Source organism: Nematostella vectensis, chromosome 10 (assembly GCF_932526225.1).
Source record: "Nematostella vectensis chromosome 10, jaNemVect1.1, whole genome shotgun sequence".
In the NCBI taxonomy this organism is placed as follows: Eukaryota; Metazoa; Cnidaria; class Anthozoa; order Actiniaria; family Edwardsiidae; genus Nematostella; species Nematostella vectensis.
In genome coordinates, this window is record NC_064043.1 from 7,478,942 (window position 1) to 7,614,954 (window position 136,013).

The following is a 136,013-nucleotide window of genomic DNA, read 5'->3' on the forward strand; positions in this document are numbered from 1 at the left end:
CACCGCTAGACCCTCTGCTGGTCCCTCTCCTCGCCACCACCTCCCTAGCGTTCAGGAACTCCCTCCTCCATACACCTACGTCGCAATGTTGTCTACCCCGTAGGCACCTCCGCAACACCTCCCACACCACCATCTTGATGAAGTGCTTGGTGATCTGCAACGCAACACTAGAAGGGGTGTCATCCTCAGCCAGATGTTGCTCCCTCTCGGCATCCTCCATATACGCTTGCTCAAAAGCGTCGTCATCGCCACCACTGCTCTCCTCATCAAAGCAAGAATTCTCATCAACGGTCTCGTAGTCGCTCTCCTCTGACCCCCTAGTCGCATCCCCGCTGTCTACCTCCGTCGCTGTGACTTTTTTCAACTTCTTCCCCGGTGGTGCTACTGCAGCCAGAATCGACTTCTCCTCCTCCTCCTCCTCCTCCTCCGTGGAGTTGGTAGACACGCCAGCCACCCCCTCCTCCTCGTCTTCGCTCACGATTAGAGGCTGGGTGTCCGTGAGCTCCCCCATCGGCACAACCTTCCTCTTTTTCACTACCGGTGTCACACGCTTCTTCCGTGGAGCCGCAACCACCCCCGACGTGGTGGGAGTGGCTACCCCCGGCTTCCACACTGGGATCGTCTTCTTCTCCTTGTCCTGAGAGTCGCCGATCCACATAAACAGCGTGCACTTCGGGTTGGGGGCTTTGAGTGGACATATCCAATAAGGGCGGTTCAAAGAAAACTGGCCGGAACTCACTCCAGCAGCGCAGATAAGCTCGTGGTCGCACCTAGGGATGCCGTCGAGGTCAATCTCCCCCACAGCCTTCTTAATGATCTTAGCCTCTTCCGGACTGAAATAAAAACCACACCCAATCGCTCCGCTCTTATAGTCAATAGTAGCACCACACTTGAGGTAAGCGTTGGGCTCTTTGCTTGCAGGCTTGACGTTAAACCCACAGAAGCACTTCATAGGTTTCATAGCTACGGCGCGAGATGATTTAACCCTGTAGCACGCATCGCCTATATACCTTTTGCGGAGATTGACGTCACCAAACGCCCCAGCCAATCCCGAACCTCACCATGCCCCACGCTTGACCACGCTCCACCAGGGTGCCGCATTCCAACGTCTGCCATTGGCTTACGCCCGACTGCGCATAGCGTCTGCCCTGGGGCTGTTATGTCAACTGGTTCTTGTAACTCCCTGATTGGTTCGCCGCCTTTGCTGACGTCATGCTCTTGCACATGCGCAGTAGGGCCCATATGTCAACCCGCACGGCCCATGTTACTACTAAGAGAATACAATATAATGTACATATCGATACGTGTTTCATAAGTTTCAATAATAAATCAAAATATATTTATCAGTTATTGAGATTTATAAAGAAAGGTCACAAGAGAACACAATATAAGGTACATATCGATACGTGTTTCATAAGTTTCAATAATAAATTAAAATATATTTATCAGTTATTGAGATTTTTGAAAAAAAAATTATGAATCCCACATAGTGGGGCTGTTAACTGACGTAGGAGCATCTAAATCTTCGTCTGCGCGTTTCCTGTTCACACTTAAAATTCATTTAATTTATATAACGTTACACAAGTACAACGTAAATAAGGGATGGCTTATAGATTTGAGGTCGCGAGAAGCTCCCCTGTACACTGTCAAATATGGCACTAAATTAAAACACGAAAACTAAAAGCTGCTGGACAGAACGCAATATCTAAAAGAACACTTACTATCCTCTGGCTCTGCCGAAATCGTTGGTACTGTTGACACGGTATTCTTTCTTATCCAGTAAGAGGGATAAAAAATTCCCATTAGGGAGATAATTTCTAGTCTTCTACCTGCTGCCTACCACATTTCAATATTTCAAAAAACGCCTTTCTATACTGAGAACACCTGGCGCCATAAACAAGAGGGTTCATCATAGCATTGGAGTAGAATGTGAAGAAACCACAGAGTATTATCTCTCTCGGCACCTTTATGCCCTGGGATGCTAGTGTGCTAAGCAAAGTGTTGGGACCCCAACACACACAGAACAGAACAACGACTAAAGACACAGTCTTAGCAGCATTGATTTCCCTACCACCTAGCCCCCCTGTTCTACCCCTTTCACGGATGCTCCTACTACTCCTCGCCCCCCAATCCCACCCCCGACATGCACAGCTCTACCCGAATGGCTTCCTGTGCCAGCCGCGGGACCGATACCCCTTTCTAACGGGACGTCTGGGCTTGCACTGGTATGGACGATACTAACCCTCGTCCTTCCTACCTCATCCCCAATATTGATGGCTTTTATACCCGAATGCCTTCCTTTGCCAGCCGTGGGACTGATATCTCTTCCTAACGGGACCTCTGTGCTGGCACTGGTATGGAGACCAGAAGCTACTTGGCCCCCTATACCAACTCCCCGAGAAGGTGGAGACACTCGGTCATCCCTAGAAGAGACTCGATTTTCATGACTTCGAATCGCTAGAAGCATCTTGACATTACAAACAATTATTATAGAAATAGAGAGAGTCACAATGGTGCCACTGACGGCAATGAAGGAGAGACTGTTGCGCTCATCGATTATGCAGGTAGCTCGGTTCGCATCGAAGGTGTTGACTCCCCATCCAAATGTTGGCCCACAGCTCGTGACCACTGAAAACACCCAGATTGCGGTGATCATGATGGTCACAGACTTCCGGTTGAAATACTTCTGGTACTTTAGCCGATGCATGATCAGAACAAACCGGTTGATGCTGATCGCAGTGAGCGTGTACAAATTAACCCCGAAGACAATCATGGACAGAGATGATTGGAAATCGCAAAATGCAGTACCAAATATCCATTCGCCTACGATCAGCGTACTGATATTTACTGGGAGAACAAATAGAGCAAGTACCAGATCTGCTAATGCAAGGTTTACCACGAATACAGCGTAAATGTTTCGTAAATTCCGCTTCTTGTAAATTGCGGCCAGAACAAGTAGATTCCCAAGCCCAGCGAATGAAGCGATAACTGTGGCAATGAGAGCCTCTTGTTACCATCTGAGCTAGCGTCCGTGGAGAAAGTCGCGTTTCGAACAACACCGGTATTGTCCCATTCATCCTCTTATGTTTCACGAGAACTTTTCTTGGGTAAAAAAGCGGTATGAATTAGTGTTTTATACCTTCGACCTATTCGTTTCCTCAAATCCGAAAGAGTGCAAAGTTGTCGTTGATCCAGAAGAATAGTTAGTGAAAAAGGACAGTTGAAGAAATCTTCTAATTCGCTAGTGAGCTGTTACTTTTTAAGTTTCTCGTTAGCAATCAAGCATTTCCGCTACTTTACTTCGACAATATATCGTTTAGTAAACTTAAGCACTTAAAAGCTTTTAGCGACGATTCAAATTAACCTGCCAATGACGCCCTCATATGTTCGACAAATGTGTGATTGTTTTAATTTTCTCTCTTATTCCAGAAAGCATGCACAAATTCAATTATCAGTTAAAAAACTTGAAGGATTTCTTAAGATTTTTTTAGCTCAAGAAATTGGAACCAACCTTCATTGTTCTTATTTTTTGCGGTTTCTTATGCGCAATGTAGATAAGTGTACATAGATGTAAAATCAAAAAGTAATCTTTTTATAAAGTAGCCATCGATTCCATCCGATTCCTTGCGGCTTCCCTACAACTATATAAACACACAAAGGATAGCAAGCAATAAACTCGACCTCCAGCGAATGTTGATAAAAGCGCGATTATTTTGCTGGCCTAGCTTCTGTGTACCTCAGTTTAACCCCTTATTGTTGCTAACCTAAATGCTAGCTAACCTAAATGCCCAGGTTTTGATAAGCGCCCGGTTCAAATCAGTCCTCCATCGAAAAAATAAAAATAGAGATGAATAAATAATAAGCGTCCCACTCAAGGCATGTCCAGTTACAGCCCTGGGGCCGGTTCCTAGAAAGCAGGATAGCGCTAACCCAGGGATAACTGCGGCAAAACTCGACATCCGATTGGGTTAAAGGGGCATTCATCTCTGGGATAGCGTTAGCTTTCTTTCTAGGAAGCCGGCTCTGGAAAAGTACACCAACGCAGCAGGGATCGGCTAGTCGATGTACTATCCCTAATCCTTGCCTTAATAGGTTTCACCTGTTCAAGTACTTACGCAAGGGATCAGCTATTTTCGGGCAACGTGAACCCGTAACGAGGAAGAAAGGGGAGGGGGGTTCGGGAGGGGGCGTTATGTTCGGGAAAATAGAGTACTAATTACTAGCTTTTTTAAAAAAAATGTTCCACTAAATTGATAAAACAGGCGTTTGTCATAAAACATTTGAATGTAGTGGCAAGAAAGATGAAGTGTTTTTTGTCATAGTACCTAAAGGATGTCAAGCAATCTTAGGACTAGAGACATGTGAAAAGTTTAAACTAATAACAAGGGTTAATACTGTTATCAAGGACAGTACCATGGGAGATAACAACTATAGTGACAACAACAATCCCACATTCAAAGATGAAATAATGAATGAATTTGCTGATGTATTTGAAGGTATAGGATGTCTTCCAGTTACTTACAAGATTATGCTAACCCTGTTATACATCCTGCAAGGAAAGTTCCTGTGAGTCTGAGAGAAAGGCTAGATAAGGAGCTCAATCGGTTGACCAAGCTGGGAATTGTAAAGAAGACCGAAGAACCAACCGAGTGGGTTTAATTCCCTTGTTATTGTAGAAAAGCCAAATGGTGACCTAAGGCTTTGCTTGGATCCAAAAGATCTAAACCAGTTCATCATGAGAGAGCACTATCACATTCCAACAAGAAGTGAAATCACAAATAACATGTCTGGAGCCAAATATTTTTCAAAACTTAATTGATACGTCATCAGGATTCTGGCAAATTCCCTTAGATGAAGAAAGTTCTAAGCTCTCCTTGCGGTAACCTGATACGTACGCGACAAACAGACCCCCCCCCCCCCCCCCCCCCCACACACACACACACACACTTTCTCAATCCTAAAACATAGTAGTCGGCTCCTAAATATTATACGGACCCCATCATTTCATTCCCGGCGGGGATTGGATTTTCTGTTTCTGTCCGTAATAGCGAGGGGCTGTTATACCGTGGTCCACCTCGTTTGGGATAACTTCTCTAACGCGGTGAGCCAAAAACGGAAGGTTGCACCCGGGCTGACGAGGTTATTAGTGCACCCGAAACACCATGAACATAAGGAATGTGCACACACTGTAAAGAACTGGAAATCTCGCTCAAGTGGCAAAGGAGAGAGATAACCATCATGAAGACGCAGATGAAGAAACTAAAGAGGATTTTTACTAAAAGCTAGATGTACTGCATAAGAGAAATGTCCATAATATGTATATTGAATATAAGAGACATGAACGCCAAGGTTGGATATGTGTGCCAATGAACTCGTGATTGACAAACATCATTAAGAACGGAGTCAAACAAGGCTGCATTATGTCTGGATTCCTGTTCTTGATTGTCATGGACTGGTTAATGAGGAGGGCAGTTGGTAAAGAAGAAAATGGTATGGAATCTGATATCTAAACTCGATAACCTAGATTTTGCTGATGATGTTGCATTACTATCCTCTACACGGCAACATATTCAAGACAACACCATCAGGGACAAAGCGTCCTAACGAGTTGGACTCAGCTAGTTAACTTGGAAAAGACAGGAATCTCCATCGATGAGCAGAACATAGAACATAGGTTGAAGAATTCACATATCTTGGAGCAGAAGTCAGAAAGGAAGGAGGCGGGACGAACGAATTACAGAACAGGCTTTAATGGAGAGGGGAGCATTTGTCAGACTAAAAAATTCGAACCTCTGCCTCGATTTAAAAAAGCGAGACATGGACAATAAAAATAGGAGACGACAAATTAATTGACGTATTCCAGGTGCCTCCGCAGAATACTTCGTGTCCGATGGTAAGACCATACAATCGGACCTAGGAACTGCTGCAACGAGCTGAGATGAAAACATTGAATTATGAGGTTAAGAACAGAAATATGGAAGATGACTGGCCATATTTGAGGCAAGACCGTGGCATTACGTGGGCGCCAGAAGAACAAAGAAACAAAGGAAGACCAAAGACCACATATGGGAGGACTGTAGAAAGGAGAGATAGTGGCTGGGGTTCATGGGAAAAGGTACGACGAGCCGCTGTGGATAGAGAGAAATGGAAAATGTGCCACAATCTACTTGGAGGACAGGTAACAGGTTATAGCGGGTTGTCCGTAATAACGATGTGCCGTTATAGCGGAGTATCCTTAAGCCTGATGCACACTGGCAATATAATGACATAACAAGATAGGCGCGCGCATTCTTATGTCCTTATTTTCAAGTGTGAAGGGTGCGACTTATGGCAATAACGTCGACATAATAACGTGGAGATAACGACATAAAAGAAAAAACATGTTTTTTTCCCTTATGCCATTATGTCAAATTCTTATGTTGTTATGTCGTTATATCGCCAGTGTGCATCAGGCCTTAATAACGTTGTGCCGTTATATACTGGGTTTGTTGTCCGTAATAACGATGTGCCGTTATAGCGGGCTATCCGTAATAACAATGTGCCGTTATAGTGGGGTGTTCGTAGTAACGATGCGCCCTTATAGCGGGCTGTCCGTAATAATGAGGTGCTGTTATAGCGGGGTGTCCGTAATAACGATGCGCTTATAGTGGGCTGTTCGTAATAATGAGGTGCTGTTATAGCGGGATGTCCGTAATAACGATGTGCCGTTATAGCGGGCTGTCCGTAATAACGATGTGCCGTTTTAGCGGGCTGTCCACAAAAATGAGGTGCCGTTATAGTGGAGCTCCCACCGAAGCGCCGCGTGAGCGGAGCCCCATACCTAAAAAAAAGTAATATACAAATATGGTAACAAATATTGGTAACCCATTGACTCGAGTTTTCGTGACGCGATGTCCGTCCGTCCGTCCCTTAAAAGCATCGTATAGCGAGGTCTCCGTAATAACGAGGGCTGTCCGTATTAGCAGGGTTCAGTTATATCGGGTTTTCCGTAATAACGAGGTGCTGATATAATGAAATGTCCGTAATAGTGAGGTGCCGTAAAAGCGCGCTGTCCGTAATGACAGGTGCTCGTAATGACGAGGTGCAGTTTTTTTAGGTGTCCGTAATAACGAGGTGTTGTAATAATGGAGTGTCCGTAATAACGAGGTGCTGTTATAATGGGGTGTCAGTAATAAAGGTGGACTTTAAAAGCGCACTAGCATACACACATTGGCACGCTACGCTACGCTAGCACAGTCTGCAGGGCGACTTTAATTAATTGGCATTGATGACCTCTTAGTTGGCTCACGGGGGTTTACAGCAACCTAGCATACGGTTGATGTAGCAAAGGCTGTCTGATTTGCAACCATAGCTAAAAATGGGTCTTTTAACTTTTTTTTTCACTAACCTTTTTGGAGCACTGCAACATGCACTGCGTGGTTTAAAGTAGATTTTAAACAAGGACTATCTCGATTTTAACCGCTTTAACCTGACAAATTAGGGACTATGGGTCACATGACAGTTTGGTGACTCTTGTCATAGAGAACCTATTTTGCAAGTATTTCTTTTTTTTTTTGGACTTTAAAAGCACACTAGCATACACACATTGGCACCTGTCGGGCCAAGACGGGACGCTAGCACAGTCTATTACCCGTGCAGTTCGGCAACCATGGTCGACTCGAACGAAGTGCTTTAAACCACAGCTTAGATCCATGTGGGATCTAGAGCTGCGACCGGGCTAGCGTGATGCCAATTGTGCGGATCACGCATGCGACCTTTGCTAGTCTAAAACTCCGTCGGCTATGCCATGCTGACGTCGGCTATGCCATGGCATAGCCGGTTTGCCTCATTAACTGAACCGGCTATGCCATGCTGACGAATCCTAATAAGGACGAAACAGCTGTCCATGGTTGCCGAACTGCATGGGTAATAGACTGTGCTAGAGTCCCGTCTTGGCCCGACTGCTGCCAATGTGTGTATGCTAGTGTGCTTCTAAAGTCCAGTAATAAAGGGGTACCGTTATAGCGCGCTGTCCGTAATAGCGAGTGTTTTAGCAGGGTGCCGTTAAGTGGGGTCTTCGTAATAACGAGGTGCTGTTATAGCGAGGTGTTCGTAGTAACGAGGTGCCGTTTAGTGGGGTCTTCGTAATAACGAGGTGCTGTTATAGCGAGGTGTTCGTAATAACGAGGTGCCGTTTAGCGCGCTTTCCGTAATAACGAAGTGCTGTAATAACGCTGTCCGTAATACCGAGGTGCCGTTATGGCGGGTTGCTCGTTATAACGAGGTGCCGTTTAGCGGGGTGTCGTAATACCGAGGTGCCGTTATTCGTTATAGCGGGCTGTCCGGTATAACGAAGTTCCGTTTAGCGGTGTGTTCGTAAGGCGAAACTTTTTCCCTTGTTCTATGCGGCTTACCGCACTAGAAACCTGGTGTACTCTGTTCCTGTTGCCCTGTATGTCCCTGTTGTCTCTATTTTCGAAATTGGTAATCACATCGTAGCGAGGGTGGATATCTCAGCGGGCCTTCAATTTTTTTAGAGAGATCCCCTGGATTAGTACTTATTGTTAAGTGATAGTGTTTAATTTCAAGCCCACGTTCCAATATGGAAAACCCCGAGATGGGTCATTTTAAATTTTAAACATAACTAAAATCTGTTCAATCCGAAGGTTTTTTCACTAGAGCTAAAACAAACATTATACAGAGATAAAATTATATCCAGCTCCATTAACTTGTGTATGTGTTATCATTTCTGGTTTCTTATGATCTGTTTAATTATTCATAAAAACATGTTTGTCACAAATAATAGGGATACTTTTATAGTATAGGTAACTTGAGGAATTGATGGCTGTTACTATAGAATGGCTAATCAAAGGTTCGGATTTAGTGGCCAGAAATGACATCAATATATGATGCACGAATTCTGGTACCAACTTGTTTTCCCACGTGGTTATCTATCATTTGTCGATGGAGATAACTTATTTATCCTAACTCAGAGGTAAAGACGTTTGGTTGTCAAGTCAGTCCCTCAGTCGTGGATATTTTTAAGGAAGGTAAGAGTAGTAGTATAGTTAGAAAAAAAGATAAATATACGATAAACAATTATTAGTTTAGCAACTTCTTTCAAGAGATATATTTTTAGGCAATCGAGACCGGCAATTACTAGTTATAGTCTAAATAACCGAATACAATCATAGGGGATTTATCTGAAAGTAGGAGTAATAACCCGAATAACCGATTTTGTTTTGAGTTACCTCAAAGTAAGGCGAAAACTATATTGATTCTGCAACCGCCCACTCTTGTCAAATCAGCAACTACCGTTATACACAAGATCAAACCAATGCTACCGATCGCACCTATGTCAATAATAGACGTTATGTGTACACTGCCTCTCAGTATACTCAACGCTTATTATGTATCAGACACTCCGTCTATGACTTCCACAAGTTTTATAATGTCTATACTATAAATACAACAGTACTTCAGTTCTATTATTTTTATATAAGGCAAAACATGTTGCAATTGTCATTAAAATAGGAGTAATTTTTAGAATTTTTAACTCTGTTATATTTCTCTGTTATATGGTAATCTATTGAACATGGGGGGTAATCATGAGACACTTCTTTTTTGGCAATCACAAATCTTTCTATGTTTCCGTTGTAGAGGGCATGCTCAATTATTGGAATAAAAAATGGATTAAAAAATTTTTAAAAGCCAAAATATTAGAACAAATGATGCCCGTTGTAGCGTTGTAGAATTTGCGTTTTTAATGTTGTTACAGGTAAAAATTAGATTTTGTGGTTTGTTTTTAGTATTGAAATAACAACCCAACCATTCACAGTCCCTCTTAAAGCCTGGTTATACACTAATATAAGATATTTTCTCTTCTACCATTGATATTTTTGTCAAGAAGGAAATCAGTGAAACTTATACGACAATGTACCTGTTAGCTAGTTTATATAACTCGACGACAATTTTGAATCTAAAACCCTTCTGTTGAAGCGTTGTTTATACCAGCTAGTTTGATGGGATTGCCAAAATAAAATGAAAAACTAATCAAAACGCACAAAAGACATAGAGTTTTTAAGTCAATGACAAATTGGGACTGAATATTTTTGTTTTGCGAATTACATATTTATTTGGTTATGCTAAAAACTAAACTCGATGCTCCATGTCGAAATATGTGGAGCTTTCCTCCCTGCTCCGATAGAAATGAAAATGATTTTTTTACAGACATCCCCATTGCTGATAGTTTGATATAAGTCATGCTACAATACTAAGCTATAGGCCATTTATTGGCGCTATCTCTAAATATTAAACTATAAGACATTTATAAAGGCTACCCCTCAATACTAAACTTTAAGCTATTTATAAAGGCCACCACTCAATGCTTATAAGCTATTTATAAAGGCTGCCACTCAATACTTAAACATAAGCCATTTATAAAGGCTTACCACTTTATACTAAACTATATAAGCCATTTATAAAGGCTTCCACATAATACTAAACTAGGCTACCACATAAAATTAAACTATGGGCCATATATAAAGCCTACTTAAATATAAGCTATTTATAAAGGCTTACCACCTTATACTAAACTATAAGCCATTTATAAAGGCTACCACATTACTAAACTATAAGCCATTTATAAACACCAACACATAATACTAAACTATATAAGCCATTTAAAAAGGCTACCACATAATACTAAACTATGAGCCATTTATAAAGGCTACCACATAAAATTAAACTATGGGCCATATATAAAGCCTACCCCGAAACTGCAGCTTTATATATGATACATCTTACATGATTATCTCTGCATTACTTTCTGCAATAAGAATACTAAGACTACCAAAAGAATAATAATATAAACTTGTCGCAAAGTGTTATATCATGATATGTACCCAAGCAAAGTTCAAAGTTAAATTCATCCAACATTCTATCATGGCATGACCCTTTGAGTGCTGTGGCAACGTATGCGAAGCGAGTCTGCAGATTGTTTTCGTATTTCGTATGTGTAGCAAAACAGGGCATAAATGTCATTATGTGTAACAAAGCTGGGTATAGATGCCACATATATATACGTCCCCCAGGAGCGGACCTAGCCTTTCGCTTAAGGGGGGTTTGGCTCAGTGACAAAGGGGGAAGGGTTTTTTTTTGTTACGTATGGCTTTCTGGCCGCCCAAAGGGGGGGGGGGGGGGGGTTAAACCCCCTAAAACCTCCCCTTAGATCTGCTACTTGTCCCCGAATAAGCAACGCAGCTAAAATATGCAGCTACAATATCGTAACTGTGATAAAGCTGAAAACAGTTTTAGATGTTAGTCGAAGTGTCATGGGATTTCCTATGTAAATGGTGCGTGAAATTAAAATGTCATCCAAGTTCAAGAATCAACAAACCTTAACCACCCTTCACAATCCGGAGAATTTAATGGATGAGATTTATCAACGGCTAGACAGTCTTATGTAAAACGCAAATAACTGATTTTGAAAGAGCCTGATGTTTTAAAAAAAGAGATTCTGAGATTACTTTAGCAATATAGTTCACTGTCTCCTTGGCTATATGCAATCAGAATAGAGAAATGAGAAAAAAAAAGCACATTTTCTCGTCCATCAACAGCGACAAGATTAATAGCATCATTAGCTGTTACATCTGAACATAATATATTGAAATAACTATCCAATCGATAAAGATTTTAGGGTTAAAATGAATACATTCCTCTAGCAGAAATCTTTGAATGGACTGTGAGTGGGTCTCACGAGGGTTAAGATACGAAAAATAATATCGTGGGTGGACGTGGTTCCGAGAGTCACGTGATAATTCGAGATCCCTGGTTTTGCAAGCATTATTTACTACGAGAGGTTAGTGGGCATTGGTCTGCGAGTTGTCAAGGGATAGAGTTTGAAAATCCCGATGGGGAGGTAGTGGGTATTGAGACTGCTATGTTATTTACATGTTGAACAAGTTAAGCGGCTTAGCATAAGCTTTCAAAGACTGGAAGAGCCCTAATTAGAGGGAATAACCGCAAGCTTACAGACAACGTAGTAGTTGTTTGATGTGCCTTTATCTTTCTTACACGTCACATTAGTTATAGAATAGTTGTATAATCGGACTGTGCATCCAGGAATACTCTACCGGTAAGAACCTGATACCATGTTGAATCAACTTCAGAGGGCGAAGAAGAAGTATTTGTTTTTTCATTCTTGGTGGGCTTCACCGTTGCCGAGGCCGCGAACATTTTGTGCAGACAACTGCAATCATCTAGGACTGCCTTAGTCAAAACCCTGATAGGATTTTCAATTTGCGTATACTTAAATTTGAAATTATATTTTTATTTAATGGAAAATTCTGAAAAAGGCATTGAAGATACGAAGTTTTCAGGAAATATCTTTGGTGGATGTTGTGGCTCATTGTTTCAATTGAATATCTTGAAAAGTGTATGGCCAGAGCTCTCTGCTGAATTCTCGTTCTCTGGAGAAGTGGCCAGAGGCAAATTGACAAAAAAAATGTACCACCCACTGAAAAATACAAATTTATTAATTAAATTTTTATTCATGAATCTTTGGCTACAAGCCGAGATAGATCAATTGTCTTTTTGTTTTAGAACTCCAGTATAACATGTACATGTGTTTTTAGAATGTTTTTACTACTGACGCCTGTCTCCAAGAAGCAGGAGCAAGCCGGAATACAAATATAAGCATCATTCTCATTTTCAAGGGCGATAATACTCTTTCCGCTAAAAATAAATGTTAAATTTTCTTGTACATTAAGTTTGAGGTAAAAGCTTTTTTTAGGAGATATAGATCAGATTTGTTATGAAATTAAAATTTTATATTTTGCATTATGTTTTCTATCATTTTCCACCTTGCAATAAAAACCTAGTTTGATAAGCAGTACTAATTGGATTTCAAAAAATATTATTTTACAACAACTGAATGAAAACAAAACTTACAAAGCATTTTTGTAGATAAAACTTTTTTTCAGGGAAATAGACAATGTTTGTAAAATAAATGTTGTGTGTGTTGACAGTGGTCTATTTTGTGTCTTGCTAAATCTTTAATTAATACTAGTGATTTGGCCTTCTATTGAACATAGTAATGACAATTATTTATGTCCGGTACACAGAACCGATGCTATTTGCCCTTGTGAATAATAACTATCGCAGGTAATCACAGTTTCATGCAGAGATTTATTTCTTTTTAAGATTTAAATGAAGGATCAAAAGCAAACGTGACAAAATCAGAAAAGACAGGTTTAATCATGTTCTTCCTCAAGACCTGTATCTATTTGCTCTAGGGTGTAGAATTTGATATTAAATATGGTAAAAAAAATGAGTTTTTATTTAACCAATTCAGAATATATTGACAAGAAGACGGCATTAATTACGCCACAGGTGGCGAAAAATCGCGGGTTCAATTTTAGTATCAATCGCCTGAAGAGTGTAATAACTTCTTTCGCGGTGGTTTCAACTGTTTTGCGTATAACGACCCTACCGAACTCGCGTCATAGATTTTCAGTGACCGTGCTGCTAATCCTAACGCCTACCACGTCTTATCTAATGCTATTAAAAGGAAGGGAACAAAGACTTCGACGCAAAATGTGGAAAATCGGATTACGTGTATGTTATACTTCTAAGATTATGACTTTTGTAGCCGTAATGTTATGATAAAGTCGCTTGTGAAAATCCTTTAGATAAGGAAACTAAACTATTACTGTTTAGGTTTAAAGGATTTTTCTAAGTTTATCACATGGTAATTGTCGTAAAGCTGCACCATCTATAGGGCGAGAAAGCTTAAGTAACCTTGGACCGTAGGCTGACCTCATAGCTGCGCTGTGGCCTTGTGGTTAGACGTGCTTGGAATCGCAGCCAATCATCGATAAACCCCAAGATTGAAGAACATTAGTACAGCGAAACGACATAAAGATTTTATAAACCAGGATGCAGTGGCAACGAAAAAAAGTTTTCGAATTCGTTTTGGCGTTCTGATTTTTATTGAGTATCTCTAACCCGCAGTTCTTAACGCTTTTCGCTCTTATCACCCAACAGCTAACCACCTCGGCTTTCTTTGTCGTTAACATTAAAGTCCTCTTTAAGTAAAGAATTAATACTTGCAAAGTCACCGATTTCGTCATTAAGCATAATTATCTAAGAGCGTTATTTATAAATAAACCTTTTTTCTATTCATCGAAAATCATGGACGCAGCTAAGTCGGTACTATAATTACCAATTGTAAGTTTGGCACGAACAAGTTACTATCTGAATTCCCTAAGACGTCGGTTGACTTCTAACCTTATCTATGTTTCTTCGGCAGTTCAAAAACAGAAACCATGGACCGCAAAAGTAACTTCAGTCGCACGTAGGGTTTTGTAAGTCGCCTCGCAAAGAGGTAAGTTTAATCGTTACTTCAAGAAAACAAAATTTGAGGTATGTCAAAACTGGGAAACAGACTGCTCTATGGGAGGTATTGAATAGGTTGAATAGACTGAAATGGGAATGTTAGAAGACGCATCTTGCACTAGTTAAGAAGGTACTCAGTGGATTGCATGCATTACCTCGAAACCAATCAAGAAAATAATTTGCTTCTGGCGTTTGTTATGATGATAAAGAAGACGTTTTAGGAGCTTCAAATATAATTTCGGTACCTCAGGATTTATTGCAGACACTCACAGCATAATAAAATCCCGAAATATTGTAAAAGCAAAAAAAGATATTGCCCAATAATTATAAGAATGAATAAAAGTAGTAGCTTTTATTACTTGAAGGAAAGGGTATACTTTTGAAGATTTTATTTTTATATTTATGTGGGTTTAGTATTCAACCTCCAAATCAAATTACCATAATTTGAAATTGTTAACATATGAAGGAAGTTTTTAAGCATATACCTCCATTACCCAAATGAAGTATATATTTCGTGTATACCGTAGTTTTCTTATCAGATGCACATGGTCTGAAATTTAAAATTTAATCATAAATTTGTCTTATCGCCTTTCAAAAAGTGTTTAAATAAGTTCTAGAATTAGGAATTGTTTTTTGGCTTCTGGCGCAGACGTTTCATTTTTACTTAAATTTTAAATTATTAGAAAGTGCTACTGTTTGTTTTAAAATTTGATGATAGAATTACTTGAAACAATAAACTCCGATAAGCATAACATTGTGCTAACTATTATTGACTATTGACTATATATGAAAAAGCACGGATCAGTTACTCATAAAATCCTGGCGATATCGCGAACAGCGCGTTACATATAGTCTCACAGCAATTTGACCCCTGCGATGAACATTATAACTTATCAGTGCTTTAATTCTTATATATTTGTTTATATATATAGTCACTTACATCACCACACACAGTGGAAATATTGTTTATTAATGCTTGATATATATTAAGCCCGTATAGCACGAGGAAGGGGAGGGGGCCTTCGGGTTTGAACCTCGAAAAAAACCCCGCTTGACTGGTCCGTTCAAAATAACGAAATTTGGTAAACAAGGAGATATCCAGGAGAAGATGGACAAACGAGGCAGTTAAAAAAATACTGCGTACGGGCCTGCATAAAGTAACTGTCTTCGCCATACATAGTGGAGATCAAAATTCAAATAAAATTTTTGTTGTAGATCTAAATCTACACAATTATAAATTTATCATTTGGCGCCGCTATGGGGACACCTGGGTTGTACAGAGAATTTAAACATTAATTAAATGCCTTCTTTTGAGGAAGAAAATGCTCGGGGCATCAGTATTATGTTTAATTCCTGTATTTTCTGAGTATACTGTTTTCGAAGAAGCATCATGAAGTATATGATTAGTTCAATTGAAACAAGTATCGTACAATTTGAGAAAAATAATTCGGCATAATAAAAGAGTTAATCATGTGTATTTGGGTATTCCCTGTCATATCATCAAAAGTGTTATCCTTGCTCATATCATTCCATCAAAGTGTCGCCCTTCCCATGAGAGAACGAAGTCACGTGTATGTTCGAATCGTGTGATTCTTCTTCCAAAACAGAGAGAGTGGTACAGTATGTTCGAATCGTGTCATTCTTGTTGGTTTTGTTCCCAAACAGAAAGAGTGGTACACGTATGTTCGAATCGTGTCATTCTTGTTGGTTTTGCCTTCCCAAACAGAGAGAGACGTATATTCGAATAGTGTCATTCTTGTTGGTTTTGCCTCTCCAAACAGAGAGAGTGGTACACGTATGCTCGAATAGTGTCATTTTGTTGGTTTTGCCTTACCAAACAGAGATAGTAGTTTGTACAGGGTTTCGAGATCCCCATAGCGTCCACTTAGTCCGATCTGAGGAAAGCGGAAGAAATTTATTTGGCTAAGCGAGGCTAAAATTCAAGGTTGGGTAAATATTTTGGATTTGGATTTTATCTTGTTATAATCTTATATCTAAACAATCAATATCTAAACAATTAATCAGAGCGTTCTTAAAATAAACAACTAATCACAGCATTTTTTTTATTGTCTAAGAAATATGTATTCAAAACTCTTCATTCATATTGGGCTTGTGGATCAGGATTATTTTTTTTATTGAAGAAAACAACGCAATGCATCTTGGGAAAAGTGAAAAGGGGTTAGGATCCTGTCTTGGATATTTGTCTAGTGAAACTAAAATGCTATTTTAGAATGCTATTTTAGAATGCTATTTTAGAATGCTATTACACTCTAAAAATCGCAGAGACTTCAGTCCACTCAAGCATAGGGCTTAGATATGAATCCCTCTCTTTCTTGGTGCTAGACCTGGCAATTAACATGTAACCCAGGGAGTTTTGAGTGACCCTACAATACACGCAGCACGTTTAAGAAGAAGTTCCGCCATCCACTTCTTATCAGTTCCTTATTGTTGGCTTTGTGTTTGGGAATGACCTTCATTCGTAATGTGTATAAGGCAACACAAATGACCATCACCACATATATGTCGGCCCTTCTTTGAACAATTGCTCTGTGGTATTCGCACTTTACCAAATAGAAACGTTCTTTGCGCTTACTACGCGCTCCGTGATACTAGGAGTGGATTACAGTTGCGTCGAACACGCCCTCTCCTACCTTTTATTATTTGGGGCAAAACCTATCAAAAAGCAAAAGTGCTTTTTCTGCCTTTGCAACGTTTTTGTTAGATTTTCTCCTCTGTAGAGGGGGAGGGGGGAGGGGCAAAACAATGCGTACAATCGACTACATTAGCTAGAGATAAGGTGGATAATTAGATCCAAGAAAATATGGTTGGTGTCAAATCTAGAGAATGCTAGAATGCTACTGGGACCAGACGCGTACCCAGGATTGGCTGAGGGGGGGGGGGGGGGGGGGGTGGGGAGTGCGCAGTCAGTCCGAAATGAACCAATTTTTGGCCGCCAAGGGGGGTGCGCGCGCACCCTGCGCACCCCCCTGTGTACGCGCCTGGGGACCCAACTGGCCAAAATGAATGCAGAACTAGAAAGTAGTCGTAAAATGCCAGTAAGGAACCTTAGCTTAGATAGTTTAAAGCCGGAAGACGGACGACAAAACCGGAAGTTCAAACGTCTACCTTTTTTTTCTCCATCCCAATGAAAGCCATCACACTCACTAATAAGAAACCTGATATCGTTGCGATAGCAACGTCTTTGCTTAAAGTTCCCTTGTGATTTTACACTTTCATTTGGTCAATATACTTGGGTAATAGAAGATGAAGATTCTACAGTAAGTTGTAGGCAATCATATGTCTGTTATCATGAAAGTGTCAAAAAACTTTGTGAAGTCACAATGACGAGGCAACCCACGATTCCCGTCCTCAAAAAGTTCGGAATAGGATTTCGCACCTCATTCTTTATAGAACAAGGACGACGCAAATAATGTTAGGAAATATTGAAGTTCTAAGAAAAAAGTTAAATTTTTGCTCAATTTAATTTAAGAGTCTTTTTCAATAAGCAAGCGTGCGGGGATTTACCCTGCAAGTCACCACAACCAGTGGTACCACCCGCTTAAGGGCCGTTTACACTAACACGGATTCGTTTGGATCCGTATACTTTTCGATACGTATAGGCTTTTCGTCCACACTAACCCGCGCGCTAGATCCAGCTAATCCGGATACTTTTTGGCCCGTAGTGTGGACGGTGGAATGGCCGTATCAAAATGAAAACGATGGTGAAATGTCGCAGGCGCGTCTGCTGCTTTGAGCATGCGCATATCATAAAAATGAAGTCACCCCGTACCTTTCAGCGTTTTCAAACGTTTGAATCCGTGTAGACGGCTGGATTCAGGCGAACACGCTGCGAAAACGATAGTGTGGACGCGAATCAAGTTATGCGTTTTCGGCGAAACGAATCCGGATACTTTTGAATCCGTGTTAGTGTGGACGACCCCTTAGTTTACAGCAAATGTAATCCTTGGCATTTCTGTCGCGTGAGGTAACACACAGCGTACGGACGTTGTTCTAAACGTTGCTATTAAGAAGTGAATATTAATCAAAATGCTGAGTAGTCAAGACCTTGAGACAAAAGATGATTCAGTAAATACTACTATTGCGTGGCGAATGACAGAAATATCAGAATATATAAAAAATAAAAATCTCTTTCCAGAATTTAATTTATCAATCATTTACCCCCAACTTACATTAAATGTTGATGTTCTATACCCTGAAGGCTTTTCAACATCCCTTAGTTTATAACATTTTTTTATTTAAATGGTAATAATCTGAAATGTATTTTTCTACGGTTTCTGGAATTTTCTGACTTTGCTTCTCTTTTTTACGTTGTGTGAGCTGAGATGAATTAAGTCCGGTGTCAAATGGACCAAGTACGTCGACGGGCTGTACATTTTTAAAAGAACAACGAGAACTATGCTATTTATTATATACCGAGTTGTTTTAATTCCTTCACTTCCATCAAATTTATATTGGCCCGCGATAATAAAACGAATACGCTAACAATAATATATTACGGAAAAGGAATCGGGTTAATTAAGTTTTTCATTAAGACTCTTAGAGATAAGACTGTAAATGATCCAGTCGTCATATGATCGTGGTGAAAATTCATTGTTAGACGGGGTAATCTTAAGCTCAGTGGTATAAGGATCGTCAAACCTTTCTGTGTTCACTGGGAGTAATGCGACAGGGAGAAAGAGGGCATAAGTCACATCAGGGGGCGGGAATCGTCATATAAATAAAGGGACGGAAGTAATAAATAGCCAATGGCATGTGGGATATCGCGAGCATCAGACAGAAGTAGCTCAACAGAGGTTGATAAAAATGTTGGTTTCTGTATAGTAAACGCGGACTTGTATAGATTGCAGGTAGAAAACAGGGTCGTGGTGATGGTAGAGTTTACATCGAGGTACAGAATGACAATGTAATTTGGCTGTTAAAGAGGAAAACATCACTGATAGCAAGGTAAGGAGAACAGGAACAAACAAAACGTTTCCAAAACTAGGGCCAAAATTTTCTTGACGCTATTGGTATTGATGTAGGCCTTAAGACAAGGTTCATCAAGTAATGGAAAAAGTTATTGTCAAACGTACAAGTACAATAATAACGATAACCTACGGTATACTTACAAACGGTTCCCATTATCGAAAAGTTAAAAGCTGTTAGGACGAAGGTTTGAATTTTAAAGGTTTGAATAGCTCAAGGGACACCTTAAAACGCCCACAAAACCGACGTAGTTAAACGAAGAACTTATCGAATCTTGTCATAAAGTAAGCGAGCCCATCTCGCTAAGCGACAAGTCCTAATTATTTATCGGTAGACTACAGGTTATGTTCCCTGCATTTTAGAGAACGTTTGTATTGCGTGCGAATCGGCTTGTCACAGCAGGTAAAACATTGGCTGTTTAAATTTTAAACATTTTTTTAACAATCGATAGACTCCTTGTTATTTTGCGTATTGTTGTAATAATGAACGTTCGATTGTCGTCGTTGAATAGAAATACTTTCAGGTGATTAACGTTAACATTTTGCGATGATATCAATTGTACCGGATCTAATTGTGTGTCGGCAAACTCTATGTTTAGTTCATATAAAGAAGGCAAAGTGTTAGAAATCATACCACAGAGAATAACATAAACTTGGACACAAGACTCGTAAGGCCTTGCGAAGCTGGAACATTTTATCATTCAACGGTATTCAAATAGTGAATTATTGCTTTTTTATCAATTATTTATAATTGCTTGTAATTATCATTAAGAAAATGCGACATAAAACTCAAGCTGGGTAATATCTTGAAACTCACCGCATCACAGGGCTAATCCATTCCCGCGTTACGAGCTAATATCTAGTTGCAAGTAGTATAAAGGGTGCTGTTAGAACTGATTTTGATGCGCTTTGCAGGACGAAGCAAGATGTTTTGGTGTTTAGCATGGATGGGAATGGCGCTGTTAACTTTAGAAGGCGTATCAGGTAAGTTGAACCGTTCTTTTTCGATAACCTGTGATAGACCACTGTTTCATTCCCACTTATAGATTTGTCTCGGACTGGAATATAAAAGGTATCATATTTGAACCGTTCGCTGCTCAAGAGGGAAACGTACACCGATAAAATCGATAACGGAAAAATAGATAGAACAATATGGGGATGAAAATGAACAATCTGCGAAAAAAATGGATTTGATAGAATCATATAGAGGATATGAGGCAACAAAAAGAATTCTAGAAATTAGGCAAAGCAAAAGACTGGCAAAATTCTATGTGATCATTAAAACTAAATCTACCTAAGAAATTATGACTATCATACAATACAAAATCGATTTATGTTTGAACCCTAGCGAGACCACAAAATTTGTCTGTCGCGACAATAGAAACCACCACTTACAAAACAAACTAACCTAAACAACCATAAAAAATAAAAGCACACAAAAACGTTTGTAACAAAGATGGAGCATTTTGTTTAATGAGCTCTAATGATATTGGCGCAGTGTTGTTGAGAGAACAGTTGATCTCTAAGCACACCTAGGTGGAAAAATAATGAAAGTCCCATCAATAGGCGCATTAAACCTCTTAGCGCTGTCTTCTTGTGCCGAGTATACGGAGAAAGGACATCACTATCGCTGACAGATTTCACACTATTTGACGTTGACAATTGACAAGACGAAACTAATGGTACTTTTCTGAAGTTATCAGACTTCCTATCTAAGCCAGATCTAGCCAAGCTTTAATCGTGTTTTTGATCGTTTATGCTTTTATTTTTTTTTTCACAGACATGAGTATTGTAACAACATGGTTATTTAGCCTTCATGCATTAACGATACAATACATTAGACTTGCTGTTTATTTGGTTTTGGTAAAAAGACAAATTGGAAGCTTCTAGATAGGTGTTTCAACATTATGTTAAAAATACTATAATATCAAGGCATATAATGTTGTGATGTGAGGAATAATACCACAATCTGACAAACCGCAGGAAACCGCATGATCCCATAACATAAGCGTTTTATTTTGCTAAAATCTTGAGTTTCTGTAAATAGCTCTGACATCTAAAAAAAACGAAAAGGACTAAAAACATCTGCTTTCAGATTAATTAACGAGAAAATAATCACAATGAATTCTTACTGTACCCACTTCAACTAATTGAATATCATTTAATTTTCTCCAATGGAAACCTGAGCGATGAACAATAAAACTTATCTGCTTTGACTTAATATATTTGAATGCGATTAGTTCCAAAAAAAACAGCCCCCAAAAAATAGATCATAAATGAATTTCTCAAGAAGGAAACGAAAATAATGTTTCTTTTCTGATTTTCAGCCTGGAGGGCGTAATCACATTACATAGCATATCTTACAAACCTATTAGTCATCTTTCCTATTATTATCTACTATTATATAGGTTAATTTTATAACCTGAAGAAGGCTTTATAACCTGAATAAGGCAGGTATTGCCTGCCGGAATCTCGTTCTAAAAACATAAATCTGCGTTGTTATCGAATTTTTCTTTTAAAGGTTTTATTAATTAATCAACTGTCGAGGCAGACCACAAGGTCCGACGCACACCAGCAGATAGAGGCTGTCCGGTGTTTTTTTCCTACGTTTTTGTAAAATCTATTCCCGTTGTATTAATCGAAGTGACGTGTGTCTAGGTTCGCAATCGAGCGCCAAAAAACATGACAGCCCTCAGCAACGACTCATATCAGATTTATTCAAGAACTACGACAGAGACGCGAAACCGATGGTTAGAGGAAACAGCAGTTCTGTTATGGTAACCTTTGCAGCCAAGCTGATCAGGATCATCGCAGTGGTACGTGTAATCTAACTTCCGTAACGCAACGATCAAACCCTGTCACGTGACAACCAGGGGGCGTGACATTCAGCTCCAGTCACGTGACATCGAATGACCTTTACGTTGCCATCAGCTCCAGTCATCAGCAATTTTATTTGGCTGTTATAGATATAGTCATTTTATTTTAATTCACGCATTTGCTGTACTTTTTTGCCCACAGAAAGAAAGAGAGAACACGTTTAGAACACAGTGGTGGATGCAGCAGGTAAACGCAGAGTTTTTAAAGCAAAACTTTTTTACTGCTAAGGGTGTAAACAGTTAGTCTCTCATCAAAGTTCTCTGCGCAATTTGTGAAAAGTCTTACCACCGTACTTAGCTGTGTAAAATGTATTAAATCTATCCCCCTTGACATTACAACATTAGCTTTAGTATCCGCTTAACATTCTTTTCGTAAAATTGCATTATATTATCCTAAAAGGGGGGGAGGGGTGAATAGGGGTATGTAAATCCGCCGATCCGCAACATTTTCGGGCCCAAATCCATGGATCCGCAGATATTTTTAGATCCGCATGGTTTGACAGATAAACAATAGCATCGATTGAAATTCATTTAAAATCCGAAATTCGACCGTCAAAGCAGTCAAAATCCGAAATCCGTGCCGAAATTGTCAACAGATCCGTGGATCCGCCGTATTTCCAAAATCCGTCAATCCGCTGAAAAAATCATCAAAATCCGTAATCCGTAAACATTTCGGGGCTGAATCCGCCGATCCGCGAACCTATTCACGAACCTATTCACACAAATGTCGTCAAGATCACAGTGAAGGTGGATCATTTATTCAGGGTCTGGATGGGTTTGTCGGAAAACTAGTAGTCGGTAAGAAGTATCGGTCTCTAAGCTAGTTGAATCTAAGCTAGTATTCGCTCTTGGACCAGATTTAATGGATAAGTAATTAATAACTTATTGATAATAATATAATTATGGATTAATAATTGACTGAAAAAATGATGCAACAGGAAAAACAAAGTGAAGATTTTCAAATGGCCGAATTTAAGTAGATTGACGATGTTAGTAAAAAGTAAAAATACCGGAAAAAATAAAATGTCGGTAGTCAGCAAATATTGTTTTTGTCGCTAGTTAATAGATTTTTCATGTTTTGTCGGTAGTCAGTTACTTTTAAACAATCCGTTTGTCGCTAGTCGGTTAACCCCATCCAGACCCTGTTTATTCCCTTGGGTTCTCTTTTTTCGTTCGGCTATTTCACTATTTGTAATAATATGCTCACCTAAATCGTGAGTATACTCGGCTGAAGGTCATATACCGGGGTGAAGATCATCGAAATTATGTTCTATGTGGGAAGGATATCTGCTTCGAATTTTTCGTTGCCACGTAATCAGTTCGTTTCCTGTCTTAGAGATGGACAAATCCCGACTTGTCGTGGAATGCTAGCGAGTACGGTGGCGTGAGTCAGATTTACGTCAGTCCCAAACGCCCATGGACTCCTGACATCTTACTCTACAACAGGTGAGATGTCTGCTTGAATGTAAATGAAACTGTTGCGGGAGAGTAGCACAGTGAATGTCCCTTAATAACTCCTTAACATTTTACATTAATTAGACCAACTTTTAGAGGCTCTTATAATGACCCTCATGTTCAGAAAAAAATACACTGGAGGAGGGCTCTGAATTTTAAGGTGTTCCGAGTCACATCCCCCTTAGGGTATTTAATGAACATTCCCTAAAAGGACGAATTTGATCATTCAAACATGAAATTTTGCTCTTTGATGATTATTGGAAATATATATCTACAAATAATGCATGTGTAAAGTCAAAAATGTCCATTAATAATATTGTATTAAAGCATGGATTAAAGGTGGTTCTGGCAAAAAACTCACTGTTAACCAAATAAAACGCTTTCTTGTAAAACTCTTTAAGCTCACTGAAACAGCTACTTCTTCGCTGTTGCATGTCACAAAGCCCTAACAAGTGCTAAATTAAAAACCATCACGGACATAAACGATCATACAAACGAAATATTATAGACTAATAGGAAAATAGTCTCGTCAGTGATTCTTGATAAAAAAACCGTTATTTCAGGGTAATGTGTTAAAGATGTCAAGAGGGAATGAGTTTTATGTGTACAAAATGAGGATGGCGAGAGAGGCTTTGTTGATGAAGAGAAGCAGGGGTTTGGGGGGCAATTGTACTCTCAAGAATCACGTCTTACAAGTTAGAATATAGCCTTTAAACGGGAAAACTTAATGAAGGTATTGCTTTAGAAACTCAAATTGGATTCTGAATTGGAGTCAAACAAAATCGGCAAATACCTTAGGCCCCCAATCCCTTGTAAACCAATTTCAACCGTCACTTAATTTGCTCGCTCTCCTGTGACATGCAACTCTTGCCTGCCAGATTAGCGACAAGGCTTTGCTCCTGCTCTCCTGACATGCAACTCTTGCCTGCCAGATTAGCGACAAGGCTTTGCTCCTCATAACCCGCTAACACTTCCATCTGACTCGCCAGTAACGACGCGCACCGTTCATTGCCTTATACAGCGTTCGTTTCGTTGATAGCGCGGAGGAGGACGATCGCCTTGGTGGTGGAACAGAGAAGTACAAAACACAGATAGAGATCCGTTCTAACGGGTACAACTCCTGGCTTTCTCCTGCGATGTTTAAGAGCACGTGTGATGTTAACACTAGGTAAAAACCCCTCATTTAAATAAACCTAAATAGGAGGGTCGTGAGCTTCTCGAGGGTAATATAGTATTCAACAACCCCTTATCCAAATCACCCTGGATGGGCGTTATTGGCATTCCGAGGGTCAAAGTTTCCAAACTAAAAAGGCCACGCCGTGTTGATTGTTTTTTTAAAGGACATAAGGAGTAGCTGGGCTAAGTTAATTGTCTCAAACGATAATAAGCACAAATCTTACAAGTGTCCTCGCTACCTTAGGTATTTCCCATTTGACGACCAGCACTGTACGTTGGAGTTCGGCTCCTGGGCTTTTGATGCCTCTCAGCTTGACCTCCAGATCGACGATGGCGAGACGGGCTCGCAGAAATTCGAGAAGAACACAGAATGGCTGTTAATCAAGTTTGAAGCAAAACGGAAGTCGGTAGGTAAACTCAAAGCCATGCGGAATTGGGTTGAGTTGAAAAAAAAACAACCTACGGCCAGACAATCCACAATAACCAACATATTTGTTCACAAGGCGCGCGAGTATTCATTCGGGAACTGAAGGCGGGGAACCGCGCACGCAAGACAAATAAATTTGCATTGTTGTTTACCTTCGCGAGTTGTTTGAAACAGCCTCATCACGTTTAAAACTCCATAATATACAGTATATTAGCTAAGTAGAGATGGACCCGCAAAAGTCAATCATCCCATTGCGCGTCTTCGCCAATTCTTTTCAATACCTAGGACCATACTTCTTTTTGTCTCTGGTCAAGCCATGTTTCTCTCGTCTCTAGGTCAAGTACACGTGTTGCCCCTACCCCTTTCCCAGTGTGGTTCTCCATGTCCATATAAGGCGCCGTTACTACTATTACCTGGTCAATCTGGTAGTGCCATGCTCGCTAATTGGAGTGATGGTGCTGTTGATCTTTGTGCTCCCGCCCGAGAGTGGAGAGAGGATAGGTCTGGGTATCACTGTGCTCATGGCAATGGCGATCTTCCAAGAACTGACTTCCGAGAAATTACCAGTGGAGTCTGATCACACGCCGTTATTGGGTAAGTATTTAAGATCATGATTGAGTCAGAGCAGCTACTGTCATTGTCAGGGGTGGTTCATACAGATGTATAAGGTGAGGAAAACATAAACCTCTCGTGGAGCTTCAGGGGCAGTTGAATGTGGGAGAGGGTCACACCTTGATTTTGGATTGGAAGAGGGTTGTTTGGGGCGGCTCTTGATAGTTTTCTGGCTAGAAAAAGCAACAGCCATGATTGATTCTGAGCATTCATTGTGATTATCAGTGGTACATCTAGCAAAACAATAATATAGGGGTTACACCACTTGTTTGTCTTCGTTTGAAAAGAATGTCCGATATCTTGTTTCTTTTCTCTTTCAGCACAATACTACTCCGGTGCAATCGCCGAGATTGGCCTCGCCCTTTTCGCGACATCAATTATCATAAACTGCCATTACAGGAAAACAAGAATGCCCTTTTGGATACAAAAGATAGTATTCAACATTTTAGGACCAATAGCGCGTATAAGGCACCAGCCTAAATCCGCTCAAACCGACGATTCACTCTTGGGGAAGGGCGCAAACTACGAGGAAAACTCCAAAGACGGCGTCGCGTTTATCAAGGGGAACTGTGAATTGAAGGCGCTGAGCTTACTCAGGAATGATTCCAACGTGTCTAACGAAGTGCCCAACTCAGGGGAGTGTCAGGTCTGTAAACATTTAAGCAATTTAAGAGAGACTCAGGTGTTGGATGATAAAGAAGATGGAGGTCACACCGGGTTTCATTACGGCGACGACGACGAGAACGATGGACAGCACATTTACGGCAAAGACTGGCAAATGGCAGCCAAGATTCTGGACCGATGTACCCTCATTGTTGCTGTCATTGTCAGTGTGTGTACCTTCGGCGCAATTTTCCTGCAAGCTCCGAGGATCCAGGCGATGTTTTTGGGGGAGGGTATCGAGAGCTGAAGATAGTTGTTGATAGTTGATTGTGGTAGAAAAGGTGCTTTTGGAGTCGCATCGAAGTGACAGAGATGATACCTGAATGCGCCGTGAATATACTCGCTTTTTAGCAAAAGATCAGATTCGAGAACTTGATGTCTTTACCAAACGAGGAGGGATAGTGTGATCTTGCGATGTTTAACTTATCTCTTGTCTTTGTGGTCTAGCAAGTGCCGTATCAGAAAAAAAGTTCAGAATCAAAACGGTTAGGGTAAAGAACTGCAGGTGTGATGCTTGCATAAGCTCAATATAACAATGTAGGCAGAACTGTTGAGACTCGCTCAAAAGATCGTTTCCATATAATCGAGGCAGTCTTCTGGAACGCTTTATACGACAGTCGGAATGTTATCATATGGAGACAGTCTTTATTGCAATGAAAAATGAAACACAAAGCATTCATAACTAGGAAGTGGCAGAAGTGGTCAATGTTTACATATAGCAGACATAGTACATATTAAACACGAGGTTCCTCTATAAAAGGGAAAGCTCCTCCCAGCCCTGGGCTCAAGAACAATCAGTTATCAATCAGCAGTCAATGAGTCAACATGTCAGGACAATTATTCTGAGCGCTAAATTCAAATTTCATATTCTATACCTTGTCCACCTAAAATGTTTCTATTTATAGTAAAAGAATGCTGTACCAAGCTGTGTGCGCTCTGAAATACGAGCATTTTAACACATCGCGAGAATAATTTATGCTCACGCGTTAGATTATGGATAGCGCAAAATTTAACATTTTGCACCGAAAACAAGAGTGGACAGCAGTTAACTAAGTTATCATTCTCTTAAAATAACTGTCTTGTTACCTGTGCAGTGTTCTAATTATAATTGCAAAGTCGAGCCCGGGGGCAGGAGGAGCTTTCCATTTTATAGCGAAACCCTCGTGTTTAAGAAGTACTCGTGAATGCATGGGAACCAGTGCACACATTTCGTCCCGTTAATATCTCAATTGCCGGTTGCAGGGCATGCAATGGGTGGAGAACTTCTAATTGTACTTGGAAGAAATCATTCTTTTACCCAGGCATATAGCGCCCCACTTTGCCTACGATAAGGCAGGAATGACGATCGAGGTTTCCCGATCGATGTCTGCTCCACATCACTTTGGGTAGACTCTCCACCTATTTCGCATTTGTTACTAGTATACGGGCGATTTCTTTAATCAGCTGGCTAGTCCAATCTATCTAACTTGATTTGATCAACGTGAAGCAAACCAACATAAATATCTTCCTGTAGTTGTCATTTTAGTCAAAGGCTCTTTCGGGTCTCTCTCAAGAGCTCTTAACTCAAAAATTGTAACATTATAGACGGAAGTAGGTTTTTAGTAAAAAAAAAAAGGATAATATTTAAAGAGAATGTTTAAAAGGAAACGTTTTCTTTCCGTTGGTTTGGTCCACGTTTAAAGGCTGGAGGTGATCTCAGTTTCCATGGACACGTCATTTCATATGCGACAAGCTCGATAAGATGTTACGGATGTTCGCAAGAACAGATTTAATACATATTGATACACAATCTTATTATTATGATAATGTTACAAGCTTGAAAAAACATTATCATAAGCCCTTGCGACATTGATATTTTCTCTTCTCTTGAGTCAGAAGGTTGTGTTGCGATGTTACAGTAAATAATTAGCATGGGATTAGCACAGGATTCACATTCACGAAATCGAGAGAAACACCTTGATCAGTGGTTACCCATATAAGTGACGAATTTTGTAACATGTTAACTTCATCCTAGCGTTTGATTATTGGGGGTGATTGCAAATAAAGTGATACAGTTTCTAACCCAATTGTTTCATTTTAGTGTTCAATTTGACTGGGCTTGCATTGATTGGTTAAACCAATCGCTTCCAAGACATTTAGTGATGAGGAAGAGGCCATAAAATAAGCCTAGATAACCCTTAGCACCAAGTTGAGACTTGGTGACCGAAAGAATTACATAAAATCCATACCAAAGAACTAACCCCCCCCCCCCCTATAAAGCCCTCCACCAATGATCACCGAAGCGAAAGGGTGATATAGCTCAAAGATGGGTCCTTTGCGCGATAGGGTAAAGCTTTTAATTGCAACGGCACCCATTCTCGCGGTGATGATCTACATTCAACAAAGATGAGCGGCCAAATGCAAGTTATCTAGTAAGCTAAGCAGTTCGGGAAAATGTGCGTGAACTCTATACAAAAACATGACAAGCTTTTATTCTAAAATAAAATAAAAACACACAAAAATCTCTAGCCTATCGAGTTGTGCGAATGGTGTAGGATTGAAAATTAAGGCATATTATTTTTATACCCAGCAAGTGATTGTGTTTAAAGTATGTATGCAGAATACAAAGTCATTAAATAAATTGCATGATAATAAATGCGACACTCTAAGAGTAGGAAAAAACATTTAAGAACAGACGTCGGTGACCATAAAAAAAATAATTACGACACATGATTTGGGCCGCAATTTGCTATATCAACAAGGTTTTATTGAAAAGTGACATTTCAGCGCCACATTAACGCTACCAATATAATTAGCATTGAAAAGTTAAGAAGTAAAAATAATCTAGAGTGCTTTCCGACCCCTTTCTCAATAATTCATTATGAGCCTTTATATTAAAATTCGGGAGGCAAAGCATTTCGTGATCTAAGGCAATTGCCCTTTCAAGTCTGGCTTGGTTTCTTAATGCAAATGTACATATGCAATGAGGTATAATGGGGCAGCTATCGGCTTCACTCATCACCGCATCAAATAAAACAGGTTCCTCTTATGGATAAGTGCGGACGATAAAACCATCAACCTATGTTTATACCTCAAGTATGCAATAAGGCAAGATCTAAACACTGGAGCAGCAAGGTAAGGTTGATGGTGCCGATGAATAACAAAATAATGAAAAAAAGTGAATTAAATATTCTATGATATAAATGAGTACAATAACCAAGGAAAAACATTTATATCTGTCTCGGTCGCGCATTGGTTGATGCAGTACACTTTCCCTGCTTGTGACTTTAACTCACTGATTGCAGTTGGATAAAAAATAATTAGAAATCCTTATTACGGATATCTCATATAAAACGAATTTTAAACAGAGCCGTGACCACAACAGGCTTTGCCGCATTTTCCGTTCAATGAAAAACAACGAAGATCGAATTTTTGCAGAGGCGGATATAATATATTTCGTACCTCACGATCATGGAGTCGTGTACCCATTAGGTAAGCTTATATGGTTACTATAATAAGGGTACTATTATTAGAAAATAGAAATTTACGAGTGAAACGAGTTGAGTTACACAAAGATAACATGAATACTAAATATTAGACATTTAGCGAAAAGTGCGAAATGCCTTTTGTTTCAGGTGTTAAGAAAACACACGACAAAAACCAATTAACAGATGTTTGCTAACCAAGAAAAACGCTTAGAGGTCTTTTTCACACAATTCAACATAGCATGAAAATAGAAGTGGAAAAAATGTTCGGTATAATTTCACTTTTCACTTGGAAAGAGAGTCATTTACTCATTAGTAGTACGATACTTAAAGAGAAGTTAAGCATCTAAGGCTAATATACCTAGGAGACTTTGTTAATAAGTGTGTATAGTATTATTTAGAAATCTAGAAACAAATTATGTGGTGCATGAAAAACCAAATACATTAAGGAAAACCGAGTTTTTTTTGAATGATTATAAAATCTTTTTAAAGAGTCGCTAAAGGTACAGCCAATTTCTTTAATTGGAACAATAGTTTGAACAAACAATACGAACATTTCAAAAACGATATCACCCTTCATGTATATTTTAGGATAAAAAAAACCTTATCTTAATTCAAATTGGGTGAATGATTTTATAAAATCAACGTGGAGCTGTAAAATCGAACATATGGCATCCGGAACCTGATCTCCAGAAAGAAGCCCCAAGTGAAAGACTCAGCGTGTGAGTCGAGTTTTAATTTGTTTATTTTATATGAAATTCGAAGAAAAAAGGAATCAGTTAAAAAAGGTTTCTAAAACCAAAAAAGCAATGTTCTGTTTTGATCTGTTTCAACTTCGTCCTCCAAAGGCTACTAAGCCAGCTATGCCACATTTCAATATACAGAGAACACTTCCTACCACGGGTTAGGATTCTCGTAATCTCGAGGGTATTGCAAAATTGGCTTCGCTTATCAAGGTCAAATATTTAAATGAGATTTTTAATCATCCGGAAAAATAAAAAAAACTATTTATAAGAAAGAAATGAAATTGCTTTTTGATTGTGCTCTCTAAGAGTAAGTAACCAGGGGAGACAAAACAATAAACAACTGCCAAATGCCTCGCAAAATAAAACTCGGGGGACCCTCCTTATAATGGACTTTTAATAAGAGGGCATCCTTTGTAAAACGGACACTTCTGAACCGATTTGAAATTTGTCGAAAATATATTATATATATTTCTTAATGAAAATAAGATATCTAAAAATGGATAACTTTAAAAAAATCAGAATAGGTGTATACGACCTTCAATTTGATATAAACTGATAAACAAATAATAATTGTGCGAATAGGGAACGCTCGGGTATACCCGTACTAATGGTGTATCATATCTTCCATATAAGGGGCACATTAATTACAATAATGAATGTTCGATCAATGGTGTCCGGTGAATGGAGGTTTTATTTTTATACTGAATGTTCGGTCCGGAGGCTGTCCATTAAATTAATGTTCCACTTTATTTTAGAACGGAGTGTTCGGTCCTGAAGGTGTTCGTTATAATGAGGTTGCACTGTATTATAATATCGACTCTTCGGTCCCTAGGGTGTCCGAAAAAGAGGTTCCACAATATAATTGAACTGAGTGTTCAGTCCCGAAGGTGTCCGTTATATTGAGGTAACACTGTATTATAATGTCGACTGTTCGGTCCCGAGGGTGTCCTTAAAGAAGGTTTAACTATAATGGGCCCGTACCCAGGATTGGCAAAGCGGAGTTCGCAGTCGTGGTTTGAAAAGTGTTATTTGAAAGAAGCATGGTATTTGAAGATTCCTTTGGCCGCCAAGGGGGGGGGGGGGGGGTGCGCGCGCACCCTGCGCACCCCCCTGTGTACGCGCCGGTGTCCATCATATTCAAGCTGTTCTGTACTATAATAATAAGGCTTTGTCCCTAAGGTGTTCGTCATATTGTATGTGTATTGAATTTTTTCAGGGGCCAGTTGCCGTAATGCCAAGTGAAGAAGAGACACAGACACGACAGAATGCATAACTGTTGGCGATGGAAGGTGTTCGTAGCGCTATTACTTGTCGCGTCTGTAGTAGGCAAAGTGTTCGGAGAAAGCGGTAAGTCATCAACTTGTGTTAAAACGCCTAGATTGAGATCAAGAGAATCGTACAATCGGAAAATTTCGGTTCATATACATATAGACTGTACATCACAGCGTAAGCATTGCCACTATTTAACAATTAGACCTCGAGGACGATTGAAATATGATTCAATAGACCATGAGGCCGAAGGCCGAAGTTATTGTAAACAAACACCATTAAAATGTTACTTACATCTCTCTCATCCCTCGGGGATTTCCCGCTGAAAGTTGAACAACTTGAAAATATTCATGAATTTATCCGTGATTTCGGTTGTTTTTTTTTTTTCTACCGTTGAAAATCCTCATTCCATATCTGGTTGCCTTTGTTTTGTTTTTTTCTTTTTCTGGGATAGCACAAAGTCCGTTAAGAGTCGTCGCTAACTTAGGCAAATCGCGATTCAGCCGCCATTTTCCCGCTACTCTCCGTATTTGAAAGAAGGATTTGTGATAGACCCCCAGTTGGTGAATTCTAAAAGGGCGTAGCCGGGTAGCCTATAGCCCGAGAACTAAGTAACATTTGTTGGCACAGCTACGGGCATTTTGTACACACCTATCTCATATACGGTGGCACTCACTAATCCATCTGTCGTATCCCGCATAGGTTCATGGGTAACTTACAATGAATAATAACAAAAGGCTGAATCCTGGTCTGTCAAAAACATGGGGATGTTTTTAGGCATATGAACGAGAATGCTAAATTTTTTAATTCCTATCCGCTCATTAATTTGATACCCCTATTGCACAGCCACGGCACATAGGATCCCCCGAGTGTAACCTTATTTCAAATAGGTTGTACAGTTCCATGGGAAACCGCGTCAGTTCACAACCTCTTCCCCCTTTCCGTCGTTTCTTATTTTTTTCCAAGAGGCTGAAAGCTGAGAATTAGGGTCAGTGCCAGAATACATTAGCAAAGGCGAATTTTATTAGCAGCTTATGGCTATAAGACTTCCTAGAAAAGGCACGGTACGAATACGTCGCTGTTTTCTACCCATAGGCACAGAAAGCGCCGTTCGCATGGAGCAAAGTTATCAACAGATACTCCTACGCTACCTTTTCACCAACTACGACAGAGACATCCATCCAGGAGGCAACAATCCCGTGGTGGTAACATTTGGCGCTAAGCTCGGACGCATAGCGGCGGTGGTGAGTGTGGCACCTTGGGTGAGATCGTCTGTTCGAGTCACTCGAACCAATTAGGGGCCGGATGTTTTCTAGTTTTGAGTACTATATTGTCAGTGGATACTAGTGCGCCATTTGTGTGTAGCAGCGCTTTTGTCGTAAATTTCTACACAGTATGGATACATTTCGTTTGCGCGGAATGTTTTAGGGTTCCTTTTCCCGCCCCTCACCGTCTCCGCCTTACCGCTCCCCCTAAAATATCTATAGAGTTCCGTAACTAATAACGTTGTAATTCTTGTCAGGACGAGAAAAATAACGTGGTTCTGGCACATTGGTATCTGAAACAGGTGAGTAATGCGATAATCAACAGAATAATAAAAAATACAGTAGTTGAACCCTGTTAATAAGGACACTGTTGGTACCCTCAACAGTGTTTTCATACAGTATCACCCTGTTGATCATTGGATCCCACAAAACTGTTCTCATCAGAGAGTTGTTAATATGGCAACGTTCGGACCCAAATAACTGTCATCATACAAAACCCATGTGAAAAGGACATTGTTCTGACCCACTAAAGTGTCATCACACATTTAGAACCCTGTTAATAAGGACCCGTTTGGACACACAATATCCTCATAAAGTGAAAACCCATTTAATAAGGACAGCGTTGGGATCCTTAAAACTCTATTAAGAGGATCTTATGACCACAACGCCAGACGTCGACTGATGTCTCTATCAAGTGGCTAAAAGTTTACTAAAACCATTTGAATATGTTTTTATCGGGACCTTGGAAACCGTTCTTTATAAATGAGGTGTTCTTCTTAGGCAAGGGACCTTAGGAAACAGTTCATTTTAAGCAGTGTCCTTACCGTCCTTTGTCCTTTGAAATATTTATCGGGACCTTTAAAACAGTTCTTTATAATGAGATGTCCTTCTTAGGCAAGGGACCTTTGGAAACAGTTCTTTTTAAGCAGTGTCCTTCGTGTCCTTTGTCCTTTAAAATATTTATCGGGACCTTTAAAACAGTTCTTTATAATGAGGTGTCCTTCTTAGGCAAGGGACCTTGGAGACAGTTCATTTTAAGCAAAGTGTCCCTAGCTGGGCTCTACTGTATTTATCCCAAAGATACGTTTGTTTTGGACTACTTGCCTTACTGTTAGAAGGCAGTCTCGAGGAGGTTAACATGACTTTCTTTTATACTCTAGAAGTGGGTGAACCCAAGCCTTTCGTGGAACGCGTCCGAGTTCGGCGGGGTGAATACTCTACACGTGGAGCCCGACAGACTGTGGGTCCCGGATATCGTGCTCTATAACAAGTACGCTAAGTTGAAACAGGGCCTATATAAGTTTAACAGAGATTAGCAGCATCACTGCCGACAAAACATGGAATTAACTACCGAAAATTTTATTAACCGACTAACGATATTTCATTGTTACCCAACAGACAGCATAAGCCCGGCTAGCGACAAACTACTTAATCTACCATGACAGGGGCGGATCCAGAAGTTTAAAAAAGTGGGGGCGGAAGCAAAAGTTTCAAAAGGGGGTGGGGGTGGATTGTTCTTCCGTATAATTTCCTTATATTTGTTTTTTTTTAAGCCAAATGTCTGAAAATGGTGGGTGGGGGGGCGCGGGGGGGTGGGGGGGGGGGGGGGGTGCTAGATCTGGCCCTGCATGACTACCGAAATGCGAACTTTAAGCGGACCTCCCATATTTTCATTGTCGCACCATAAACCATTTGACAACAAACTATAAGAAAGTAAGGTTTATCAAGGCATTTTGATTGATTACACGCTAAATGCTTAAGAAGAAATTATTTGTTTAATTTTGGGCGAACGCACTATTTTATTTCAATATGGATATGTAAATGGCCAGTAAATAACATTTCTCCTGAGTGTGCTTTTTTAACTTCGTGCATATATTGGACACCTTTATTACACACTTACTTTCTTCACAATGTATTCTCATTCAACAGCGCTGATCCTAAGAATGACTTGGCGGGGGGCTTCCAGTACAAGACGAAGATTGAGATGCAGGCGGATGGCACAATGATATGGCTTGCTCCCGCCATGTTCCACAGCGCATGCCCCATGGATATCCGGTATTTCCCGTTTGACGAGCAGTCATGTGACCTGCAGTTCGCCTCGTGGATGTACGACACGAGTAAACTGGAAATGAAAATAGACGCCAATGAGACGAAAGTCATGGATACCTTCACCAACAAGGAATGGGAGATCCCTAAACTCACCATAAAAAAGAAACGGGTAAACATGCTTACAGTATGTTTTGAATCAATAGATAGTAAAGCTAAGGGAGAAGATCTCCAAACTACACAGAACAAAGTGACCGCTAAGAATGGTGTTTTTTTATTAATTCAGTAAAAAAGATGACAATAAAAGTAACGTTAAATCAACCTGGAATAAACCCTAAGCAAATTCCCTAGTCATACGCAAACCAGTTAAACCGGTCTTAACAGGTACGCCTTCACCTTCGCATTTACTCTGTATTTACTGTAATCGGGCGACTGTTGTACTACGTCATGGATAAGACCTTCCCTTGTTCCCTCTCTTAGATCAAATATACGTGTTGCCCGAACCCATACGAGGATGTCACCATTACCATGTCGCTTGTGAGGCGACCGTACTACTACATTATGAACATGATCTTCCCGTGTTCCCTCATCGCCTGCATGACTTACCTTACCTTCATCCTACCGGCGGAGTCTGGGGAGAGGATCTCGCTATGCATTACGGTCCTGATGGCCATGTCAATTTTCCAAGAGCTCACGTCAAACAAATTGCCACCGTCTTCGGAAACATTCTTTCTGTTAGGTGAGAGGAGGGAAAGGGTTAACATTGTTCCTGCCCCTACGGGTCATTACCTTATATTCTTCCTGTTAGGTAAGAGGTGGGAAAGGGTTAATATTCTTCCTGTTAGGTGAGAGGAGGGAAAGGGTTAACATTTCTCCTGTTAGTTGAGAGGAGGGAAAGGGTTACATTTTTCCTACCCCTACTGGTCATTTCCTTATATTCTTCCTGTTAGTTGAGAGGTGGGAAAGGGTTATATTCTTCCTGTTTAGGTGAGAGGTGGGAAGAGTTAGCATTGTTCCTGCCGCCCCTACTGGTCATTTCCTTATATTCTTCCTGTTTGTTGAGAGGTGGGAAAGGGTTACATTCTTCCTGTTAGGTGAGAGGTGGGAAAGAGTTAACATTGTTCCTGCCCCTCCTGGCAGTTTCCTTATATTTTTTTATTATTGGGGGCACGCGGCCCAGTGCCCCTCCCCCCCGCTACGGCCCTGTACCGGGCTAACCTATTAGTTCGATTTCTCTCCAGGGGTGTACTACACAGTAACCATATCCGCTATCGGACTGGGCCTCGCAGCCACCTGCATCGTCATCAACTTTTACTACAAGAAGACAGAGATGCCGCAATGGATGAAAGTCTTGATGCTCGGGGCTCTAGCAGACATCCTTCGTGTAGAACGCACATACCTCTATTACGCACAAAAACAAAAGATATCAAGCCAAATAAACATGGACTCTTCCTTTCTTGACAAAATCATGGACGGCACCGAGAACTCCTGTCCTGATGAGCTACTGAGTAATGTAGACGACCAAGAGGATATCTCGGATGAACGAGAAAGCATACAACTGGAAAACGGCGTGAAGCATAGACGGTCTCCGATTGTCAGACTCAAGTTCAAAAAGAAGGCAGTCAAGAAGCAAGTTGTATCTTCTGAGGCGGAGGACACAACACAGGCGAAGATGTGGGAAGAGGAGTGGAAGACCGCGTCTCGGGTTGTGGACAGACTTTCGCTTTGTATTGGCCTTCTATTGGGCCTATGCGCAACCGCGTCGATATTTCTTCAAGCGCCGCGCATCCGCGCATATTTTACCTGGTGACACGATGAACAGTTGTTGTTTTAACCACATAAAATTCGATTAAGCTCAAAAGTACACGGAAACGGTAGAATAAACTTCGGTTCAGTAGACTCCTCTTCAAGGACTTTTGAAAAATGTTAATGCGAAAGAAAAATGCAGGAATCTATTATGGTAACATCTAGCTAGTCTCAGGCGTTCTTTTCGGGTTTGCTGTGTTCAGCCTAGTCCCTGGCGTTCTTATCGGGTTTCCTGTGTTCAGTCTAGTCTCAGGCGTTCTTATCGGATTTCCTGTGTTCAGCCTAGTCCCAGGCGTTCTTATCGGATTTCCTGTGGTTGGGTTTCCTGTGGATGGTAAGAGTGGTGACGTCACAGGAAACTAAAGCTCGTACCAGCCTACCCGTACAAGGCTACCTCACGATTCATCTCCGAGCACAGGAAACCCGGTAAGAACGCCTAGGACTAGGCTAAACACAGGAAACCCGGTATGAACGCCTGGGACTAGGCTAAACACAGGAAACCCGATAAGAACGCCTGGGACTAGGCTGAACACAGGAAACCCGATAAGAACGCCTGGGACTAGGCTGGGTGACATCCAACTTCTCCCTGGTGGGAGGGTGAGTTTCAAGAGTTTTTTTTGTTTGTTTTTTTGTTTGTTTGTTTCTGTAGTTTCCCCATCTACCTTCCCTTTTAGCACTCGTGGCTTCGTCTTTTAACAAACTAGAGGTGGATGGGTTATGCAAAAAGCCTTAGATCTGGTAAGACGTGAAAAGTACTATGCAAGGAAAATCCAAATAGCATGTGGGACGTGGTGCGCCCCAAAGCTCAGAAGCGCTGGATACTCGAGCATGCTGCAAATGGAATAAAATTCGTTGAAAAATTGTTGTTATGGCTATCAGGGGCGGCGGATTGGTCCCATAAGTGGGGAGCGAAAGTTTGGGGAGAGAGGTGGGTAGTAGTATCGGGGGGAGGGGGGTGAGAGGGGGGCTGGTGATTTCAGGGGGAGGGGGAAGGGGTGGATATTGTTCAAATTCTTTAGCGCTATTTATAAGAACGCGGGGGATAACCTAGGTTTCCAGCACGGGATTTTAAACTGTTCAACAAATTTGTTGTCGGTTGCATACACCTATTTCAAAAAAGGTTGTCATTGCAAACGGCAAATGGCGATTGTGAAATGGCAGTTCTACGACCGAAAGGATCCATGGATCCCAAAATATTTGTTCCGAAAAATAATTCAGAAAAATATAAATAAAACATACGACTGTCCATTTAATGTAATTAATATATGGTTCTGACATCGCTTGAGATTATTTATCACCTTTATTTTTACAAATAATTACTACCCATAAACACCTCTCGGTCGTAGAACTGACATTTGGCAATTACCATTCGCCATCACCATCACCATCACCATCACCATCACCATCACCATCACCATCACCATCACCATCACCATCACCATCACCATCACCATCACCATCACCATCACCATCACCATCACCATCACCATCACCATCACCATCACCATCACCATCACCATCACCATCACCATCACCATCACCATCACCATCACCATCACCATCACCATCACCATCACCATCACCATCACCATCACCATCACCATCACCATCATCACCATCACCATCATCACCATCACCATCACCACCACCACCACCACCATCACCATCACCATCACCACCACCACCACCACCACCACCACCATCATCATCAACATCATCATTATCATCATTTAGCTAGTAATGCTTTCATCGCAATAAGAAACTTGGCAATAATATCAGGCAAAGAAAAACCTTGTTAAAGTAAAAGATTGTTTTAGTGCGAATGCATAGCATTACTGGTTTTCTGCATTAGTCAATATTTGACTACAAGAAGCCTTGGCTACCCAGACACATTCCTGCTGGTTACAGCAAATCAAATAAGTATAAGAAAAGAAAAGCTGTCCCACCGAGTAGATCGAAATAAAACTAGCGAACGTAGAAAACGGTTAAATCTTAGTTATTACTTTATAATTTTAGTCTCATCCTTCAAGAAGAAAAACGTGGGTTTTACCATCCCGATTAACGCTGGAAGTGTTCGGCTTAAGGGACACTAAACGGTTTAATTGATGTATCACGTCGCCATTTTATGCTCCCGCTAAATGGCGAGTCACACAAATCATCCATTTCAATCTGCTAATTCAGTAACCAAAATATTTTCTATCAAATATAGTCAATGACGTATCAGACTTCATTCGTAGATTGTTATTTTGACGCTTCCTTGCGAATAAACCGCTGTATTTTCAATGATAAACAAAAACAAAGGAGTGGGTGATCGATTATTCTTTAAAGAGTTTGAAAATAACTAAGAACACAAATGTTTAAATCTGCTGAAATTATATGATGTATTTCAGTATCATGTACGTGTTTTAAAAAAAATCTTATCTGTTTCTTCTAAACCGACTTATAAATTGCATGCTATAAAAGTGTCGGCATCGGAAGCAATATGATAGCTTTGACTTCAACTGTTCTATCTGTATGTCTAAGTAAATTTTTCCTTACAAAGCCGAAGTCTATGATATATCGCGCTGTCGCCTCCATTTAGCATAAACACTTGTGGTCAACCGCTAAGCGGTATCACGTCCTCGGTGAAGTATATCGGTTGAGAAACGTAACGAGGGATAAACGTACACATCAAGCAAAAACATCACGGAAGTTCGGAAATTTTTTTTAAAACACGGCGTTAAGTTACTCATTATCATTTTTAACAAGAATCTGCTTTACGATTAAATATTGAAAACCTTAAAGCAAAAATGAGAGAACTTCCCAAGGCACGCGCTTCTAAGGGGGCGGTCATTACTGGGGAGGAGCTATGTTTTGTGGGCGCCAATTAAGGGGGGTCACATTTTTTGGGGCTGTGATTGCTTCCAATTAAGAAACGAAAAATAGAAGCGGAATTTTGCTGGAGTCTTTGAATTTATAATTCACTTTCAGACAAGCCTATATACTAAATCTTTATGCAGCGAAGTGAATAAATTGTATTGTATTATAAGTCTGGTTTTAATACAATACTGAGCAAGATAGTCGTTGTTCAAATGTAACTTTTATTCAGTTCACAATGTTTCCTAGTATTGTATATCTAGTTCCATATTGTTCAGTTAGAACTTTATATAAATAAATTTTAAGAATCCCTCTCGTGATTGACAGACAAAGCTGCCCGTTCTAATCAGTTTCAACAAAACGAATACTTTAAAATGTTGCGAAAACTAGAATGTCTTTGTTAATGTCGTCGACGATTTAGTCGTTACCTAGCGACACCGGTATTTGTTGTTTATCTCTGTGCCAACTCTTAAACTAGGGAAAGTGAAGATTCTAAACTAGAGAGAGTGAAGAATTAAATAGGACAAAATTGCGATGCAAGCAGATCTATATTTTAGGGGGAGGGGAGGGGGGGTGAATAGGTTCGCGGATCGGCGGATTCGGCCCCAAAATGCTCACGGATCACGGATTTCAATGATTATTTCAGCGGATTGGCGGATTTTGGAAATACGGCGGATCACGGATCTGTTGACAATTTGGGCACGGATTTCGGATTTTGACTGCTTTGACGGTCGAATTTCGGATTTTAAATGAATTTCAATCGGTGCTATTGTTTATCTGTCAAACCATGCGGATCTAAAAATATCTGCGGATCCACGGATTTGCCCCGAAAATGTTGCGGATCGGCGGATTTACATTACATTTTCTTTATTTATTCTTCTTTAGGGCAGACTAAGCAAAGAGGTCTAAAAAACGAAAATTCAGATAAATACGGCGTTGCCTAACTTGGCATTTTAAGCATAAAAGCGAGTAAACTACTTTTTGACAACCTGTCTCTATACAATATTGCTGCAGGTTCACGTCCAGATTGTATCACGTTAATTTGTAACTTCCCTATTACCCTTCAAATTGACACACCAGGCCATATATACTTTTTTCAAACATAGTCATTCTCTTTCTTCCTTTTTTGAAGTTCTTTCATATCTTACACATGTTTTTTATCATTCAAAATTCCGAGCCATCCAATTCTACTTCTACTGCCGCACCTATGCAACAAACAATTCCAAACAATACAGACAAACAGTTTTCAAAACGTTTTGTTCTTATTAGAAAAAAAAAAAAACATGCAAAAAAGTGGACAAGGCTAGGAATACGGGACAACTGGCTGATGAAAAGGGAAAACAATTTTAATAAGAAATTCTTTTTTGGATTAAAATATATTTTAACCGTGTCTAAGAAAAAACGTTTTAATTTAAGAATCAAAATAGACGCGCAGGTTCATTTACCTCATGACAAAGCAGACCGCCCCTAATCACAGGATGTTCCTGTGCATACTGTCTACGTTGGTTTGCTTCATAGTGCAAAGTCGGAAGCCTTTGAAAATATCAACTACAAAAAACACTCATCTCAATACTACAACAAGTTAAAAGGATCCCTGTTTAACTCGTAAATACGTAAGAAACGTTGCATGTCATTGGCTGCAGCGATCACGTCCTATCTACCATCTAAAACAGCTATCAGTCAATCATAAACCGCCTAGGATAAAAGTGATGGGAGTATTTTTAATTCTTGGAACGATTTGCGATTAGATAAATAAATTATCTTGATAATCTGTGTTTATAATGGTAAAAACAGTTTGAATTCACACACAAAGTTCCTATTTTGGTTTTAACGCTATCATTTACTTTTATTATCAGCGACACAAGCAAAAACGTTTGAAATGACTCTCGCAGTTATAAAATAGGAATAGGATAGAACGGAACTATCTATTGATCGTTGGCTACAAAGTGATCAAATCGATTCTTGGGAGCTCGATTGTTTTTCAGATAGAGTCTCTACTCGCACTGCTACTCGCATCATTCATCAGTGCATTTGCTGTGCGCACGCGCTACCGTGGCCACCAAGAACCAAACTTTTTTTAATTTTATTTATTTATTTATTTATTTTTTTTTTGGGGGGGGGGGTATGCCTATCAGCGTATCAGCGGTTTCTTCTGATATGCACTAAAACGCTATTTTTCCCACGCTTGTTGGTAAGCGAGGTTCATACCAGTCAGATAGTACCTTTTTCACATCCTATTGGCCAATTTTATAATAGCCTACCTGTAGGCTTTGGATTTTCCGGCACGAAAACCCCGAAAACACGGAGCACGCATAACCCGGCCGCCATCTTGGATAATGCGCTCCGCATCCAAAATGGCGGCCGGGTTATGCGAACTTTTCGGGGTTTTCGTGCCGGAAAACTATCAAAGCCTAAAGAAAGGCTAACTTTACATCACTTTCAAGGTGGCCACGGTAGCGCAGGTCGCGCTGTTAAGAGGCCGACACGCCGCTATTTTGTTCTCACGCACATTACTATTTCCATTTGATAATTCAAGAAAGTAACTGAAATAATTCTTAACCACTAAAACATACAATAGATGAAAAATAAAGGCATTGAGCAAGGTCAGTACAACAGGAAGGCTCCGAAAAGATACCCAAAAAAATCGGAGGGAAATTCCTCAATACAAATAATTGCTAATTGAGCATGTTTCTCATTAATTATGGCTCAAAGTCAGACATCGAAATGTCACTATCCCTGGAATCCCCAGTATCCCCGGATAATACCATTATTATTACTACGCTGAGCTATTGAATAGAATAACTATATTTTTTTAAGAGTAAGGTTACATAATTCATTCTGTTTAATGGTGCTTTTAATAGCTGAGCTAACAAAAAAGGGAGAGTTGAAAAACAAAAACACTGCCTGATAGACTTTAAATTATATGGCTTTGCAAAACTATTGCGGGGGACACGTTGCCCCTAGTGTCTCCTCCCTTGTTGAAGCCCTGTTAAAAAACAACTTGCCAAGTATTAATTATGTGTTTATTAAGCCACTTTGGAGAGTGAAAACTTCCTACTTTTTCATATGCTAGGTTTTTGTTCCTCACTTCTTCGTAAAAGCTTTTTATGACAATTTTGATAAAAGGTATTTTGTGATACTCGCATCTGACGGAAGCGTTCCCCCATATCCGTACACTTGTCTAAAAGGTCTCAATTCAAACCATACAAACCTTTTAGGAGATTTTCTCAACAGGCTGCAACTACAATAATACATAAACGTCTTTGCCCTTTTTCTCTAATAACTGATTTTCACCACGAGCCTGTGCTCATAACGAACTTGGCGTTGGACGTGGCATGAATATCAATTATAAGCAAGGGTCCCTATACTTTTGTAAGTAGAACACACCATAAAACCATGGTTATGTGCGAGCATCTTTATTTAAATAGCGAATTCCTATTTAACGTTGAGGCTTGTCACTTCCATTTAGTACATTTCCTTCTTGAAATGTCACATTGTTGGTTACGAAGGTGTCCGTTACTAGGCAGCGGTTACCACGTGGATCCATTGCTAGGGCAAGCCCTCGGATACCTATGTTGCTATGATACTACCATTTTACGCGTCCCCGTTACTACGGCAAACCATTTGAGACTTCTCTTGCTAAAGGTTCGCACCATAGACCTTCCCGTTGCCGGGGAAAGATATTTGACGCGTCTGTTGCTAAGGCATACCTCGTTGATGTGTTATAATTAGAGAAAACTCTATGTCGCCCTATTGTTGAGGTAGGCCTCAAAGACGTGTCTTCGTTACTAGGGCGATCTATTTGTTGTACAAAAGTGTCTGAAGTGTTTCCGTTACACAGGACAAGCACTCTGATGCCTTTGTTGCTAAGGTCGTTTATTTGATATGGCTTCGAACCAAAGCCAGGCTGTTAGAAGCCATTGCTGCTAAGGCAAATTTATTCATGTTCCCACCTCGGTTCTCGAGGCACGCCTTCTAACGTATATTTGCCAACATAGCACAACCACGCGTTTTTTCTTTTATCGATTCAAACTCATTTACGCTCCATTATTCGAGATAATCCGGCCTTAAGCCATTGAAAAAAAATACTCTTCTTTTCAATAAGTAAACCTCAGAAGGTATTTCATCACTAAAATTGTATCTTTCACCGCACATTTGATACAGTGCATCGTGTTTTGTTTACGGCGGTAAAGGAAATGGGAAAACTTGTCAGATCCGTGCGCAAGCCTTGACCTAGTCTGGGAAGTTAAAAGGAAAAAATATGGCGTTACTGAACACATCGCCTGACAGCGAGTGATGGGAATCAACAGGAGTGAGAAAGATAATAAAAAGAACGAAAGGTAAAAACGCTACCTGTACTAAATTGATTTAACTCGGGTGTACTTTGCTCTAATAGGGAAAGGGAAGTCGAGATCAGTACATTTATGAATACATAATAAGTCATTTGCATTCCTATCGCAAGGCCGGTACGGTAATCGCACTGGGATGAGAAAGCGACGACTTTACCTGACATAAGCATTTGGAAAACATTTCAGTGACTCGAGGAACCGTTTGGGAAAAATAGTGCATCTAGCGGCAACGGGTCTCTGATTATTTTATGGCGAATGGGAAATAAGGATCCACACAGATGACACAAGTGAAAATACAAACAGGTAAAGCAAGCAAGGTTTGTATAATATATGTTTTTTTAATTCCCGTTTTTTCTTCTTCGAAGCTATCTAACCATTGGCTTTGAAATACAAGGTAGTATTTGTTCTTCTTCAACTGGAATTTTGTCCGAGCACCTGGCCTCACTAGAATTTCATAGCTTCATATCAAAACAATTCAACTTTTTCCGTGTTTTCTCACAAATGAACTGCAGAGTTCATAAGAGTCTTAGAGCAAACTCATAGAGCAAAAATGTCAGTTGGAATGGAAGAACCCAGATGAAAGTTAACCCGTGAAATGTACACTTGATATATTGGATTTACACGCACTTCTCTCTAAAAATTATAGATTGAATAATTCATTTGTCGTCGAGTATGCTTTTAAATTTTCCCGTGTTTTTTTTTTTTGTATTAACAAAATATTACAAAATACCAAAATAAAACAGCACGATGTGCTTTGAATTTTTTTTAACATTTTTAATCACGCACTTCATCGGCAAATGGGCGTTTTTAGCATATAATAGTTTGAAACGTGGGAGCAAGAATAATGATAGCCCAGCACCTTTTTTGTCGAATAAAGGAACTTCCTCTCCTAGCTATTTGGATTTCCGACTATTTATGTACTAATGATCAACATCAAGACATTAGTAAGCAGCTAGAATCTTCGGAATCTAACCTTTGCAATAAAAAAAGAGCAGATATAGCTTCAGACAATGTCGTAAAGTGCTAAAAACATATGATATTTGTTTCGTGAATCCTTTACGGGAGCTGCTTACCTAACTAATGCCTTGCCTTGTAAACTCAAAGCCTTCCGATTTTAACCATAATTACAGAAAATATAAGGAATAAGAACAGGTCAGAAAAGAGTAAGCATGATGGAGCAGTTATGAAGACCCCTGTCGTGGCGGCGCCGAGGAATTTATTGTAAACAGTTTGATGTTCACAGGAGGTGCTCGTTTGATTAATTATAACAGAGAAAGATATAATGGCTTCATGCTTAATTTTTTTCGCAATCGGTTGCTCTTATCAATACAGTCATTTAAGGCATTTTGCAGTGTTATCATTTGTTAGTATATAAAACTCGGGAACCTCGCAAGAACAAATGATTTGATTGGTTGAGAAACTCGGGATAAAACGTAATATACACCTCCTAGGAGTTGGATATTTTCCTGCGCCCCGAAATCAAGCAAAATGGCGGGTGTAACAGCCAATTTTGCAAGTGCTTCCGAAAAGAAAATTGCTCTAAAGCACGTTTTATATCCTAAAACAATTATACCATTTCCAATTCGGAGGATAGTGGCATTAAAAATATCTACCTCAAGCCCTCCGCTCTCGGTAGATATTTCGCCACTTCATCCACCTCAATGGAAATGGTATAATTGTTAAAAATACGCCACACCGTCTAGCTTGCCAACCACACGTTTAATAAAATGGCTAAGTCATTCAGCGTGAAAATTCTTTTTCTTATCACATGACGGGGGGGAAGCTTTTTTGGACGATTTTTGTCTTGTTTCAATAAAAATGCTAGTCAAAATAAAAGTAAGCCAACGGGGATGTTGAGAAAAAAAATCCCTTTACCAAAGTACTTTGTTATTTCTTGAGATAAAAACGTGAAATATGTGAATAGCAAAGGCCATTAAAGGCTATTTTCTATTTAGCAGAAATACAAAACACTGCTTAGTGAATAATACTATTAGTAGTAATATTGTAAATGCTGTAAATAATGAGGCCTTTTTTCTATTTCAATCACACGAAATTGTTGATTATTTTGAAAATAAGCCCACGCGGGTTGTCATGGGTTGTATGTTTTACGACATTAACCGACGGTTAAAGCACACTAAGTAAAAAGGTGCGAGAATGAAATATGGAAATTCGAGAACAAACACCTAAAACAACATCTAGAACTGATAGCCCGAACGGTGTTGTGGGTAACAAAAGCCAGAATAAACTTTATAATGCCTAAAACAATTTAAAAAAAACAATAACGAAAGGTGGTAAAATACCGGTGATATCAAACAATGTTCGATTTGTAAGCTGGGCTTTAATCCCTTAATCGCTCGCATGACATCGACACTTAAAGTTTGTAGCGCATCAAAAAAGGTGCAATTTGTTAATAGTGTAACTTACGTATACACCATTAGAGCTTTTGAAAGGAAAGCTATACTGCGATTAAAAGAGATGGTTATTGTTATGGGTGCTTGGAACAGCTTTACTAGTTTAAAAACTAGATATCAAATGCTAATGTGATACGATTATTGTGTACGATTCTTTGGTAGCAAAGCAAAGCGTCTAGAATGGAGGCGCTTGGTAAGGGTAAGAACATACAGTAGAATGACATTTTAGTTTGAACAAATGCAGTCTTATACTATTTGAATATTTTTAAAAATCCTCACTGTGATCTTTAGAAAACTTTTTGCTCATCATAATATAAAACATATAAAACCTATGTACTTTGAAAAGTGAGTGTACAAGGAAAAAAATTCCCTTCTAACAATTTAAGTAGATGTAAAGAAGCATACAAACCAAAAATCCCAATTAGTGTTGAGAAAACAAGAACACTAGTCTAAAATTGAGGTCAACATCTTTGGCTGAGTACTATCAATGTGATATGATTGACACTCACAAGAAGTCTGGTAGCTAAGACACTGAGTCCATACACCTGCCATTCACTAAGCAACATTATGACGATTGGGGAGGGATGAGGTAGTTTTATCAGGGATGGCATAGCCACTATCATAACACATTGACTTCCATTTCTCATAAGAATTTACAAAACAAAAACAAATACCAAGCCCCTACCCCCCCTCCCCCCCCCACACACAATCCCAGCAGTTTTTTTATAGACCTAAGTTCCCAAGTAGAAGGGGGGGGGGGGGGGGGGGGGGGGGGAAGTAGGGGCTTGTTAGGTAGTGGAAGTTAGTTTGTACCTTGTCAGTGGAATCCAAGCTATCAAACAGCCCCTGATGTTCCATCTATCAAAACATGGTAATTACTACATTGCATATCAGTCAATCTTGTTCTAGAAACTGTCGTTTTTCTAGCTCGCACGGTCATTTCCTTATTTGGCATTACATACCATATTTGGGAGTCTGCTTCAATTTTTTTTTCGCTTTTTTGTCGCTCTATAACTTTGTAAGTCGAGAATTTCCACACAAACTTGCAGGAATTTGTGCTTACTACGATTTTGCTGGTAGACATCTTGGAAATGGAGCCTAGACTCTAACGTTTTAAAATATCACAGGTCTCCCGCGCGCTCGCCCCAGGCTCTTTTAGATCATTTAGAAAAACGACAGCCATTGATTGATATGGAAGAGAACTCTAGGACTCTGTTGGGGTATAATGAGTAATGTGCTTACGAATGTCTGCAATCAAGGGGGAATTTATGGGGATTTATTTTTGTTTGACTTTGACAATAATTTTCTAATAAAATAAACTTCCTACCTTCCTCATCTTTCGCCTTCAATTTGGCTTTTTCTAAATCAAATATTTAAAACTATTTAGAAATCAATTTTCCTATTTCAACCTATTTCAAGTTATATGCTAAATAGATGCTTATAAAAAGGATTCTAATTTGATAATTTTAGGTTAACAGGTTCATTCTAGGTTCTTATATGTGGTTCTTTACTGTATAATAAAATAATGTACTCATAATTTTTTCAAATATGTTGTGCTTTTAATCCACCCTTAGCAAAGTTACATTTTAAAGCACAGGAGAGAGGGTTAATAAAGATATTTTTCCAATATTTGAATTGCTTATTTTAAAACTTACACAAGAGAAAGAAAATGATAAAGCCCCATCTTTGCAAGATAAGTAAAGTAATTTAAAGAAGTAAAAGGAATTGGGACAGTACAGGTAGGGAATGAGTACTTTTACCTCAAATCCACTATGATAGTGTGATTTGATGATCTACTTATGAATGTATAGGAATTTGATATGTATTTGTTTATTGTTTTTAATTTGAAGAGAATAAAATAGCACCCAGTTTTTTGTGAGGAACTTTAATTGATCCTCATTTTAAAATAAATATGACCTCCCTTCACACCTGAAAGCCTTCCCTGTTAATCAAAGCATAAATTTATTTTGCTAATTTTGCTGTATCAGTTGTCTATCAAGTATAGTTTAGTTAATAATATCCCTAGTAATGTCAATAAATACTTTTTTACCTAGAACAAAAAACATATTTGTTCTAGGTATTCCCCAGGAGGATTGGGAGGACACCTTTTAATAATAGTTGCAGTATTTATAGAACATGCAATCTTTATATGTTTTACATATGGTGCCGTTTTTGTGGGTTGGTGGAACATGATGCATAATGAAAGTGCATGGAAGGGGGGTTCTACACAAGTTTATGCTGAAAAAAATCATGCTGGCTCCGCTTTTAGGCAGTGCCTAAATCTATATATTAGCGTTCATTGCCAATTTTCTTACCTGACCTTCGACTCTGCGAATTCCAATCGACTTCAACTTTCCCTCACAGTGAGCGGCTGCGTAGCACATGAAGACTTGGGGCTGAATGTTGCATTCTGGGGCGGTAAATTCAAAATGGGGGGCGAAGACGACGTGGAAATGGGCAACATAGCGAATTTCATGTTTGTTTTGTCAGAATGATAACCAGAAAGCCACATAGATTGACAGAATGTTATTGGTAAGTTGATTAAGCGATATCCTATTAACATTTTTTTTCTGCCGAAAAAAGAAAAGATTGGGGATTTTCCTTGTTTCTTACGAGTGATTCTATGTTATTTGCTGATACTGATTTTTAAGTCGATGTTATCTAGTTATAACTTAAATTAGGTTACTAAATACCAATATCTGTAACCAGAATCAGCACAAGTCTCAATTACGGGCTCCCTGCACCAGCAAGGGATTTTGGCAACCAGGCTAAGATCGCTTAAAAATCAATCTTTTTTTTTTTTTTTTTTTTTAAACGTCTAATTTTCAGTTGAGGCTGGGCCGTTCTTATTTTTGGAGCATTTCAAGGCTGAAGATGTTCTTAGCGATGTTCTTAAATTTTAGTGCTTATAAAATATAGTACCCAATGAACTATTAGGAGGAGAATTACTCAAATGATCTATAGCAATATAATATTTAAGGTTGTTATAAATAAAAATGCATTTTAGAACCCATAAGACTAAAGAAGCAATATGTTGCTGCTATCTGAGCATCGGCGACATGACTGAAAAACATGACGTGACGCGTCAAATAAGCCCATTTCACATCGAATAAGGCAAAGAATTTTTCTGAGTACTTAGTGACTTATAGACGCCAAAATATTAAGTGCGACTTTTTTTAAATTGATGCGACTTTTTGTAAAGTGTCATTGAAATTTGAGCTTTTCGTCCCTGTCCTGATACACAGGGCATGACGGTTTTTCCGTCATGTCACCCTCGGCATGTTCTTTGCTTGTTCTTAAAATTTGTTGAAATCTCGGCCCGGACGTTCTTATAAAAAAGGTTCTTATTAAAAAAGGAGTGTATTTGTGCTCGATTGTTGTTGTCTGATATCTCTGAACTGTTATCAGTGGATTAAAAGTCATTATAATACTGATCCCACTCTCCTTCCCAGCGGTTCTTTGTGGTGGTCACACAACATTTCCCTCGTTGCGTGACCGACACAAAGAGGGCTGGGACAAAGGTGACTGATGACCCCCATAACCTCTGAAATTCTGGAATTTTCCAAGAGAATACAGTTTGCAGTCAGCAAATACCCTACCCGTGGTACCCCTCCCCTGTTTTCCCAAATTTGATTAAAAAAATGGAGAAATTGATAATTTTTAACTTACAATGAGCACCCGCTCAGAAATATATCGACTTTCAATTGGTTAGATCAAGATCGACCAGAATTTTTTAGTCAACCATACATATAAAGCTTCTAAAGACGATTCCCTGGAAATTAGCGCTTAAGGCTTATAAAGATTATTTTAAAAGTTAGTCACGGGTTTTATTATACCTCAATGAGTATTCCCATAAATTATAAAAAAGTACTGTTTCTTTTTTGTGTTTGAACAAGCACTCCAATTATGACATCTAGGTTTTTTTACTGTGTCTAAAATAAGCATAGCGTTTCCATGTTTAAGAAAAGGAGATCCAGGTTTAATCTAGATTTGTGGGTCATAGAAAATAAGTAAAAATATAAAAAATTTCCAGTTTATAATCATATCAATATCAAACATGCAATATGCAGGTATGGTTATTAACTGTTATAGTGACTAACTGATGTCTTCTGAAAAAGTGAAGTGTGGTAAAGAAATTGTGAGAATACAAAACGAAATAATATTTAATTTTTGAATGAATAAAAACTTTAATTGACTTGTCTTGTTGAGGAAAATTCCATTTAATATTTCTGAGCCTAAGTTCAAACGTCGTATTATCCATGAGCCGTATCCAATGCAAATGCATGCAAATAAATCAAGTCGATTGTTTCATCTTCATTTGCATGCATTTGCATTAATACGACGTTTGAACTTAGCTCAAGACTGTCAAAACGATGTTTTTTCTTCTTTTATACAAAATACGCTACCATTTTTATAATTGATGATCACGAAAAACAGCTAGATGATTTCCTCAAATACATCCTAAATTTTAAACACTGAATTTAATTGACTGTTTTCCACACGCTTAAATCTACGTTGCTTGCATTGTCGATAACTTTAGTGCAAATGCAAACATAAATCAGATATGTTGCGATAATCCCCATTTTAAAACATACCAGCGAGTGAGAAAAACGCGCCAGTAGAAGTAGGAATACGTGCTTATTAAACACTAACAAGACATAAGACTTCGTTTCGGAGTCGAATTATCCTATAGCCCGAAAAAGGCGAAAACGTTTTCGAGTGGAAGATCGAGTTATGTAAGAAAATCTGTAAAATGACTAAAAATGTTCGCAGTGGCTAAATGAGGGGTAGCCGCTTAAGGTCTTGCGTGAACCAAATGAGAGGTAGCTTTTAGCTTTTTTTTAATAACGCGAGAAAATGTAACCTTGACAAACAAATGACCATTTATCTTTATTTAGATAGAGGAAACATTTATTGATGTAATGATGTCTTTGAAATAAAAAAAAATTCCCTTGCCTGTGTACAGTAGGACAACGCTACTTTCGGTGGCACTTAAAGAAATGTGTTATGCATATTCGAGTAAGCCAGTGATACAAATTTTGATTGCACTTCATAACTGTCGACTTCATAAAACAATGCTTTGTCTTTATTTTCTTCGCTCGAATACAGCTTTTTAATCAAATAACAAGAAAAAACTTACGTGTGGGGCCCTTGTGTTCCCGGCCTCTTCACGGTCCACCCCATATCTCGTCTTCTAGCTTCAAGTGTCGAGCAAGATGGCTCTAAATTTGGACGGAAAAGACGAAAATCCTCCACTACAAACAGGTAATATTCGATCGGAAGCCGCCTCGGCACTTCCCTCTTCAATTTTACAAGCGGATTTTGTAGAATTGCTGAAAGACTCGCTTCTCACGTCACTGGTAGACACGGTTAAAAGGAGTCTCATTGACGATGCCAATCGACAAAACTCTGCCACCGGTCAAGCCCCCAGTTCAAAAAAAGGCGAAACTGTCTTACCCAGTACAGCCACTGGTTCACCAAATGGCGATATTTTACCCAGACAAGCCACTGGGTCACAAAAAGGCATGCAAAGTGGTCCAACGTCAGCCAAATGGCCTCGGCTGACCAAAAACATTAACAGTCCCGCAGTCATTCAAATCGGAGACGAGGGCGAGATGAACGATGCTCAAAGCCAGCCTGAGCGTTGGCAAGCTTCTGAGAGACTTGCTTCACTTCTAAATGTCTTCTTTGCTAAGCAACTTTCAGGCTTTGACAAGCGTAAATTGACACGGAGTTGTCCACGACAAGATGTCGACCGTGTGTACACACCACAGCTCGACAGATTCCTCCCAGATCTCGTGCCGAAATGCAAGCAGGAGGATAAGACCCTGCGTAAAACTCAAGTTTTACTGCTGGATGTGTCAGGGCCAATCTCAGCAGCCTATAAACATATCTGCCAAGCAAAGGACAATCCTCAGGAAGCTAATTTGTCTGAAGTACTAAGCCTCCTCACAAAGTCCCTGCAGTTACTGGGTAATGTCAACAACCACTTGTCTGCCAAGCGTAGGACACAGGTGTTGTCCAAGATTGGGCCAAAGTATACTTCTCTATCCAATGAAACATGGAAAAATAATGGCAAAGAGCTATTTGGCCAAGAGTTTGAGCAACGCCTCAAGCAGCGTGCAGAAACAGCGAAGGCCATTTCCTCAGCTTCATTTGTCCCTAGAGGAAGGCCCTTTTTTCGGAGAGTGCCTCCTTCTCAGGAACATGGCAGCGGGGGGGGGGGGGGGGGGGGGGGCACAGCGTACGGCCAGTACAGCACCAGAGGTCGGGGTCAGTTCAGATCAACCAGACCAATCAGGGGAAGGGGCAGAGGATTTATGCCCAGCTCAACCCAGTCAACACCCCAACAATAAACAGTGAAGGTATGTTTATCACACCTCCCAGGGAAAAGCTAGTCATAGGGGGGCAAACAGCTCACTTTTATTCCAATTATTCAAAAAAGGGGCAATTCTCAGGGTTCTCCGCCACAGTTACCCTTTCGAAAACCAGTCCGTAAGCCCCTTATTCACTGTACCCAAAAAAGGAGGAGGTTTGAGACCTGTGATAAACCTCAAGGGTCTGAATCATTTCCTAGAATACCAACATTTCAAGATGGAAGGGGTGACAATGTTAAAAGATCTCCTGCGAATGGGGCGATCTTTTGACCAAAATAGACCTAAAAGATGCCTATTTGACAATTCCAATTTCGAAGGTGGAAAAACCAACTCTGGCAGTTTCTTTCCTCCCATTTGGCTTAGCAAGTGCTCCTCGGGTCTTGAGGAAAAGGGGTATCCGACTAATCATTTTCTTGGACGACATCCTAATTATGTCTGCGTCCAAAAAACTGGCTCTAGAACACTCGAATACCGCCGCCTCACGGCTAAAGCAATCTAGGTTTTGTTATCAACAGAAAAAAATCAATTTTAAGCCCTACCCAGGAGCTAGAGTTTCTAGGTTTCTTGGTGAACTCGGAAACAATGTCCATGTCCCTCCAAAGGGACAAGATCAGAGGCATAAAAAGGGAATGCCAAAATGTGCTAGAAAATCCAAGGGTGTCAGTTCGGGATTTGTCACGACTTGTCGGAAAATTGTCGGCATCCATTCAGGCAGTTTTCCCAGCCCTTCCCCCCCCCCCCCCCCCCCCCTTCCCCACACTACCAGTTTACGAGACCTTGTTGACCCTTGACCATGCAGCTCAAGAGGAGTTGAAATGGTGGAGGGACCATTTGGCAGCCTGGAACGGAAAGTCCCTGTTAAAAGGTCAAAACTATTTTGTCATAGAGACCGATGCGTCAACCTCAGGATGGGGGCCTCCTGCAATGGCGTCCGAACAGGGACTGTGGTGGAAACCAAGAACGTTTCCACCACATCTGTCCAAATAAAACTGCTAATGGACAATACCACAGCCATTGCATGCATAAACAAGATGGGGGGCCACTCCCCTGTCCTGGCCAGTCTAGTTTACGACATATGGCAGTGGTGTCTCGAAAGACAAATCAGTATAAGTGCTCAACACATTCCAGGCGTTCACAATGTGGCCGAAGACACAGAGTCTAGGGACTCTTCCGATTGGAAACTAGACCCAGAAATCTTTTCACTCCTAAGCTTGTTATGGGGACCGCTTCAGGTCAACCTCTTTGCAGCCCGTCTCACAAACCAACTCCCAAGGTGAGCTGGAGACCAGACCCAGAAGCGAAAGCAGCGGATGCCTTCACTCTAGATTGGTCCCATATGAGAGGTTATGGATTCCCACCATTCAATCTAGTGCCTGGCACAAGTATTGGAACAGAGAGTCCAGTGTCTGTGCTTGCTGACACCAGTATGGGAAACCCAGCCGTGGTATCCCATTTTATTAGAACTCAGCACAGACTTCCCTTGCCTGCTCCCAGTCAGCCCACAACTACTGTACAGAGAGGGGAACCCACATCCCCTTCCTCACCTTCAACTAGCAGGCTGGCTTGTCTCAGGGAACGATATGCTTCGAGCGGGGTTTCAGGCTCTTGTCCGCCTGGAGCAGCCAAACCTAAAAATCCTATGACTCAGCCTGGCGCAAATGTGATAGCTGATGTGTTAAACAACAAATTAATCCCCTTTCTGCCTCTATCCAAGACATTGTGAATTTTTTTGCTGCACAATATGACAATGGGAGAGAGTATCGCACTATTAACGTTTCTAGATCAGCTATTTTAGGGATCCTTCCTAAGGTGGATGGCTTATGTGTTGGCCAACACCCCTTAGTGTGCCAAGTGATGAGAGGTATATTTCAAAGGAAACCACCCCTTCCGAAATATACCCCCTCCTGGGACGTCTCTTAGGCACTCATGTATGTAAAATCTTTAGGATACAATGCATCTCATTGTCCCTTAAACAACTGTATGCTATGCTAGTATTACTGCTAGCTCTCACCTCTGCAGAGAGTGGATCAAAATTTGCAACAAATGATCTCCGATTCAGGAAACACCATCCGGAAGGAGTCTTCTTTAACCTCCCCGAACTTACTAAGTCATTTCGTGTGAGTAACAGTTTAACGGTCTCTTTTTCACTGCAGTTTCTCACAGGATAAGCACCTTTGCCCCTGTGAATGTCTAAGAGACTATGAGCGTCGAACAACTGAGTTCAGACCAGTTGATCCCGCTCTCCCAAACAAGCTGTTTTTAGCCAACATTAGACCTCACAAACCGTTGACCCTCTGCAACCCTAGCCACTGGTTGAAAGGCATCCTTTCCTATGCTGGCATCGACTCAAACACATTTAAGGCTCACTCTACAAGAGGCGCTGCTTCATCTACGACAGCCAGAGCAGGCCTGTCTGTTACTGACATTATAAAAATGGCTGACCGGTCCACCGATACTATGTTTCGTAAGTTTTATTACAAGCCGGTACACAATGCGTCATTTGGCAGGACCGTGCTTTGCCAAGTTTAGGCTTTGAACAAGCATTGTTATATGAAGTCGACAGTTATGAAGTGCAATTCTAGATTACGCAAGACCCGAAGGGTCGCAGTGTAGAATGAATTGCACGAATAAATGGAGACGCAATATAACAATACTCCCACCCTCCCAACCCTATAATCATTGTTATTCTGTTCTTTCACAGGTTGTTCCGCTCATCAAAAAGACAAGATATGGGGTGGACCGTAAAGAGTTAAGGGGTCCGGAACACAGGCCCACACGTTAGTTTTTTCTTGTTATTAGATTAAAAAGCAGTATTTGAGCGAAGAAAATAAAGACAAAGCATTGTTATGAGAAGATTAAAGAGAAGAAAAACCTACCTATCATTTAGTATTTCCAAGACCTTGAGCGGGAGGCCGAGGCCCTCGCAATGCGAGACTTCTCGAGTCCGTAGTGTAACAAAATGCTCGAAATAGACTGTACACAAAACGGAAGACGTCGGAATAATAAAACCAAATAAAAAACAATCGCTTCTTGTTGCTAAACAAGAAAATAATTTTGCTTATTTACTTTTATTTATAAGGTCTTATTTGGTTAGATGATTCAAGAGAATAACAAACTACGGATCATTTTCAAGACCTTGAGTGAGAGCGGGCCTCACACGAAACTTCTTTTTATGGGAATGCTGAGGTTTTAGCTGTGTATAGAGAATGAAGAGGGTAAATAAAAAGGCACATTAGAATTTGTAATTTGCTACTTTGTTTTCATACGAAGATTAAAAACTTTTGGACTATAATGCGAGAATTTGTGTCACCGAAAGTGGCACCAATACATCGATAAATGTTTCCTCTATCTGAATAAAAATTGGCCATTTGTTCGTCAAGGCTACATTTTCTCGCAATATTAAAAAAAATTTAAAGCTACCGCGCATTTATCTCACTCAAGACCTTGAGCGGCTACCCCTTATTTAGCCACTGCGAAATGCGTTATCTATGGAACTCAAAAGCTTGTTCGAGTTTTTTTTTTTTCTAAAAAATGAAAACAAATTCGTGGCATTCATTCTTCTTCACCATCTTAGCGGCTTTAAACATCATAATTTTCCATACGAAAACTATCATCTTTTTTGCATTAATAGTATAATATACTGCAATCAACAAACCTCACGAGTAATTGTCTCTAGGATAGCTGTAAAAGTGAACCATGAATACCAGTTGTTTCGGTAAATTGTCATAGGAGGTTAGTAGCTGTGTATATGCATCGGACTATGATAATATAGGGACCTGTCCAAGGTGTGAGGTACAATAGTACTTTTCCAAATTGACCGTAAATTGACGGATCTTATAATTTTGGACAATTTTACCGGATACGGCGCGTAGCTATGGTTACCCATATCTCGTTAAGACGCTTTTTAGATGAATTGACAGCTCTAAAAGAAAAACCTAATTACACATACTTACAAACCGATCTTTCGATTCTTCTCTGGGGGATACACACATCAAAATATTTTCAATAACAGCCTTTGAGTTTTGCAAAATATAGTCCTGCCGGAGGAAATAAATTTGTGTAAGCCCTTCAAGGTGGAGGTAAGACTCTCTGTGAAAGAGATTTTCGCTGTGTTGTTTTATCTCAAAAGCGGCGGTTTAAGACACCGGAAGACGCTCAATTTCAGAGAGTATTCGATTTAACAAGATTATAGAATGTTCCGGCTTTGACAAAGTGTAGAGTCTCCCGCGCATCGATGGTTGTAGACTTCAGCTCTTTATCATCGATTGTAAATGGGCATTTATGCCATTATGCTGCGTGAAGAGATCCAATCAATACAAGTAAAGGAACGCAGCCGATAAACTCGTAATGGCATTAGCTGTTATGAACCTTACACCGTGAATTCTATTTTGAGACATCGCTCTTTTTTGATTAATTTGTTGTCTTGTTATATTTGGCTATGTGACGCACGTAGGAAGGCAACCAGGAATAAAAATAGCTCTGATCATAACAAAGTCCTGCTTTAGTCTTTGGATGTTTATCATGTCTCTATGATTCCTTACTTGTCTTTATAGCACCTTTGACTCAGTATTGTACGCAATGCCTCCCTTACTATTTTTCCGATCGCAGTCGGGAGGGAGATCTGTAAGGGGGAGCTCTAGATGTCGGGTTAGAGTCTCTTCCCATCGTCACTAGCGATATGCTGAATTAAACACGTCTTTTGAAGTTCCTGCGATAAAAGCGCGTACAGTCTGAGGCCATTTCAACGATGTTCACAATCAGCACTAAATACGTCATACTTTTCGGTGCATTTCTGACTTTCCGTACCAAAATCTACCCCTAACTGGAGTATCCAATAACGGCTTGTGACGTAAGCAAGTTGATTCAAAATTACAATCCTGCTGATGATTTAATTGCTATGTGTAGTGACAGTAGTGTCGTACTATCGGCAAGTATTCTTATAACAAATGCCTTGCTTTTACAGCCGAGGTGCTGCTGAGTCAAACGATGCGAGCCATACTGGTTTTTGTGGTACTGGTGGTTGGCCCTTCTCTTGCTCAACACTCCAACATGCCGAGCTACACACGAGGTAAAACGCTCTCCATGTTTTCGAGGAGAAACCCTCTCTTTTTCACCCTCGATAAAAACCCGATGATGACAACGGAAAACTTAAAACAAAACATATAGAACTGAATATAAAAAAAACTGCGAAAGGGTCTACGAGTGTGAAATCTTTTCAAGTTGCTGAGAAAAATACATTTCGGCATTTTAATATACTCTTTTGGGGAAGCATATAATCATCTGGAAGACAAGCCGCAAATTTTCGCATGGTAGGAATATATAAATAAGTGAGTTTTCAGATGTGTTCATTTTCTTATGTAGGCGGATAAACACGATATATTTTTTAAAGAAATGTTTGATGGTGATACGGTGTTTTTACCTTCTCAGAGTTAGAATATTCTATGAGTCAGAAGATATCGAAGAGTTTTAATTTGCAGTTCGCCATACTGTAAGATTTTCTTCTGATAGGACAATAAAATTAGCGGGAATTATACTAGTTATAGATACACTGAGCATTGTCTCTACATGGTTTTTTTTAAATTTTAATAAATTGTACATTTTTAAGTACAAATACCGTATATATTTTTTTCTAGGATTTTCCTCTTATGAAAACACTTTCCCGGCTTTTGACGCTATCTTGAGTCGCATTCTAGAGCTGTTAATATTGATAGCTAAATAACGAAATAGATCCTTCACTAAATTTGATTCCCTTTCGCCAACTATGCATAAATAATGTATCTAAGCAAGCTATTCCCGCTGGTTTGAGGATCAATTTTCACCAAAAAGAGGACTGGCTTTTAGTTATTGTGGTATATCTCCTTCAAAGTCCTCTCCATCTTTGGGCTTTCTTGTGAATTATACGTTGCTTGTAGCATGTCACAATTTACTCATATGTTTTCTTTTTCACGTCTTAAAAATGCAATTATCTCCGCGTCTTTTCTTTGCCTATTAAAGTACCCTCTTGGGATGGTAATGAATTTGCTGGAGCGAATTTTAATCTACTTTTTATCAAAACATAACGCACCGACTGCGCGAAAGAATCACCGTCTCCACAAACCGAATACGGAAAGAATAGATTAACAACGCATTTCAGTCGCGATGTTAGGAATACATCTAGCAAATTAATACTTCGTCTGTCAATTTGAATTCATCTCCACAATGGTAGAGTTGCGAAATTATCAGAATAAACGACGCTTTATACTTTTTTATATCGTGTCGCTTTAGATTTATAATGATCTTTTCTAGATACAATAGCTTAGTTGAGGTAAAGCATTTTAAAAAAAAGGATAAGCATTTTTGACGAAAAAATAGCCAGGATGTTTATTACGGAAACCTTAAGTGTTCAAAGTATGTTGTAGCAATAAAATTTACAAAAATGTGAAAAGCAACGAATAGCCCCAAAGGACAAACTAGAGATGCGTTTCAATTTTGTAGTATAAGCATTGTTATATTGATTCTAGATCATATTACGCTACGCACTGTTTTTCAAAACGCCTTAAATTTATTTTACTCTATTTGTCTGACCGGTCTTTATCGGCGTCCTAATCAAACAACACATAATAAAATATAATGAAACAGAGTTCAATATTTGAAATATTAAATGTACACGCGTTTTCCTGTATGTCATACAGTTGTTCTATGTTCAATGGAAATTTTAGCGATATAAGAATGGTGTCGCACTAATACTTTTGCTCCCTTTTAAAATATTTCTGTGTGTCATAGGAATCAACAACTTCAGTTGTTATCATAACGAATAATTCTTACAAATAGCCTTTTTTTCAAAACTTGCGATTTTGCCATTAACTCACATGCTGTTTTTTGATTTAAGTGTTTTTCAACCTCTTTTCAAGTGTTTCCCGCCAATTTAAACCCACGTGACTGTACCGAACCTATGGCGGATGCCCAACACAGGTTAACCTTTAAGACGATAATTTCGTCTTTTAGTTTACTAAAATCGTAACCGAACTGTGAAAAAGTAGCATTTTTTGTACGTGTTCAATTGTGAAACGCTTCTTGCACGTGTGCTTGAATCAAAACCACCAATGAATATATTACTCCATCACTGTATATTACTCCATCAATGTATATTACTCGGTCAATGTATATTACTCCGTCAATGTATATTACTCCGTCGATGTATATTACTCCGTCAATGTATATTACTCCGTCAATGTATATTACTCCGTCAATGTATATTACTCCGTCAATGTATATTACCCCGTCAATGTATATTACTCCGTCACTGTATATTACTCCGTCACTGTATATTACTCCACCGATGTATATTACCCCGTCAATGTATATTACTCCGTCAATGTATATTACTCCGTCAACGTATATTACTCCGTCAACGTATATTACTCCGTCAATGTATATTACTCCGTCAACGTATATTACTCCGTCAACGTATATTACTCCATCACTGTATATTACTCCATCACTGTATATTACTCCATCAATGTATATTACTCCGTCAATGTATATTACTCCGTCAATGTATATTACTCCGTCAATGTATATTACTCCATCAATGTATATTACTCCGTCAATGTATATTACTCCATCAATGTATATTACTCCATCAATGTATATTACTCTATCAAATGTAGGTTATTTCGTCAATGTATATTACTCCGTCAATGTATATTACTCCGTTAATGTATATTACTCCGTCAATGTATATTACTCCGTCAATGTATATTACTCCGTCAATGTACATTACTCCGTCAATGTATATTACTCCGTCAATGTATATTACTCTATCAATGTATATTACTCCATCAATGTATATTACTCTATCAAATGTATATTATTCCGTCAATGTATATTACTCCGTCAATGTAAATTACTCCGTTAATGTATATTATTCCGTCAATGTATATTACTCCGTCAATGTATATTACTCCGTTAATGTATATTACTCCGTCAATGTATATTACTCCATCAATGTATATTACTCCATCAATGTATATTACTCTATCAAATGTATATTATTCCGTCAATGTATATTACTCCGTCGATGTATATTACTCCGTCAATGTATATTACTCCATCGATGTATATTACTCCATCAATGTATATTACTCCATCAATGTATATTACCCCGTCACTGTATATTACTCCGTCAATGTATATTACTCCGTCACTGTATATTACTCCGTCAATGTATATTACTCCATCGATGTATATTACTCCGTCAATGTATATTACTCCATCAATGTATATTACTCCGTCAATGTATATTACTCCATCGATGTATATTACTCCATCGATGTATATTACTCCGTCACTGTATATTACTCCATCAATGTATATTACTCCGTCAATGTATATTACTCCATCAATGTATATTACTCCATCAATGTATATTACTCCGTCAATGTATATTACTCCGTCAATGTATATTACTCGGTCAATGTATATTACTCCGTCAATGTATATTACTCCATCAATGTATATTACTCCGTCAATGTATATTACTCCGTCAATGTATATTACTCGGTCAATGTATATTACTCCGTCAATGTATATTACTCCGTCAATGTATATTACTCCGTCACTGTATATTACTCCATCAATGTATATTACTCCGTCGGTCAATGTATATTACTCGGTCAATGTATATTACTCCGTCACTGTATATTACTCCGTCAACGTATATTACTCCGTCAATGTATATTACTCCGTCGATGTATATTACTCCACCGATGTATATTACTCCATCAATGTATATTACTCCGTCACTGTATATTACTCCATCAATGTATATTACTCCGTCGGTCAATGTATATTACTCGGTCAATGTATATTACTCCGTCACTGTATATTACTTCGTCAACGTATATTACTCGGTCAATTTATATTACTCCGTCACTGTATATTACTCCGTCGATGTATATTACTCCATCACTGTATATTACCCCGTCACTGTATATTACTCCGTCAACGTATATTACTCCGTCAATGTATATTACTTCGTCAATATATATAACTCCGTCAATGTATATTATGTACAAAAGGCAGCGAGCAACACGAACTATAGATAAGGGGGGGCAGGAACTCGAGGACCATAAGGCCTCATATAGTCGACAACCCACAAAATCTATGTTGGTCCTCGTCACGGCGCTTACAAGAAGTATCTGGAGAATCCGCATTCTCCTATTTCTTACTCTTACAGAAGATCATATTGTGAATTTCAAGGAAAAAAAAACACATTCCGCCCTCCCCTCCCCTTCATTTCCTCCCTTCGCGGAGTACACCGGAGATTCCGGGGTAGTGCAGTCTCGAACGTCAAACGAAAGAAAATACCTGATATCGTATTTCGTAAATCAGAAAAGGCTATAGACGAAAATATCTTTAAACCGTCATATCGTGTTGGCTTCCGCCAGACAGGTCGCACAGGCGCCAGGCAATCCTAAGAAGATAGTTTGTCACCTAATCGACACAAACGGGCATTACTTTTTAATTATTTATGCTCACCGCGCGCATATTCGAAGAAGTACAGACATTTCAAAAGTAACCGTTGATGGGGAAAATTGGATACTTCACTGTTCCAATGCTACTTTTACCCCCTCCCCCCTTGAAAATTGGTGAAGAAAAACCCATATTATTTATTTATTTAATTAATTGTTCATTTACGCCGATATAAATGTTTTATAAGGTGCCATGAATAAAATATCTATCTATCCAGCGGAATTTCCTATTCCTTACTTAGAGGATATTTGGATTATTTTTTTTTTTTAAATATACTTGGCAAAACGTATTTTTATAGAAAGACTTATCAAAGCTAACCCAAAATCACTAGGTATAAGACAATAAAAAAGTCAAAATTCAGGCCGGTATTCAATTAATGGGAAATAGCATTTGGATCTGCAATGCTTTTTCAGCGTTTTAATTTTAATCTTAATCTTTATTTTAATTTTCTCTTGGCATTTCTAGTCAACGGTTGTATCTTCTGAATTCAAAATTTATATTGATTTAAATATCCTTAGCAAAACCCTAATTTAAACAACTGGTAAAATTTAAGAAATGCACAAAAAGTCTACTCTTTTAGGAAATATCATTCTAATTATATAATTTTTTGTTGTCTATTTGATTCGGATGGAAAGCATTGCGACTCTTTATTTGTCAATTATGCCCAAAATATCTGCATACAATGCAAAAGTTTGCTTTTATCTATTTAGTTAGTGTCGACCAGTCCATTAAGAATATTTCCTTTTTGCATTTTTTTTCACAGAACTCTATTCCATTTAAAGCCATGATTAAACAACAGATTTCCTAACTTTCGGGCTCTGTTGTCTTTCCTAGGACTCATCAGAGCTCATTAGAATTTGTCTAGAATTTGGGTTTTGAGTTTAATTTTCAGCTTTTCTTTGACTTGTTATCATAAACATATATTATTATAACGCGATTTTTTGTTAAACTTTATTGCTATTCTATATCATCTCCCTATCCTATATCATCAACACTAAGATGGTCCGGCTTAGCATCTATATGAAAAGTCAACACAAAACCCACTAGATGATGGCTTGTAAACCCATATCATCCACAGTTGATCGGCCTAGCCTAGACTTACTATAGAGGCCTTAGTGTCATTCTATATATCACTTATTTATTACTTGAACAGCCTAGCTTAGGGTCTATATAAAAAGTCAACAAAAAACCTGAGATATAAAAAAAACCCCAGCAGACGTTTGTTTTGTCTATCGTATAATGTACACAAATTAAAAGTTTCCAGTACGTGTTAGAAAGCTCCTCGAAAAGCATGAACTTGATTGGATCTTAACTCATTAGTCGAGTTTTACTATCACTTTCATATGCAATATTAAATAACATAGGAACAAAGGGTAGTGTGAATTGTGTAATAGTTTGTGATGCTTAGTTTTTGCCGTTTTTTGCGGTTATCTATTTTCTACTTTATTGTTTGGAATCCTGCGTGCTACCAAAACGACTTTGGTCATGGACGAAAGTAATGGTGCATGCTTGGTATTACCGCCATTTTAAGCTCCCGCTTAATGCCGTGACTCAAAGCACCATTTCCATCGGCTTATTCAAACGAGTAACCTAGATATCAAATTAGTCAATAACGTATCAGACTTTATTCGTAGATTATTATTTTGAAGTTTTCTTGCGATTTAACCGCAGTCTTTTCAATGATAAACAATAACAAAGGAGTGGTTGATCGACATTATCTCGGACTTTTTCTCTACCTCCCCCTTCCGCATACACACTCTCTCAGACTACAGTTACACGGGGTCTGTATCACCGCTTCATGTAATAACTGCCACTTTCATTTCTGACGTAAATGCCACTATCATTTCAGACCTAAATTTTCACGATAAATACGTTCGTACACCGCAATATGTTTCCCCTTTTTCCAGTCTTGCACGTCTCGCTATGTGTGTAACACTGTCGAAGTTTGCACGGTATGCAAATGTTTCATGATAAAAGTATTTCTAATGTCCAGAAATCTATCTGTCAGGTATCTTAGTTTGCAACAAAGAAAAGTTGTATCGCTTTACTTTTTTGTAGAGATTCAAATCTAATCCCTATGATCTGAATTTCGGTCTTATTTTTGTCTACGTTGTTCTTTATGGTTACGTCACAGAGCTGACATGTAGCTATGGTTGCGTTACAGAGTTGACGGGTAACGAGACGGACGAGGAGCGGCTGTTTCGATTCCTGTTCCAGGGTTACAAGGAGCGCCGGCTTGTGACGCCCCTGCGTAACCGTTCAGAGCCAATCACAGTCGTGTTCAGTGCGCACCTGCTTGGCCTTGCTAAAGTAGTGAGTACTCTCAATATCTAGTCCTTAAAACACATCAATATTCAGTATTATTATGTGGCTGAGATAGTAGTGCGCTGTGATTGGCTAATTGGTAGTCGTGACATTCCCGTATTGCCCGTCTGAGTACTTTAAATATCTATTCCTTAAAACACTCATGAATATTCAGTATTATTATATGGCTGAGATAGTACGCGCGCTGTGATTGGCTAATTGGTAGTCGTGACATTCCCGTATTGCCCGTCTCTGAGTACTCTCGATATCTATTCCTTAAAACACATCAATATTCAGTATTATTATATGGCTACGATAGTACGCGCGCTGTGATTGGCTAATTGGTAGTCGTGACATTCCCGTATTGCCCGTCTCTGGGTAATCTCAATATCTATTCCTTGAAACACACTCATCAATAATCAGTAGGCATGTTGATCAATCTGATGTCCTTCTTTGGGGTCAGTACGTAGCTCTTACAAACTGCAATTTGATTGTGCAAATGAACAATATCCGCACCTCGACACAAAGAACGAGCAGACGAGAAGAATAGAGACAAAAGAACTCCTTTGTAGAACGAAAATAATAGGAGACAAAGCAGCTGCGAACTCCTTCTTCGCACCGAACAAATCTAAAGCGTGGTGAGGGAATTGAAATCGTCTCCAGGGAAATATTGGGGTACAATAAAAGAAAAATAGCAAACTAACGAACATGCAACATTAAATAAAGCTACATTACGTCATGAACGACAATATAAAACCCCCATGACGTCATGAATGACAATATAAAACCCCCATGACGTCATGAGTGACAATATAAAACCCCCATGACGTCATGAATGACAATATAAAACCCCCATGACGTCATGAATGACAATATAAGGCCCCCATGACGTCATGAATGACAATATAAAACCCCCATGACGTCATGAATGACAATATAAAACCCCCATGACGTCATGAATGACAATATAAAACCCCCATGACGTCATGAAGGTCATATAATGTTGCATGTTGCTTTCCATTTAAGATTGGACCTCTATCTTACACCAATATTTTAAACAGTTTTGACAAATAAACAATAACGTACAACAAATCACAAAAGATATATTACTTTATTTCCCTAGTATAACTAAATTACTTATACTTACTTTGTATCCAGGTTCTGAGCTTTTGAGAAATCAACCCCAAAAGAGAAATAGTATTTTGAAGGGTCTTTAATAGCAAGACCTAACTGCCATTAGCGAAACAACGTTGAATGCCCATTTTGTCGAGTTTCTGGTAGCACCAGGAACGCTTACCTCTAAGGTTTTCTTCTCTTTCTCCTGAGTTTTAGGGTCCCGGAACTTTCGTTTAGAAGGCATGCTTACCCAAACGCTTGACTACTACGTTGATGATTTCAGTTTTATGTAAAAATGCCGTGTTGTTTGTCCTTGATCTAATAAAGCTGGTCGTGTTCATTGTTTTTGCCAAGATCATCAAACGCAAATGTGATGTTTCTTTTAATCGTTTATTGTCCGAAATTCCAATGGTCCATAGTTTTTCCAATAATTCAAAAGCTATTGTTTTTGATGAGAAGCCCCGTGCTACAATGCCAGCATTACTGGAGAGAATTGCTTGACCCCATGTATAAGAAAAGCCCCTCAAACATGAATTCAGCTTTATCATCTGGGTATTATCTTGTTATTTAGGTTGGTTTTAAATACTTTTCTTTTTCAGGTTTTTTTTTTCTTATCACCAAATCGAGCCCTCTGACACTTTAGGGCAATAGGCGTGATTTTTTTCTTTATAAGACATTGTCTAAATGCACCTTTCAAAAACCTATGCTAGCGAATAAAAAATGTAAAACATATTACAAGATCTGAGAAGAAAATCCTTGCTATTGTATTTTCTTTAAATCACCCCTAGCTTTTCAAGTCTCGAGGGCATACAATAAAAAGCCCTGTCACGTGACACAAATCATGATTCTAGCCTAAGTTACATATCCACCCCCGTTCCCCACACCCCCATCTTCCAGATTTGTCTCAGTGACCTTTTTTTACTAATTTTATATAACTCGTCAAATACTCCTCATATAATAAGCACGTCTCACTACAAATAAACGTTCGTTAACCGCGAGGAAGCGGCAGCGCCAACGAGCCGCTAGAGATGAATCACTTTATCACGAATTACTAGCACTAACACTTCCTGTCGGGGTTGTTATCGCAGAACGAAAAGGAGCAGAGCATTAAGACGCATCTATGGATCAAAGAGGTAAGTAAAATACACAGTTGAGAATTAATGGGTTCGCTTTCGGCGTTTAGTCCTGAGATAACAAAACCTAAGATCTTAGCATTTTAAGCCAATTCACGGTGGTTTCTGCGGCCTGTGGATGCGACATTTGGTGGTTTCCCTTGATAAGTACACCTAAAGAACCTAAGTAGACCTAATTCCTAGATAAAAGGTTCACAAAGTCTCCGTTATTGACATTGACATAATTTAAAGGTTAAATGTGTTGCTACATTAACCTGAACCAACCGAAGGGACGTAAAAAAAAACCACTGGGGACGCAATAAACCCTCTGGCAGTGACCACCCCCAGTGACAGTGCTTACTAACCGAGGGCCATGTGTTTGAAAACTGTAAATTCGGTTAAATATGCTACCCTCGATAACAAAGATTACAAAGACTAAAGTGAATATCCCGAATAAACTAAAGCTGTTCAATATTATTGCTTGAGTAAAGGCTAGTGAAAGCGAGATACATCGTTCTCATCTGTCAGACGAATGATCATCGTTGAGCATCCCTAGTGTTCAACCTGTATGCCTTAAATGCTACACTGGAAAAATCGTGTCCTATCCAGTGTATGGAAATAGTCTGTAAATACACTGGAAATAGACTGGAAATCCGATTTACAGACTAAACAGTGTCGTACATTACCTTTTGGGTAATATCGATTTACCTACTTATTATGCAAATATTCAAAATGGCCGCGCGGAGTTTGAAACTTGAATTTGTTTTGTTAGCGAGACGTCGCATCGCAAAAAGTGACCAAAACAGCAAAATATCCTGCTCTATACCAAGTTTGATATTTGATTGATGAGTTCCTGTGTTCGAAAGTAAAATATCGTTTGGGAAACCTTTTCAAATTGAGCGCTTTTATTGGAGACTGCCGTAAAATCGAACTCTTTTCGTAATGTTTACGTTTAGAAAAAGAGAAATATGAGTGTGATGGACCAAATTCTACGGCTTAGAACTTTGACAGGACTAAACTAGGATAAATGAGGATAATGGAATACTAGAACAATCTCCACCACAAGCCGAAATGAGTGCCCACAAGGTATGGTGAAAGTTGAGGAGAGCGGAGGTTGAATTGTGAGAACGAAAGTGCGAGTCAAGTCCTAACCGTCTATACTTCAACAGCGAAAAATATTAAGCCAAAAAGCATTTTACCCTTGTCTCTGGGGGTTCGCTTCTTATCATTCTTTGCCAAAATGTCTTGCCCTGCGACCACCACAACAACATGGGAGGGGGGGGGCACTCTAGCTGTAAACATGACTGTTGGTTCCGACAGATACGAGCATTTTATGCCCCCAAAAGAATGGAACCGCGCCACCCCTAAGAATATACCCGCATCTGAATTCTATACCCAAAACTCCACCAAGAATATATAGCCCCCCCCCTTCCCCCCCCCCCCAAAAAGTAACCCAAACCTGAGTTCTATTCGTAAAACATATTAAAGCTTGAAACTTGCCAGTCCCGTAAAAAAGTTTTAGAAGGAAAATTTGCTTATCAAATTTAATTTATTTTTATTCCCTTTTATAAAAAAAACTCTATCCTCCTCACCTCCAAGGCCCTAGTCATCAAACCTGGTACAATTTTACTTCCTTGTCTTCACACCCTGTGTGAGCACACCACATGTGAAATGCCCTCAGTCATCACAACCTCACTCCCCTTACCATGCATTTCTCAACCTTTAATTTTACACCCTATGCCTTTTCCTATTTGTCCTCACACACCATAAAATAGCCCTCATTGAGTAAGCGCATTACAAAGCCACTCGCACCAGTGCCCCCCTCTAAAATCTAATGCTAGAGGGGCATAATATGTTAAAATAAGCATTTGCAATTAGAGTTTTTTTTTAAATTAGCCCCCCCCCCCCCTACTCACCCTCACAAATACCCAAACCTGAGTATTATACATAAAATATACCAAGCATAGAAACTTACCTCCCAAACAAATACCCAAACCTTAATTCTATAGCCCAAGCATACAAAATCTTGCTATAAGGGAGCTTCAACTCTCAGATTTGCTTATTAAATCAAATCAATTTTATTCCATTTTTATAAAAAAAGACAACAATCAAACTCTGTGCAATAGGCACTGAGAAAAAAAATGGGCCTGAAGTATCACCAAAATATAAATATTTATTTTCCATACAGTATGATATCTATGACTGCACGATCATACTCCTAGAATCTCCAAGGCCTTGTAATCAAACCTGGTACGAGGGGTAAAAAGAAGGGCATAATGTGCTAAAATAAGCATTTGCGATAAGGACTTTTTGTCAAATTAGCCCCACCCCCCAACAAAAAATACCCAAACCAGAGTTCTATACATAAAATATACCAAGCATAGAAACTTACCTATCAAACAAATACCCAAACCTAATTCTATACCCCAAACATATAAACTCTTACTATCACTATAGTTTCAGAAGGGGGTTTCAACACTCAGACTTACCTATCAAATCAAATTAATTCCTTTTTTATAAAAAAAAACCTCTTTGCACATATAATAGAGACTGATGAGAAAAAAATTGGGCCCAAAGTATTACCGAATATGAATATATATTTGCCATATGATATCTGCTCTAGTGAAGCTTGGAGCCTCTGTTACCCAGGGTATGACTACAGCCCCATTCCTATAATCTCCCTCATTGAGTAAGCGCATTACAAAACCACTCAAACTAATGCCCCCCTCTAGAATCTAATAAAAGAGGGGCATAATATATTAAAATAAGCATTTGCGATAAGAACGTTTTGATAAATTAGCCCCCCCTGCTCATCCTAAAAAATACCCAAACCTGAGTTCTATACATAAAATATGCCAAGCATAGAAACTTACCTCCCAAACAAATACCCAAACCTAAATTCTATAGCCCAAGCATACAAAATCTTGCTATAAGGGAGCTTCAACTCTCTGATTTTCTTATTTAATCAGATCAATTTTATTCCATTTTTATAAAAAAAAAACTCTGCGCAATAGGCACTGAGAGAAAAAATGGGCCTGAAGTATCACCAAATATAAATATTTATTTTCCATACAGTATGATATCTATGACTGCACGATCATACTCCTAGAATCTCCAAGGCCTAGTAATCAAACCTGGTACGAGGGGTAAAAAGAAGGGCGTAATGTGCTAAAATGAGCATTTGCGATAAGGACTTTTTGTCAAATTAGCCCCCCCCCCCCAAAAAAAAAATACCCAAACCTGAGTTCTATACATAAAATATACCAAGCATAGAAACTTACCTCCCAAACAAATACTCAAACCTATATACCCCAAACATATAAAATCTTACTATCACTATAGTTTTAAAAGGGAGCTTCAACACTCAGACTTGCCTATCAAATCAAATTAATTTAATTCCTTTTTTATAAAAAAGACTCTTTGCACATATAATAGAGACTGATGAGAAAAAAAAAATGGGCCTGAAATATCACTAAATATGAATATATATTTTCCATATGATATCTGCTCTAGTGAAGCTTGGAGCCTCTAATACCCAGGGTATGACTACACTCCCATTCTCCTATTATCTCCAAGGCCTAAATCAAACATGGTACAAGTTTACTTGATCTTCACAACCTGTGTCAGCACCCCCAATTAGACATATCCTTAGTCACCACCCCTTTGCCCTTACCATGCCTTTTCCTCACCCTAGTTTACACTCTATGCCTTTTTCCATTTGTCTGCACACATGATGAAATACACCCTCAATGGCTCTAACTTGGTGTTAGAACCTGTGTATTAAGCACGATTTGTGTCACAAAACTTCATTTGTTTGTTAAAAAGAATCATGATGAAAACAGAGCAGAATACAATGAAGTCCTTTTGGAATGGTTATGACACCGAGGTATACATACAACCCTCATTGAATAAGCAAATTACATAGCCCCTCAAACAAGTGCCCCCTCTAGAATCCATTTATAAAAAGCCATATTGTGAGCATTTGTGGTAAGGACTTTTTTTTACAACGACTAATAGCAAACTAATGCAGCAATGTATTATGACTGCCATCCCTGAGATTTACTGATCATAGCAAATCTATTTATTCCAGGATCAAATATTAACATTTAAACAATACTTTCATGTAGTGTCTTTTAATTGCATACAATAAACAGTGACTCGCGGCCATTCTGTATACGATTTAGCTTCATTTTTTTAATGAGACTCGCTGCCATTCTGTATAAGATTCATTTTAGTTTCAATATCCCAGCTTAAATTTTTTCTTGGAGTGTCTTCATTCCGAGTGTGAAAGCAAGATCAATACAGGGAAATTTTGTGCATTTGTATGACTTGATGAAACGTACAACTAGATAATTGGTGATCATTACAGTTCATTACAGTTTATTACAGTACGATTCGGTGAAGTCGTAAAAATAACCCTGCAAATGAGGTCTGTTGCCGATGAGAAACAAAACAAATAGGATATATCTGACGCACGGAGTCAGTGAAATCCCTGCTTAAACAGATAAGAAGAAATCACTGCTAGCAGAGAGTTAAAAAGCGGCGTTCAACATGATTTTCCCGATTCGACGGAACCGCCATTTTGTTTTCCTACTCTGAGTTGAGTCGTGTCCGCGTGAGACTGGGCATAGTAATACTCATCTCTGATTGGTTAATCAGATTGTTTATCAAATATAACCAAAAATGGTAATGTTCCGCGCTGCTAAATGCACATTTTGCTGTACCGTATATATCTACAGACTATTCACAGACAAGCCGCTTCAAGATTTCTATGGGCATTGTCTTGATTCTAGTTTACAGGCTATTTCCAGAGTAATGTTGTCTGTAAAAATGATTTACATAGTCTGTAAATATTTACAGGGTATGTAAATACTCTGTAAATCGGCATTTACAGACTATTTCCATACACTGGATAGGACACGATTTTTCCAGTGCTATGAGATAAAGATTTGAATTAATATCTGAATAAGGTACCTCACTACCTAAGAGCTATAAGGTGGCTCAACCTAGTATTCCCTCCTTCACACCATCCATCTTTGAAAACGCACTGCACGAAGAAGATTCAGATTCCATTCCAATACGCAATCAATAAAATAAGGATGGAAATATGACGTATAAATTTGACGTATAAATTCTAGGGCAAATTATTAGCCCATATCGATATTTTTTCCAAAGTCCTCTCCACCTTAAGCTCTTTGTTAGTGTTTTATTTAATCTATATTTTTTTGCGCAGAATCAGGTGATACAACGATCAGGGGACTTGGTCCAATGTCTTGAAGGCGGGGAATTGTGGGATCAGTTGACTGGACGAGACAGACATCATACCTTTGTTTGGTCCCGCCCTTAACGACCCCACAATCCCTTGCAGATTAAGAAAATATTTCTAGCCTCTAGACTCCCCTCTAGACGTCCCACGATATCATTTATCCGCGAGTGACAACAATTTTGGGTTTGCTCAACGATTGTGTTCTCGTTTAACCGGGCTTTAGAGTGTATTATGGTTAATGGCTGATCAGTAATGCCCCTCTTTTTCCATCGACAGGAGTGGTACAACCCATTTTTGATGTGGAACCCCGAGGAGTTCGGCAACATAACCGAGATCATAGTTCCCGCTAACATGATCTGGGTGCCGGATATCATACTTTACAACAAGTATGTCCCTTCGCAACGGATCTATCCTAATAATGGGTATATACGCCACACCATAGGTCTTCTCGCGCGCGCGATTGGCTGATTTACTCACGTGACCGACACGGGGCATGCGCATATGGGTATTTCAGAAATGCGCCTGCGCTTGGACATTTGTGGTGGTTTACATGTCAATAACCTTCAAAGTAACGTCCTGCATTCGGCTTGGGCTTGTTTTTGTTTTCTTGAATTTTCGTTTTAAGTTTCTTTTGTTTTATCCTGCTAGCAGATGCCCTTTACTTTGTATTTCGCCGAGCTGGATCGAGCTGAGCTAGAGAGAGGAGAGACCACTTTTAGCAGGGTACCTTTCCTTTAGTGTGGAATAAATGAAAGCGTGAGGTGGGTCGCGAGAGGCTTGTTCTTAAAAAGCCTGATCCATTCCTGAAAGGGCTTAAAGGAAAAGGAGAACTTCTTAAAAAGTACGCAATTAGAAATTTGAAACTTTCTAAAAAACCTCGCCCGCCATGGTCAACCTATTTACACATGAAGAGGCAGGTACAGATGGTGACACTGGCACAAAACAGGTCATGTTAGCGCTGTTTGGTACTTGCCCACAGACACGGGATATTTTTGGCAGGTGTTTTATGTAGGTTATTGCGTGATCGCAGGCGGGGCGTGGCAAGAGTTTAGTGCTGCGCGTGGCTGTTGGTGGTTATTATCATCATCATTATTATCATCATCATTGTTATCATCATCATCATCATCATTATTATCATCATCATCATTATCATCATCATCATCATCATCATCACCACCATCATCAACAACATCATCTTGATCATCAACATCATCATCACCATTAGTATTATTTTTATTGTTATTATTATTTTGGTTGTTATTATCATCATTATCATCATCATCACCAACATCAACATCATCACCACCATCATCATCATCATCATCACCAACATCAACATCACCAACATCAACATCACCAACATCAACATCACCAACATCAACATCACCAACATCAACATCACCAACATCAACATCACCAACATCATCATCACCATCATCATCATCATCATCAACATCATCATCACCAACATCATCATCATCATCATCAACATCATCATCATCACCACCATCATCATCATCATCATCACCCATATCAAACATATTCCCCACGGATAGTGTCCTTCGTTTGCATTGCCTTATATGGTCATTGATGCCCATATTTAGAAAAGCTAAAGTTTTCCCGCTCCCTGATCTACAGAAAATATGGTGAAAAATGCTGATTCCTGTCAATTTGAGACTCGCGGCAAGAATTTGTCAAAAAACCTGACAGCTTGGTCAAGTTTGTATCTCACTAATCTTGAAAAGCCCTTAGACCCAGGCCTCCCAGAGATTGACCGAGCGGGTTTGAAGGTCACCCAAATATTGATATGACCATCATCATCATCATCATCACCACCATCATCATCATCACCACCATCACCACCATCACCACCACCATCACCACCACCATCACCACCACCATCACCACCACCATCACCACCACCATCACCACCACCATCACCACCACCATCCCCACCACCATCACCACCACCATCACCACCACCATCACCACCATCATCACTATCATCATCACTATCATCATCACTATCATCATCACTATCATCACCATCATCACCACCATCACCATCATCACCACCATCACCACCATCATCATCATCACCATCACCATCATCATTAGTATTATTATCATTTTTATTATTATTTTATTCTGTGTTATTAATTTGCTTTCAAATATTTTTACTGTGCTTCGCCAAAAGGTAAGGGCTGGTCAGAACACCTCTTTAAACTCGTGCTACTATTTGCAGTGCTGATGACAAGGACGAGGGGGTCAACTTGTTTAACACCAAAGTCATCATCGCGTTTAACGGCAACAACACCTGGCGCTCACCCGCCATATACAACACCATGTGTGTCCTGGACGTCAAATACTTCCCGTTCGACGAACAGACATGTGATCTGGTCTTTGCCTCCTGGACTCGTGATATCAGTAAGCTGAACCTGGTCACCACTAGTGATACCGTGCCCAGGAGTCGCAGGGACTCCAAGCTTTTCCAGGAAAACGAGGAGTGGCGAGTGATGTTCGCGAAGATGAAGAGATATGAGGTGTGTTGTACAAAATTTGTCCCTCTGTTGGACTGTCACCTTAAAAAAGGATGGCTTCTAACTGTTTCTAATGCCTGGCACGCGCACTGTTATGATCATTTGTTCAAGTCAGAATGGTTCGACATAAAGACGTAAGCCCGACATAAAGACTTGAACATAACGACCGGCATTCCCCGCGCTCGCCCCAGAGTATGGTTTTATTCATTCATCCATTTTAAAATGTTTTCTCTGTTGCTTTCTGTAGGTTATCTTTGATTGGTCCGAGATCCCCGTGGCTGACGTCACTATCTCTGTACGACTTCAGCGTCGCACATATTATTATGTCATGAACCTCATTCTCCCTTGCACTCTTATCGCTTGTACTATCTTTCTCGAATTCATTCTCCCCGCGGAGTCCGGCGAGCGCGTGGGACTGGGTATCACTATTTTGCTCTCCATGGCGGTCTTCCAAGAGTTGACTTCTGAGAAGCTTCCTTCTAGCTCTGAGCACTTTCCTTTACTGGGTAAGTAACCCTGATTGGCTCACGCGGGGTACCTGTGTAGTCTATTTATTCCTGACTTTTTGCATGCACATTCACTGTACTCCAAGAAAGTGACCATCGTAGCTGGATCATTTTGTCTTGAGAAAGGACTGGAAGGGGGAACCTCAGTAATTTGTCTTATTTGTTATGGTTAAGACGCTAATCTTTTTCATGTTCGCTTTGTATACCCCCCCCCCCCCCCCACCCTCATTATGACGTGTTGTATACATTCTCTCCAGTCTTCCCGAAAAAGTCTGCCCAGATAATCGTTAAACACGAGGTTCCGCTATAAAAGGGAAAGCCGGGCTCAAGAACAATCAGTTACTGGACAATTGCTCTGAGCGCTAAATTCAAATTTCATATTCTAAAGCAAATTAAATATCATTTCTAGACTTGTCCACCTAAAACTGTTCTATTTATAGTAAAATAATGATATATCAAGCTGTGTGCGCTCTAAAATTAATCGCAGCGCAAGAATTATTTATGCAGATTATGGAGACAGCGCAAAATATAAAATTTTGCACCTAAAACGTGAGTTTTTGGATAGCAAATCACTAATTTATCAATCTCTTAACACAACTGTCTTGTTACCCGTGCAAAAATAGTTTTATTCCAACCGTTTGAGGCTCAGAGATAAGCAGTTTTACAGGAGGCTTATGATTTGTGACTTAGCGTGGCAGTGATCTGATTATAATTGCAAATTCGAGTCCGGGGGTAGAAGGAGCTATCCTTTTTATAGCGGAACCTCTTGTTTAATTAAGACGAGTCCCTCGTATGCCTAACACACCCACTAGCCCCACTTTCTGCTCATTTTTGCAGCAATGTACTACTCGGTGTCAATCATGGAGATTGGCACCGCGCTCGCGGCCACGTGCATCATCTTGAATTTCTACCACCGTAAGACCAAGATGCCGCCCTGGTTTCGCAAAGTGGTGCTTGTCTGGCTGGCCCCCATGGTCAAGTGTAAACCGCGCTACACAACTCGGGAAATCCTCGACGCGCAGAACGAAGAATCTGTCATGAAAATGATCGCGATCAACAAAAACTCCGACATCAAACGCAACGAAGTGTTCGAATTTGACAGGGACTCGATCGAATTTGATATGGATCTCCTGGAAAGTAATAATCAGTGTCGTGCGAACCAAAAGGACCAGTTAGCACCTAATGGCTCAGTCGCTGCGAATGGTAGTCCAAGGCGGCGCCAGCGTGGTGGGCAGGATGAGGATGATGTTTCTGTGGATCACAAGCCTTCGGATCCGATCATGGTTCACCAAATGCAGCTGTCAGACCGACTAAACGAGGAAATTCGTCGCAAGGAATGGCAAGATGCGGCTCAGGTCTTGGATCGGGTTTTACTCGTGGTGTCTATTGTCATAGGGTCCACTTCAGCGGCGGCCATTTTCCTTCAGTCTCCGAGGATACGGGAATTATTGACCCCGTGACGTCACGTATGGAACCTGTCATGACGGATTAACCACGTGAGACAATATACCTCGTGCGTCATTATGCGCATGCGTCGATTTCTATGATGTCACAGTGGCGACCGGAAAGCTAGTGGACGAGCTGAATGTCGAGAGAATTTCACTTTTAGCCTTTCTCCACTACTCGACGACATGGAAAATGTTTCCTTCTTTGGTAAAATTATTCACGGTCCCCAAGGAACATCAGTCAACTTATCAGCACTCTTGTCCAAGGGAGAGGCAAACTTTATCCTTTTATGAACAGCAAAAGATCGGTTGGGTCATTTAGTACTGAAGTATCTTACAATACAACGAGTGTCTGCCAACCTTGTGTAACTTGTCGACTCTTGGTCAGTGCGCGACTTGCTACTAGACATCGTGTATACTGAGAGTTGCACAAAAGAGTAGATAATATCAAGAGAAAATTATCTTTATCTGAAGAGGAACAATTTTAAGTTCCTAGAAATTTCTGTAGAAGCCCTGTCAACGTTTGAGTGGATTTTTACATTCGACCAGTTTATTGGAGTTTTATCGACTACTGGTTTGTCTCCGTCAGGTGGTTATTTCATAATCAGTTATAAAGGGCCGTTCACTAATAATACTTAGCATATTGGAATAGGGGACTTGCGCTAAGAGATCACGTGATTTTCTTGGGTGGCAAACTAGCACGCGCTCAGGCTTATAGCCCAAAAACAGCAACAAAAAGCTATTTGGCCCTTACGAATAAAGCCAGGAGGTATTTCTTTTCGAAAGGGCTTATTTTCATTTAAAGATTTCATTTTTTTTATTTTGTCTTTTTGTGTTGTGAAATTGCAGCCAAAAAGTCGAGGTGATGTTTTAGCGCAAATCCACTATTCCTGTAAAACACCCTTGAATTAAGGGTGAAAACAGGGCGGGTCACTCAAATCATTCTGACATGTTAGATGGCATAGCCTTACCGATTTAAAGGATAGTCTCAGAGTAGCCTCGTCCCCAGGCTACCCTCGGTCCAGCTGAATTGAGATCCAAAATGGCGGACGCTCTTTAGTCGAGGTCATGAAAAGGGGCCGCGTAGCTAAAGAGGCCTAGGGACGAGGCTCAGCCTACCACCCAATTGGATCTATTGTCGTCGTAAAAAAAAATTAAACTGAAATAACGGGAAAAGACTTTGTCCACCGTACACCAGTTATACGTTGCTCCTTTGATATCATGGTGGTTTTACAGAATTTATTATACATTTTTCGGGAAGAGTTGAATTGATAGCACTTTGACTACACGGTCGGCTAGAACGCCGCAATGATAGCGACAATGTTGTTACTGTTAGCACGGGACACTTCATCATTTCCAAGGAGGCGTTAATGCCGATTTAGACAGCACGATTTAGTCGTATGCGATCTGCCTACGGTATGTCTTAGCCCTGAATTACACACTACGACTTTCGTAGTCGAGCATCGTAGCGGAGTCGTAGGCTGATTTACACTCTACGACTCGAGCTGTCGCATATAACTTGATCGTGCTGTGTACAGTGACCATAAATCAGCCTTCAGGACTCCAATCTATCAGGCCTTAACTGAATACTCGACATGTCTATTACGCACGTTTAAACACGTCATACCGCCTACTGATGTTACCCAAATAAAACTCTCTTAAAGCAGGTTCATGAAATCTCTACAAACTATGTCATGTTCATGATCTTCATGATCAAAAATCAATCTGCCCTTTCCCGAAAAAGATTTAAAGAATCGCATTCACGCACAACAGTCAATTATTTTCTCTCCATTTCCTACAATCTTCCATACACTATACTTCCATATACAAATACGGATGGGATCGTGCATAGAGAGGTCTGTAGGGGATTGTGGGTGAAGAGGTCTGTAGGGGATCGTGCATAGAGAGGGTTGAAGGGGATCGATCCCCTAAAACCCTCTCTTACACGATCCCCTAGAACCCTCTTCACCCATGATCCCCTAGAACCCTCTTCACCCATGATCCCCTAGAACCCTCTTCACCCATGATCCCCTATAACCCTCTTCACCAATGATCCCCTATAACCCTCTTCACCCATGATCCCCTATAACCCTCTTCACCCATGATCCCCTATAACCCTCTTGATGCACGACCCCTTACAACCCCTTTCACCCAAGATCCCCTATAACACTCTTCACTCATTATCCTCTATAACCCTCTTTATGCACGACTCCTTACAACTCTATCCATAACCATCCCGTACACCCTCACCCACGCACGATCCCTATACCTAATCCACGCACGATCACCTACAAGTAACGTCATTCTGCACGCGCAAATTACAGTGGATATTAAGGTGGGATAATTTCTACTACATAAGAGACAAAACAATGCAATAAACAAAAGGGAAGGTCCAACCGAACACGGCCTCCCATAAGCGGGGCACCACCCTTAGTAAGTCGGTTATTCAAAGTAGTGGTTCATGTGGGAAACTTGTAAGGGGTAAGCGAAAGATCAGAGATTGTTTCAGGCCCTAATGTTCCAAGGCTGCAGGTGAAGCCGGAGTTGAACATAATTTATACATAATTTATACTGGACAGAATTGTGTGTCTAGTGACACAAGCAAGCCACGCTTAGAACCCAGGGGGGGAGGGGCATCATTAACCGATATAGGTAGGTGTACAAGCGAATACAACGCTTTCTACGTATATTATAATACATAGCCGCGATAAATAGCTCCTTGTTAGCTTTGTTCTCTACGACCGGGGAGAGTTAGGGCGTCACTACCAACTGGAAGCAGTACTTTTAGCTTAAAAAAGGGAAGAAATATATGGGGCGAATCTATTTAGAATAGATTTCCAATCGCCCTATTTCAAATCGACGCCATTACCCTTACAGGAGATCTAGCCGGGCTAGATCATTTGTCGCACACACTTTTCCGTGGCGTCGCTTCCGGTGCCATGCAGCTTTTGTGCACCGATTCCTGCTATAGAAAAACCAGAGAACACCCGCAAACGCAAACGCAAAATAATACAAGGGGGAGTACACTTTATGGTAAATTAAGCACTACCTATTAATAGACTCCAGAAACGCTCCAATACTTTTTATCCATTTTCGCAATCTCTTTTTTACACTTCTCTGCTCTATTTTAATACTCTCTGTACAAAGGACATGTTTGAAATCATCTCCTGTCCGCAGAGGAATTGGGGGCTAAGGAGGGGTACAAATTACAAATACGAAGTCGACAATAAAATAAAATATTACGTATTATCCTTTCTCATAAACCTTTTCTCCTTATCCAAAAGCTTGTTGAATATGCCTATGGTTTACTTTGCGGTATGGTATGGCCTGCATGAATAGCCACCAAATGGTTCTTTGCGCACGCTTGCGAGTATGCGAGCATCCCATTTGGTTTTGGGGAAAAATGAGGAACGAGCACAGTGAATTTCTTTTTGCCGAATATCAATACATGTTTCAGAAATGCCTCTTACAATGATTCAAAGATAAGAATAATATTCATCTCGCTGATTTCTCTTTGCTTCAGACATTTACAACAATAAAAAAAATATCTTCTTGTAGCATTTTCCATATATTTGCATGCTATAAAGCCTTACAAAACAACTGTTTTTATGCGCATCAAACAACATCTCAGCTGGGAATCGCACCCAGTCCTCACGACCTCACGGTCGCACATGCTCTATCACACCACTGAGGTTTTCAGTTGTTTAGATGCGAGGAAATAAGCCACCGGTTGGATAAGATGCTTGTTATTTATAGATTCCGTGTCAATTTATTGATGCTTCAAATCAAGAAAGACTGTAATAGAATTAAACAATCCGAAAAATTGTAAAATATCCAACCAGGGTAAAAACCTCGCAATTTGGTCCAGTTCGATTCTGGTACAAAGCCAAATGAAATGATAGCAATCACAATCCACTCGCTAAACGAGTTAATTTAAAAAGGTAATTCGATAGTTATTCGAAAGCAGTATTTGCATCTTTAGTTTTGCATTAAAGACAAAGCTTTCAAGGAACTGGAGCACCACCGACTATTTCAATATTGAAGTGCAGGCTGTTTGTAAGCAGATGGACAAATTATAGTAGGACAGGATACTCCTGACCACGTAATTAGAGGACTGAAACCCAAATACAAATCCATATTAGTAGAAAAGAGTGTTCCTAAAACAAATGAAAGTCAGTTTAACAGGGTGTTCCTAAAACCCCAAGACAAATCAAGGTAAGTATAACATGGTGTTCCTAAAACCCTAAGACAGGTCAGAGTTAGTAGATCATGGTGTTCCTAAAACCCCAAGACAAATCAAGGTAAGTATAACATGGTGTTCTTAAAACCCAAAGACAAATCAGAGTTAGTAGATCATGGTGTTTCTAAAACCCTAAGACAGGTCAGAGTTAGAAGAACATGGTGTTCCTAAAACCCAAAGACAAATCAGAGTTAGTAGAACATGGTGTTCCTAAAACCCAAAGACAAATTAAAGTTAGAAGAACAAGGTGTTCCTAAAACCCAGACAAGTCAAAGTTAGTAGATCATGGTGTTCCTAAAACCCAAAGACAAAAAATCAAGGTTAGTAGATCATGGTGTTTCTAAAACCCCAAGACAGGTCAGATTTAGTAGAACATGGCGCGCATTCCTGTAACCCAAAGACAAGTCAGAGTTAGTAGATCATGGTGTGCCTAAGACCCCACGACAGGTCAGAGTTAGTAGATCATGGTGTTTCTAAAACCTCAAGACAGGTCAGAGTTAGTAGAACATGGCGCGCATTCCTGTAACCCAAAGACAAGCGTGAGTTAGTAGATCATGGTGTTCCTAAAACCCCAAGACAGGTCAGATTTAGTAGAACATGGCGCGCATTCCTGTAACCCAACGACAAGTCAGAGTTAGTAGATCATGATGTTCCTAAAACTCAAAGGCAAGTCAGAGTTAGTAGATCATGGTGTTCCTAAAACCCAAAGACAGGTCAGACTTAGTAGAACATGGCACGCATTCCTTTAACCCAAGGACAAATCAGAGTTAGTAGATCATGGTGTTTCTAAAACCCAAAGACAAGTCAGAGTTAGTAGAACATGGTGTTCCAAGACCCCAAGACAAGTCAAAGTTAGTAGAACATGGTGTTTCTAAAACCCCAAGACAGGTCAGATTTAGTAGAACATGGTGTTCCAAGACCCCAAGACAAATCAAAGTTAGAAAAACATGGTGTTCCTAAAACCCCAAGACAAATCAAAGTTAGTAGAACATGGTGTTTTTAAAACCGCAGCCAAATAATATCGTCAGTGATGGCAATTTAATGCCAAATAAGAGTTTCCACAATTAGAGAAGAAAGATGCATGACTGGTGTCTTAGCATGCTAAGTAGTGACATTAAGTGCAATATGCTTTTATTGTTGAAATTTGAAGAGAACTGACATTTACAGAAAGAAGGTAGCCTAAAGCCACTTTTCATAAACCCCAAAACAAATCAGATTTAGTAGATCATGCTGTTCCTAAAACCTCAAGACAAATCAAAGTTAGTAGAACATGGTGTTCCTAAAACCCAAAGACAAGTCAGAGTTAGAACATGGTGTTCCTAAAACCCCAAGACAAGTCAAAGTTAGAAAAACTTGATGTTCCTAAAACCCCAAGACAAATCAAAGTTAGTAGATCATGGTGTGCCTAAAACCCAAAGACAAGTCAAAGTTAGAAAAACTTGATGTTCCTAAAACCCCAAGACAAATCAAAGTTAGTAGATCATGGTGTTCCTAAAACACAAAGACAAGTCAGAGTTAGTAGATCATGGTGTTCCTAAAACCCCAAGACAAAAAATCAAGGTTAGTAGATCATGGTGTTTCTAAAACCCCAAGACAAAAAATCAAGGTTAGTAGAACATGGCGTTCCTAAAACCAAAAGACAAGTCAGAGTTAGTAGAACATGGTGTTCCTAAAACCCCAAGACAAATCAAAGTTAGTAGATCATGGTGTTTTTAAAACTCCACGACAGGTCAGAGTTAGTAGATCATGGTGTTCCTAAAACCCCACGACAGGTCAGAGTTAGTAGATCATGGTGTTCCTAAAACTCCACGACAGGTCAGAGTTTAAGTAGAACATGGCGCGCATTCCTGTAACCCAGAGACAAGTCAGAGTTAGTATTTCATGATGTTCTTAAAACCCCAAGACAAATCAAAGTTAGTAGATCATGGTGTTCCTAAAACCCCAAGACAAATCAAAGTTAGTAGAACATGGCGTTTCTAAAACCCCAGCCAAATAATATCGTCAGTGATGGCAATTTAATGCCAAATAAGAGTTTCCACAATTAGAGAAGAAAGATGCATGACTGGTGTCTTAGCATGCTAAGTTGTGACATAAGTCCAATATGCTTTTATTGTTGAAATTTGAAGAGAACTGACATTTACAGAAAGAAGGTAGCCTAAAGCCACTTTTCATACAACACTTAGGGAGGGCCATAAGCTTTGTATTGCAAAATGCAATTACAAGAAACAAGAGAGCTACAGTTTAAAGAAATACGAGATTAACGATGGAACATGGATATTGAAAGAGTAAGTCCAAGACCTCAGATAAGCCATCAGTGCAAAGCAAAGGTCAGCGAATCAATAGATTGACTCGAGGTGAAAGCCACAGTTCTATAATAGATCCTAGGCTATACGCTTGGACATGAACCAAGCGTATAGCCCACAAAGATATAGCCCCCATGATGCCGCATTTATATTGTAGTCTGTTTAAAGGCCTTTTTCCACCGTAGATTCAAAATCAATCCTTGGTCAATAACTGTTACTTTCTATAAAATTGCACCTGAAGTTGATTAGAATAAACTACAAGCACAAAACTCATCCAAAATCGTTCTTGCTAACTTAGCAGATTTCAGGCACATTCAGAGAGCGAGTCAGTCCAATAGTACAATGATCCATACAAATGTGATTTCTCATATGGCATTCTTCCTTTTATCATTCTCTTCCTATCATTTGCTTCGTTAACTTCGAACGGAGTTAAATTCTGCAAAGCGACCTAATTTTTCTTGTCTTTTCAACCTTCGTCTAATTTGTAATGAGCTACGGTACTAATATTTTTCTACCTACTGAATGTTATGCATTTTCTACAAAATCGTTTACCGTACCAGAGTTAACAATGTATTCCCTTTGATTATGTGAAGTGAATACTACGAGTTTTTCTAGTTACTTACTGGTGTAGACTCGATGTTTAGTATTACTTCCTGATGGGCTTTGTTTGCAACTCCGATAATCACGGCTTATTGAAGTATTACTGAAAAAAAGCAAATGTTATACTGCACGCGAAGAGGTCATATTGATGGACAACCTTTATGCACGTGTTAGATTTGCCTGCCCGAACTTGCGTCTTATATTCTCTAGACGATTACCAGACGATGCGATAGATGGTCTGCGCGGAGATGCGTCTTACATTCTCATGACGATTACCAGACGATGCGATAGATGGTCTACGCGGAGTTGCTTCTTACATTTTCGTGACGATTACCAGACGATGCGATAGATGGTCTGCGCGGAGATGACTTTACATTTTCAAGACGATTACCAAACGATGCATTAAATGGTCTGCGCAAAGTTGCGTCTTACATTTTCGAGACTATTTCCAGACGATCCATTAGATGGTCTGCGCGGAGATGCGTCTTACATTTTCGTGACGATTACCAGACGATTCGTTAGATGGTATGCGCGGAGTTGCTTCTTACATTCTCGTGACGATTACCAGACGATGCATTAGATGGTCTGCGCGGAGTTGCGTCTTACATCCTATTGACGATACCAGAAGATGCGATGGTCTGCGCGGAGTTGCGTTATACATTGTCGTGACGATTACCAGACGATTCGTTTGATGGTCTGCGCGGAGTTGCTTCTTACATTTTCGTGACGATTACCAGACGATGCATTAGATGGTTTGCGCGGAGATGCGTCTTACATTTTCGAGACTATTACCAGACGATGCATTAGATGGTCTGCTAGGAGATATGTCTTACATTTTTGTGACGATCACCAGACGATGCGATAGATGGTCTGCGCGAAGTTACGTCTTACATACTCTTGACGATTATCAGAAGACGCGATAGATGGTCTGCGCGGAGTTGCGTCTTACATTGTAGTGACGATTACCAAACGATGCGTTAGATGGTTTGCGCGGAGCTACGTCTTACATTTTCGAGACTATTACCAGACGATTCGTTAGATGGTTTGCGCGGAGATGCGTCTTACATTTTCGAGACTATTACCAGACGATGCATTAGATGGTTTGCGCGGAGATGCGTCTTACATTTTCGTGAAGATTACCAGACGATGCGTTAGATGGTTTGCGCGGAGCTACGTCTTACATTTTCGAGACTATTACCAGACGATTCGTTAAATGGTTTGCGCGGAGATGCGTCTTACATTTTCGAGACTATTACCAGACGATGCGTTAGATGGTTTGCGCGGAGATGCGTCTTACATTCTCGCGACGATTTCCAGACGATCCATTAGATGGTCTGCGCGGAGATGCGTTTTACATTTTCGAGACGATTACCAGACGATGCGATAGATGGTCTGCGCGGGGTTGCTTCTTACATTTTCGTGACGATTACCAGATGATGCATTAGATGGTTTGCGCTGAGATGCGCCTTACATTTTCGAGACTATTTCCAGACGATCCATTAGATGGTCTGCGCGGAGATGCGTCTTACATTTTCGTGACGATTACCAGACGATTCGTTAGATGGTATGCGCGGAGTTGCTTCTTACATTCTCGTGACGATTACCAGACGATGCATTAGATGGTCTGCGCGGAGTTGCGTCTTACATCCTCTTGACGATACCAGAAGGTGCGATGGTCTGCGCGGAGTTGCGTTATACATTGTCGTGACGATTACCAGACGATTCGTTAGATGGTCTGCGCGGAGTTGCTTCTTACATTTTCGTGACGATTACCAGACGATGCATTAGATGGTTTGCGCGGAGATGCGTCTTACATTTTCGAGACTATTACCAGACGATGCATTAGATGGTCTGCTAGGAGATATGTCTTACATTTTTGTGACGATCACCAGACGATGCGATAGATGGTCTGCGCGGGGTTGCTTCTTACATTTTCGTGACGATTACCAGATGATGCATTAGATGGTCTGCGCGGAGTTGCGTCAAATTATGCTTGATGATTTTCAGACGATGCGATAGTTGGTCTGCGAAACTGCGTTTTACATTCTCGTGACGATTACCAAAGGATGCATTAGATGGTCTGCGCGGAGTTGCGTCTTACATTTTCGTGACGATTACCAGCCGTCTCTTATGAAGTTCCACACAAAGGCCTGAAATGAAATTGAATCAAATGTCAGATAAACAAAAAAAAGCTTTGTCGGCATACTCACTACTCAGTGATGATGCTTGATGGTGAGTGAATAAGGTCTGCGCGGAGCATCTCGTGGCTTGTTACCAAAGGATGAGTTAGATGGTTTCCCCTGTTTTGATATTTCTGTGACAGTCTTTACAATGCTTAGCGGATTCCTTAGATGAATTCGGGAAATTGAACAAGACCTGGGACACATGCAACAAAAGAGAAATTTTATCAAAATTAGCAGAACGCGAAAACGAGACTATATCACACAGAGTATTTTTCATAAATAGTCAGTAACTATTTTATGTCAGTAGTTATGTTTGGAAACAGATGTTAGGATAGGGGGGGGGGGGAACAGCCAAGCGACACCATGAAATTGTTGTTTTTCATAAGAACGGTTAGCTTTGGCCTGAAACGAAAGAAAGAGTTGTTAGTACAATATGGAGAAAAAGCCTCAGCACCCAGAGCATATTTCACATCAACAGCCTGTCGTTTAGTGAAATATCATCTGTGAGCTGGGCTCTCATAGGGTGGGGTTTTATCCTGAAATGTAAGGCGTTAGTTATAGAATCCTGCAACAAAAAGTTAGTTATAAAATCCTGCAAAAAAAAATTATTTATTACAGAATCCTGCAGAGAAAAGCAATGATTAGTGGTGGGAAATAACTACACTGCAACAAAAATTTGTTTTATTTCCATACTTTTACGTTTTACAATTAGCATTACAAATGTAGTTTTACAGAAGGAGAAAATCACCCTGCAACAAGGAAACGTTACTTAGGAAACTCCTAAATGTGTGCGTGACTAGGGGGGCGAAATAACCAGGCTGCATCAGTTTTTTTTTAAGATTTTATTAATTTTACAAATTACAAGTCCTTTACAAAACAACGCCCTGCAACATAAAACCGGTTAGTAAAAAGTCCTAATGTGTGCGCTTGTATGCAGTCTCAAAGAGCAAACCGTATAAAAAAGACGATTTCGCAGGTTTATTCAATCGAAAGATTCACAATCACAAAAACTGTGAAAGGTATTTTCCCGAAAAATGAAAATTCGACAAGAGACGACGGAAGAAATAAAACTTCCGACATCAGTGCAAGGAAGCTTTGTATATATTTATATTAACATCTAAATTAAATAATAATAGCCAAACTTTAATCCTAGAAGCCTGTCACACACCTAGAAAATACCTAGATTGTGTTCAGTGTAGTGCATTCCCTTTGCGAAAAGGAGCCAGCCGCTTCTCTTGTCACGACCGATCTGCAAGAAACGCCTACTAGCCCCAGATTTCTCGAGGAATTGTCGAGCGAGGAAACGTTTCGTGCCACGGGGAAAAAAGGAGCCAAAACGCCGAAAAATGTTGCCAAAAGTCGAAAAGTGTCGGATTTCAGAAAAAAAACTATCAGATGCACAAAAGTATGTGAGCCGAATAAATAAAATCTAAACTCAACTATATAGCTAAGCACTAAGTTAGAATATAGTATTATGCCAACCCTGAATGAAAAGAGCACCCAAAGCTAAGCCTCGCGGTCAATTTTAGAGGGAAAAATGAGCCAAACCAAACCTAAAGAACAATTTTGGGAGCTCTTTTTTTCCTAGATGCTAATTGACCACACCCAGCCATGAACAGGTAGCGCTCCTGTTCAGACGACCTACCTTCTCCCAAAACCTAGCTATACCCAAGTGAGACATCAAACAACACTTAAGAGAGGGGGCCTACAAGGGGTGCTACGGTGGGAGGGGTGGGGGTGGGAGAGGGGGAGGGGAGGGGAAGGGAAGGGAAGGGAAAGGAGGAGGGGAGCTAACCTGAGGGTAAGGAGTGGCTAACATACCTCCAAGAGAGTGAATCCTCCATCGTAGCGCCAGTAATGTAACTAGACTAACAAAATCTTAATGTTTCAAAAAAATTAAGTGACAGGCTTCATCTAGAATCTTCCCATTCCCTTCACCCATCCCACAGGCACAGGATTTGAACTCTCTCTGGCCTTCCTAATGGCTAATTTTTGGACAATAGAGAGCTCTATCTTGGTTTAAACTAAATACTTATAACTATATACAGCAATATAGTTATTATAATGATAAAAAAAATCTTTCTAAATATATACTATAATGTGTTATGATCATAATTGTAATCATTATGATAATACTACAGCTAATTTGACTATAGTATATAAAATTACTTATAGTCAAATCTATGATTACAAATAGTTGTTTATAATCATACAGTTTTCTGCTTTATAGTTTCAAACTATAATATATAACTCTCTAACTATATGGCAATGATATAATTAGAGAAATGACCTTATAACTTAGTATTTACCTATTCCCTTTTTAGCATTCCATTCGAGTAAGAATGCATGCATCCCATTGCCTGACACTAGCTACAGTAAAAATAAAATCAGTTTCATAACAGCCTCAGCAAGCACTAAGAACTAGACGTCAAACTTTCTGCCAATTACATACATCATAGTATAATACCATTAATAAATTTAGAATGATCGTTTTAGGGACCTGCTAAGACTGTCCTCTGAAGGAAAACTCACAGTTGACTTGGTAATCGTCTTGCAGCTTGTTTCAAGTGAATGCAAATAAATGTATAGTTCATGACTACATTTACTCATTCATTTCATATCCGGCCTTCAGAACTTCCCTTCTTCTTCATGCTTTGCATCCAGAATTGTAACCTCTATAGTAAATAAGATATAATTAGTAAATAAGATATAATCACGAAAAAGCCAGTCATGTATACAATAGCAGAAGTGAACCACACACTTTAGAGACGGACCAGTAGAAAAAGGAGGGGTGGGCGATTTTTTGTCTGCTCAATTTTTTTTCTCATGGTTACACAATTTTTTTTGCTGCACAAAAATTTGTGGGCAAGTTTACCCTGCACGAATTTTTTTTTCTAATTTTAATTTTTTTCTTGCGCGAGTCAAATCCGAGCCCTAGTCAAACCAATAATAAATAACAAATAAAGACAATAATATGGAACCTCGTAGGCGTGTACACAGATAGGCCTTTCCAGATTGCGCTCGGCACTATTTTAGCGAAATTTGGGTTTGGAAGCCCTATTTTGATCAGAGAGCACTTTTTGGGTAAACAAGTCAACTTTTAGCTTTTTTAACCCAAGTTACTAGATTTTGTTGTCTTATATAGACATTTCTAGTTTCCTTAACTACAAATATTATCTAAACTAGGCTAAGACTGTAAGACTGGTGATTTCGATTTTAATGGGTAGCCTGCGCTTTGGTAACCACAAATATTGGGTAGCCTGTGGGAATCATTACAATAATAGAATGCCTTATCTAGAAGATCTGTTTGTCACGTTTTCCTGTTTTACATCTATTGTAATTATTTCTCGTTACAATATTGTTATAATTAAGGTCTGTTATCAGGTTTGACATTATTGACATTGGTGATGTTTGTAAATGAACATTGTTTTTTAGTAGTATCCAAATAACAATGGTAAACAAACACAAAAGAGAACAAAGTCATTTATAATACAGTTAGCTGTTAGTTGTTATACACTAAAGTGTGATTTACCCGTTCATGGACAACAATATAAGATACTCTAATGCATGTATTTAATAAAAGCAATATTCTTTCTTTTATTCTAATTTTAATTAGAACACAACTTATCTCTAAACCGTTTGAAAACTATATGGTAATTTTCTTTTCACCAATGAGCACTATTTGAGCACTATTGTGATTTTGGAGCACATTTTAAGCACTTTTTGGGAGTTTTTTGGGAGCACTTCTCTGGCTTTTTGGGAACACTATCTGGAAACGCCTATACACAGAGGGGGGGGGGGGTGCGCAGGGTGCAATCAAACGTTGCAATTTCCAGGAGTTTCGGAACAATTGTACAGTAATATAAAATAAACAATCACTCTTTAGGGCCGTAGCAGGAAGTGGGGCACTGGGGGCACGTGCCACCCTACTAATAATGTATAGACATTTGTATTGTTTCATTGGTAAATAAAGGCGTGGCTTAACATCTAACATATATACTTGGTAAACATATCCTAAACTAAAAGACAACACTCTATTTACCTTCGCCATACGTTCCCGTTGTTTCACATGGACAGCTCGCCTCAGCTATGATTTGACTGTCTAGATAAAACATAAAATTTAAAACATAAAATGAATGCTACTAACGGTGTCATAAAAGGGTATCTAATAAACAAGTTTAACAGCTTTAAAGTATGGCCACTCTCTACCAAACATTTGTGAGGAAATAGTTCTACATGATTAGGCACATTTCACAGCTTAAGATATAGTTGTCTTACCTTAAGCCTTTGTTGAGCGATACTTTTGATTTAGTCAGTCTGTAGCACTTGAAACCTAGGTTTCTTAGTTAGAAAATGTAACCAAAGTTATGGCTCACCAGGTTTACTGGACATGTTCTTTAACTGGTAACTTTATGAAGAAGTCTCGGCTAAAACTTACACTTTCTAGCCTGAAAACCTCAGGTTCTCTTTAAAATGCCGTTTAGTCGCTGACTTGTCCTTTCTTTACGATAAAACAATTGGCTTGGAAACCTTTTTAGGTGAGGGAAAGCAACTTGAACACGCAACTTGAGTCACGAGGCCGGCCGAAATAATTAGGCCCGTCGTGCGAAGTAGAAAGGAAATGGCTCCAACATAGCCCCGTGCCGCATTTTAGCCAATCATAACCAAATTCGCACTGCAATTACCAGATTCCAACATGCATGCCAACATCAATTTAGGGCCCCCGAATGGTCCCCTGAAATTTCATGTGCCGCATGCTCGCGCATTTTTTTCGCCGTGCTCGCATTGTGATTGCTTTGTGTGTGTGTGTGTGTCTGCTTGGCCCACTGCGTAGCGTCGGTACCGGAGGCTGTCCAGACTCTCTCCTTGTTTCCACCATAGAGTGCCACAAGCGCATTCTCTCCTGCTCTTGCCACCTCAGCCGGAGTTGACACGTCCTTGTCAAATGCTTTAGCTTGGCTTTAAAAGTACGGCGATTCATACTTATTGAATTCTGCGTGGATTTCCCGCCCGATGCCGAAAGGTCGAGACGTGGTGTCGCAACCTGAAACTGCATAAAGAAAAAGTATGTCTCTATATAGCTCCTGACCAGGCTCTCTCCACACTCTACTTCCACTCGAATTGCTTTTGGGCTCAGGCCGGAAGTATAAGTCATGTCGGTCTGTCCGGGTGTGATAGCACAGCAAGACAAGTAGGTCTGTGTCGTCCGCTACAAGTGTGGATTAATGTTTGAAACTGACGAACAAGTGTGGTTGCATAATTGGCGACAGCTTCTACGGCTGTTTTGACGATTCTGCGTCGTTCTCCGCTTGTAAGGTACTACATCCAGCTTCTGAACGCCATAGCATGGTAATGAACCGTGTCTTGTTGTCAGCGTTTGAAAGGAAGGGAACTTTTCTTGATTGTTACTTTCATGTCATGCGTGGTCACAGTAGCACTCGTCTTCCCGGCGTAGCGCATCAGATGGGTCATACTTTTCGTACAATTTTCTGAATTGATCTGCAAGGTTACCAGTGGTCCGGTTTTGAGTATTTGAAGAAACATATCGCACTGACAGCTTCACGCCGGACAGGAACAAGGGGAGGAGCATGGCTCTCACGCGTTAGACTCTAGAGGCACTTCGCCTATAGAAAAAAACAGATAACAATGTTATACCCTTTTCTCTTTGTACGTTTAGTATTGCAATATTACTTTATTAGACTGCCAAAATAGATCCAAATATCGCACGTGCGAGAATACGTATAACAAGTATCAAACCAAAGAAATAGTTCAGAAAAGTCATTTACTCACCTGTTTATACAATACCTGCATTCAAGAAGTCTCTTGTTGGTATCATGTGTAGGACACGACGTTGTGTAGAACGCAACTATACACATAGCAGGCCCGTAGCCAGGGGGGGTTCGGGGGGTACGGACGAACCCCCCCCCCCCCCCATCCGGCTTGAAGGTCCGCACAGAGCAAACAAAAATATATAACGTTTGGCTGGAGATATACCGTGCACATCAATATGTCTTTAAAATGACTATAAAAATCTTTTTATAATAATTATCTTTATTATTATCGCTATATGTTAAAAAGTACCCTATTAATAACATTTTAAATACAAGATTGATTTCCTAATGTAATAAGGCGAGGAGAGGGGCATACCAACCGGAAATTTGGTCCGCTGGAATGGAAAACCACCCCGCTTAAAATCCTGGCAAGGGCCTGCATAGTTAAACTTGCGAGGTGAAACTAACTTGATCTCCGTGGTGGGGTTCATTTCATTCATTTCGTTGGCCGGCCGGCCAGACATTTTTTTACATATCGAGCTCTCCATTGGCTTCCATTGTCTCTCGTGTTTATTTTTAACCTGCTAGTGATAAATGTTTAGCTTTTCACGAAATTTGGCTTTATTCTTTAACCCATTGACTCCTGGCTTTTTTGGAGCTGAATTTACAAAAAACAGACTGAAAACAGATACCTCCCCCCCTATTCTGAGTTTTATACAGCCCGTCAAAGTCAAACACAGCTGCACCTAGTCAGCGGTATCCAAGCTTTCCAACAGTGCTTTGCGGTCCCCACTTTTAATCCCTCGTCGATGTGCTGAAGCCAGCACAAGTTGATGGTTGCTTGTATTTTTCATCAAAATACAGCTATGAGCATATTAGGAGAGTGTCTCAGGACATCATGAAGTCTTTTGGGGCATAATTGAGTGCTTTGCTTATGGATATTTGCAAGCAAAGGTGGATTCATGATGATTTTTTCTTGTTTGGCTTTGCCCGGATGAGAAAATAATTTTCTAATGAATCACCACAGCTCTCCTAAATGGTGTCTTTTCTGAAACCAAATTGATTGCAAAATTGTTTACACTGCTATTCTGGGTCTGTATGAGCTGGAATTGATTCGTTTGGCTTCGGGGTGAAAAGACTTCTAAAAAACCATCTGACTTTGGGGAGAGGAGTGTTGACTGGCCCTCCCCTCGTGAATTTTCCCCTGGATCTCCCAGAATGCTTTGCAATACGTAAAGATATTTTCGTGGTTGTACAATCCTTCAAGGAATGAACATTGTGTTTTGAGGCCAAGGAAATGTACCTGGAGGATCAGATTAAAGGTATCTATTTGTGTCTTGAGCTGTGTTTGCTGATTTCTCTCCCTTGTGTGGTATTTTGAGCGTTTTATTGAGAGGGGTGATTCTGCTTTTCTCTCCTTGTTCGATTTGAGATTTGTCAAAGAACCTGTGCTATTATTTGGCTTAAGAGTAGATGCCAACACCTTGGTTGGATGCATATCTGCAAGACCATTTATCCCTTAGACTGATGCCTGAGTATCTTCATCTTGTTGTGTTTATTTTGAATTTATGAATTTTTTGGGTTGTGGGTACTTCCCAAAGCCGGTACAGGCCGGTTGAGGGGTCAATGTGTTAAAACAGAATCACTATTTTTCTATACAATTATTTTGAATGTATTCGTCCTAACTCAAAACCGTAAACTTGCGTCGCGCGCAGGTGCTTCACACTTCAAAGTCGAGAGATTTATGCTTGGCCTTTTTTTTTACAATTTTTATGCCAAGTACTGTTGTTTTTATATATTTCCAATATAAATATCCACAAGCTCCAGAACTAAATAGGATCTTTTGCATTTGATAAGATTTAGGAGAATATTTTTGACGTTATCAGCTACAAGTTTCAGTACTTTGGCTGGATAATCATATAGTTTGAGGTCAATGATGGAAATTCACTCAACAGGAATACTGTTTATGTTCCTACTCGATGCAAAAGTAATCTTTTGAGGAGAATACTGAGTCAAAATATAACATTCTGTGTTTCAACCTCATTTCCATGCTGCGAATAATTCGCTTTCCAATCGCTTGGAATAAATCCTTTTTTCGAGATGTTGCCGGGTCGGGATTTTTTGGGACTTTTGATATGTTATAAAGTGATAAAAAATAGAGTCTAAATCCGTTGAGATTTGTACTGTTGCAGTCGCCCTAATTTTTTACCTAGAATGACTGGACTATTTGGGTTTTTTAGACCTCACGTAAATTCCGTTGTGAAAACCCTTAGCGTATGATACATTCAACAACAGCAAATTTTAAGTAATGCTCCGTGTAAGAACTACGGTGAATCGATAGGTCCTGCGGCAATAGGGGTTCGTTATCTTTTTAACTAATCTAATTAATATTGCTATGCTTATTGGTTCAAGACGCTCTGCCCGCCAAATTTGAACTTTGGAGTCACATTTCTCTGAAATAAGTGCTCTTGCACTCATATTTATTAGGGGGCTTAGGTTCGAAGTAAGAAAGCTTACAACCTTTGCATTTTTGTTAAAATCGTATGTTCGGAGCATGGAGAAATCCCTTTCGGATATCTGCTAATAACTTTTTATACTTCACTTATTACAATTTTGCGCTTTGTCTCTTGCCAAAGCAAACATTCCGCTGGCTAAACGTGTGAAAATACGGTCTCACATTTCCAAAAGCCTGTTAGTGCGGTAGAATTTAGCTTTCCAAAGAAAGTCACTTTTTCTTTCAAAGATTTTTGACAACGATTTTCATATTAAGATTGACAACTAAAACGATTCACGCCTTTAAATAAAGTTACCAATTTTGCTTTATTCGATCCTCAATACAACTATTATCGCATACAAGCCACAGCAATAAAGTTTACTGGAATTCACAGTAGTAGCAGCCCTCTAATTATTATTTCATCGACACAGACAGAACACACAATATTTTCTTAAAACAAGCCGCAAGCAAGGTTTATTCCATAAGCTCATTGATGAAGTCGAGAGTGTCCAGCTTATAATCGGGGTCTCCGTCTTTGATACATAGTGAGTCCTCATGGCCTACTATGTATCTTCTACTTCTCAATGCATCGTTCTATGTCCTTTAGTTCTATGTCCCTTTGTTTAGTTGATGCTTTCATGAGTCGTACAGCATCAACTGATGACGGCAAAATTTGCCCTAGTGCAGAGGTTTCCTCAATGTCCTGTAAAAAAAGTACACACAAACTTAAGATTCCTTCTCAACTTCATTTCTTGAATATCAGAACTTATAAAAAATACAAGGCAACTACAGTCAACTCCCTCAGAAGCAGACACGTCAGGAACTAAAAACAGTGTTACAAGGGCTGTCAGCTAATGAAAATGAAGAAAGACATTGTTGCTTACAATTCTTTCACTTAGACGGGAGTTTGCTGTACCTAAATTTCAGGGTGTCAAACCCCAGGATGTTTCGCTACATTCAAGGAATACATTCGGGCTTGTTGGTATTTACATTTCACCCAGCTTATAAATCAGGCTCAAATAACTTATATTTACATATTCACATCGTAAACTCAAATGACAACTTCCCGTAATAAAACTCTTTAGTAAAATAGAACGAGTAAAATATTTCGTTCCCTTCTGAACCAATTATTTGTCTCTCAAGTACTTATTGACCTATGAATTTTTTACCTGGAATGGTTCTAACGCGGCTTCAGCAGCGGCGCTGGTCTCAGAGGTTTCCGGTTGGAAAAACACGCTGGAACTTGAGGCAGTTTCATCTCTACAGCTCTGCAATTTTGATTTTCGAAATAAATAACAAATTGAAAAGGAGGTTCAACAAGCTCCAAATCGACTCGCTGTCGGCAGTATGTACAAATGCTTCTAGACCAGCCCTTTTTGCCTTTGTCATTTAGCTCCAAGAAAACTTTCTCTACTCTGTTCGCCTTTCTCAAGGACCTCTGTTCCACATCTGAAGGCTTACTGCCACACCAAGCCTCGTGGTTTGGGCAGCAACATGCCTGCCTTTTGTACACCATACCAAGATTTTCTAACTTCTCGGACAAAGTTTGCAAGCAAACAGAACTCAGAAGCGTTTCTTTAAAGTATATACAATAGATTTTCAAACTATTTTCGAAGAGATAATGAATAGCGAGAGACTTGTCTTAGTTAATATATCGAGGAGGAAGCATGTAGAATTCAAAATGGCGACGTGAGCGCTAGGTCGGAAATGTAACTTCCGAACATACGATTCGGACAAAACTCGGGGATAAGTCGTAACAATGCAACCTTTGTTTTATTCTTAATTTAAATGTTTGTCAATCAATGGATAAGATACGGAAAACACCCGAAGATGTATTTTAGCCAATCAGAGGGCAGGATTTTACTGAAGTTTTATAGCTACTTCTGCGCATGCGTTGCCGCAGGGTACCGTAGTTCTTACACGAACCATTACTTAATACCTCCGGTATTATAATCTTAAAATATATCTGGAAAATATTATCTCTTATATTCATTAAAATTTCCGAAATTATCATCTCCGAAATTATTTATACGCCATTGATCTTTCCGAAATCATCATCTCCTAAATCTTCCAACTTATTTTCGAAACTATCATCAATCTCTAAATGCCAAAGTGTGGTTTACCTGTCACACTAGAACCGTTGGAAAACTGGTGAGGAATCACCCTGCTCTTAGTGCATCTTGGGTAAAAAGACCGCGCTGCATCATGGATCGTTCTCTTTACAAATTCGTCCTTCGTCAAAATGGGTAAGCGTCCACGTGTTGGATAAAAAACCTCGTATTTCTTTCCTTTAACGACTCTAATAAAGCCTCTCACCATCCTGAATAAATAATAGAAGCTTTAATGATCATTTCTGGGGTGTTCGATTTAAGGAAAACCCCGAGGACTTCGTACTGCCCGTAAACTCCGCTCGCACAGACGAGACCAAAAATGGCACGACAAAGCATACAAGAAGGCTCATTTGGGAACCGCTCTCAAGGCTAACCCTTTCGGTGGCGCCTCGCACGCCAAGGGAATCGTCCTCGAGAAAGTGTAAGTTGAAGGGAGGGAGCGTGTATGTGCTTGTTCGAAAGTCTCACCAAATAATGTCATCATACTCGTTATTATAGGAACTTATAGCGCAAGTGTGCTGGATGGAAAAGGAAACTTTGATTTTTGGGACTCTTATTTTAAGTAATAAGGTTTTATGGTGTTTTCCACTAAACTCACATGTTTCTCGTTTGGGAATGGCATTTTGATAGATTCAGTTTATATGCATGTAGGGTCGTTTTGTTTTGAACTTGATGTTTGTATCAACTCACTGTTTTTATATTTGATAGCTTGGTACAAGATTGCTTTTAAGATGTTATTGATTCTTAAAACTGGTTTTCAAATTCCTTAGACCGGCAATAGAGTCTCTCGAGTTCAGTCCATCCATGTAATGACCAGAAAAAGTAATTATATCTTCATCTAAACTTCATAATGAGGAATTTTTAAATAATCTACATAACAGCTTTGAAATGGCTTGTAAAGAGGGCCTGTTTCCTCACACCCCCACTTACACCTGCACCAATATGTGTACTGGAGTTTTGTTCCATTTAACAGTATAGCTTTAAAGAATTGATATCACAGATAAACATACCAGAGACTAATCAGCTATGGATATTCAATGGGAAAAAATGAGGATTCAAGAAGGATCATAGGATAGCAAAACGACTTGTCCAACCCACAACCACACACATGATAGATCAATACAAAACGGATCTTTTTTTCAACATGATGTGGAAATGTATGTAAAATGTATTCATATCATGAACAAAGGAAATGCAAACAGAACTTGAAACAGTATTGTTTGAAAACCACAGTTTTAAGAATCAATAAAATCTTAAAAGTAATCTCGTACCAGGCTATTATAAACAAAATATACGCTTTTTACTTCCATATGTCTAGCAGATGGTATAAGGAATTTGGCCGTAAAAAATTACCCTCATCAAAGGTTGAGAGTTTAAAAAAAAATTATCTAGAAAAGTTTGGTTCCCTGGAACAGTGTTTGTGTGATATTGGCAGCATATTTTCAATGAAAAATTCAAGCTGCACTTTGTCCTGGATCAAAATGAACCAATCGCAGAGTAGCTTGGACAACTTAACTGAATGTCTGGGAAATTTGTGTTTTCTTTCCCACTTTAAAACTGTTATCTCGACTAAACAAGGGAGATTTAGCTCATTTTTCAAGTTTAGAAGTTAAAGTGTATTTGTGAGCTATTGTTTATAGGCAAACTTTGTAGAGTATGTGTAAGACTTCAATGCTTTTATTTAACTTTTTAAACTATCTTTGATCAGGTTGGGAAATTAGTGTTGATTTGCCAATGTGTGTGTTTGTTTTTCCAAAGTTTGGGGGACAAACTTTTAAGCATGGAATACACTTAAGATGAGGAGTATTTAAAGTTTTAGCTTAAAATGCCAGGTCTAAGGGGGTTTTGTGTTTTTTTTTTTTCAGTGATGGTTGATGACATGTCATAATTTATAGTAGAGATATAGATGTTTTATGACACATAAATGGTTAATCAAACTATTGACCAGCAATCTTTGCATTAAATTTAACGAAGGTCCCAAAATTTCATCATAATAACACACACATTTACAAATAGATATACAATTCAAGAGGATTTCGTTGGCCCACCATGTAATGATATCAAGTGATTTTGTTTTTTTCTTTTTTTAGTTTGGTAATGAGTAATCTGCAATCCAAAATTGAGCACAATAGAGGGGCTTTGGGGAAATTACAGTAAGATTTTGTTTTAGATTTTGATAACTTGTGCCATTTTACATTTTCTCCATTCTAGTGGTGTAGAGGCCAAACAGCCCAACTCTGCTATCAGGAAGTGCGTCCGTGTCCAACTTATCAAGAACGGCAAGAAGATCACAGCATTCGTCCCTAACGACGGCTGCTTGAACTACATTGAAGAGAACGACGAGGTCCTCATCTCTGGATTTGGTCGTCGTGGTCACGCTGTTGGTGATATCCCCGGGGTACGGTTCAAGGTTGTCAAGGTGGCTAATGTCTCTTTACTTGCACTCTTCAAGGAGAAAAAGGAGAGACCACGATCTTAGATGTAAAGGATGAATTAAATAAATTACATTCCACTCTTAATAACTCTTTTCTTTCTTTTGGGGATGTTTGATTTTTAAAGTGATAAGGTTTGATTATATCTAGATAGATATATAGCTATATCTAGATAGAAGAAGAATTGAACCAGTCCTAAGTTGAAAAGTCATATTATCAAGGAGCTGATTCAATGCAAATGCATGCAAATGAAGATGAAACAAATGACTTGGTTCATTTGCATTGAATACGGCTCATGGATAATAGGACGTTTGAACTTAGCCTTAGACTCGAAATCTAGAAACTCATGCTTCAACTTGCCCTTGGTAACAGAGACTGCCCTGTGTCATTTTTTAGAGTGTGCTCCTGCTTATACATAGTCATGATGTTTTCACCTTTTAAGTCAAATTTCTCAAAAGAGAAGGGAAAAGCATTGGAGGAATTCCATCACAATTTATTTTTAAAAATGGCAGCTGTATCACTAGAGTACATTGAAAAATATATATAAAAACACGACATTTTCAAGTGAACTTTGGAAGAAAAGAAAGTTCTGTCCTTGAGGTTCTAACCCACACAATACTAGAGTGGTTTCAAAAACCCGTGAAACAAAATGTAATTGTTAAAGTGAAATAGTCAAGCCACAACAAAAGAGAACAAATATTTAGTACTAAATAAACTAAATAGTATTTCACGGGTTTTTGAAAACCACTCTATTTACTTTATTTAGTACTAATACACTGTAATGTCTTTGTTCTCTTTTGTTCTTGCTTGACTTTTATACTTTAACAATTACATTTTGTTGCACGGAATTTTGAAAACCACTCTAACCGCAGAGCCAGTCTATAACAAGATAAAAACAAGTCGATGCACTTGCACTTCTAAAGTGGGATTGATTTAAAGAGGGGGGTGTTTGTATTGTTACGTGTATAGTTTTGTGAAGTCTTCATAGAAGATCTCTGTAAAAGTTGAATTCGTTATCGCCGTCAAATCCAGGTATATTGTGGTTATTTATGGTGAATCATAATTTACTCCTATTGCTTTTTGTGGGCTAATGGTGGTGAGATGGGAACGAAGATGGTAAGTAACAATAGGATGAATATAAGGTGTCCGTTTACATTTTCTCTGGATACGCAACAGATATATAATCAATCTAATGAAAACAGTTTTCATAAAATAACGATAGTGAGAATTGTGGCCGGAAGTTATAGAGAACACGTGTTTTGAAGAACATCTATTAGGCTTCCATTACACTCGTTTTCAGCCACGGGTACCCTGTGCCTTTCGTTTACGATGGTGGACGTCAACTTGACGTCTGGTGCTTCTCTTAAGATACGAGAACTGTTACGAGTACGGCGACGGTAGAAAACAATGTATTTAATTTGAGAATTGAAAGGCTACACGTGAAAATGCGTTCTGTCTGATAGATTTCCAACCGTTCTCCGCCCAAACAAAACGTGAAATTCCAAGAAAAACTCCCCCCAGGGGGGAGGGGTACTCCCTATATCAATTGGACGGGGATCATCGTCGTATCTTTTAGGGTGTAAGTCTGGAGCCTTTTTAGGGGTGAAAATGAGAATGCCCAGATTTTTTTTACCTCTGTATCTTTTAGTGTGCTATTATAGCCATCGCTCATCTAACTTGTAGCTCATGAAAAAGCGTTAAAACGTGTCAATCTTCCATTAGAGTCAGTTTTTATTACAAATTATTTACGTTTGTTTGAGGTATTTTTAGGCAGTAAATTCATGCCTAACCACGCCCACTTTAGTATATTTTAGGGTTAAAATATAACCAGACCACGCCCACTTCAGTATCTTTTAGGATCCCGAGTACCCCCCCCCCCCCCTCGGAGAAACGGCTTCCGTCACCAAAAACGAGTCACGACTCGAACACGAAACACAAGGTGCACGTGTGACTGAAAACGAGTGAAACACATACTCCTCAATGAGATGTGAGTACAGATGGAATATGAACTACTGGAGTACGACATATAAAGTACACGATATGTTCAGTTTGTTTGTGTAGAAGTGTGCCTTTTTAACACCTTCCACTTTTGCAATGGGAAAAGCAAGGGGAAGCTGTGGTCTATTTGTAAAACAAAGAAAGCCCATTAGTGTTTCTGGTGAAGTCATTGAGGATGTGAAATGCCCAAAAATAATAGGTTAAAGATGATTATCCATACATGATGATCAGCAAATGCTGATCTTCAAAATTTATCCAATTCCGTAACAATACAACCCAGGTGGCAATTTTCCCAGGAAGCTGGGTGTTGATCTATTTGATCTTGTCGGGATTAGACGGCATAGGAAAGCAAGGAAGTGAGTAACGCTAAAAAAACGGAATTTGGACTTAAGCTAAATTGGTAAGACGTTACTTTGTTTGATACTTGTAAAGCGATATGGTAAAGGAAAGTTTACCGCAGCATTGTTTATGTTTTCTAGGATTCCAATTGTTGATAATCGAGTTTTTGACCTTGGGCAGGGACTTTATGAATAAAATGTACACCCTTCTATTATTTATTATGTACAGGCCCTGCAATATCATGTTCTCTTGTCTCGGACTCTTTCGCATGGGAAGATACTTTTTTTCAAGTCTGGAGTCTTTTTTTTACGAAAAAAAAAACTAGTGTCGAGTGACGTTCAATGGCGTTTTTCGTGTTGAACAGGTTTATTTTCCCCTACGGTCTAGTTTTTTTTCTAAGAATTTTTATTGCTTTTTGACAGCTTCAAATTATAGATCTCTACGTCGCTTAGATTTGTCAATATTGACATCCTGCTATTCGATACAGTTTTTGGCTCACCAAAGAAAATAAAAAAATATATAATTTTTTCTTATCTGATTAGATTAAGTCCTTCTGAAGTAAAAAAAAAAACAATATGATTTTTCCGTAGTTATATGCGCGTAAGAAAAGCTGTTCCAAGAAACCTGAATTCGCAATCAAATACCGTTATTCCGTTGTTTGTCTAAGTTAATTGTAACATTCATGAGGGACAGATGTCTCTTTCTTTTTTTCTTTTCAATTACTTTTCGCATTTGAAGTTTGAAAGTCAGTCAGGTAAGTACAACATTTTCTGTCCGTTTGGGGATACCAAGGAACTGTAAATTTCGCCCGATTCTGAAGGTACATTTTTTTCGTATTTCAGACGGTAAATTTTGCAAGAGAGATAAAACCACCCGATTCTAAAGGTAGATTTTGTGATTTTTTTATTTGTAAAAAGAATATATTTCGTATTTTAGACTATCTGCAAACCTTTTTGTTTTATTTTAGTGTGTGTGTGTTTTTCAGTCTCACTCTCAATAGTCAAGAAGCCACCATGCATACTAACAACACAAGTTGTATACTATCCCATGAGCCTCTAGGAGATTCTTCACACGTGGGGAACTGGTACTGGTCAGTACGCTGGGCTATTAGCCTCGTTATCGTGCTGGTAAACGGACTCGTCATTCTTGCTATTATGCTAAGGCGCCGACTGCGCATGACCACAAACTGGTTCATCCTCTCCCTTGCTACCGCTGACCTATCGATTGGGGCCATCGTAATGCCTTCTGGGTACATTTGTAATTTCCACGCAAACTGTAATTGGCCAGTCCTCCTTGCTATCTTCAATTTTCTAATATACGCTTCTGTCACGAACTTGTGTGTTATCACCGCTAACCGTTTTATCGCGGTCGCTAAACCGTACCGTTACGCCAACGTGATGACCACCCGCTCTGTCCGACTGTTAATCGCTGGGGCCTGGGTAATACCGATGGTAGAGTGCCTGATTCCATTCACTTCCGGTCCGGATCGCGCAGTTCTGTAAGGCTCTCTGCCAGAAAGACATTCAATATCATCTCACTTATACTTATGGAAGTCCTCCCATGTGTAGCCATGGTGATCGCCCATGTGCCGATTTTTGCCATCGTGCGCCGCCATTCCAGACAAATCTCCTCTCAAAAGCAAGTCCGAGATAGAGAACAAGGCGCACACAAACACAGCCACAAACGCGAGAAATCAACAGTTAAAGCAATAGCAGTCGTGGTGTTCCTATTTGTCTTTTGCTACGGTGTATCCAGTTATCGCTCCACTTTTTATCTCCACTTTTTCACTCTCTATTTTTAAAGTGTGTACTCCCCCATTTGAGATGCGTTTGTTCTCCCGCCTGCTGCTTATCACTAACTCTGCCGCCAATCCATTCGTGTACGCGCTTATAAAAAGAGACATCCGCAGAGAGATCAAAGAACTGCTGACATGTTGGTGCCGGCTCAGTCGAGGGTCATCTGTGGGGGCCCTGGACTCAAGGATCAGTACAAGAGGAAGGACGCCCTTACTTGCTGTGGCATCTGCGACACAACCTAATGCAGACCATGCGGAAGAGACACAAGTTCAAGATGTAAATAAGACGTAAAGTCGCATACAAACAGCGCCGAGGCTGGTTTCTATATGATCGCAGGCGATCGTCCGTGAGCGATTATATAAAAAAAACACCCTGCGATCATGTGAATTATGTTAAAACTCAACCAGCGATCGTTAGCGATTATATGAAAACTCACCTGCGATCATGTGCGATTATATGAAAACTCAACCAGCGATCGTTAGCGATTATATGAAAACTCACCCAGGGATCACTGCGATTGTATGAAAACTCACCCTGCGATCGTGTACGATTATATGGAAACTCACCCTGCGATCAATGCGATTATATGAAAACTCACCCTGCGATCATGAACGATTATATGGAAACTCACCCTGCGATCAATGCGATTATATGAAAACTCCCCCTGCGATCATGTGCGATTATATGAAAACTCACCCTGCAAGGTGCGATCATATGAAAACTCCTCCTGCAATAACTGCGATTAAATGGAAACTCACCCTTTAATCATGAGCGATTATATGGAAACTCACTCTGCGATTATATGAAAAATTACCCTGCGATCATGAGCGATTATATGCAAACTCACCCTGCGATCATAAGCGATTATATGGAAACTCACCCTGCGATCATGAGCGATTATATGGAAACTCACCCTGCGATCATAAGCGATTATATGGAAACTCACCCTGCGATCATAAGCGATTATATGGAACCTCACCCTGCGAGCATGAGCGATTTTATGCAAACTCACCCTGCGATCATGAGCGATTTTATGCAAACTCACCCTGCGATCGTGCGAACGGAATGTAACATAATTTCCTGAGATGCAATGCAACACTATACCCTTTCACACATCTAGGGCTGGTTGCACAAAGCCTGAAAAAGTCTTATCCACTGTAAAAATCACAATGGAAGCTTTTAACACATAAAAAAGACACATTTTTTATTTGATATAATCTATAATAAAAGGAACTACGAGCTCACGTGCAGTTCTGGAGAACTGGAATCAACCTTTATTGTCCATTATATTCAAAGAATAGGATTTCCCAAAGACACGAAAAAGATGAACACAATCCTCTCTGATCATTACATGATTCACGTGCGCTCTGCTTGGATCAATTGTGTACCACCAGGCCCGTACATCCCCTTTGGCGGCCAAAAAGTGGGTCATTTCTTATTAAATCTTCGGATACTATGCTTTTTCCATATACCTATGACTGCGCACCCCCTTGGCGGCAAAAATGGGTCATTTCTTATTAAATCTTCAAATACTATGCTTTTTCCATATACCTATGACTGCGCACCCCCTTGGCGGCAAAAATGGGTCATTTCTTATTAAATCTTCGGATACTATGCTTTTTCCATATACCTATGACTGCGCACCCCCTTGGCGGCAAAAATGGGTCATTTCTTATTAAATCTTCGGATACTATGCTTTTTCCATATGATACCTATGACTGCGCATCCCCCCCCCCCCCCACCCTCCCTCTCCTCGGCCAATCCTGGATACACGCCTAAACACTTTTTATAGCTTTTTCCTTAGGCCACCATTTCGTTCGAAGGAAAACAGCGACGAGGTATATTTTATGGAAACAGCAGCTCTGCCAGCCATCGTTTGCGATCGTAGGTTCAAATTATCTGCGATCGGGTGCGATCGAGTGTGCTTATATGGAAACCAAACTTTAGAGAGGACGCACAGGGTACCCAAAACTGAAAGAGGCAGCGAAGGATGTTATAACATTGTCATGAAAACAGTCGGTAGTGCTCGGACGTATACTATATGTACAAAATATAGGATGGAATTAATTAGCATGTCTACCCTATTTTCAGGGTATTGTTCTGTCCGATGACCTATTATCAGAGTATTGTTCTGTCCGATGACGTAAATCGAGGGTATTGTTGTGTCCGATGGCGTAGATCAAGGGTATTTTTCTGTATGATGACGTAGATCGAGGGAATTGTTCTTTGTCCGATCTGAAGTAGATCGAGGGTATTGTTCTGTCCTTGGCAGTGAGAGAATCATTTCCACATCCACGAAACAATAAACCGTTGTAAATCCCCACATGAAACGTCCCCTCTCAATACAATACAAACAAACATGATTATACAAGGATGTTCATTGATGTTAAGACCAAATGTTTTATTATTTGAGTTTTGCATGATTTATTGTAATATGGTCTTCAGTGGTAGTGCTCACTGCATACTCATGATTGTAAAATGTATGGAGTAATATCTGGATTCGAAAGATTACCCTAGTATATAGGTTACGACTATGTTATAACCTTTGTTAACTGTTATAATATTCCCATCCAACGACACATCAATACCACATCAAGCAGGGGCAGCGAAGCGGTCCAAAATTGGGGGGAAGGGGAGGGGGGAAGACCCCAATTGGTTGTATAATGCATCTTCGAGCACCCTTTTAGCTAGCCTCCCTCGCATGCGTTTTCAGGCAGGAGTCGCTAGCGAGCGACGCCTGCCCAGAAACGCCTGCGAGGGAGGCTACATTTTAGCTTGAAATACTGGAATTCATATGAAAAAAAGGCCTCCGCTCAAAACAGCGCCTGGCGCAACTCTCCTTGCCCGCCGCCCCCAGACTCGTACCCAGTAGCCAAAAAAGAAGAAACTAAGAAGGAATAAGGGAAACATAATTAATGCGCGGGTTGCCTGTGGCGATTAATTAGGCGCTCTCTGCCGTGTGGGTAAAATAGGCAACCCACACGGCAGAGCGCGCCTAATTAATCGCCACAGGCAACCCGCACATTAATTATGTTTCCCTTATTCCTTATTAGTTTCATCTCATTTTGGCGACTGGGTACGAGTCTGCGCCGCCCCTGCCAAGCGATGAACTGTATACGTTTAGTCTGAGTTCGCAAAACGCACCACTGTCTGGAACGATCTGTGCTATCCTCCAATTCCGAAAATGACATATGTCGGAAGCACAGTTAGTCCACTTGAACCCGTATCCGCCGATCCCATTCAAGATAAAAAACACAATACTTTGAAAATCTAATGTTTACCCAGAGACTGGCTTTGTATGACCCCTACATCACCTCTTCCACATATATACAACAAAGTTAATATAGTATTATTACTCGGGCTTCCGTAGGAACATCTAATACGTCGATTTTATTTTCAGTTGCCAAAATCAATGAGTTTACAAAGGGGGAAATCGACACGATACGTGAAAAGACATGCATTGGAGCCGAGTGGCCGTAAAACCGAAATAAAACTAGAACCGGAAAAGATAAGACACCTATTTGATTGTGTATATAATATCAGGAGCATCCTTACTTCTCAATTGTTAGCTAAACGGTTTTAAAAACTTAGTTTATTGTTTATTAGAAAACTTGCTTGTTTCATCACGGACAAACCAGACGAAATGTTCGTGTATCGTATATTATATTTAATTTTCTTGAAGCTGTTTTCATAGATTGATCTGGTTCCGTTTAAGCCGTGATTCATAACAGTTTAGGCGATTCCCCTCCCTCATCTCGGTTCACCTCCTCCCCACCCTTAATAAAATACAACAGGGTGGGAAGCTTCACGCCCTGGCAATCACAACTTCGACTTTTCGAGGCAACTTTTTTGGCAGAAAACGGACAGCTTTTCCCTTCAAAATCCAGTATGCAATAGAAGAATACAGATAATACAGATAATAATATAATAAATATAAAATTCGATACACGAACATTTCGTCTGGTTTGCCCGTGGTCTCATCTAGCCATTGTGTCAAGTCTCAAAACTTCCTTTGCGTTTAGAAAGCAAACTTTTAGGTTTCTAGATTATTTTATAGATGTGATGACATTCCAAGCTATGTATTTCAGATATAGATGATTTAGTACCATAATAACCATTACAAATTACTTATAAAATTATATGATAATTATTTTTTAGCGATTTCCTAAACTAATGCACTAATTAAAACATCCACTCCCATACCCCTCGGGATTCAAGCTATAGACAACTACCTGACATTTAAAACATCAAGTCATCTGATATAAGCCATTATCTTTTAAAGCCAGTACACCCTTCAGCGAGTACATTTGTACCAATAACTATGAAGATAACAGTTACTAAAAATAAAAAAATCACCCTCATCTGCCCTTAACATTCATATTCATTTTCTCTTTTTTTGCCGTGCAGCTTGCCATGCTGATACAAGTAATTGCTTGCTACAGAAGATAAAGAGTCTCAAACCAGAAATTGTACTTTTGCAAAGCACAATAATTATTCTTAGAGTTGAAAATAGTCAATTCACCCACCCCCTCAGCGGCAGCTATAAAATTCGGAATTTTGAATGCATTCTTCGCCGAAATTTTCCGTGGGCAAACGATTGTATTGCTCATCAAGAAGAAGAAACAGATGTGTGTGCGTGTTGTGCAATTTGCTTGCATGATTTTTTAGTTGGCTAGGGATCAGAAATAATTATAGAAGTGATATCCCAAATGTTTTCTCATGTGTTAGCTTTTTCTTGTTGCAGTAATAAGAATTGAGGCGCTATAACAAGGAATTGCACGTACAAATAAGATTATTTTATACCTAATATAATATCTTTTTTAGTCACTGGAAATTCCGGGGGCTAGGGGTCATAACGCCATGGAAACACTGGAAATTCCAAGGGGAAGGGTTCTGTTAAAGGCAGCAAAAAAATGTTTTTTTTTTTTTGTTTTTTTTTGGAAATCCCAAGGGAGGTATTCCCTCAAAGTTAAGTACTTGAGCAGTCCGAATTGAAAAATAATGCGACAAGACAATGTTTGCAATAAGCTCATAATAACCTCTGGTAACTCTACAATGAAGCCCGAGTGCATGCCCTAAGAGCATCTAGTTTACAAGATGGAAGTATGCCACAATATAGCACGAATTGCTACGGTAACCTCAATAAAGCGGCCCAACTACTTATATATTAAAGCGGCCAGCTTATCTTCTTTGGCTTAGCCTGCTAAACAGCAATTTCAAAGTTAACCCACAAGAGAGCACACACACTTCATCAACCCTATTCAGACTGGGCTTTTTTGAGCTGTCTGTGACTGGGGAGGGGGGGGGGCTGCTAAAAGCGCTCCCCCTCCGTATTTCATGAACCGCTTAGACTATAAACATTAAACTTACAGACAATGATCACCAGCATGCAAAGAATCACGCTTAATTTTGGGTGCGGTCGAATTAATTAAGACGTCACAATGACGTCATAAATACGATGTCTAGCTATTCTTGAAAATATTGCCTAAATTATCAGATATCGGTTATACCTGATCTCAGAATACTGATGAAGGCAGCATTGCCGAAACGTCGAAAAAAATACAACCCAGGGATCCAAGAAACTGTTTTATATATAATATTACGGGTCTTCGAAGAGGGGGGGACGCTTTTTGGGAAGCGGGTGCTTTTTCTAAAATTAATAAAACCTTTAAAAGAAAAAGTCGACAACAACGCAGATTTATGTTTTTTAGAACGATATTTCGGCAGGCCAATACCTGCCTTCTTCAGGTTATAAATGAGTTACAATGGCATGTTATAGCTAGTATATGTACAAAGTTCATTGATGATTAACTAACAAAAGGTAAAAATAGTAATTGAGTGACAAAGTACAAATTTCATTGATGATTAACTAACAAAAGGTAAAAATAGTAATTTAGTGACTTATAAACCCAACCACTCAGCTTCTGACATAGAGCTAATACCTATTGAAAAAATAAGAAATAACCGCGACTCCATCCGCAAAGCAAGAGAAGCCACATTGATAGCTCGCGCTGGCACTCTTGAACCCGGTGGCCTCAACCGGCGTGAAGAAACCGTTTAGCTACTTAGTAATCCACACCACCCTATTTACCATCTTCCATAAGTCACTAAATTACTATTTTTACCTTTTGTTAGTTAATCATCAATGAAATTTGTACTTTGTCACTCAATTACTATTTTTACCTTTTGTTAGTTAATCATCAATGAACTTTGTACATATACTAGCTATAACATGCCATTGTAACTCATTTATAACCTGAAGAAGGCAGGTATTGGCCTGCCGAAATATCGTTCTAAAAAACATAAATCTGCGTTGTTGTCGACTTTCTCTTTTAAAGGTTTTATTAATTAATCAACTGTCGACGCAGACCACAAGGTCCGACGCACACCAGCAGATAGAGGCTGTCCGGTGGTTTCTTCCTACGTTTTTCTAAAATTAAGGTCGAAAGGGGGCGCTTATTTGAAGGAGGGAGCTAATTCGAATCATAACGTTAGTTGCAATTGATACATACTGCATTATGTTTGTTTGACTTGTTTGAGGTCGAGACAGATTGTTATTATTTGTATTTAGTTGTTTAGTCCAAGTGAGATAGAATATCAAGCCCGCAATCCTTCACATGCCCATAATTGAACGAGACGCTTAGGGCAATCGCAAAAAAAATAAAATAAAATAAGGAAGCTACAGCAATATGTTAAATCAAGGAAGGCTTGTCAGAAGGTAAGCAACTTGCCAAACCAAGTTAAATGATACCTCCAAAAACTCCATGGAAATGACAATCTCGCAAAATGATACACCCAAGAAGCTAAAGAAAAGTATCCGCTTTCGCCCTCCTTTAATATCCCTTCTTCAGCCAACACTGGAATTCATTTTGCTTAGGGAGTTTTAATTGCCCTTTTTTAGAGCTATTAATAAAAATGTATATAAGGTAATAAGACCATATATTTTAGATACTAAAATAATCTTATTTGTACGTGTAATTCCTTGTTTAGCGCCTCAATTCTTATTACTGCAACAAGAAAAAGCTAACACATGATAAAACATTTGGTATATCATTTCTATAATTATTTCTGATCCCTAGCCAACTAAAAAATCATGCAAGCAAATTGCACAACACGCACACACATCTGTTTCTTCTTCTTGATGAGCAATACAATCGTTTGCCCACGGAAAATTTCGGCGAAGAATACATCCAAAATTCCGAATTTTATAGCTGCCACTGAGTTAAAATTCGAATATTGAACAATAGTACGAGCTGACCAGTTGTCTTTGCTTGTCCTTGCGCTGTTCGTCAAACGCAGGACTAAACCAAAAAGATTTATTGAACTGAGGCTAAGTTCAAACGTCGTATTCCATGAGCCGCGTACAGTACAATAACCAGTTCCATAGCAGTCCTAATTCCGTATCACTCAGCATTTGTTTTTATCTTTTTGCCTCGAATATTGTAGATTTGAACAATCCAAAACTACCTAAATGATACAAAAATGTTAACCTTTCATGAGATATAAATCCAGCTTATTTCATCCAATGGTTTGTTCAGAAATTATCGTTATTTCGAAGCGATTTTTCATAATTGTTGCTAAAATGAGCGGCATTTACTACTCAGTGAAATCCGCGTCTAGAAAGTTAGATGAAAACAATACCTCCTTTAACATAAATGTCCTAATTTTTACACGAATGCTTAGAAGAAAGAATGTCTGTTAATGTGTACTAGTTTTTTTTTCTGGCTTGATGCGATTATTTCGATTTACATTGCTTTTTCGTGCTTCCCGGAGGTCGTGGGTATAGTTCCGTATTACCCTGCGCCCATAGTAGGCCCCCCGAATGGTCTTTGGTGAGCACTTGTAAGCTTGCGAGCACCCCGTTTTTTTATGCAAGACGAGCATTTTTAGGCGGAAAAAATTGCGCGAGCATGCGAGCATTAGCCGGAAACTGCGAGCACATCGAAATTTCGGGGGACCATTCGGGGGCCCTAGTGTGTATTTGGTTTGATTAAAAGATAACAAGCCGCAAAAAGGATTGATTTTATTATCCCGTTTTCAATTAATCATTTTATTACCAGTAATGTTAGTTCTAAACGGTTAATTTTTATTATGTGGGCCTTTTGTTTCAGTCATTCGGTAGGCGTCGTTTTGTACTGTTTTGTACTGTACAGTACGATGACCAGTTCCATATCACTTAATATTAAAATTTCTCTATCTTTTTTGCGGAGGATCCAATGCTCATGGACCCTCCGCAAAACTACAAATTTTACTTACACATTTTAAAATGTTATTGATTTATATGGTATTTTTTTGTTTGCACATAGTGGGAGTAGTTCCGCTAGCAGCTGGTACAGTTCCGTATCACTCAAAAATTATGCCGTCTGGTACGAGATTTTTCATTTGAGAATCAATAAAAACATAATTTATTGAATAACATATCACATCCCTTCCATTTCGCTCTTAATTAATGTATAAAAAATGGTTTTAACTTCGCAATGCAGCAGGTTAACAAACCAACAATCGTCAATGGGCTTTCTCTCGCGTGTCGCTAACAAATCCATGCAAGAAACAAAACGGTCTGATATAATTCTTCCAAAATAAATGCCACAACCCACACTAATACTAAAATGGCAAAATAAAAAAGTTGAGGATAACAGGACAAGGGGAGACCTAGAATTTGGTGATATATTTTGTTAATTTTCGTGTACAAGAGCTCAACAAAATGTGAATGTTACGGACGCCAATGCGTTGTTTTCCTTCTGAGTTCTGCAATAACAAACCCATATCACTTTTCCAGCTAATGATTTAACTATGGCTAATCGTGGCCGTTTTATTTAATCATCCTAGAATAGTGATATATCAATCATAGTTTCAGTAATTATTTTAATATAGAATATTTTTTTATCGAGCGCTAAATAATATCAAGGATATACAAGAAAATCCGCTCAATTTTGGGGTCAAATGGTACAAAGAATACACTTTTTAAATAAAACATATCAGTTTCAGTTGAGGCTGTATAGTTCAGTTTATATAAAAGTATAATACCTCTACCAGAGCCTCCAGACTTCTCTCGTCCAGTGACGCTCAGCCAAAATGCCGTGACGAGCGAAGCTATGACAATCTCGTTGATGACCAATCAGCTGCAGAATACAAAACCTGTATTTCTGGAACTGAAAAAAGCTACTCGCCCACCCAGAGCCTCCTCGCTTCGCTTGTCGTGATATTTTGGCTGAGCGTCGCTGGGCGAGAGAGGTTTGGAGCCTCTGGTACACAGAGTATAATACCTCAAGACTATGGAAGAAAATTACAAAAAAATATAACACAATTTGATTCTGCATTTTACAACGCATCACACAAAACAATATTTTGCTTCTATCTTAGCCTCGACTAGTTCTTAGCATGTTCTTTTAAAGTTCTTTTAAGTGCTTAAAAGCACTCAGGCTGGACGTTCTTATAAAAAGGTTATTATAGAAAAATTAAGAGGTCGACAGCAACAGGAGAAGATTCTCTCCCATAGTTTGACGTGTTGTTATCTATAACATAATAGGTATTTCTTTGTGCGGATCTAACCTTTCCGGCTGTCTAGCCAATACAGCAAACAAAAAGTTTTTACTGGTCGAATCTTTCAATATTTGTGTAATGCGATACACGAAGTAGATTTCAATCATACAATATTAGTAATTAATACCTAGAGATCATGACATGTGGATCATGTTGCATGCCACCACCCATTGAATCAGCTCTCTGACCTTGAAGAGCAACAGCTAGAGTTTCCATTTACTTGCCCCAGTTTTAACAGTCTTCTCTAATAAAAAACAAAGACAATTTCACACGACCCTGACGTCCATAGCGCTTGCAGAAGAATCCCCCTTGAATATATATGGTCTTGCTGACCGTGTTAAAAAAACTAATACAACTAAGAGATCTGTTCTTTATTTTTTTTTTTTTTTTTTAAAAGCTTCCCCTGTACGCATTGACAGATAAATCAGGCTAGATACAATCAGATACAATGCACGGACGCCAAAAAATTGCTCAAGGCACGCGTCTGTTCAGAAGCCTGACATGGCGGGCTATCACAACATTGTGAAGACAGTGGTCTAATCCCCATGCCAAAGCATTGTACTTTTGTAAAGCTTCCAAAATCTGCTAAAACGATGTTTATGTCAAAGGAGAAGGTCTCTCGTGTAAAACTTGGAAAAAACGCGAATACTATACCCTAATGGTGATGATCCAGTCTTCACCGTTAAAACTTCTTATCGGATGACTCGCTATCGACATTGTTCCAGTACCCACAGAAAGCCCCTTTTCTAATTTCCATAAAAGTTATCTGGGTTTATGTCAAAAAAGGGCACCATGCTTGAAAGAAACAAAGAAACTTTTCCTGTAGAACAGTTTACATCTTTCCTTCCCAGACGATTGATGTTGAATGCCTGTTGGCGTAGTATTGACGAATAGACTTACCTAGAGATCACGTGATAGGATGGGCGCGCCGCTTACCTCCATTAGACCACAGGCAGCCCAAGCTATCAAGCATGTTTCATGTATACCCCTTTTTATCATATTTCCTAGTTGTTTTTAGTTTTTATATGAATAGAGAAATTTCGCTATATCTTAAATAACTCTTAATTGTTTTGCCACTTTTTTATTAGCATTGACACAAATCATGAAAGCATAAGATAAGAGAGGGACACTTTGGTAATACCCAAGCGCCATGTCGATTCCCAATCTGGCTATTTTTAGTAACCACCACCCCACCACTGCGCGTGAACATTTCTACTCACCCTACCCCCGCGCTTTGGCATTTGAATCTTGTTTTTTGCCGCTGTTTTGTGACTTGAAACCAAAAAAAAACACCCTATTTGCACAAATACCATCGAAAATTTCATTCTAGCATCAAAGATACAAGCACTTGCGGTTTATTAAGGGGATGTAGTACTTCGAGAATTGCAATATTTCGAAAACGTGTAAAAAAAGAGACTTTATTCAAAATCAAGAGCGGAAAACCTCGTGCTTCAAACACCGCTTCCGCTCTAACTTGCTGCTTCTTCGTAGTGTCTCAATATTCATTATCATAAGCAAGCTGATGTATCTGAGCTTTTCTAATAGTGAGAAATAAAGAGGGAGATATTACGACTGTACTTCTTTGATGTTGTTTCTAGAAATTTCTATAACTATTAATTTTATTATACAAGCTGTGAGCCGATATTTGAATCAATGTTACTTACTTGAGTTAGACTTGTCTTCTTTCGAGTTATTTTACATGGTCTCTTTTCATTCCTATTGAGTTGGCTAGACAACAACACGCAACCCGCGGGGGAGTAGGACAAAATAAAAGGAGCAAATCCTCACGCGCAGTGGTGGGGTGGTGGTTACTAAAAATAGCCAGATTGGGAATCGACATGGCGCGCGGGTAATACCAAAGTGTCCCTCTCTTATCTAATGCTCTCTTGCACAAATCCAGCGCGCTGGACGAGTTGAACTATAGTCGCGAGGTCGAGGGTTCTAGGACGCGGGTTGCGGGTTTCAACTCGCGGATTTATCAATTGTTATACTAACTGGGTCATTAATTGAGACTTGCTGCTCAAAGTGTCCCTCTCTTATCTTATGCTCTCTTGCACAAATCCAGCACGCTGGACGAGTTGAACTATAGTCGCGAGGTCGCGGGTTCTAGGACCTGGGTTGCGGGTTTCAACTTGCGGATTTATCAATTGTTATACTAACTGGGTCATTAATTGAGACTTGCTGCTCAGACTATACAATAAGGGTGGCCTAAGGGGCCCGGGGCCCCCCTTTTAGCAGCCAAATATACATTAAATGTATGAGACATTATCTGAAATACAGGAGAAAATGCCTTTTGAAAGTCTCTTTTGGGCCCCCCTCCTGTTCAAAAATCATGGCTACGCCGCTGGTACCCGCACAAAGAAAACAGATGAAAACCCTGTAAAGCTTAAGTTTGTCCCTTGTTTTTAAGTTCCATTTCTCAATAAAGAAATATCCTTTGAGCTTATAATAATTCCCTATTCGCCTTTGTTAAACGTTACCATTTTAACTGGTTCAGGTAAGAACGAAGCCAAGCAGGTCTCGAATCTTTACCTCGCTTTTTATACATACACTTTTTGCCTACAAAAGAAACTCGGCAAGGTGACCGTTGTTTGACAAAGGCGAATAAGGGACTAATAAGGCCCGCCCTGTTATGTGGAAATGATAAGGTTGACCCCCCTATCAGCATTATTTTAACTTAATGCCTCCCCCCTCTGGTTTTACAGCCGCCCCCCTGTTACGCCGCAAAATGTAATGACTAACGCAAAATGTAATCTTAACGCGGAATGTAATAACTTTTAACGCAAAATGTAAAATTGTTTAACGCGAATTGTAATAACGCAAAATGTAATAACATCAAATAATGACTATAAACCTATAAACTATAACTAAAAGCTGTAACTAAGAAAATAGACAAAACGGTTGCATGTAGTGACCAACTGTTGTAGTAGTCCATCTCGAATCGACGGTTGGTCTCGGTCTCTCCAAACACTTGGCAATGGTTCTGTCAGCGACCTGAGATGGCAAATCTTTCCTAGATCATGGTCTAAACAGCTGCGATACTGTGCGGTTTTGATTGTACACTTAAGTAGTTATAAATGCAAAGAGAAAGCAAATGTATAATCTGCAGACGATGTCGCTATCATTGAATTAGGCAATTTCTAACCACAACGCGAAATACGACGGCCAAACCATTATAACTCAGTGGTAAAATTTTATATCATGTTTTTTTTATTGCATTCCCTTATTTTTCAAAATCCTCTTCGAATACGACTACAATAGGCCTGTCCCAAATTTATATGCACCCTGGACTTTGTCACTTCTCAAACTAAATTGGGAATAATGTCACACCATCAAATGTCACACCATCAAATGTCACACCATCAAATGTCACACCATCAAATGTCACACCATCAAATGTCACACCAACAAAAACTCCGGAAGCCAAGGCAAGAACAATGCACTTTCAAGCCGTACTGCCTTACTTTCACTAAACAATCCTACTATTTGTCTCTACGTGTTAACATTTCGTTATTTTCTTAATATTAGTAGAACTTTTAACTATTAGTCATTAGATTAAGTTATTACATTTTGCGCTATTACATTTCGCGTTAAATATTTTATTACATTTTGCGTTGAAAAGTTGTTACATTTCGCGTTAAACATTTATTACATTTCGCGTTAAGATTACACTTTGCGTTGAAAGTTATTACATTTTGCGTTAAGATAACCCCCCCCCCCCCCCCCCCCACTTGTACAGACCTAAGCTGTGGTTTATTTGATGTGATTGATATGACTATTTGTGTTTTAACGATATCACAACATTTAGACCACTAAATTATTTGAGATAAATTTGGGCGGTACTACTAATAAAGTACTACTAAGATTAACACATACCCACGGTTTATTTACTTGAACATATTCAGCCTTCGCCATTGGTAGTATGTGTTGTAGAAGTCAAATACCAAGCTGCCCTGAAAAGTCACGCCGGATAAACATGAGTCTAGATGCCTTATAATGACGTTCTACCCTGCGTTTGAAAGCTCTTGTTGCATTTTTTCGCGGAATACTTTCTCGTAAACTCTGAGCGCAAATAGCGTAATGGATATTGAAGAAGGAACATCCGGGTATTTTACCGCCTCAAGTTTGGCGGTAGACCTGTAAGCCAGCAACTAATAGCTAACTGTTTCCGAGTTGCTATTTCATACACACTAAATATAACATAGATTGAGGAACTGAACGCAAATGCGTTTCTAAAGCCTTGATAAAAAATCAGAAAATTCTGAAACCCACACTCTTTTTTCAAAACCTCATCTTCGAGTACCAGGGCGTGGAAGTCAGCTACGAGGCGCGAGAACGAGGCGGTGAAGGGGGTAAGGGCGGGAAAGAAGAGAAAGGAGGGAGAAGACGTAACGTTTTTCAAACCCGCTACCTGAAACCCACGACCTGGATGGAACTCGCGACCCGCACGATCCACACGACCCGCGCGGCCCGCAACTATTACATCGCCTTGGACTAGTGTCCTTGCGCGCTCTTTGTGACCTCTGCCACGCAGGGTGCATTGAACTTAATGTTTAGAGTAATTATGGTACAACAAGATTTGTAGATATTTCTAGATTTTTTTGTTTTTTTTCGGAAGGATAACCATAGTAACCTTGGTTGGGCCTTCTCCTTTATCCACCTTGACAACTTACCACAGATAGTCAACCTAATTTGGCAATTTCTTCTGCATTTGTTTCAGCCCAGAAAAGTGGTACGACCCCAAGATGGAACAAAAAACTAAAGAAGGATTGGGCTACTTCTTTCTAGCGGTGGCTGTTGCAGGAATACTAATTATTCTTCTTATGATATATTTCTGCATTAAGGATAAAATGGAGTATAAAAGACGAGAGAGGGAAAGACGAGTTAGGTTCAATTTAAATAATAACAAGACATATCTGATAGAGAGAAAAGAAAAAAACAGCCCGCCAGCGAAGAAAAGACGCAAACGCTGGAGACGATGGAACAGAGTGTCTCCGCTTTCTCGCATAAGAGACAACTGGGTCAGAGCCGGCCTCACCGGTCTCAACGCACTTGAGATCATTCAAGAGAGGCCAAGAATGGAAGAAGAGGAGGGAAGAGGGGCTTGGGCAGGAGTGGACGGGGAGAGAGAAGAGGAAAGGATTGAGACGGGAGTAGACGGGGAAAGAGGAGAGGAAAGGATTGAGACGGGAGTGGACGGGGAAAGAGGAAAGGAAAGGATTGAGACGGAGTGGATGGGGTAAGAGAATGAAAAAGGGCTCGAGGCCGATGAGGGGCCAGGAACTTCTTGTTCGAAACTTCTCTTCCCGCCTAGGCCACCATTGTCAGACCCGTCATGTTCACCACTCGCCAGACTCGTCATGTTCACCACTCGTCAGACTCGTCATGTTCACCACTCGTCAGACTCGTCATGATCACAACTCGTCAGACTCGTCATGTTCACCACTCGCTAGACTCGTCATGTTCACCACTCGTCAGACTCGTCATGTTCACCACTCGCTAGACTCGTCATGTTCACCACTCGTCAGACTCGTCATGTCCACCACTCGTCAGACCCGTCATGTTCACCACTCGTCAGACTCGTCATGTCCACAACTCGTCAGACCCGTCATGTCCACCACTCGTCAGACTCGTCATGTTCACCACTCGCAAGACTCGTCATGTTCACCACTCGTCAGACCCGTCATGTTCACCACTCGTCAGACTCGTCATGTTCACCACTCGTCAGACTCGTCATGTTCACCACTCGTCAGACTCGTCATGTTCACCACTCGTCAGACTCGTCTTGATCACCACTCGTCAGACCCGTCATGTTCACCACTCGTCAGACTCGTCATGTCCACCACTCGTAAATCGTCATTATAATCAACATGAATTTTGCATCAAAATCCAAGTCCGCATAACACTTTAATTGGGACTTGGTACCTAATTTCTCATTGAAGGATCGTAAAATACTATCCTTTTTCCATATACCATACCACTCAATCTTGTTTTAAAAACTGTCGTTTTTTAGCTCGCTTGGTCATTACCTTATTAGGCACTACATACCATATTTGGGAGTCCCGCTTCAATCATTTTTTCGCTTTTTTATCGCTCTAGAACTTTGTTAGTCGAGAATTTCCACGTAAACTTCGTGGAATTCGTGTCTACTACGATTTTGCTGGCAGCTATCTTAGAAATGGAGCCTAGTCCATAACGTTTTAGAATATCACAGGTCTCCCGCCCGCTCGCCCCAGGCTCTTTTAGACCATTTAGAAAAACGACAGCTATTTAAACAGCTGACGGTCTGTCGGTTTCAGAATTATTGGTAATATTCACGAATGATTACACCCTTCGTGGGAGCCTTTTCCTTTCGTAGTACAAAACGTTGAAATCTGTGTCGTTATATCTGTTATATAGGAACACTTGTATACTCTTACTGCGATAGAGGAAGACGAGAATATGATTCTATCGCAAGGGATTATACGGCTTCAAATTAAAGAGAACACGTTTCTAAAATTACCACTTCTACGATACCTTTAGAACGGCAATGTTTTTTTTTTGTTTTTTGTTTTTGCATTATTTTCAATTTCCTTTTATTTTCGTGCAGAGTGAAAATAGCTGTTCAATTAAGGTTTCTACCGGTTTTTGGCGTATTCAAATCAAATCCTCATTTTTGACGCTCTGCATTATTAATCCTTTGATATTCGAAAGCAAAATAAAGACTTAATTGCTCGTTGTATTGTGTAAACAAGTTTCGGTAGAAGGATTTTGAAAATTTGATGCAAACATAACAGCTTTGGTCATGCGCTCAAGAATACTTACGAACGGGGCCATCTCACACACATGCAGTTCTGTTTTATCTGATTCTTTCATTAAAGATGGGCAAATAACCGGGTTAATTGCAGGCGTTTATCCGGTGTTTTTATAGCCGCCATCCTAGGTTTTTCTTTTCTTTTCATTTTTGCTCAAAATCCAAGATGACGGCTATGAATCGCTCGATGGGCCGGTTTTTCGCTATAAAAACACCGGTAAACGCCTGGCTGACCACACCGCTATTTTATGCTTCTACTAAGCGTTTATTTCCATCGGGTTATTCAAGATCACTTAGATGCCTTTGATAAATTATCTGTCCTTAATCCTGGATGATTTAATATTGGAGTTTTCTTACAGAATGACAGTTTTTTTTTCTAATTTAAACAATAACAGTGACCGGTTTACGTTCTTTTAAATGCGTTGGAAAAGCTGAGATGACTGTTGATAGATGATGTAAAATGAATGATTATTTTACGCGGGGATCGTCTGGGGATAATGGGATGTAATTGACCTCTAGCCCGAGTATCAGGCAATTTCCTATATTTTTTGGAAAAATATACTTCAAAGGGAACGATAAAAGGCCTGCACTTGAGGTATTTGACCTCTGATTTTGTGAATGAAGAACATTGGAAAAATAAAAGAGTGAGGATTATCATGGATCCCTGAATTTGTCGCTTTGTTATAGAACTTTCATTTGATCATTTGAGTATTTAAGAAACTACCGCATAACTGTTTTAGTGTATGAATAATTAATACATCCTAACATCTTCATTACCGTAAAAAAAATAATGATAAAAAACGTCTCGGTTAAACTCGACACGCTTTCATACTTGCGACATAGTCTGAGTTAATTTTCATTTCACTTTTTGGGCTTTGCTAGATTTGAATAATCAATACATGGAGTCAAAAAGAACAACGTTTTCGTAGATAAGCCCTTAAGCTTCTTAAACGGTTCGTTTAAAATCTTCTAGGCCGCTTATGTCACTTAGAAATCACCTCTAAATGAGATGAGCGCTAATTAGGAACAGAGGAATACTCTGATGTATTTGTCTGAAAAAGTTTTATTTAGCATTTACGTAAAATGTGCCCAATTAAGTGATTAGTAGAACTGGAAAAGGATAGTTAGGCGATCGAGAATACCTATGTTCCCTATGGAGTCAAATTCTAGTGAACATAAAGTCCATCTTTATTAAAATCATTATTGAAATATTCCTTTAAATTCATGAGATATGTTTGTTATTTTCCCTTTCAAACATCAACACTTCTCATTTTTCGTGCCGATTGCTCAAAAGTCCAAACACCACGTGACACGGTGTCGGCTGTTATTCACAACACTGTTTTGTCTCACTACCTCCATAAGACGTCTTTGCATATGCGCAGAAATTCATCCAATTTTCGAACCCCGATCGTCACCTTTGACGGAACTTTGGGGGCGGGACCGGGGAATGTTGTTATGGATTACGAATTTCATTAGACGCAGATTTGCACATGTTGTGTTTTTTAGAGCAGTTCAACACTAAGCGGCATCAAGCTATTCATTCTAAACGTCACGGGGTATGACTGGAGGGGAGGGGAGGGGAGGGGAGCAGGAGGTGTCCTTTGTACGTCTATCATTAGAGTCATGAGAAGTACAACGCTGTGTTTTCGCTAGCACCGTTTTCTTAGGCAGGATTCAACTATCTTAAAAGCGGTCGCCTATTCAAAAAAGTGACAGTTATTCTCTAAAATCAATGAGACAGATATGCTCTAAAATCCATAACTTTTACTCTTAAGAACGGGTACCAATCCAGCCATTAAAGACCTATTAAAGTCATTTTGATTTCGCAGCACTCAGGTTTGCTAAAAGACTATCACTCGAGTCGGATCTTGCGGTAAGTAGCTTGTAGTTTCTTGATTTAGCGCTAGACTTTGTCTAAGTGTTACACAAATTGCGTCAAAGATCAGCACTGATTTAGCACTTAATTAACCGTTGTTTGGTTAAGAGCTACCGATAGCATTTATGGGAATGGCGGCTTAGAACCACGTTTACTAAAAATGTTTTACATGATTGCCATGACAATAGAACAAATTATCACATGATATAGCAAAAGATATTAGTGATATTAGTAAGACATACTCAACAAAAATTCACATGACATGTATAGCAGTAGGAATAAACGTGCAATGAAAATCGGTTAAGAATGAAACCTTTGCTTAAGAGCTCGAATCCCTCTTCTATTTCTATTGAAATGACAAAAAAATTAGTGCTCAGGTGTCTTAGAGTTTGTCGAGTTACCGAGACTTTAAAGTTATCGATACACAAGTTATGGTAATATCAAGTTGAAAAAAATATATATCTAAATCACCAGAAGCATCCCTAAAAGGCATAGCAATATCGAGGAGAGCTCATGTTTAAGCCCTAAGGGCAAAAGTCACTAATGCGCCTTGACAAATCCGGGGAAGCGATCAGGAATATCCACGGTAATACTAAGCGTAAACTCCCCACACGATCCGCATCGTCAGCCCAGTAAGACCGGTATAAAAATGCTCGTTAACGCACGAGCGATACGACAGAGTATCGGGATCGTAGTGGCTCAGTGCCGTCGGGACTTGGAGTCAAACCGTACCCTTGATTATCACACTAGGGTAAGTTATCGACGAATTTGAAGATTTCTTTCAATATCTACCCCAACATGCCTCACTCTTATTGGCGCGCGGGTAATAACGAGTCAAGAGATTTTAGTTTTCTATTTGGAGCCTACACCGAGACTACGGCAAGCTGTCAAATGTGTTTGGTTGTAATAGGTCATTTTGGGCCACTTTTTTAAATATTTTTTCCCTGGAGCACTAAGCAAATTTAATAAAGGGCGCTTTTAGGAAAATTTTGTAGCATAAAACATGGAATTAAGCACGTGAAGTTAAAAAGTAAATATTTGTTCCTTCTTAAGTGGCCAGTGCATAGTGTTTTAAAAAAAAATGATCATTTTCTAAGTATATGTTTTATATCCCACTGTGGGAGAATATTGTGGATTTCCAGAACATTCTGTGTTTTTCCCATCGGCAATTTAAAGGCAAGATTTGAGCGACTAAAATGAAACATTGTCATTGCAACAACAGGACCTTGTTCACTGCTCCACCCAAAGCTATAACAATAGAGAAACCAGCCATAAAAAATACTTTCTGTATTCATTTATTTTATTTTTCTACTTGCGATTTTCCCCTTAAGGCCGGAAGAAAAACAAATGGGCTAGATATGCGAAATTTTAGTTGGCTATTTTCGCGTTAAAGTGCTTCTTGATCCGAGAGTTGGATATTACATGGTTAGAAATTTTGTTGTGCTCAACATGGGCTAAGTTGCGTGGAATGGCGGAAAAGCCGAGCTGGAATAACCGAGCTTAGTTGCGTGAAAAACGGTGCGAAGTAAGCTTTATTAATTTACTTACTCGCCCCAATCTCCCTATATTCAGCCGAGCGCTACGTGCGGCTTTTCCAATAGCATTTCGAGGGCGGAGCTTTTCGAGAGCCTGGTGCTTGTATTGTGCGCACTTTTTTTCTTGTTGTACTCGCATATATCTCATGCAACCCTTTCATACTTCCTATCAAAAAAAAGGATGCTCAGTTTAAGAGCTATATTTAACCCAGTGAATTCCCGTCAGTCGCGGGTAACAAATAGAATAAGGCCCGATAGTTTTCAATTTTATGCAAATAACCCAGTAGATTTTCAACCTAGTGAGTTCGACGTATTTGTATTTGTTGTAATTTGTTAAATTTGTATCTGCAAGCGATTCTGAAATGAAATTTTGATGTCGGAATTGAATGGATTACGTTGTCTATGTACTCTATAAAATCGTTATTTTTAGTGACAGTTTGGGGATTTGCTATAACCTGCTACAATAAATGTCGACAGCTCTCAATTTACGAAGACATCACGGTAAATTGTCAACCTTGTGAGCATCTTTTGATATGCTCGCCAATAATTTCTAACAACCTTACATTGATTCTGGCAATGGTTTTAAAAGTAAAATAAATGCGCAGGGAAGATCTTTTTTGCTTTTTTATAGCAAAGGCTTTCCTGTTTCAATGGCAAAAAGCGCGACTTCCCTCATATGTCTTTCTAATTCATTGAAGATGAGGACTTCATTAATTCTTGTTGCCATGGTGATGGTGAGTGTTCTGCTCCCGTACACCTACGGCTCATCATGTGACTCCTTCTGTACCGAGCAAGCGAACAAGTGTCTGACGGGCTGTGAGGGCTTCATGGGGTGTATGGAGTGCACGAACTTCGCCGGCCACTGTCGGGAGCAATGTCGAAAGAGATCCGTCAAGAGACGCAAGGAGATTCGAGCGCAATTTACAAAAGAACCCACAGAAGAATCTTAACCACCACCTCCTCCCCCTGGGTTTGATGATGTCACAAGAAATTACATGGACTACGTAAACCATTGCTTTTAAGCGACAAATCATATTACTTTGTCTTTGTGTAAATGCATACTTTATGGTAATACCCTCAATTGTAAAGATATTTGCCAAGCAAGAGAATAATAAATTATTCGAAGATACGCGTACATTTTGAATCTATATATAAGGGACAAGGTATGGAGTTTCAAGTTTCCCGTGAGTCACGCTCAGGACTGAAACTCTATGATATATCATCTGATCATGGAGATTATCATGAGGACCAAGATCATTTATTTGGAATTCTTCAGGCTAACATCTGACTCTGCGGGTTATTAAAAAAAAACGTTGCCGACAAAAACTTTTGACATCATGTCATCATCTTGAAATTTTGGTATTGAACATACGCTCTGAAGCTGTCTGCCAGAACCTAGAGGGGAAAAATGTTCTAGAGCAACTCACAAACATACAACGTAACATACAATACCGATCAAAACGGTGGAGAGGGTATTTAAAAAGAAGGCGAGAAGGAGAAAAGTAAAGAAAAAAAATGTACCAGAAGGGTGGGGGTCCATACCTGGGGAGTAGCCAGCGCTGCCAATTAGTGCTATGTATACAATCCTTTTTCTTTGCGCCTGAAAAGGCCGATGGGTCTACGAGCACGACCCCATGCAGGCCCGTACCCAGGGAGGGGGGGGGGGGGGGGGGGGGGGGGGTGCAGAGGGTGCGAACGCACCCCTCCACAACGGCCGAAGGTCCACTTTCAGTTCTCAATAGACGTGCCATTTTAGACAAAACTATAAAGCATAAGCTAGATCACTCTGGTATGTAGTCAAATCCGACAATAAACGTCCCGTGGAGATACTCAAAAGGCAGAAAAAGCATTTTTTTCGCGGGTGGTCAGATTTTTATCAGAGAACTCCTTCACCCCCCCCCCCCCCCCCCCCCCCCCCGAGTTCATATTTACCATCTAGGCTTCCTTAGCAATGTATTTTTCTAGACATAGGGCGTTTCCGGGACCGTTTACGAAACAGGCGACTCGAAAGGGAAGAGGGGGAAGGGGTGGTGGGGAGGACAAAAGTTTGACGATAAAGTTACCTATATAAGCACTTTATTAAACTATTAGAAAATATGTTTCTGAAGTAAAATGACGGAAGTAAATTCCAGCTATTCCACTAACATTGTAAACCCCCTAAAAAGTAATTTTATTTACCTAGCATTTCGCTTCAAGAAGTCATAACCGCATACCTTTGTTGTACCTGATCAGCACGGATCTACCAGTACGTTTCCATTTAAATTTACTACATATTTCTAACACTGAACCAGAAACCTATCAATGAATAGGCCATTGCAGCTATAAGCATGCGCACGCACTCACCATGGGAACCTACCTCAACTACCGGCATGCAGCGCGCGCTTCGTTTGATCTGCATTCTGCGGTAGTTGAGCGAGGTTTCTATGGTTATGCGCGCAAACTTATAGTTGGAATGGCCTATTGAAACGTATAACACGAATCCTTTTGTATGTACAATCATGTGTACGTAGTAGAATCAAACAGTCACACGATTCAACTCACTTATAGGTTTCTGTGAAAACTCAAACCGATTTTGATCTCTCTCGTCGACTTTTCGTTATCCAATTTTCTTGCATTGTTCCTATCGCCATATCCTGCTGTGGCGGATTCCTCATAAAATAAAAGGTTTATCACGTGATTGCCCTATGGTGCACGAAGCTCGTCGCTCCCGAAGCAGAGCAAATACTCGCGCACTGCCCGCCCTCGCATCGACATTCGTTCGTCGCGTGTTCTGGTTTTCGGCGGTGAGATTGTTGAAGTGCTGGAGACGATCATGCTGATCACTCCAGTGGGTTTGTGGTGGCCCCCAAAAAGAGTTTAACAATGTAACAGGGGGTAATGTAGTCATCTATTCAAACTATGTATAGTGAAACATTGTTTTGTTTCGCTACAAGAGGCCTTAGCTCTATCCAAGAAGGTTATCTTACAAAAGGAGACGGGCACAACCCCAATGTTGAGAAATTGGTACTGGAACTTCATTGTTTTAACGTAATGGGTCGACAGCCATGCCCCTTGCGTTCTTACTGGGTTCCCTGTGTTAACAGATAGAACTGTGAACAAGAACGAGTTCTGGAAAGAGCACAACCACATATTGCTCCAGGAAATTGGGCTCACCAATTAAACCAATAAAGTTTTTCTTTGTCACACCCATCCATCATCGCCCCCCCTCCTTGATTTCGCATAACATGGAACTAAGCCAAAATGACTAGGCTGTGGAAGTGGTGGGGTTGGGGGGGGGGGGACTTCTTATGAAATCCTGTTCTACATCGGAAGAGAACTATAGCGCCATCTTGTTAAGGATGGGGATAATTTGGTCGAAGCGAGGCCGTTTGCTTGGATCCGTATTCCAACATATTGATATCAGCTTGACCATGTGATTGGAGACACCGGGGGGTATGGTGGGGCGTAGACCCTCCAACGCAACCTACAGTAAAACAGAATATTAGAGAGGGGTGGGGGGCCGTAATGGCGATTTTTGATGATAATGATTCTGTTTTAACTAGTATTAAATATGTACCTTCATTCCAATCTCCATAGGGGATAACTCAGCAAATGGCACCTCCCTTGTTACCAGTTCCCACAACAAAATGGCATAACTCCACATGTCTGCAGAACGCTGGTCAACCTCTGGGGGGCTCTTCTGCAAAACTAAAAACAAAAGATTACTTTGACGAAAATGTATGACAGAAGATGGCAATTATAGTCATACTAACGGCACTAAGTATTCTAGATATTATTCCATCTGATTTCTTATCCGGATAATTTGACCCAATTCACTCAAACTGGTTTTGTCTAGTTTGGGTGTTTTTTTTTTTTAGATAATAGGGTTTAACTGATCAGCCTAGCCTTACGGACATAAAGATGTGCCTGGGCAGAGGGGAGGGCAATCTTGAGCACACGCTATGCACTTTTTGTTAACCTCCCACTGGGCTCACCTTCAGGGGCCATCCAGTTAGGGGTTTCCATTTTACTGAGATTCATAAATGAGAACCTATAATCTGCCATGCTTATCCGGGCAGTGAGGTCATCATCAACCTAAACAAAACATACAAAGATCAATCAACTTGTAAAAACAGGAGAGAGCATCATCAACCTATAAAAAAGCAAACATACAGTAGGTTTTAATCTGATAAATATACATGTGATCGGAATTTATGGAAAGTGACCAGAGCTCAACATCAACCTAATAAAAACATAGGCCATCATCAAAAAACAAAGGAATTGGTAGGGAATGGTAGGGTAACAAATATGGTTAGAATTCCAGAAAAAAGACAAAAGAAAAAGGGAGGGGGTTATTATTCTTGTTGAAAGTCCATTGTGGTTAAAAATTCACAGTGCTTGACTTGAAACCTCTCTCACCATGATATGTGTGCTTTTAAGATATAGCCTAGGTATTAGCTGTTCGAGTGAATGCAGATACTCCATGCCACGTGCAATGTCTATAGCAAACTTGATGGCTTGTTCTTGATCCACGATGACCCCAGTACCCTCGTGCAGGAGGTTGAACAAAGAGCCAAAGTGCATACGCTGTGACAACACGATCAGATTCTTGTGATCATTCACAGCACCTATCACAGGCAGTACATTGGGGTGCGAGAAAATTCTAGAAAAAAATAAAACATTTTTAATTTTACATGGGTGAGAATGCTACAAAGTATGTTGCAGGTTGGCATGAATTGTTGTGCAAACACATAGTTCACTTTTCATTTCATCTTATTTCATTTGACTTGTTCTTCAAAAAATAATTTTAAAAATCTTAAATGTATTCAGGAAAAGTTGGAAAACATATTTATTATATCAGGAAAGGTTAAAACACATATACCCTACCTTAGCTTTGAGTATTCTTCACTGAAATCTCTGGATATTCTTTTATTAACAAATTTGATAGCAATCTTCTTGGCTATAATGTCAATATCGTTCCACATTCCTTTCCAGACCTAGAAAAGATATACAGTATTTGTATCATATATTGTAAAATCTGTAAGCTCCCTGGTGCTTATTTCTCTTTCTTTTGTGTTTCAAAGAAAAGGTAAGGGGGGTCATAAGCTTATTCGAAATCACATTTTCCCTGTTTTTGGCCCCTACCGGGATGTCTCTGTATCCCCCACACACACACACACATATACCAATATTCTATATTGTTCATTCACAAATTAAAACATAGCAATACATCACTTATTATAAGAAGAGAGGGGGCTCATTTCAAATTTGGCCTCTAAAAAGGGATTGGCACACGCTTTTCGTATGAAATTTTGGCTTAATCTAGCATGCTTATCAATATCTCTGTCAATTTGAGGTGTGCCCTCAGACAAAGGGGTGCAATAATGGGAATTTTAAGCATTCCATTTTTTTAAAGTAACTTGCATTACTAGATAATAGCTTTAGAAAAAACAAATGAATTATTCAGACTCTACCTCTCCTGTAACAGTTTTGTTTATTTTCTCTGTGAGGGTAATCTCATCAGGGGAGATCCATGAGTAACGGTCCTTGATGTCCCTCAAATCTGTGAAATATAAGAACAATAAAAGCTAAAGCATCTTACAGGGCTTCTGTAATTACGCGGAAAAAAACTCAAAATTACGCGGATTCTTTGCTAAATTACGCGGAAAATCAATCATTACGCACTAAAATTACGCTGGATTTTGCAATACATTTTTCTTTAAAAATCAAAATTTTGCAGGATTCTTTACTGAATTAGGCGCTAAATTACATGGAATATCAACTGTTACACCGAAACTACATTTTGTACCAAAGGAAAGCACAAAAAAACTTGAAAAAGGTTTATTTTTTGCGCGAAAATATCTTAGGGGAGTTTTCATTGGCCACCAGCCAATTAAAAAAGGTATTTTATTATTAGTCCTAGGCCTTCGTGGTTTAGCAAAGAAGGCCTAGTCATTTTATTTGTTTTCCAAATTCAGTTCGAAATACCGCACTCTTACGAAGAATATCTGTCTTTTTTTACAAGAAATAGAAGTAAGAACCCTAAAAGAACACATCAGCTGTGCACTTAAATGTTTTGGTTATTCAAAATTTAGCTAAATTACGCGGGATTACGTGGAGAAAGCCAAATTACGAGTTTCCAGAAGCCCTGCTAAGATTCCAGAAGCCCTGCTTAAAGATATTATAGCATCATAAAGTGTTATGCTTTTATATATCCACACTGCACGTAAATGATTCCATGACACTAAGAATCATACAAAAGAAAGGTTGAGGAGAGTAGATGGTACAGATAATAATTATGTATCCAGCAATAATTTAGGCAGCCACACACAGGATAGTTACAAGGAACAGGGGACAAGCTATTTAGCTCACCATTCTTTTTACCGCCTCTAAGCTTTGGATCTGGAAAAATAATAATGAATAAACAATATCAGTCAATCGCATTGTTAGGGTTGTCTCTTCAGACGCCTAATGGCGACCTGCTTCCAATGAGACCCTGAAGAATATACACACAAAAAAGGCTACCCTAATTACACAACTATGGTATTATAACTATGTTTATATACAAATAAGTAAAACGATAAAAATATTATTATATACAATATGTATTATATACAATAGAGAAAAGTTGAAAATTATTAATGAGAATAAAAATGGTTATAACAATGCAACCATGAGAGTAAAACTATCTTTTTGCAATCTCAGTCTAAATGCGGGGCAAATGTAGCAAATTACTTTGTCGTGTGATGTGCATATGAATTTGATTATTCTAAGTAAAATAATTATTGAAATGCCCTTTCAAGCACTATTTACAATAACTGTGTCTCATTACCTTTGAACGGTATTTTCTTTAAATCTTGCCCAAGTTGTGTTGCTAAATCTAAAAACATAAAAGTCTGTAAAACATGTGGTAATGATAAATTTTAATGGGTACTTCCATCATTTTTACCTTTAAGTATCTCTGCTAAATATGGTTTGCATTTGTCCAGTGGTGTATCCCCAGAACGATTGCATTGTGAGACATGGCCACCTTTCTTTACAAGCTCCTGCAAGATATTTAATATTCATTCCAAGCCTAATAACAAGAATTTGGCAATCACAACAGGCTATATATTTGATTGCATTTTTCAGCTTTTAGAACATGCTAATATGAGGTGTTGATTAAAAATTACAATTAACAGAATCATCAAATTCTAATACATCCATGCCAGCCTCTATTTTTTATTTCCTCTTCTTTCATATCTCACAACCAAATCACCCAACCCATAAAAAGAGTTTTCGACCACTCTGAATGTGCAATTCAGAAGAGATGTATTTCCTCCAACCCTCAGTATTTCTCAATTTCAATTTCCTCTCATTTATAGCCAAATTTGTTGTTGCGCGAGCTCCCAGAATCCAAAATTTCTTTCTTCGTTTGGGAATAGCGCGTAGCCAATCAAACCAAACAATCAAAACCAGACAAACCTCCCCCAAAGCTTTTGTCTGACTACACGCTATTTCTAAACAGGAAAACACGAAAAATATTTCAAAATATAGAAAGCAGTGTGTCTATTGGAAGTTTCTTTGAGGATGTGACTGCTAATTTAGAGCAGATGGCCTGTCAAATATTTCGGATTCGAATAGATTCTTTTGTCTTTTAATGGTTTAGGTTTCCGTCGGACCTCCGGAAGTAAACTGGTGACAATGCGGCTTTTAGTAATTTTTTGAAAACCCAAAAATCCCCCCCCTACCCTTCGGCTACAGCCAAGTTCTGAAGCTACTTACCTCTGCAACACTTTCATAGTTCCAAAAGCATGCATAGTGTAGGGGTGTATTGCCATGCTCATTCATGGCATTGATTGGACATTTGTTTCTTAGTAGCTGCAAGATGATTTGAAATTTGTGTGTAATAAGAAAAGTAATTCAAGGTAAATAAACAAATACTGACTTGTTATGGATGTTTCTATTTATCATTATTTCTTAAACCATTTCAGTGTTTTTTTTTAATTTTCAAAGACTCCTGGCCACATCATTCAATAATAGAAATAATGCATGTGGCATTTACATAATATCTTGTAAAATATAGCACCGTCTAGCATACTGAAATCATTATAAAATAGCATTATGTAGTTGAGCTATAATTCTGACATACTTTTTTTTCTGATTCAAGAGCAGTCATACAATATGGTTAATTATCTTATTAGTTGTCACATTTTGAATAGGGTCATAGATAGATGTTTTTAAGTGCTTTTCCAGTATATTTGAAGATCAGATATCATTCTATTTGATGTCTGGAGAGCATAATCATGGTTATATTTCTAGGGAATAATAAATACTTTTTTTTTAAATGAGATTAGTAGCAAAAAACATAACTTCCCAAGACACACTAGAATTCCACTTTTAACAGGAAATTACAACTATCTAAAAATATGTTAAGAAACTTGATTTGTAATGGGAAAATAAAGCTCTTCAGATATCTCTACAGCTGTTGGCTACACCCAAAATCGAAATAGGTGGTAGGATGTGACGTCACATGAGTAGCGCTTTGAATCTTTAAGTAAGAAAATGATGTTTTCGTTATTTTAAATACATCGTTGATTGCTGGGTTCAGAAAATCTAATCAATCCGCTGGATTTGGGGAAAGTTCACGTCACTCCGGGTTTCTATGATTTAATTTAGGTAATCCTGTTTATCGATAAGAGGAAACGTGACATGAAATGCATGCAAATAAGTATTGAAGGTTTCATAACAAAGGTTAAATTAGGTCTAAAAAGTGTCAAATCAGGTGTGCTGAACCGAAAGAAGGTTATTTGTATTGTGTTGACCTCTGTTTTTGTTTCTCACCTTGAGGATAATTTCCTTGTTTCCCTTGCTGGCAGCGAGGTGAAGTCCGTTGTCACCTCCATCATTCACAGCGTTTACTTTCGCTCCTCGAGAAAGCAGTGCTTCAAAAACAGCCGTTTGCCCTTCACGACAAGCCCACAGAAACGGTGTAAAGCCATGGTCATCCCTACAATGAGAGCCAAATTAATTCACACAACAGAAGAACACGATCTTCAAACAATCGCTGGTGTGTTTACAAGTCGTTCGAGACCAAATTACCGCGTTCATCACAAATAATACACTCTAAGACAACTACATAAACAACGACTCTAATCGCGAGGTCCTAACCATTTCATTGTTTAAAACCGAAGCTGAGTCTACTATGTTTCCGTTCAGCGCTTGGTACCATAGTAATGGTGAACAGAGAAGTTTACGTACCCTAAGTTAAGGTCGTTCCTCGTATCTTCAAGCCATGTCTTCACGTATTTCATGTTCCCGTCCCGCGAAGCCGAAAATATATCTTCCATATTTACCGAACGCTAGAATTCACAAAGCTGAGCGTCCAAACTAGGAAGCAGAACGGTTACATGGAGCGCTCGGCATTATTCATTGGAGTACAACAGGTTTTGTGTTCGGCAGAGGATCGCGGTGTCGGTAAAGGGTGGGAGAAGTGAGGCGTAAGAACCCCGGGAATGTTTGGCACTCAGCGCAACACGAGTAACCGCTGGCAAGGTCGACTGCTCTTTTTTTCCATTTTCATATACTGACCTTATTACACTTTATTTTTGCATCACTTTAATTTCGCTAATTTCGCGATTTTGAAAAATTCGCGGAAATAAAGTGACGCGAAAATAATGTGTCGCGAAAATTGGGATGCACGAAAGTTAAGTGAGTACACAAAAGCTTTCGGCGAAATATTTACCGTGTAATAAGCTGTATAGAAAAACCTTGTCTATTTAGTCCTCTAATGTACATATAGTACAGTATGTGGTTGAGATGGACAATTCTGAACTGTATTTATAGATTTTTGTGGAACTAAATTTAGCCCCACATGTTTATGTTACAGTTTTGTAACTAAAGCACAATTTAATTTCACTTGTTTTGCTTGATTTTATTGTCCCCAAGTCGCAAAATCGAGAAAATAAAGCGATCTGCTTTTTACAAAAATAGCGAAATGCGAAAATAAAATGTCGCGAAATATCGCCCTCTCAAAATCGCGAAATTTTGACGTCGCGAAAATTAAAGTTCATATAACCTTTCAGAGTTGATAGACTTTGTCAATTCTTTATATTTTCATCTTCCAAATGGTATGTGGTTCGTATGGACCCTATAAAACACGCGTTTGCGCGAATAACTCAAATCTGTAATATTGAGGTATTTTGGTCAACCTTCGGAAAAAAGGCCGTGAACTGAAAGGCCCGGGTCCAGTCATTTGTGACGTAGATTGAGGTGTCAACCAAATTACATGAGAAAACATATGCGCACGCTAAACCGGTTCCCGTCTTCATGTCTTCTTAGTTATTGCTGAAGGACGTTGTGTGGTTACAACTTTTACCGTCATCTTTATATCTCAAACTGGTAGTAAAATGATTATTTACCTTCAGAAAACAAATCTGCAAAATTTAGCAGATACAAAACAGCGCGCGCTGCATTCGAAATCAAGAATGGCGACATTCTCACGAGCGCGCGCTGCTTTTGAAACCTACAACAAAACTAAATTTTTTTTTTCGCATACAATTCTCGACATGAAATTATTCTTTGCTTCATTGTGGGTAGCATTGCAATAGAAAACAATTCGCCAATATTTTGTGGTATTGCTGTCTCGAATTTTAACGGATTAAAGGAAAATACGTTGTTTCAGATTTTCCCGCCATAACTTGGAATTATTCACTCGACTCCATTCTCCTTTCGCGCGGCCAGGAAAATTTTCAAGAGATCTGTATTCTTTTCAGAATTTGAAAGTTTGTCTATGCTTTGTTTTGGCTAGATTGATATAAGTGAAAGGTTTTAAGAACTTTAAGTGTTATAAGGTATAAAAAAATTAATTAAAAAAATTGAATATTAAAAAGTGATTATATTGAATCAAGAGAGTATAAGATAAGAGAGAGACACTTTGGTATTACCCGCGCGCAATGTCGATTCCGAATCTGGCTATTTTTAGTAACCACCACTCCACCACTGCGCGTGAGCATTTTTACAAACCCTACTCCGGCGCTACGGCATTTACATATTGTTGTTTGCCGCTGTTTTGTGACTTGAAACCGAAAAAAAACACCCTATTTGCACAAATACCATCGGAAATTTCATTCTAGCATCAAGGATACGGGCAGTTGCGGTTTATTAAGAGGTTGTAGTACTTCGAGGATTGCAAGATTTCGAAAACAATTTCGCAATGTCATTCTTCTTAGCATGAACTTCTGCTGTCTGTGACAGACAGCAGACCACCCTGCTGGTGCTGCTTGATTTCAGTTCCGCCTTTGATACTGTTTACCACACCACACTGCCTACAGAATAGGCTCGGAGTAAACGAAACTGCTCTTAGTTGGTTCAGGTCTTACCTGTCAGGACGCACACAGCGTGTCTATATTGAAGGCAATGTTTCAAGGAAGTTTCACCTATCCTCCGGTGTACCACAGAGCTCCTGTCTCGGACCACTGTTGTTTAATGTGTACGTTAGCAGTTAGCTAGTTTCCAGTTATATATGTCGTTCAGTCCCTCTGATACGTCAAGCCAAGAGAAAGCTATGGAATCCATGCAGAACTGCATCGCCGACGTCAGATTATGGGCGCGTAAGAACTCATCCCTTATGCTAAACGACAAGAAAACGGAATTCATGATTATCGGGACTCGACAGCAACTGCTAAAGGTTAACATCGCTGGGATAAGCGTAGGTGATGATGTGATAATGAAATCCACGCCTGTTAGAAATCTGGGATCCTGGTTTGACGAGACATTCTCAATTGCCACACACATCACAAAGACCTGTAGTGCGTCGTTTTTCCACCTTCATAAATACGCAAGTACTTCTCCTTCGAAGCTGCTGAGACGTTGGTGCATGCACTCGTCACGAGTCGGGTAGACTATTGTAATAGCTTATTGTATGGCCTACCTGCATACCAACTCACTAAAGTACAACGAGTTCAAAATGCAGCTGCATGACTTATCCTCTGTGAGAGTAGACGCATCCACATAACACCACTCCTTAGGCAGCTGCACTGGCTCCCCGTTAAGTTTAGAGTAAAGTTTAAAGTATTATTATTAACGTATAAGGCTATCCACGGACTCCACATTCTGCGTATAATCTAAGACCGAACAGTGGAGTTAAGCTCCAACCGCCCAGAATTAAATCTTTAGTCACTCTCGGTGACCGTTCGTTTGAGTTATCCCCGCCTAAGCTATGGAACAGCCTCCCTCTTGAAATTAGCAATGGTACAAATATTTCAAACTTTAAAATGCAGCTCAAAATTTTCTTATTTGAGAGGCTTTTAACCTTAAAAAGTTCTTGACCGCTATTGTCCTCCATAGTTATATTTTATTAAAATTTTATATTTATTAGTTATTGTATTTATATCAATTAATATATATATCATTTTTTGTAATTAATCTGCCACATTTTAATGTAATTATATCTTTTGTTCTATTGTAAAGCGCGTTCGATCATTTTGTCATGTTAGAACGCGCTATAGAAATCAATAAATTATTTATTTATAATTAATTATTAAAAAAAAATTGCAAATGACGGAAAGCAGCAGATTGCTACAGTTAGAACATCAGAGTATTTACCTGTTTACACAAAAAGATACGAAACTTGAGAAACCAAAAAAAAACGACATAAAAAAGCACTTTAAAATCCATTTATCCTTTAAACGGCCATGAGAGAGTATCAAGGGCTACAACCAAATAAATAGCTCCGACATTCCTTTTGACATTTTGAATCAAACAAGGAAACAGTGGAAATACCTCCCTCAACAAAACACCTAACAGGGGCGGCGGCCTGGGGCCATAGGCCATAAAAGGGGAGCGAAAGTTGGGGGGAGGGGCGGGTAGTGGTTTCGTAGGGGAGGGGTGGGTAGTGGTTTCGTGGGGGAGGGGTGGGTAGTGGTTTCTTGGGGGAGGGGTGGGTAGTGGTTTCAGGGGGGAGGGGTGGTTGTTGAATTTTAATTCTTAAACGTTATTTATAAAAACCTATTTATAAACTATTTATAAAACCTAGGTTTTTATGCACGGGATTGTAAACTGTTCAACAAAATTGTCATC

At 39.5% G+C, this 136,013-nt stretch overlaps 8 protein-coding genes and 5 long non-coding RNA genes across 29 annotated transcripts; 7 read left to right on the forward strand and 6 right to left on the reverse strand.

Annotated features, from left to right (window-relative positions):
- The first annotated feature begins 8,824 nt into the window (after positions 1-8,824).
- LOC5522025 (neuronal acetylcholine receptor subunit alpha-7) lies at positions 8,825-28,631 on the forward strand. 8 transcript variants are annotated; one of them, XM_032367322.2, is made up of 10 exons: positions 8,825-9,029; positions 14,291-14,365; positions 20,277-20,345; positions 22,020-22,177; positions 22,380-22,424; positions 23,574-23,683; positions 24,714-24,860; positions 25,113-25,275; positions 25,631-25,889; positions 26,228-28,631. In XM_032367322.2, the coding sequence occupies exons 3-10, from the start codon at positions 20,288-20,290 to the stop codon at positions 26,815-26,817; spliced, it is 1,530 nt and encodes a 509-aa protein (XP_032223213.1). In that variant the 5' UTR covers positions 8,825-9,029; positions 14,291-14,365; positions 20,277-20,287; the 3' UTR covers positions 26,818-28,631. The 8 variants fall into 8 exon arrangements, with proteins under 8 accessions (XP_032223213.1, XP_032223212.1, XP_032223210.1 ...); XM_032367321.2 differs by lacking the exon at positions 8,825-9,029 and adding an exon at positions 11,937-12,115; XM_032367319.2 differs by lacking the exon at positions 8,825-9,029 and adding an exon at positions 13,105-13,596.
- An 830-nt stretch (positions 28,632-29,461) lies between these two features.
- Positions 29,462-38,028, forward strand: LOC5521912 (neuronal acetylcholine receptor subunit alpha-3). Of its 3 annotated transcripts, none has more exons than XM_048733535.1 (8): positions 29,462-29,684; positions 31,997-32,127; positions 33,145-33,293; positions 33,572-33,616; positions 34,475-34,584; positions 35,244-35,532; positions 35,841-36,099; positions 36,602-38,028. In XM_048733535.1, exons 2-8 carry the CDS (start codon positions 32,046-32,048, stop codon positions 37,168-37,170), a joined length of 1,503 nt encoding a protein of 500 aa, XP_048589492.1. In that variant the 5' UTR covers positions 29,462-29,684; positions 31,997-32,045; the 3' UTR covers positions 37,171-38,028. The 3 variants fall into 3 exon arrangements, with proteins under 3 accessions (XP_048589492.1, XP_048589493.1, XP_048589491.1); XM_048733536.1 differs by lacking the exon at positions 29,462-29,684 and adding an exon at positions 29,808-30,041 and having other exon boundaries at positions 34,478-34,584; XM_048733534.1 differs by lacking the exon at positions 29,462-29,684 and adding an exon at positions 29,809-30,041.
- LOC116604667 lies at positions 32,440-36,095 on the reverse strand. The gene is made up of 3 exons (XR_004291174.2): positions 35,972-36,095; positions 35,215-35,436; positions 32,440-34,575 (listed from the first exon to the last, which is right to left on the reverse strand). It is a non-coding gene; the product is annotated as an uncharacterized LOC116604667 (long non-coding RNA).
- Positions 38,029-43,418: 5,390 nt separating the features above from the next.
- LOC116604642 lies at positions 43,419-51,600 on the reverse strand. The gene is made up of 3 exons (XR_004291162.2): positions 49,098-51,600; positions 47,596-47,640; positions 43,419-44,260 (listed from the first exon to the last, which is right to left on the reverse strand). It is a non-coding gene; the product is annotated as an uncharacterized LOC116604642 (long non-coding RNA).
- LOC5522023 (neuronal acetylcholine receptor subunit alpha-7) lies at positions 44,236-78,628 on the forward strand. 8 transcript variants are annotated; one of them, XM_048733527.1, is made up of 9 exons: positions 44,236-44,362; positions 44,558-44,674; positions 58,123-58,227; positions 64,837-64,985; positions 67,181-67,225; positions 72,747-72,892; positions 74,716-75,013; positions 75,258-75,516; positions 76,354-78,628. In XM_048733527.1, the coding sequence occupies exons 2-9, from the start codon at positions 44,650-44,652 to the stop codon at positions 76,974-76,976; spliced, it is 1,650 nt and encodes a 549-aa protein (XP_048589484.1). In that variant the 5' UTR covers positions 44,236-44,362; positions 44,558-44,649; the 3' UTR covers positions 76,977-78,628. The 8 variants fall into 8 exon arrangements, with proteins under 8 accessions (XP_048589484.1, XP_048589486.1, XP_048589483.1 ...); XM_048733529.1 differs by lacking the exon at positions 44,236-44,362 and having other exon boundaries at positions 44,471-44,688; XM_048733526.1 differs by lacking the exon at positions 44,236-44,362 and having other exon boundaries at positions 44,471-44,674.
- A 10,264-nt stretch (positions 78,629-88,892) lies between these two features.
- Positions 88,893-90,702, reverse strand: LOC125573204. The gene is made up of 3 exons (XR_007313986.1): positions 90,566-90,702; positions 90,330-90,389; positions 88,893-88,962 (listed from the first exon to the last, which is right to left on the reverse strand). It is a non-coding gene; the product is annotated as an uncharacterized LOC125573204 (long non-coding RNA).
- Positions 90,703-94,802: 4,100 nt separating this feature from the next.
- Positions 94,803-96,491, reverse strand: LOC125573068. Its single transcript, XR_007313943.1, has 2 exons — positions 95,722-96,491; positions 94,803-95,255 (listed from the first exon to the last, which is right to left on the reverse strand). It is a non-coding gene; the product is annotated as an uncharacterized LOC125573068 (long non-coding RNA).
- A 226-nt stretch (positions 96,492-96,717) lies between these two features.
- LOC5521910 (40S ribosomal protein S23) lies at positions 96,718-99,182 on the forward strand. Its single transcript, XM_001641744.3, has 3 exons — positions 96,718-96,798; positions 96,925-97,084; positions 98,875-99,182. The coding sequence occupies exons 1-3, from the start codon at positions 96,795-96,797 to the stop codon at positions 99,140-99,142; spliced, it is 432 nt and encodes a 143-aa protein (XP_001641794.1). The 5' UTR covers positions 96,718-96,794; the 3' UTR covers positions 99,143-99,182.
- Positions 99,183-102,445: 3,263 nt separating this feature from the next.
- LOC116604594 (adenosine receptor A2a-like) lies at positions 102,446-103,990 on the forward strand. The gene is made up of 2 exons (XM_048733525.1): positions 102,446-102,689; positions 103,236-103,990. The coding sequence occupies exons 1-2, from the start codon at positions 102,446-102,448 to the stop codon at positions 103,517-103,519; spliced, it is 528 nt and encodes a 175-aa protein (XP_048589482.1). The 3' UTR covers positions 103,520-103,990.
- Positions 103,991-109,685: 5,695 nt separating this feature from the next.
- LOC116604681 lies at positions 109,686-118,036 on the forward strand. The gene is made up of 2 exons (XM_048733825.1): positions 109,686-109,946; positions 117,492-118,036. The coding sequence occupies exons 1-2, from the start codon at positions 109,918-109,920 to the stop codon at positions 118,012-118,014; spliced, it is 552 nt and encodes a 183-aa protein (XP_048589782.1). The 5' UTR covers positions 109,686-109,917; the 3' UTR covers positions 118,015-118,036.
- On the reverse strand, positions 110,043-113,851 carry LOC116604680. Its single transcript, XR_004291181.2, has 2 exons — positions 113,426-113,851; positions 110,043-113,015 (listed from the first exon to the last, which is right to left on the reverse strand). It is a non-coding gene; the product is annotated as an uncharacterized LOC116604680 (long non-coding RNA).
- A 3,998-nt stretch (positions 118,037-122,034) lies between the features above and the next one.
- Positions 122,035-124,104, forward strand: LOC116604666 (protein Aeq5-like2). Its single transcript, XM_032367382.2, has 2 exons — positions 122,035-122,191; positions 123,674-124,104. The coding sequence occupies exons 1-2, from the start codon at positions 122,090-122,092 to the stop codon at positions 123,923-123,925; spliced, it is 354 nt and encodes a 117-aa protein (XP_032223273.2). The 5' UTR covers positions 122,035-122,089; the 3' UTR covers positions 123,926-124,104.
- Positions 124,105-125,034: 930 nt separating this feature from the next.
- LOC116604641 (integrin-linked protein kinase) lies at positions 125,035-132,463 on the reverse strand. The gene is made up of 12 exons (XM_032367326.2): positions 132,195-132,463; positions 131,778-131,943; positions 130,719-130,814; positions 129,904-130,000; positions 129,787-129,834; positions 129,327-129,356; positions 128,429-128,517; positions 127,842-127,951; positions 127,374-127,617; positions 126,950-127,049; positions 126,532-126,662; positions 125,035-126,438 (listed from the first exon to the last, which is right to left on the reverse strand). Exons 1-12 carry the CDS (start codon positions 132,281-132,283, stop codon positions 126,292-126,294), a joined length of 1,347 nt encoding a protein of 448 aa, XP_032223217.1. The 5' UTR covers positions 132,284-132,463; the 3' UTR covers positions 125,035-126,291.
- Between the last annotated feature and the right edge of the window lie 3,550 nt (positions 132,464-136,013).

Bases quoted from the DNA above. Each gene is read 5' to 3' on its own strand.
- LOC5521912 (XM_048733535.1), top strand. From the start codon at position 32,046: ATGCATAACTGTTGGCGATGGAAGGTGTTCGTAGCGCTATTACTTGTC. The intron at 33,294-33,571 runs GTGAGTGTGGCA...AATTCTTGTCAG, and splicing joins TCGGACGCATAGCGGCGGTG to GACGAGAAAAATAACGTGGT. The intron at 35,533-35,840 runs GTAAACATGCTT...TCCCTCTCTTAG, and splicing joins TCACCATAAAAAAGAAACGG to ATCAAATATACGTGTTGCCC.
- LOC116604681 (XM_048733825.1), top strand. From the start codon at position 109,918: ATGTTAAATCAAGGAAGGCTTGTCAGAAG. The intron at 109,947-117,491 runs GTAAGCAACTTG...CATTTGTTTCAG, and splicing joins CAAGGAAGGCTTGTCAGAAG to CCCAGAAAAGTGGTACGACC.
- LOC5522023 (XM_048733527.1), top strand. From the start codon at position 44,650: ATGACACAAGTGAAAATACAAACAG. The intron at 58,228-64,836 runs GTAAAACGCTCT...GTTGCGTTACAG, and splicing joins CATGCCGAGCTACACACGAG to AGTTGACGGGTAACGAGACG. The intron at 64,986-67,180 runs GTGAGTACTCTC...TTGTTATCGCAG, and splicing joins TGCTTGGCCTTGCTAAAGTA to AACGAAAAGGAGCAGAGCAT.
- LOC116604666 (XM_032367382.2), top strand. From the start codon at position 122,090: ATGCTCGTTAACGCACGAGCGATACGACAGAGTATCGGGATCGTAGTG. The intron at 122,192-123,673 runs GTAAGTTATCGA...AATTCATTGAAG, and splicing joins CCCTTGATTATCACACTAGG to ATGAGGACTTCATTAATTCT.
- LOC116604641 (XM_032367326.2), bottom strand. From the start codon at position 132,283: ATGGAAGATATATTTTCGGCTTCGCGGGACGGGAACATGAAATACGTG. The intron at 130,815-131,777 runs GTGAGAAACAAA...ATCATCTTGCAG, and splicing joins ACAAGGAAATTATCCTCAAG to CTACTAAGAAACAAATGTCC. The intron at 128,518-129,326 runs GTGAGCTAAATA...TATATTTCACAG, and splicing joins TAGAGGCGGTAAAAAGAATG to ATTTGAGGGACATCAAGGAC.
- LOC116604594 (XM_048733525.1), top strand. From the start codon at position 102,446: ATGCATACTAACAACACAAGTTGTATACTATCCCATGAGCCTCTAGGA. The intron at 102,690-103,235 runs GTAATTTCCACG...CTATTTTTAAAG, and splicing joins AATGCCTTCTGGGTACATTT to TGTGTACTCCCCCATTTGAG.
- LOC5521910 (XM_001641744.3), top strand. The intron at 97,085-98,874 runs GTAAGTTGAAGG...TCTCCATTCTAG, and splicing joins GGAATCGTCCTCGAGAAAGT to TGGTGTAGAGGCCAAACAGC.
- LOC5522025 (XM_032367318.2), top strand. From the start codon at position 20,264: ATGCGCTTTGCAGGACGAAGCAAGATGTTTTGGTGTTTAGCATGGATG. The intron at 22,425-23,573 runs GTAAACGCAGAG...TTCCTGTCTTAG, and splicing joins CACAGTGGTGGATGCAGCAG to AGATGGACAAATCCCGACTT. The intron at 25,276-25,630 runs GTAGGTAAACTC...TCTCGTCTCTAG, and splicing joins TTGAAGCAAAACGGAAGTCG to GTCAAGTACACGTGTTGCCC.